This window comes from Erpetoichthys calabaricus, chromosome 15 (genome assembly GCF_900747795.2).
Source record: "Erpetoichthys calabaricus chromosome 15, fErpCal1.3, whole genome shotgun sequence".
Classification (NCBI taxonomy): Eukaryota; Metazoa; Chordata; class Cladistia; order Polypteriformes; family Polypteridae; genus Erpetoichthys; species Erpetoichthys calabaricus.
In genome coordinates, this window is record NC_041408.2 from 59,595,027 (window position 1) to 59,739,205 (window position 144,179).

Genomic DNA, 144,179 nt, shown 5'->3' on the forward strand with positions numbered 1-144,179 from the left:
AGTCTGCATACATAACAGAGTGGACAATGCAATCTAAAGGTGCTGGTTATCAAAGAGTTCCAAGGATAAATAAAACTGCTATTGGAGGATGTAATATGATATAATTTTACGTGCATCTTCTACTTCTTCTTCTTCTTTCATCTGCTCTCATTAAGGGTTGCCACAGCGGATCATCTTCTTTCATATTTTTCTGTCCTCTGCATCTTGCTCTGTTACATCCATCACCTCCATGTCCTCTTTCACCACATCCATAAACCTCCTCTTAGGCCTTCCTCTTTTCCTCTTCCCTGGCAGCTCTATCCTTAGCATCCTTCTCCCAATATACTCAGCATCTCTCCTCTGCACATGTCCAAACTGACGCAATCTCACCTCTCTGACTTTGTCTCCCAACCGTCCAACTTGAGCTGACCCTCTAATGTACTCAATTTTAATCCTGTCCATCCTCGTCACACTGAGTGCAAATCTTAGCATCTTTAACTCTGCTACCTCCAGCTCTGTCTCCTGCTTTCTGGTCAGGGCCACCGTCTCCAACCCATATAACATAGCTGGTCTCACTGCCGTCCTGTAGACCTTCCCTTTCACTCTTGCTGATACCCGTCTGTCACAAATTACTCTTTTCTACCTATTCCACCCAGCCTGCCCGTGCAGATTCAAAATTGAATGTTAGTTTTACATTTAGTTTTGAAAACAAAAAGTTGATTTTTAATACTGTTTTATTTTTTATTTACTGTAATGCCATATTGAATTTGGTCACATAACCGCTTTCATTGCAGAAATTACATCACAGGGTGTGAAGTATAAATAGGACTACTGTAATGTATTACACCACAAGCCATGTCAGTTTGCAAACTTGCACTGTGGCAACTTCTGAATTCTAATGGACTTCTATGACCTTTTGACTGGTGAGGAAGGCAGGCTCTATTGTAGGCACGGAGCTAGAAAGTTTGACATCCGTGGCAGAGCAACGGGCATTGAGTAGGCTCCTGTCAATCATGGAGAATCCACTGCGTCCACTAAACAGTGTCATCTCCAGACAGAGGAGCAGCTTCAGCGACAGACTGCTGTCACTGTCCTGCTCCACTGACAGACTGAGGAGATTGTTCCTCCCGCAAACTATGCGACTCTTCAATTCCACCCTGGGGGGGTTGGGGGGTGGGTAAACATTAATATTATACAAAGTTATTGTCTATCTGTATACCTGCATTGTTATCACGCTTTAATTTAATATTGTCTTTATCAGTATGCTGCTGCTGGAGTATGTGAATTTCCCATTGGGATTAATAAAGTCTGCGGTGGGTTGGCACCCTGCCCGGGATTGGTTCCTGCCTTGTGCCCTGTGTTGGCTGGGATTGGCTCCAGCAGACCCCCGTGACCCTGTGTTCGGATTCAGCGGGTTGGAAAATGGATGGATGGATGGATGGATTAATAAAGTATCTATCTATCTATCTATCTATCTATCTATCTATCTATCTATCTATCTATCTATCTATCTATCTATCTATCTATCTATCTATCTATCTATCTTTAGAGCAGTTTATCAGTCTGAGCTAAAGGAGGCTCCTGGCCTTGGTTGTGAAGACACTGCTTCTGTACACTGTAAGTGGAGCACTTCATGGTGACGTCAGCTAAACTCTCTTTCTGACTCAGCCCCCACATTACTGCCTGGCTCCACTGCCTCCACAGTGACCTAATCACTTGTCCATATCCTTTTGTGGATACTTTGGAATCATCTTAAAGATAGTTTTGCTTCCCAAGTAGGCCTAGTGGTTGGAATTTTATTACGCCTTCCTTTTTTGACATTGAACCACAGTTGTGGCCTGTCCCTTTGACTCCAGTTCACCTGTCTCAGTTTGTCTTCCCAGTTTTGACCCTCTTCTTGTTTTTTAAAATGTCATCTCCTGGCTTTATTTCTTCTCACAACAATCATCAGGCACCCTGTGTGTCTATAATAGAAGCAAAGCTTTCAACTGCAGATCCCTAAAGGTGTTTAGATCTGCTGATTAGCTGTTCATATTGCAACCATGGTTGTTAGTTCAAGAGTAAAAGTTTTGCGGTCGTTATTAATTGTCACTGACACTCCTCTGTTCAGATTCAGTTTTTGACATCCTTCTCTTCGACTTGGTGCTTCAAAGCAATTACTTCTGCACCATGGAATATGAGATTGTGGAAACCCTGAACTGTGTAAGTGTGTAACCTTTGTATACTGTCAAGCATGTACCTATGAGATTACAGAACGCCAAGGAGGGGCTGGGCAAACAGTGGCCTAGGTCATCAGAAATGCATCTGACTTTTTCTATTAAAACCATTTGTGGATCCCCCAAGAGGTTTAGATTCCTCAGTACTGTTGTTAACTGGAGGTTTTCTTTTCTTTTCCTCTGTTATTGACTAGTAATTTCTCAATTATAATGTTAAAATGCTTTACATTGCTATGATATGTTTATGTTAATATAATTGAAATGGCTCTGCTTAAATGTGCCTTTAATGTGGTTTGTGTATTCCTCTTTATAAATACTGTTGTCGTGGTTTGGTGATGTCTCCTTCCATGATCCCACATGGGTTCTGTAAACTTAGGTTTAAGACTATGATACGTTGTCAGGGAGCTTCAAGGGAAAAGGATTCTGAGACCTATGCCATGACTGGATTATTTCATCATTATGTATGATGAGATCATTCTCTAGGCTTTATAGTTTTAGTAGCAAAGAAAAGAAGCCAAATCACTAGACTAATCATAATTATGGACAAGCAAACATCAAAAACCCTCAATGTATTTTAAATAAAGGTTTGAAAGAAGGAATGAAACTTGGTTGCACACAAAAACTCATAACCACATTTTGGACCCACCTAAGCAATGACTTGCAAAGTATTAAGTTAGAATAACTCAAGGAAAATACAGAGAAACCATAAGGTCTACTGTATTTGGTTATGGCTCGTTTTGGTTTTTGATGAGTACTTTTGAAGAGAATATTAAGCTCTTGTGATTAATGTGTGCCAGCTTTACAACAATTCTTTTGGCTTATCTTATAATAAATAGCATTTTTTATCTGTGCCTCTCAACCACTCACAAATCTTTTTGAAAAATGTACTCAATAGCTAGTTAGACATTGTTTCTCCTAACCCATCATGAAAGAGAACCTACCACAATATACAAAAACTTATTAAGTGAATTTGTCTCTTATGGTCATTGTCTTAGCATTCAATAGATTTCACGATTGATTCATCATTCTTCTTATGGAGATAACACAATACTTAAGCTAGTACATTTGTTTTTTCTAATCAAATGTTTTCTTAAAAATGCCCCTTAAAAAGAATTAGGTTATATTTTTATTTTTGTCAAATACATTTTCATGTCACAATTTTCCAGCATATATTATATTTCACCAGTTAAGATAAAGCGACATGGTCCAACAAAAGACTGCTAAATAATATTCCAGTTAAAAATAGTGTAGGTGTCCAAATGTTTTTAAGGCCACTTTGCTCTGCAGTCCTGTTGTTAAAATATTGACTGAGGATGGAGTATTCCATCATGTGGAAAAGTAAGCACATCCAATGAAATGTCTTTTTTATTGCATGTGGACATATCATGATGTGAACTTTATTTAAACAATATCTGTAGATAAACGTTATGTATTTAAAAAAATGAAAATTTGACTTTGCAGTAATTTATTCAATGAAAAATGCACAGATATGCTTCTCTGATATCAACTTTTCCCATTCCTCCATGCAGAATTCTTTCCGCTGTGCGATGTTTGAGAGGTGTCTTGTGTCCACAGCCTGTTTCAAATCCCCCAAGGCAGATCCACGCTTTAACTTGACCATTCTAGAACTTTCAATTACTTTTATTGCAGCCATTCCTTGTCGGATTTATTGGTCTGTTGGTAATCGTTGTCGTGTTGAAAGGCTCACTTTTGGTTGAGCTTCAAATGTCACAGATAGTTTCACATTGTCTCCAAGCACCCTCTGGTACAATAAATAATTCCTAGTGGATTCTGTGATGATGAGCTGCTCAGGCCCCGATGAAGCAAAGCAGCCATAAACAAGAACATTTCCACCACCCACTATGCTTTACAGTTGACAATATGTTCTTCTGGTCAGATGCTGTGTTATGGTCTGGGTTGACTCCATGCTCCTCTTCCAGGGACTCACTTCCCTGACTGCCTACCTCCATTCTACTCCATGGGCTCCTTCTGATCCTATCTTCTCTCAGTCCTCCACTTTAACCTCCAATCTTAATCCTCTCTTCTCATGCTCACTCAGGCTTCCCTCCTTATACTGCTTTGGATGCAGGTGGGCTTGTGCGGATTACAGTTTCTGTAGAGCTGATGAGGCACTTGACTGATTAAGTCCTTGGTCTTTGCTTAGGTGGTTGTGTGCAAATTTTGGTTAGTCCTGATGTTCTTTCTTTTCCTCTCTCCACACCCCAATGCAGATCTCATCTGTTCAGCCTCTTTCTAATGGTAGGCTAATGACATCAACCATGGCAGGAGCTACATGTAAGTCCTATGATTAAATTCTGGGCTTCTTGGAGACTTCTTTCAAAATCTTGTGCTCTGTTCTCAGGCTGATCTTGTTGGGGCAGCCTGGCTAGTCAATGATCTTCTAGACAGTGGAATGGTTGATCTCTAGTTCTTCTTAAATCCATTTCCAGACTCCTTGGCAGCTCCGACTTTCTTTGTGAAAGAATCAGTGTGCTCTTTCTATCTCCCCATAATGATAACACACATTTCAAACCAAACTAAGTGTCTGAGGTTTAAATATGAGGAGAAGTTAAAACAAGATCCTCTCTAATGATGCTCGAATCAATTCTACCAGATTCTAATTTGAGGTAGTAACAAATGTGGGGCTGCACTTACTTTTTCCATATGTAAAATTTGCATTTATATTTATTTAAATTACCCAAAATTTAGATGTGGCATGATGTTTTTAAATTACATCACATTTTTCTCCAGATGCTGTTTAAATGAAAATCAAATCTCAATATGTCCACATATGTGTTAAAAAATAAACATTTAATGGGATGTACTTGTTTTTTCACATGATAGAATATTCTATCACTTAATAAAAAAATTATAATTACTAAATATGCACAATTCATTAATTAAGTAGACGGCTCCACTGTCAAATCTCCTGTTAACTTTGTTAAATGATCAGAATGACAATAAAATAAGTGATACATTAAACTATGAAAGGAAGAAAAGTTTAATCACTCACTAAGGGTAACACATGGGACAAACGCAAACAAAACAATGCCTAATTACTTGTTGACTAGAGAGGAGATGTGAGCCTCTGTGATCTGCTTCTGAGAATTACAAGTGTTCGATTATGTGAGTTTTGCAAAATCCTTATTCAAGGACCTGTTCAGTTACCCCTGCTTAGCCATCTTGTTGAGAATTTTGGCCATCTGATGGATGTCTGTTTTAGTTTTTACAGTAGTTGTTTCATTACTCATTAACAGCACAGGGAAAAAGTTTTCATTTAATTCACATTTTTTGGAGAATTAGTGCAAGAAAAACGTTTCATTTAATTCACATTTTTGGAGAATTAGTGCAAGAATCTTCATTAATTAATTAAATGTTGTAAATGTACTTGTAATGGTTGTAATGAAAGAGTTCTATTGCTTTGATAAGGTATAAAAAGTTCCCTGGCCTACACAATTACTTGCCAGGCCCATCACTGAGTGTAAGATTGTTTAGAAGTTTTTTTAGATCCTGTTTTTAAGATTTTATTGTAGCGCCCACTACTAATTTTAAATATATAAGTGTTTGTGTGTGTGTATGTGAAATTATGAGCTGTTTTCAAAGCCTTCCAGTTTCATTTTAACTCTATACAGAAAAAGAAAAGTTACTAAAACACTGCTCAAGAGGCATGAGGGAAAAGTGGCAACCCAATTAGTATAATTGGAGTCAGGCTTACTTGATTTATAAATATCTTTGCTACATTTAGAAAGACTTGCCTCCTGGGCTGCTGCAGTTCATCCACCCACAGATACAATAAACACAGTTTTAAATGTGTATTGCCTAGAACCCTCCTCAGATGTACAAATCCCATTCTTTCAATTTTCATAAAATTCTGATTCTCCTAAAAAAACTAATTTCCAACTCAATTTTGATGACTGTTCATTGATCATTTCACAGTTTTGTTTGTCATGTTGTCCACAGATGGAATCTAATGTTCCACAGTACTTTGTATTGCCTACAATAGCATTGTTACTGAAGCATAAGAAAAACATAAAAAAGTGAACAAATTAGAGGAGAAAATGTTATCCACCAGGCTCACATGGTTACCTAATTGCTAAGCTGTTTCAGTATCTCACCAGATACTTTCCAAAAGTTGTCGTCTTCTTCTTCAGCTACATGGCTCAGTAGCTTGTTTCAGTTTCCCATGACCCTTTACATGAAGACGTGTGAAAACATGAGTGTAACAGCAAATTCCAATACTCTACTGCAAGAGCTTTCAGCCTTCTTCTTGTTAATGAAAACATTGGCCACTACTCCTGGCATGACTTTACTATTTATGTGGAGTGACCAGACCTTTTACTGGATTCAAAGAGTTCTGACACAAAGCTCATGTAGTACCTGGACTTTGGTTTGCCCAATTATATTCAGTAAAAGTGGGTGACTCCAGATTATACAAAGCATTGACAATCTTATTGACAGAAGTTAAATACTTAAGTTACATTGAGTTATATTTAAATTAAATTTATGTTCAAAAGAATTATGCTCTCCAAAATCAATCACTGACAAAGAACCATAGTGACAGACAAACACACACAATGACAGGATGACTAAAGCTGGGTCTTTGAAGGTAGTAATACATATATATACACACATATACATACATATATATACATATATATATGTGAATTTCCCATTGGGATTAATAAAGTATCTATCTATCTATCTATCTATCTATCTATATATATATATATATATATATATATATATATATATATATATATATATATATATATATATATACTAGCCGTCCCCCGTGGCTCTGCCCGCATAGTAATGAAACAGGACAAACTTTAAAAATCAATAAGGTATCGCTAGCTAAGCAGAGGCAAGGTCTACTCCAAAACACAGAGGTAGACCGACTCCCCACTCGTGATGTCAAGCTTCCTCCTCCCCTCAGCCTGCAGTCTCTGTCTCAGATTAGAGTGACTATATAGCTCCTGCAAGCAAACTATGATTCTTAGTGCGATGAGACAAGTCGCAAAATCGGCCTTAATGTTCAAGCAAATTCTAGAAAAAAACCTGATCTAAATCCGTTAAGTAGTTCTCTTGTGAAAAGCGGACAGACAGACAGACAGACAGACAGACAGACAGACAGACATTGCATTTTATACATAGAGAGATATATATACAACTTGTCACGCACGAGCGCATGGGGAGCAGCTTAAGGACCCGACGTGTAACGCGACAAGTGGTGCCAGGGGACAACGGTGGGGTACTAACCTCTCTCTCTCTGTTTCCCCAGAAAAGACGAAGCACCGCCGCCATAATCTCACCCGGACGACTCCAAGAAATGCAACACTTCCGAGTCCCTTTCTTTCCTCTGGTCCCCATTTGATGATGTCAATTACCCATCCATCACCACCTTTTCCCAGCATCCCACTGTTTTGATTTCCGGTCTGGCTCCATAAATTGCCCGTCTATCGAACCTTCTGTGTCTAATTATTTGTACTGATTATTTTGACCTTTGTTACAGTATACGGGGTGTAATAACCCCAAACCTTTATGAATTTGTGGTTTCTCTTTATTACAACCTGTATATATATATATATATATATATATATATATATATATATATATATATATATATAAATGTATAATATTGCTTATTTTTTATGAGACATGCAAGTATTCAAGGATTATTTTGAGCGAACAAAAAGAATGCGAGGTGGTATTGAATTCAGAGAAAAAAAAATGGGTCGGAGACAGGAGATGAAAAAATAACCAATCAAACCAGAAATCAATGAGCAAAAGGTAATTGCAAACCTTCTGGCAATGGCACGTATTGATGAGACACCCTGTAGAAGTTGAACTACCTGTGCCAGCTCTGTAGGGTCCAGGTATCGCCTCATGCTACCAGTAGTGACAGTGACCGTAGCCAAATGTAAAACTAGTGAAAAAACAGTCATAAAAGATGAGGAGGGAAAAATGTCAGTGGCCTCCACCTGTTAAACCATTCCTGTTTTGGGGGTTGTCTCATTGTTGCCCCTCCAGTGCACCTGTTGTTAATTTCATTAACACCAAAGCAACTGAAACTGATGAACAATCTCCTCTGCTACTTAAACCAAATGCCTGAACCACTCATTTGGCTCTTTTCGATACTTTGCTCCTCTCCTTTTCAAGAAGACCTCAGTCTATAAGGCTGAGCCCAGACCCCATGCATAGGAAGCTCATTTCCTCTGCTTGTATCCACAATTTAGTTCTTTCAGTCACTACCCAAAACTCATGGCCTTAGACAAGTAGGAACATATAATGGCTGCAAATCGAGTGCCTTGCCTTTCAGTTCAGCTGAATCTTCATCACACCTGACTGGTACAAGATTTGCATAACTGCTAACAATGCTCTGAATCCACCTGTTGATCTCTCACTGCCTTCTCCTTTCATTTGTGAACAGAACCCCAAGATACTTCTCCATTTAATATAGTACCTTCTGCCCAGCCTGGAGAGGGCACTCCACCCTTTTCTGACTGAGAACCATAACCTCAGACTTGAAGGTGCTGATCCTCATCCCGACACACCTTGCTTCTTGCACACCTGAGGTTAACACCCGATGAGGCCAACATGACTGCATCAACTGCAAAAAGCAGTGGTGCAATCGTAAGGTCACCAAACTAAATGAGTGTGGAACAAGAAACAAGAAAACAGGAAAAGGAGTGGGGTTCCAGAAGAAAGCCCCTTTTAATGATATTCTAATCGTATGTTTTCGCAAATTTTCATGTACTTGAGGTTAGCAGTCAGCCCACTTTACTTGTTGAACCATTTTTAAAAAGTTAGCCATGGTAATGTTGATGAGCAGGTAGGTAGATTTCTGGGGTTCAGTGATACTGTTCTGGTTTGACAGTCTCAGAGCTATGGAAGAAACAGACAAACATACAAGCCCTGTAGTCTGTCTTATACAGTAACCGTTTCTCTTGATCCCATGCACTCTGTCCTAGTGGGCTTGTGTGAATTTATACACTTTTGACATGGGCAGTTCAGAGCTATAGTCAAGAACCAGAAATTCTTTTGTAAGAATGAGACTTCATGTTTATTTAAAATTTATACAAGAAGCACATCTAACCACAGTCCTTATATAAAATGGATTGACAAACATCATCTTGCCACTTTCAAGGAAAAGTCCATCCATTTTTTAAATTCACTCATTGCATTCCTTGTCAGTGGGGTGTCTTAGCTTGTGGTAAAGTTTACTATTAGCTTAGTATACAAATGTTTATAATATGGAAGGAATCCAAAAAATCAACACAGATATGGAAATTACACCCAGTACTGACCACTGTGAAAAGTGTTGTATTAAATATAATATTGGATATGAATACCTAAGTAAAGAAAAACTGAAATGTATTCCCCAGATATTTTTACACATTATATATGTGTAGTAGCAGCATTTTTCAATTCAAATATGGAAAAAATTATCTATCACCTTCCATAATTAATGGTTAATTAATGGTTTTCAATAGCAGAAGGAATTTATTGATTTTCTTGACAAAACAAAACCAAAAGTCCCAAAGACATAAAATGCAACCAGGGAATTAGCCTAATAGCTGATATGAAGGTTAGCGTCTAAGGCAATCGAGACATATAAACAAACTTACGTCCTCTAAAAATGTCAGGCTTTTCCTCAGGGTGCTACCCTGGTAATGTGATAGTATCATTTCTTCTTTTAGCCAATAAAAAAGTAAAAGCTGGCCCAAATGGACAGATGATGTTTGTTTTTAGTGGTGCCGAAAATGAAGCATAACACATGTTTTCTGTCTCTGTGGGACAAAGATGATTGAGTGTGTCACCATCATTGACATACTTATTGCTAGAATAATATTTGAAGTGCTTGCCCATAAGGAAACCTTCCGTTGTGGTCTATTGACTTTGTGCATAGAGATCTCAGGATATTCCATTTCACTATTGGATTGTTTATTTATTTATGCTAATTCCTTATTTCCTTTTTTTCCAAATGACTTTAATGACATTTTATCTGATTTATAATTACTTTTAAATAACCACATCCAATGATCAATTTCTATTATCTTATTGTAACTTTATTGTAATAGTAAAGAAACTGTACATTCCCTTTTTATCAATTTTTGAATTGATGTTCAATTAATAATCTTTTGAAGTTGTACAGCAGTTTTTTTTCTTTCATTACTTTCCAGAACTTTATTATGCATGAAATTCTTCTCATCCAGATACAGTATGTCCATTCTTCTTTTTCTGTTGCTAAATGCACTTTAATTCAAATTTCTAAATTATAGCAAAAATGCACAGTACACAGTCTGCAGTGCATACCCAGTATTCTTCCACAATGCTTCTACAGGATTTTAGAAACATAAAAATAAAGTAAACAAGTAATGTAAGTAGCAGCTGTGAGGTGCTCAGATTCTTACTTCTAAATGGTGATTTATTTTATTTTGGGGATGCTAGGAACGCACCCAGCCTTGACTCAGCTTCACACACTCACACACAGAGACATGTAACACAGTAAGTCAATAATAATAATCCATCCATCCATCCATCCATCCATCCATCCATCCATCCATTTTCCAACCCGCTGAATCCGAACACAGGGTCACAGGGAATAATAATAATAATTCTTTACATTTATATACAGTAATCCCTCCTCCATCGCGGGGGTTGCGTTCCAGAGCCACCCGCGAAATAAGAAAATCCGCGAAGTAGAAACCATATGTTTATATGGTTATTTTTATATTGTCATGCTTGGGTCACAGATTTGCGCAGAAACACAGGAGGTTGTAGAGAGATAGGAACGTTATTCAAACATTGCAAACAAACATTTGTCTCTTTTTCAAAAGTTTAAACTGTGCTCCATGACAAGACAGAGATGACAGTTCAGTCTCACAATTAAAAGAATGCAAACATATCTTCCTCTTCAAAGGAGCAAATAAATCAATAGGGCTGTTTGCTTTTAAGTATGCGAAGCACCGCGGCACAAAGCTGTTGAAGGCGGCAGCTCACACCCCCTCCGTCAGGAGCAGAGAGAGACAGATAAAAAAATCAATACGTGCCCTTTGAGCTTTTAAGTATGCGAAGCACCGTGCAGCATACTTAAAAGCTGCACACAGAAGGTAGCAACGTGAAGATAATCTTTCAGCATTTTTAGACGAGCGTCCGTATCGTCTAGGTGTGCGAACAGCCCCCCAGCTCACACCCCCTACGTCAGGATCACAGATAGTCAGCGCAAGAGAGAGAGAAAGAAAAGTAAGCTGGGTAGCTTCTCAGCCATCTGCCAATAGCGTCCCTTGTATGAAATCAACTGGGCAAACCAACTGAGGAAGCATGTACCAGAAATTAAAAGACCCATTGTCCTCAGAAACCCGCGAAGCAGCGAAAAATCCGCGATATATATTTAAATATGCTTACATATAAAATCCGCGATGGAGTGAAGCCGCGAAGGGCGAAGCGCGATATAGCGAGGGATTACTGTAGTGCCTTTCTCACTACTCAAAGCGCTTCAGTGAGTGGGGAGTGACTTCAAGCACCACTAATGTGTAGCATGACAGCATGTCATGTGACAGCAGCCATTTTTTTGGAGCCAGTACGTTCACCACACATTAGAAGTGGTGAGAGAGATAGCCAATTAGAGACAGGGGATGATTAGGCCGGAGTTATACTCCACACGACACGATGCATGCTGCAGTGGATGCTCCTGCTACGCAAGTGTTGAAGTGTTTATACTTGCGCGCATACTTTATGTAAATCTGGAGGAATCCGCCAGGTGGCAGTGCGAGATATTATCATGGTGAGAACATGTTCGGCTTCTCTGTGTTGTGAATTGCCTAGAACACCCATTAAATTCCGATGACACTTTACCACAATATCTCTGAAAAGGATGTTTATTGATTAAATCCAGGGATGTGTCCATTCCAGCAAGCATTGGGCACGAGTGAGAAACAATCCCTGGACGATGCCTCGGCTCATCGCAAGGTGAATACAAGCACACACATACACTAGTGTCATTTTAGCGGCACCAAATCCCCAAATCTGCATATCTTTGGAAGGAAACTGGAGCACACTGAGGAAACAGAGCAGTAAAACGTGTAAACTCCAGGCAGGGAATATCAGCGACGTGACTCCCTGCAAGACAACAGCACTAACGCCCTACCACTCACCCCATGTGTGTAATTATAATAAAAATAATTCTTTGCATTTATATAGTGCTTTTCTCACTACTCAAAGTGCTCAGTAATTGCAGGTTAAGGGCCTTGCTGAAGGGCCCAACAGAGCAGAGTCCCTTTTGGCATTTACGGGATTCAAACCGGCAACCTTCCGATTGCCAGTGCATATCCCTAGCCTCAGAGCCACCACTCCGTTCTATTAACATTATTCATTATTTAAACGAAATTACCGATTTATCTGTAAAATGTAATATACATACTTTAATGCTTTTCATCATGAAAGTGATATCAAGTATAAATCTAAGGATTCTAAATGTGCAGAGAGTTGGAATACCATACATTTAATGTGCTCAGTGTGGCGATCTATTGCTGGCGATTCGCTGCTGTCAGGAGCAGAGGAAGCCCTAGAAAAGAAGAAGGCACAGTATGTGAGAATTTTAAAACGTATCATGTCATTACGATCGGGAATATGCGAAGCTTGAATATAAAAGCACCATGAATACATCTGTATGTAGGCATTTTGCTTCACCACATCGAACCATTTATCAAATATCGAAACACGCACACCGATCTCATAGGATCCGCAAAGCAGCTTTCTGTCACATGTAGATAGTAAGCAGAGACTCTGACGTCACCATTCCAACTTTTAGCACACTGCGCCCCCCGACTTTTTGCTGGTACTGCAACTCGCGCACGCATCGCGTTAATTTCTGAGGACCTGCTCAGAGGACGCATCAAATGAACACTCAGAACGCGTGGAAGCCATGATGCGAGTGCGTACGCATTCTGAGCCTGAAGTATAAATGAGCCCTGTATGACCAGGCTGTGGTGGGCAATTTAGCCTGGACATCAGGATACGCCCTACTCTTTTTTGAAGGATGCCCAGAGATCTTTTATGACCACAGAGTGTCAGGACTGCAGTTTTACATCTCATCTGAAGAATGGCACCACTTTTAGATAGATAGATAGATAGATAGATAGATAGATAGATAGATAGATAGATAGATAGATAGATAGATAGATAGATAGATAGATAGATAGATAGATAGATAGATAGATAGATAGATAGATAGATACTTTATTAATCCCAAGGGGAAATTCACATAACGGTGTTCCCATCACTGCACTGTGGCATTGGGATTCACATTCAGATCACAAGGTAAGCACCTCCTGCTGGCCTCACCAACACCTCTTCCAGTAGCAACCCAAGCTTTTCCTGGTTGGTCTCCCATCCAAGTACTGGCCGGGTTGAACATGCTTAGCTTCAGGCAGATTACCTGTTCTGAGTTGCATGTGGTATGACTGCTAAATGAATCAATAATAAAGAAAGTAATGAAAGTAATGAATGTAGAAAACATGTAAACAATTAACGCAAATGCAAGAACCCACTCTAATGGTGATACATTAGATAGCACTACAAAAAAAAACATTAGATGCAAAACAATAAATGGTATACATTCAAAACACAATCCAACGTAGTCTGGTATTCATACATGCGGGCGAAGAATGAAATGAAATCCCGGTGAACAGCCTCCTGAATATGATATAAAGTTTTTTTCTGCTATAATGCAGTTGTTCAGTGAGGATTTGTAGAAGCTAGGAGTGTTCTCCGCAATTAAAGACGTTCTCCAACTCAGATGAAACTGCATTAACAACCAAGAACAGGACTAGACTAAAAAATCCACTGAAAACTCCAGTCCAATGTGTATGCTAAAGGTCTTAAAAATCATTACATTGTTAATGAGTCTTAAGGTATAGATCAGGAGTATTAAACTCAGTTTAACCCTAGAGGATCATAGTGGCTGCAGGTTTCTATTCCAGCCACTTTCTCCATTAGTAATCACCTTCCTGTTTACCCTCTACATAACAGACTTCCAGCACAATACCAATGCTTGCCATCTACAGGAATTTTCAGATGACCTGTTCATCATAGACTGCATTAATAATGGAGACAAGTTAGAGTACAGGAAGGTTGTGAAGGACTTTGTCTTGTGGTACAGAGACAATAACCTGCAACTCAACATCAGTAACTATAAAGAGGTGGTGGTGGACTTCCAGCCTGCTAAGATGCCTCTGAGATCAGTCACCATTCAGGGGGAGGATGTGGCAGTAGTGCAGTAGTCAGGGTTCGCACACAGAACAAACTGGACTGGTCTGACAACACAGTGGCACTGAACAAGAAGGGTCAGAGCAGATTGTACTTTCTAAGGAGACTCAGGTCTTATGATGTATGCAGCAAGCTGGTGGAAATGTTCTACCAGTCCATAGTAGTCAGTGTGGTGTTCTACACTGCAGTCTCCTACAGAAGCATCCTGACCTCAAAAGAAGTGCAATGCCTGAACAAACAGATCAAAAAAGCCTGCTCCATCACAGGGTGATCTCTGGGCACACTGGAAGCTGTTGTGGAAAAGAAGAAGATGGCAACATTGGATGCCATCATGAAAAATCCCCTCCAGGATGCCATCTCTTGGAGTACTTTTAGCCATAGGCTCATCCCACCGTGGTGTACTGAGAAGCTCCTTGGGGGGGGGTCTTTTCTGCCCCCTGCTATCAGGCAATTCAATACTTACACCTGATGTAGTTGTTTATTTTTATTTTTTTAATTTACTTATAGATTGATTAATTGATATGCTGCAGTGTTTTTCCTTGGAATCTGTATTCTGTTTTATGTTTCTACTGCTATATACATCTGAATTTCCCCATGGGATTAATAAAGTTAATCTAATCTAATCTAATCTAATCTAATGATAATACTATATTGCCGTGATTTTAACTGCTTCAGCTATTAATTGTTTAATTTTTGCTTTAACAAGCAGACAAAGCAATAATGAGATGAAAAGCAAGCCAACAGATGACCAGGCTAACTTAGACGCAATTTATGCCCATCTTTTCATGTCTGCCTCAATAAAATGAAAATTAAAAGTGATGGTCTAATAAATATCAATTTGCTGTAGTTCACAAAGCATTTGGAAGGTGATCTCAAAAAAAAGAGAGAATGACTGGCATGGCAGAATGAAACACTAACAAGCCATAAAATCAAATAATAGGCTTTATTAACATCTTAATAGAAGATTGGCTCGAGTGAAAATAGAGTTTGAGACCCATGAGTTAGGAGGTCATCTGTTGGCTTGCTTTGTACCACTTTATTGTTTTACTGCCGGTTAAGGCGTTTAGAGGAATCTGTGAACAAGTGACACACCATCTGTGGTCTAGCGACCCACGTCCTGCTTACAGAGAAATCGAAGCATTACGCACATCTGAATCTGTTCCTCGGAGAGTCGCAGTCAGGGCAGCTGAAGAAACGGTCCTTACAGATGACACTGCAGTTGTGACCCACTGGGCTGGCTACTTTGAGCAGTTGTTCAAAGCTGATCCTCCGGCCAGGATATTGGAAATCTCTGGGTCCACGGTTCTTGAGGCTGATCCTCCAATTAGCCATGACCAACCAATCTCACTGAGATTGCACAGGTGGTGAACCAGCTGAGGGGAGGAAAGGCTGCAGGGATCTGTGATATCCGGGGTGAACTTCTCCAGGCGGGTGGTAAGGATATCCTCCTGGCATTGCAAGAAATCTTTGTTTCCATTTGGGAGACTGGCATCATCCCAACTGACTAGAAAACGGGACTTGTCGTCCCTGTCTGGAAAGGGAAGGGTGATAGCCTGGATTGCAGCAACTACAAAGGGATAACACTGCTCTCGGTGCTGGGTAAGGTTCTTGCTAGGTTCGCCCTCAATAGGATCTGTGATCACTTGCTCACCTACCAGCGACCGGAGCAGTCTGGTTTTACGCCTAAGAAGTCTACCATCAACCGCATCCTGGCACTGAGGGTTCTCATGGAGAGCAAACACAAATATCTACAGAGTTTCTTTGCAGCCTTTGTCGATTTTCGCTAAATCGTTCGACTTAGTTGATCAAGCTGCCCTGTGGGACATCCTGAGGATTCGCGGGATCCCCTCGAGGTTACTGGATATCATGGTTGGCCTATACACTGGTACTGTGAGTGCTGTGCAGAGTGGAGGCAGGACCTCTAAATTTTTTTCCCAGTTGATTCTGGGGTTTGTCAGGGGTGTGTTCTTGCTCCTACTCTGCTCAATGCTTGTATGGACTGGGTGTTGGGCAAGGTCGTGGGGTCCAGCGGCTGTGGGACATCTGTTGGTGAAGAAAGATTCACGGATCTTGACTTTGCTGACAATGCTGGGATCTTCACGGAGTGAATAAAGGCTCTGATCGGGGCACTCAAGAGACTGAGCGAGGAGTCTGAGTGTCTGGGCTTGCGAGTGCCCTGGATGAAAACCAAGATCTAGGCCTTTAATGACCTCTTGGGCACAGCCATCAGCAGTGTGTCTGTTTGCGGAGAGATTGTGGACCTTGTCAAGAGGTTTACTGACCTTGACAGTGACATTCATGTCTCTGGTGACTCTTCCTATGAAGTCAGTAGATGGATTGGGAGAGCATGGGGGGTCATGAGGTCGCTGAAAAGGGGTGTGTGGCGCTCCCGATATCTATGCAAAAGGACGAAGGTCCAAGTCTTTAGAGTCCTGGTGCTTTCTGTCTTGCTATATGGTTGCGAGACATGGACGCTATCCAATGACCTGAGATGAAGACTGGACTCCTTTGGTACTGTGTCTCTCCAGAAAATCCTTGGGTACCGTTGGTTTGAATTTGTGTCGAATGAGCGGTTGCTCGTGGAGTCCAGAATGAGGCACATTACCTGCATTGTGGGGGAGCGTCAGTTACGGCACTACGGCCATGTGGCGCGTTTCCCCGAAGGTGATCCAGCTCGTAAGATCATAATTGTTGGGGACCCGAGTGGCTGGACCAGACCAAGGGGTCACCCACGTAACACCTGGCTGTGGCAGATAGAGGGTCAATTCCAAAGGGTGGGACTGGACCACGTGTCTGCCTAGGGAGTTGCCAACCGAAATCCTGAGCTGTTTTGTTGTGTAGTGGGTGCGGCAACACACTGTACCAGTGCATGCTCCCCAACTTGACTTGACTTAAGGAAAAAACAAACAATTAAGAAATTCAATTAAACCTAAGACAAAAGTAGTACTTCAAATCAGTAGCAGTGACTGCTTACTAATTTTAAAAGTGGCTAGAAGGAAAACCTGCAGCAACTTTGCCACCTAGGATCTGATTTTGAACTGAGTTTGAAATTACTGGGTTATTCTTGCCAGAGTGTTTTTTTGGCTCCTGATGTTCTTGTATTCCTTAAGCCCAGATTCCTATTAAAGGTCCAAAAAGCTCTTCACAATTGGCATGGTTGGATCTAACATATTCCCAGACCTGCCACCCACAGGTCTGAAGGAACTTTCCTGTCCAACTAGCAAGTCTCCTATACAATAACTTTAATTTCTGTGCCCGTCAAGGAATTCTTTCTAATTATATACACCTCATTGCCCCCAAATTGTATTGCTTGGACAATGTGTTTTGCAAATGTCAGTGTTATTTCCCCACTCCCTGAGCCTCTCTCCTAGGGTTGTGTTGGGGTGTATTGGACTTTGTCCCTGTCTGGTGCCACCCTTTTCCTTTCGACAATCCTTTGCCCAGTGGGCATCCCTTAATAACTGATGAAAAGGCACACCTTCACCTAGAAGAAGACACAGCTTTTCTGAGAGTGACCCCTTTCATTCATCAACTTGTATTGCTTAAGTAATGGTAAATAATGCTAATGTTGGGTTTCAATAGGTGTGTGAAAGCTTTGTATGAATCTGAAAAGCAGTAACTATATTTTAGGACTTTATCAGGAAACAGTTGAATATTTTCTCTTGTAATAATTCATTTACATGCATTGTCTTGTGGCCAGATAGGCTTTAACTTCTAATTGACCATAAACTGGATAAGGCAAATTTAATAATGAACGAATGGTTAGATAATCCATGCACGATAATGAACTATTATTTTCTCCATGGTTGGTTTATGCATTTAGCCCAGTGCTGCCAGCACCATATACTGTAACTCTGTACTGGAAAATAGAGTATACTGTACATGGGATGAATGAATAGAACAATTCATGCAGACTTAAATACTTAACTTATAGCCTGTTAACTGTTATCACTTATAACAAGAAAAATTAATAATTATTTATGATGCCTGACCTGAGTGTGACCAATAATAATATTTTATTTTAAAATGTACAGTGTGCAAGTGAAAAATGGAAAAATCTACTAACTACATGTGATCTTCCTAGAAAGACACGAGACTGAAGAGAATTAGCAGAGATAATTCTCTTGAGAGGAGAGCACTAGGCAGTCATTATTAATATGGCTGCAGACAAGAATGAGGTCACACAAAGGGCTGGTGTTCTTGCTTCACTGTTTTGCTACAGGCAATTATGGAAAAGAGCAAGTTTAAAAAAGGAAAGCAGTCTCCGGATGGATGGAAAATGTACGGTGCCAAGCAAGAGAAAAATATCTACTCAAAGCAACAAAGATATATATTCCATGGAAGAGTGGAAGGAACACAGGATGCCCTTATGAAGTGTCGGGTGCCCCTTTTAATTTCAGTGGCAAACAATAAACCAAATTGGCACCCATGGATGCAAAATAGAATGTGTTACTGAAAGCAGTACGTATGAGAGTGTCACAGTGTCGAGTTCTGTCCTCAAGGTTGTCTGGGTTAAAATGAGACAAAGATGTTTGGAGGCGTTAGTTGCTTATAGCTCTCAGGCAGGATGGGACTGAGTTAGTTGCCCTCAAGGGATGTCTTCACTCTGTTGTGGAGAAAATAAAGACGACACTGTTAGAAGCAGCGCACCCTCTCGTCCAGGTAGGGTAGGGTAGTGACAATACTTAAATGAAAAAAAAAAACAAAAAAACAAAAGCAAATCTAGTATCAGTAAGGTATGTTAAATTGCCTTGTGCCCATCTTTTATGGTATGGGGAAATAAAGAGGATGAAGATTACACAGTTAGGTGGGAAGGAATTAAAGAGTCAAGTGAAGGCAGACAGCTCCATAGTGGCTATTTTTGAACTATTTTCTTACAAGCCGCCATGAGCAGACATTTGCCACATTGAGATAGGTAAACCTTCTAATTGCAAAGCCTGTCCCAAAACTGAAGTGTCTGGTAGCACAATAGGAAGACACAGATCATGGAAGTTTGAAAGAAAGTCAATGCTCTCACTGCAGGTAAAAGGCAAACTCAAAGAGTAACTAATAAACAAGGAGTTTAACCTTCTTCCCATCCTATAGAAATGGGGTTCAGGGCTTGGTCGAGTAGCCCACAGAGGAAATTTAAGGGGACATTGGTGAACATGGATATAATTCTGTATGTGACATTGAGATATGCCTTGAATTCAAGTAGTAAATTGATTCTAAAGATGGGAGTGACAGGTCTCTAGCGAGAATTTAATTATTACCCAAAATAAGTTGACATACAAGAAAACTGGAGATCTAGATTTTTTGTGGGTGTGAATAAGTGGGGAAGCAATTCCACCTAAAAATGTTGGACAAATCTCATGATAGTAATGGTTAGTTGAAGTTGTGAGGTTTTGTGTTGCTTCTAAATGTGTAGGCAGCACAGTGGTACAGTGGTTAGAGCTGCTGCCTAACGGTTCTAGGGCACCACGTTTAAATCCTGGTCCACTTGCTTTTTGTGTGAAGCTTCCATATTATCCTCATGTGTGTTTTCTCCAGATGTTCTAGGTTCTCTATGTTCTCCAAATTTCCAACTGTGTTTTAAGCTGTTTCCTACCATATATTGGCCATTCAAGAATGAGTGTGAGAATGTGTGAGTTTTCATTCCTGCCTTTTGCCCAGTTCTGCAGGCATCAGCTCTGGGTTTCTGCTACCCTGTGAAGAAAAAGGAAATGAATGGGTAGATTGACAAATATATTATATTATTTGAAAAAAATGCAACATTGTTTGGCTGTTTAATTTGTATTTTTTTCTTAGGGTGTACCACTCATTTAGGTGGCACAGTGGTAGTGCTGCTGCCTTGCAGTAAGGAGACTGTGGAAGGTTGTGGGGTCACTTCCCGGTTCCTCCCTGTGTGAATAGCACTTCGAGTACTGAGAAAAGTGCTATATAAATGTAATGAATTATTATAATTACTGTTTAGTGGCATTTGACCCTAGGTAGTTTGTAAGTTCATTGGTATACTGTATGTTGTCATATAAATGGCTATCCTGAATTAGGGATGGACAGATCAATCCTAAAGTATTAATGCTTCCGATCCTGACCTTTGAATTTAAACATCAATGTTCACATTAAAAGTATCAATATCACACATTTTCAATAATATGCAAGTTTATCAGACATTATTTCTAATAAGCATTTGATGGTGAGACCATGATTTTAAATTAAACGTGTGATATTGCATAAAACGGGAGCTACTTTTCCTTCCGCACTTTTCACCATCCTGCACTCTCACTGGTAGTGCTGCGGTCCACTGAGAAAGGTCAAACTGCAGCCTGCAATACATGACATAGGTCAGGTAATACCCACAACGTCAGTCACAAAACTCCCTTTGAGTCAGATAACTCACCCACAACCCTAATCTTAAGCATAGTGTAACAGGGCCCTAATGTTAACCACAGTTTAATGCAATGGGTGTTTCGTGATATCAAGGCATTACATGATTCCACTGAATAATAATGAAGCAAAATGTGATATATGTCAGAAGACTGAATGTTATTGCTGCAACACCACAATCCTGGTAAATATCATGGAAGTTAGTCAAATGTAAGTCTAATTTGTTGTTGTTCCACAGATCGTTTGCAAGAACTGAACATAATTAATAATTTCTGTTAGTAAACAAGAAATGAAGTCTGATCTTTGGCACTATATGTAATAGTCTACTTTTTGATGTCCACACATACTATCAGTTTTTGTAGAAGATTAACCATTCTTGCAAGATGACACTCTGGCTGCATCAGTATCGGTACTGGTATCAGTATTGGCAGTACTTTCCACCATAACACCTGGTATCGGATCAATAAGAAAATCAAAAGTATCACCCGTCATTACCTTGAATTCTTGATACCATATATCAAAATCAATAATCAACCCATAGCATTCAATGTGGCAGAAAAGATCTGGATGTGGCATATTTGGTTGAAGTGTTCTATAATGGGCCAGTCTGTAAATGTCAGAATTATGTTGATGAACCGTTTTCTCTTATATTTTCACTGAGTTCCATCTATTAGTTTAGTGAAATTTAACAACAAAGTAGAGTCCTTGGACAAAAATCAAATAAATGTAAGGAGAACATGTGTCACTTCAGAACTGTTACTTATGGTAGACACCTGTGAAACTGAATACACTTTATTGTGTGTGAATACATTAAATTTAGTATAAATGCAAAGCTTATGGCAAGTTTTGCAGTCATGAACATGAACTAATAAAGTTCGAGCCTTATCTAAAGAAGATCTTCAGTTAATACAGTGAACCAACAGTTTTTAGCTGTGTAACAAGAACAACACCTGAAAGCTGACTGCACGGAGTACAAGTAGTTTTACACCAGTCAACCATTTTCAAACTCATATTCTTCTTTGTAGGGCTGTTTCATTACCAACTGTGGGCAGCCTGGTCAGTTGGGGGCATTAGTTTACCTATATAAATAAAATCGTAACCTTTTTATGTCTGTTTGTGTGTGTGTTTGTTTCCTCGCCAATCATGCAAAATCATCTAAATGATGTTTAAACTATTGTATGTGTTTTGATATTGCTTGCTACTTATGTATAATATAAACAATATGGTATATCAGGGAAATGGGGTTGTAATGGTGGTTGGCAGCCAGAAAAACAGCTCTGGTGCTGAATGTACAATTCCCATTAGGCAGCTGGAGGACACCGTTATCAGTGCCCACAAAGATTTGCAGCAGCCAAAGCGGGATCTTATCGAGTCCACAAGTACAAAGTTTTCTTCTTAACTAATTTAGATGACAATTTTATTGTCTCACTGTATTAAAGCTTTTGTCTGAGTACTTTGTTTTGTTTTATTTTGGGTTGTGCGTAGCCTTGTTGAGTTTCCAAAAGACAGCTTTTCCCTGTTTTTTTTTGTCATAAACACATAACTCCAAAGCATGCAAGTCCCATAAAGCACTTAAATAAATAAATAAATAAATCATTACATTTATATAGCGCTTTTCTCAGTACTCAAAGCGCTATCCACACAGGAAGTGAACCCACAATCTTCTTACTGCAAAGCAGCAGCACTACCACTGCGCCACCTGTGAGGACACTTCCAATAATGTTCACTAGAGTGGTACATCCCAACTAGTAATAGGGCAAACACATAATCTATATAAAATAAAAGATTTATTCTTCACCAAAACAGTATTCCAAAAGCAATGAAACTCCATGAAGCACAAAGGCAAAATGGAATTGCCCAAGACATGAGACGATCCAACGCAAACAAGTACCAATACAGCAAATCAAAGAATCGTCAAAAAACTGAGCAAATTGTCAAAATAAATCAGAAAAAGTACAAAGCATAACAAAAACACCAAAAACCTCCCTTGCAAATTCAAAATAAACCATCAGATTTATAGGTGGAGGGCAGTTCCTGGTGGTGACCACCATGTGACCCCTCCTCTTAGCGGACCACCCACAAAACACACAGAAAATAACGAAAACAATGATACATGCACAAAATTAAAAACATAGAGTACAAATAATAAACATAAGCAATATTAATGTAAACAAAAGAATCAAAAATGAACAAAAAGAGTATAAAACAAAGATTTGAACTCTGGCTGAAGCATGACAATTGTCATCTGGACCCTTTTCTCAGAAATACCCTTAAGGAGCAATGGCCCTTTCTTTCAATTCCCCAAAAGTCTTTTAAACTCCAAAAAACTCTTTTTTTGTGAATTTTGTAGTTCTGACATGAAATGCAAAACAAAGTTTAGCATTAGTTTTGCAAGGCTGTATGTGAAAGGAAACACAGCTGTTTTATTCACTACTACCTATTATTAAGTGATGTTGTATTATAAGAGAATTTAGGAACTGAATGGATGGAGGTATGGATATTACACATAACCAACGGAGCGAGATTCAGACGACTGACCAAGGACAGTGGTGGCCTGCTTTGTGACGGTCAAACGGGCAGATACAAATTTCATTGTGCTGTGTGCACATGACAATAATTCTGAAATGAACTGATGACACTGCATTTTTCATTAAAACATTACATTTTTGAAAAAGTCAGTGCAATTGTACATCCACATATTGTATACAGTATACTAAGGGCAATAGAGATAAGCCATGATAAAACAGAATGAAAAGTGATTTTTCTTTAGCTGAGTTGCTGTTCAGAATTAGGTAGAAAGAGAACGACTGAGGGTGGCGTTACTAAATTTGACTGTTTCTTGATGGCAGATATTTTTTCAAATCCATGTTATGATGAGGCATTTATAATGTTAAAGCTTTGATACCAATACAGGATTGTGTTCTGCAGCAATTTTAACTCAGTGACAAAAGTATGAACTCGGAATTATCTTAATAACATTGTTGAATACTACCACTGGTGGTGTCTCCTGTAAAAATGCAGAGACCTGCAGCAATGTTTGTTAACCCCAAGGGACTGCTTCTGCTTTCATGGATTTAGTTATTCAACAAGCCATATACTTTATTAATGTGGGGTTAAAAATACATTTCTGAAACGACAGTAAACCAGGAAATTTAAATAAGTAAAGTTCAACACAAACTTACCACAGTTATGGAATCCAGTCTTATACAATAAGAGCAAATTCTTGACTTGTGACAGCAGAGAAATTGAAAGAGAAGTAGTGCAGATGATGGATGTAATGTTTGAATTTCAGCCAGCAAAGACAAAAGGCTCAATAATTATAAAACACATAAATATTTGCTTTCTTACCTACTTTACCAGGGTATGACGTTAATCCTGGGTATGACGTTAATGTGCATCCAGTCCTGCATGTAGACCCTCCAACCTGCAGGCAAAAAACCTGGGGGTTGGTGGCAGGACTGGCACTCCAGCCACCATACAAAACCTCACACTGGCTCCATTCCATCTGAACTTGTGTGGTGCTGAGGTGTCACCCGTTGCATGGCTGCACTCGGGTCCTAATCTGGTTGGTTGTCACGAGGTGGGTGCGGCCATGCGCACTATCAGCGTGTGCTCCTAACCTCTCTCTCTCTCTCTACTTTACCTAGTTATGTATAACTGGACACTAGGGTTTCTGCCGGAGTGGTAAGATCACAAACAATTCTTTTAGATGCTGTTCCTCTATGAAAACAGCAGGGACATGTGGTTAAGATTGCCTATCAATGTTCTGAGTAGCAGAGATTATTTTTGAGGGGAAACTACATTGATTGAAGTCCATCTAAGAATGAGTCTGTACAGTAAAATTAAACACAAGCCTTCATGTTTAAAAGGCAACATGAAAAGACAAATGATTAGGATTAGAAATTCACTTAAATACCAGAGTAAAGGCAGATTTTATGACTATTGAGGGTCTTGTCATCATTTTTTTTATAACAAGTCACAGACAGTCTTTGTAATGTGTGTCTCACGCTTATAATGATGGCTGCAAGGATGTCACACACCACATCATATTGTATGTATACTGATGCCGAAATGTTGAAAGATCACATCAGATGTCAAACTGAAACCAAATACTAGTGGCATTTAATTAGGATGTGTAAAATGTGTTACCAAGTAAAACATATGTGTAATTCAAAGAATACTAATAACTTTTATTAACCCTTGACTACTTGCACCGTTTCTCATCTCGTAAGTACTTGTGCAGTGCACTTCATGCACCAGTGTTAAAATGGCTACTTATATGCATGCCGTGAGGTTGTAATATAAAATATTGAAATAATTTTAAATTGTACATGTTTTAAATGTAATTTAACACCATATTACTGAATAGTATGTCACAGTCTAGGACAATCTGAAAATAAACCTGATCCACTTCTCCAGTGCTCCTTCATCACTGGTCACACTTTCATCCAATACAGAATTTGCACATGGATCACATTTCACTTCAGTGTTGAATGTTCTTTTCAGACAAAGTCATTACAAGAAGAACATCTCATCATTGTCATACATACGTAAGTACCCGTGTGGTGTACCAAATGTGCCATATGGAACTTGAGGCTGTGCTTCCACTCATAAAACCGGCTGGGGGCATACCGGAGGAAAACCATTGCGACACAGTACTTGTAGTGAATCAAGAAGAGAAGAGATGTCAGATGCTGCCGGTAGGTTCAAGTAAAAGGACGTTGGACAAAAGTAACTGAGATTGGTGTACAAAATACACCAGTGCGAGTAGTTAAGGGTTAATGTCAACCACTTTCTGGCAGAAATTTCTAGAAATAATGCAATTCACTTTGCAAAAAAAGCACAAGGCATTTCAATATTTTTATTTTATTCAATGTAAATTTGCTTGGCATTTAGCTAATTTGCTTCTAATTCTGCTGACAGATGTGCCTTTTCAAGTTCTTTATTAAGTTAAACATAGTTCATTTTGTTAATGCAAAGGCTCTCGACATTCAAAGACAAGCAACTGTGAATGTAGTCGTTTTTTTTTGCTTTTGATTCTGTTCTACATATTTTCCATCCTTTCTCTGTTGCTGTGCTTGGGAGCTCAGCAGGCAGAGAGTGATGAGGAAAGATTTGCAGTAACAAGCATCCTGGGAAAAATTACACTTGGAGAGCAGGTGGTGTTTTGATTTTAGAACTTCAAAACTCTGCCCCACCAGATGGATTAATAACAGCAAAAAAAGTTTAGCCTAGGGATACACTTTCACCAAAAACCTTATTAATCAACCTAATTATTCTTCTTTTTAATGGTACTGTAAAGCAAGTGAAGCTAAAATTCACTGTTATATATGAGAGGAGTAATATCTTTGTAGCTTTTTAGCTTAATTTTGAAAACTCCAAGCAATTATAAGAAATCTTCACAAGAATGCCATGAATACATTTGGACACCCCTGGCCAAATGAAATGTTTTATTGACATTTGAAGTAAAAAATGAAGTTTTTACAGTTTGACAGTAAAAAACTAAAGCAATGGCATTTTTATGAAAATACTAATGTACTGTTATGATTTATTTGATGAATTAAAAGAGTAAAAAGAATAAAAGAATAAATGTAGCATTTCCAAAATTCTGGGCACCTTACTAAGTCAGTGCTTAGTAACATCCCCTTGGTCAAATGTTTACAGAAGCTCTTTAAATAAATACATACATGCATAGGTAGATAAGTAAATAAATATGTATAAACACTTTGGTCTGAACACAAACAGGAACGACTATAAAGCAAAAAAATTAAAAAGAAAGAAAAGTTATGACTTGGCTGTCACAGTCCCAGTGAGGCATTATGCAGATATATTGTTGTTGGAATAAAGAAGCCCTGTAGCATTTCTTGACAAATTTCTGCTGAATAATTAATTGACTGAAAGTCCTCGGTGTTAGTGTGTCAGATAGAGGATGTGTAGCATTGTTCATAATGGCACTCAGTTTTGTTTTAATTCTCTTCTTTGCTACGACTTCCATGAGGGTCCAGAGTGTGCCCCGTAACTGAGCCTGCCCTTTTAATTAGCTTGTTGATTCAGTGGGCCTCTACTGAAGTGATGTTACCAGTCCAGCAGGGTAGAATATCGCACTGGTCATCACACAGTTATAGAAGATGTGAAGGATATCACTTTCCACATTAAAGGAATGCAGGCTCCTAAGGAAAAATCAGAAGTGGTCTCCCCTAGACTTTCTCATATACTCAGATATGGGGATGGATATTTCAGGAGTAAACTGTAAGACAAAGATTAGATTTTTTTATTATTCACATTAAAGAACCATGAACAATAAATCAAATCAAATTAATAATATATTGAACAATTATTATAAAAGTAAAGTTGAATAAATTGGAATCTGCAGCTGCATGAATAAAAGGTAAAGTACCACTTCTGGTTAACAGAAATTGCCCAGAAGTTGAAAGAAATTTACGCTTTGTACCTAATACGTGTATGCAAAATTTGGTTGACCTAAGTGACAGCGAACTCGAGTTATCCTGTTTACACACACTCATAGACAGGCACACAGACATAATTCCAAAATGGTATTTTCTCAGAGCTCAGGGAGGTCTAAAATGTTGAGATTCATCAAAATCTCAAAATGGAATTTATGGAGGATTCCTATACGTTCCCTATTCTTCATATATGAGAAAGTTAAAAAAAAGCCCACTCTGCCCTTTCTTATAAACAGTAGTTCCTCTGTGTTCCGGGACCAGTCCTACCTGTCATTATTGTGGACCCCAAAGTACTTGTAGGAGTGGACCACCTCTACATCCACTCTTTGAACAGTGACTGGACACAGAGGCTCTTTGGTTCGGCAAAAGTCAATAATCAGCAGAGGTGGGTAGAGTAGCCAAAAATTGTACTCAAGTAAGAGTAGCATTACTTCAGAATAATATTACTCAAGTAGAAGTAAAAAGTAGTCATCCAAAAAATTACTCAAGTAAGAGTAAAAAAGTATTTGGTGAAAAGACTACTCAAGTACTGAGTAACTGTTTGATCATAATAAATGATTTGTTTTTTAGAAATGTTGTAATAAGACAGACAAAAATATAAAATAATGTGCAAATTCTGCTGTTTCCAAATAATAAAATAAAAAATAAGTACAAATAAATAACATCTTTACAAAATAAAGATGCACAAATAAAGTTCCAAATCTCAGTTTTTCACAACAAAGCTTTTGAAGCCAATACCAACAGTAGGTAACATGTATGTTTGAACAGTGCAACTACTTACAGTGACAAAATGTACTGACTGTACACTGACAGTATAATACTGCATGTTCACTTGCCCTCCAAATAGCACAGCTGACAGAAAATAACATTAGAACAAGGCAGCTTGTGCAAGTACAAGAAGTCTCACTTTACCTTGACTGTCTGTGTCTGTGCATGTTTGGTTAAAACGTGCTTGTTCTTCACTCAGTGAAGTGATGGTTAAGCTTCAGCAGGAGTTGGCTCTCATTTTTCATGTATTCTTTCTTTCCCTGTCCGCTGTCTGTGAGGAGTTTGTGCCACTATGCTGCCACAGTTTGTGTGTGGTCATGTGACTGCATGGCTATGTCTGATTTGTGAAACGGAGCCATGTGATTATTGTTGCTACATCTGATTGGTGAAACAGAGTCTTGTGATTATTGTCGCTAAGTCTGATTGGTGAAACGCAGTCATGTGATTATTGTTGCTACATCTGATTGGTGAAACAGTCATGCAGTAGATCCACTGGCGGCTTCTCTCTGGCAAAAATATAGCGTATATAATGGAAAAAAAGTAACGATTTGAGCGTTACCCAATGTAGCGGAGTAAGAGTAGCATTTCTTCTTCACAAATGTACTCAAGTAAAAGTAAAAAGTATGGTGCAGTAAAACTACTCTTAGAAGTACAATTTTTTTAAAAAGTTACTCAAGTAAATGTAATGGAGTAAATATAACTCATTACTACCCACCTCTGATAACCAGTTCCTTGGTTTTACTAATGTTAAGATGCAGAGTTCTTTTGCACCAAGAAATGTAGTTCTGCACCTGAGTCCTCTCTTCTGTCTCATCCCCTTTATCAATAAGTGTAGAATCATCTGAGACTTTCTGTAAGCAACATTACCTGGTGTTATATTTATAGTTCAAGGTGTACAGAATGAAGAGAAAAGGAAACAGGACTGTTCTTTGTGGTGCTCCAGTGTTGCTCACATCCGTATCAGAAACACAGTCCTTGATTCTCACAAACTGTGGTCTGCACAACAAATAGTCTATTAACCTGGACACCATAGTCGCATCCACCTGCATATCTCTGAGTTTACTCCTTAACAGGTATGGCTGGATGGTATTGAAGTCGCTGGAGAAATAAAAAAAGAGTAATCTTCACAGTGCTGCCAACTTTGTCCAGGTGAGAATAAGCCTTGTGGAGCAGATAGGCAGTTGCATGCTATACTCTAATCTTTGTCGGATAGGCAAACTGCAGTGGGTCCAGGTGGTCTACCACGGGAGGACACATGTAGTCCAGGATGTGAGATGCAAGTGCCATTGGTCTGTAGTCATTAGGTGAAGATCCACCTGCCTTCTTTGGAACAGGAACAATGCATGATGTTTTCTAGAGCAGTGACACTTTCCAAAGCCTTAAGGCCAGACTGAAGAGGTGACAGAGGACACCACAAAGTTGGTCAGCACAGGTCTTAAGAACTCAACGACTGACTCCATCTGATCCTGCAGCTTTTCCTGTGTGTAGCTTCCTCAGTTGGCTCCTTACTTGGTCTTTAGCTATGGACAGTCCACACTGATGGTCAGAGGTGGACTCATCACTGGCCATTCTAGTTGATAAGGTAAGAGTTGATGATGTAGCAGGGGTGGTGTTGTGAGACTGGTCACTTGCCAAAGACAGATTGATTAGCTATTTATGCCTATTTTGTTTAATGAGGTATTTTACTTGTAATATAACAAAATCCTCTTACATTTCCATTCTAGTCTTTATTTTAGGGAAAGTATTGTAAAGGGCACACATATTTCTTTTTATCTTCAACTTGGAAGAACGGTGACCCCATCTCCAAAACCTCCATTCTGGACCAGTCCTCTCAAGAGCTTGCAGTATCATGAAGAAGGTGTTATTTGATAGATGACACACTGAGAGTGCAGATTTCTGAGTAATAAAGATGTGACAGAAGTCTTTCCTTTTAACAGAGCCTACTTTTAAGCCTTGTGGCTAATAAACAAGATCATCCTGTTGAGGCTCCAACCCTCTAATAATGTCTTTGTGTTTTTGTTGATATTTCAATACATGAATAGAAATATAATGTTAATCAGTAAACCAAAATTTTAATTTTAAAGGGTAAATATAAGCAAAGTATTGCTAATACAAGTAATCCATTTGGTGTTTAATTATATACTAGCTGTGGTAGAATAATTCAAACATTTTTGCCATGTTATGCCCTATGTATACCTTCAGAGCCTCTTCTATGTATTTGTGTGTGTGTGAACATCTCTTCACCGCCTCTCCTTTTCTTGAACGTATTCCCATAAAGCCTGCTTCTCAGACTGCCATTCTTCTCGAATTACCTTTCTCACCTCTTGTCTGGTTTTATACTTGCCTTCTTTGAAAGTGACTCTCTCAGAGTGCCTCATATGCTTTTACTCCTCCTCATGCGTCTCACAATCGTACTTCCCCTTTTGTCGTTAAACTTAAGCCAAACTGACCAACCAGATTGCTCAGAAGAACAGGACCCAGAGAACTTAGTGTGTTATTATATAGTAGATAAAGACTTATTTTAGATGGGGTTCTCTATTCATACTGCTCTCTTTTTTCTTTTTGGGTAAGGTATGAATGTTGAGTTGTCTTCTTTGGATTACTTTGAAAGCATACTGTTGTATTTGCTTTATTAATATTACTTGTTTGATTGAGGTGTACTTTGTTGTAAAGTTTTGTTGCCAAATAAACAGAAACAATTTCCATACATAAGAACTGAACTGTGACCAGTGGATAGGACAGAAGAGTGGAACAAATCAGTGTTCATAGAGAAGACAGTCCATTTGGGGTTTTACAGCATTTTAAACCAGGCAAAGTCACAGGCTGAGCTTCTGAACATCCAGGGATTTCACAAGCATGCACTGAAATCAACAACAGAGAAAAAAAGTACAATACAAAGATTTGGTTTGAGACTGTACCTGTGGAGATCCAAAACATTCCCAATCACTGTTATGTCTAATTACATGAACAGGACAGCAGTATACTGAGTTGGGAAATAGAACAGAAGAAAGACAGTAATAACTGATAATTATTTCTCAAGCTTTTATTTTTGAGCAACAATCTCAATAATTAATCATACAAAAATTCATAGTACTAGTAAGAGACCCTAAGCTAAGCACCAAAAATTGATAACTAAGACAACTGTTTCAGTACAGGAAGGAACTGAGGCTCAGTGGTAACTATAGCAGTCTCAAAGCTCTGGGGACCGGGATTAAGATCTCAGATGGGATGTCAGTGTAGGTGTTCTACTTGTTGGTTTGTTTGCAGTTGGATGCAGTTGTGCAGCTGTCTACTCCCACATCACAAACATGCATACTGTATGTTAAATTTATTGGCCTGGTATTGTGAAAGAATAATTTTAGGGTAACATAGCATTCATCTTAAAGAAACAGCATAAAGGGTTAATGTCAGAAATGTCAGAAACCTGTTCAGTCACATCAAGAAACCAGATATAGAACAAGTGAACAACAGAGACAAAAATGTAATACACAGAATGTCCTGAAAGATGACTAAGAGATCAGATGTCCTGTAAATAACAAGACAGTTGTTATATACACAGAAATTTCAAGATTAATGACTATACCTATTTAATATAATTGAATAGTTGTTGACCAGGTATCTAAATTTTTCCTTCTTTTTCTGCAGCAATGTCTTTTAAAGAAAATTTGAACCATGGAGTTATGGAAGGTATTGGAGGAAAAGCTAATTATCTTCAGGTACAGCAAAGCAAATGATCTATTTTCATAAGCAACATGTACTCATTGAGCATTTGTAACTATTGTTTCATTAATGGAAATACTGCACAACTACTATGAATTTAAACTGTTTTAGGCTTAACCAGTATTACAATTGTGATAATATAATTAAATAATCTAGAAATTTGATTAGTATAATATAGTCAGTGTAACAGTAAACATTTTTGGGTAAATATTTTTAAATAGCCAACCCGCAGCGTAGCATACGCCACATAATTATGTATTGACTAGACAAAGAGCCCATTTCGACAACGTAAGATGAAACGGGCACGAGTGGAATAGTAATAAGTATAAGCACCACAAACCTGATATAGGTGTATTGAATGAATGCGTAATTAGGCCTCGAGCTGTAGTCGAAACCGCCTTTCAGGTCTGTAGAGCTTTAATCGAAGTCGCCTTTCTCTTTGAATTTTTGTGGCCGTAAATCCGCCGCCTCCCGCGATGTTGGGGTTGGATGTCGGTCGAAGTCGCCTTTCTCTTTGAATTTTCGCAGCCGTAAATCCGCCGCCTGCCATGATGTCGGTCTCGGTTGTAAGATTTTTCGGATTTGTGCGCAGAAGGCGACTGCGCCTTTGGCTTCGTACGGACGTGAGTGAGTGAGTGAGGAGACTGGCGAATTATGTATAAAGATGGGTGAACACTTCCTGAATGACACAGTTGTCCAAATGGGGTGGGGAGGATATGACTGTAAGTGAATGCAAAGATGGAACTCTGGAGAGAGGGCAGGGAAGCAGGCCCGAGAGGTTTCAGGTCCTAAACGTCCAACGACGTTTCAGCACAACCGGTAAGGATCCTTCCGCAGGTTCACCTATTGAACCCGTGTTAGGACATTTACATCCTCTAGATAGGCAAGTTTGATCGTCTGACGCCCATTCCTCCCCCGCCATTCTAGTCTGCCGATTTCTTAAGTCATCTCTTAGTCATCGTTCAGTACACACTGCCTGCTCATGTGTCCGCCCCCAACTCCTCACCTGAATTGATTTCATCTGTGTACAGTCCACATGCACTTTTGAGTCACGTTGACTGTTTATTTTCCACACACCGCCTCAGTCACATGCACCTGTGAGCCATGTTCAGGCTGGATGAGATTTCCCGTGTTGAGTCAAATTAAGCCATAGGCTCTACATCTGGTGGTGCCCTTCCGTCAATTCCTTTCAGTTTCATCTTTGCAACCATACTACCCCAGAACCCAAAGACTTTGGTTACCAGGTTGGATGCCCGGTGGGTCATGGGAATAACGCCGCTGGATCGCCAGTCGGCTTTGTGTATGGTCAGAACTACGATGGTATGTGATCTTCTTTGAACCTCTGACTTTCGTTCTTGATTAATGAACACATTCTTGGCAAATGCTTTCGCTCTCGCGCCATGGTCAGCTTTTTAGTGAATTGTTGGTGGGAGGGGCTCTGTGAGTTGGTGGGCGTGGCTGTCTTGCGTGTGTCTTGCTTGCCATGGACTTAGTGAATTATATATATAGATAAGTTTGTTGATACAGTAAGAAGAGACAAGTTACCTTTAAGGAAACAAACATTACCAGTTACAGCCAATTTAATTTATTGATTATAATATAGAGTTTAACATAAAAAAATAGTTAATTATGAAGAATTGTAGTAAATTTAAGGAATGGTAAATAACAAGTGTTTGGGAATAGAAACACTCAGGACAAAATGTTTAAATCTATTAACATATGGTGAAGATATAGTTTAAACTAGAAGACTCTTGAAACAAGCAAAAAGCACCATTTGTTTAAATAAGTATTGTTCTTCATGATGGATGTTAATTTTATTTGTGTAAGAGTAATAGTTACAGAAGAATGGAACAAATGACAACAGTAATGTCTTAGGAACTTTGCATTAGGATTAGATATAACATTAGGACACAAATTGTATGATATTGGCTGTTAGGATTAAACATGTTAAATTAGATACAGGGAATAATACAGACCTTTTAAAATTAGTAGAACAAGATATAAGGGAAACAAAGTTCATGGGATAGTGCCAACAGTGTTTTTGGGAGCTCAGTTACTTAGGACAATGTAGACAGAAATAGTTGGTGGCAATACAGGACAAATAATGCTATGGCTTCTTGGGCCTAAGTAATATACTGTACAAGATAGCAAAACAAAGTAATAATTCGGTACAACAGAGATGAAATGTCTTATCCATAGAATGTTGAGTGTGCAGTTTGTAAATTTGGAAAGCCCAGATACAAACCAAGGATCCCAGCTGGTGGCAGAAGATTTTAACATCAATAAGAAGCTTGGGTACAACCCTTGCAATTTAAATGTGACCTTGACATGAGTCAAGTGGCTTGCAATAATGAGATTAGCTGTGATGTCTTCCAAAGGGAGGTTTGACACCTATTTTCAGCAAGATAACTGATTGCTTTTAATGGAATAACTAGTACAGACCACAGTTGGATGTAAAATAGGATGGCTTATTGTGGGAATGTGAGAGAATACATTTCAGAGATAATAGCTAAACCTATTTAATACAAGAAGAACAAAAGTGGAATAAAAACAGACTTTTATTTTCTGTGTTATCTGATGTGTAAACCAACAATCCAACCAGAGTAAATTGTATGCATTGTTTGACATTGTATGTAAATTCAGCTGTTTATAAAAGAGACTTCTACCCTTTTTTTGATCATGTTGTAGAAAAATGTAAAATGTACAAACATTAGCTAAAGAGTAATAAATGACACAGATGGACAAGCTTTTCTCATGCCTGATTACTGACTAAAAACGTTTTATCAGACTTGTCTTGCTAGATGATGTTTCTTTCTTTAATTAAGATGTTGATTTCTACCATAATTTGAGTGACGATGTGTGAATGTGCCCAATATTTCAGGACTCCAATTCAATATACAGTGATATGAAAAAGTTTGGGAAACCCTCTCAGCCTGCATAATAATTTACTCTCCTTTCATCAAAAAAGATAACAGTGGTATGTCTTTCATTTCCTAGGAACATCTGAGTACTGGGGTGTTTTCCAAACAAAGCTTTTTAGTGAAGCAGTATTTAGTGGTATGAAATTAAATCAAATGTGAAAAACTGGCTGTACAAAAATGTGAGTCCCCTTGTAATTTTGCTGATTTGAATGCATGTCGCTGCTCAGTGCTGATTACTTGCAACACCAAATTGGTTGGATTAGCTCATTGAGCCTTGACCTTCATAGACAGGTGTGTCCAATCATGAGAAAAGGTATTTAAGGTGGTCAATTGCAAGTTGTGCTTCTCTTTGACTCTCCTCTGAAGAGTGACAGCATGGGATCCTCAAAGCAACTCTCAAAAGATCTGAAAACAAAGATTGTTCAGTATCATGGTTTAGGGGAAGGCTACAAAAAGCTATCTCAGAGGTTTAAACTGTCATTTTCAACTGTAAGGAATGGAATCAGGAAATGGAAGGCCACAGGCACAGTTGCTGTTAAACCCAGCAGGTCTGGCAGGCCAAGAAATATACAGGAGCGGCATGTGTGCAGGATTGTGAGAATGGTTACAGACAACCCACGGATCACCTCCAAAGACCTGCAAGAACGTCTTGCTGAAGATGGTGTATCTGTACATCGTTCTACAATTCAGCACAATTTGCATAAAGAACATCTGTATGGCAGGGTAATGAGAAAGAAGCCCTTTCTGCACTCACACCACAAACAGAGTCACTTGTTGTAAACAAAAACACCTGCTACTGTCAAATTTGGTGGAGGTTCCATCATGCTGTGGGGCTGTGTGGCTAGTTCAGGGACTGGGGCCCTTGTTAAAGTTGAGGGTCGGATGAATTCAACCCAATATCAACAGATTCTTCAGGATAATGTTCAAGCATCAGTCACAAGGTTGAAGTTACCCAGGAGTTGGATATTCCAACAAGACAATGACCCAAAAGACAGTTTGAAATCTACAAAGGCATTCATGCAGAGGAGAAGTACAATGTTCTGGAATGGCCATCACAGTACCCTGACTTCAATATCATCGAAAATCTATGAAATGATTTGAAGCAGGCTGTCCATGCTTGGCAGCCATCAAATTTAACTGAACTGGAGAGATTTTGTACGGAAGAATGGTCAAAAATACCTCCATCCAGAATCCAGACACTCATCAAAGGTTATAGAAGGACAGCGTCTAGAGGCTGTTAGAATTGCAAAAGGAGGCTCAACTAAGTATTGATGTAATATCTCTGTTGGGGTGCCCAAATTTATGCACCTGTCTAATTTTGTTATGATGCATATTGCATATTTTCTGTTAATCCAATAAACTTAATGTCACTGCTGAAATACTACTGTTTCCATAAGGCATGTCGTATATTAAAAGGAAGTTGCTACTTTGAAAGTTCAGCCAATGAGAAACAAAAATCCAAAGAATTAAGGGGGGGGTTCACAAACTTTTTCATATGACTGTATACATTTGAATTAGATAGATAGATAGATAGATAGATAGATAGATAGATAGATAGATAGATAGATAGATAGATAGATAGATAGATAGATAGATAGATAGATAGATAGCAATTTTTTTTGTCCCAAGGGGGATATTTAGCTTATTATTGAAGTAAATAAACATTGTAACAAACAATAACCATCCTCAAATGCACACTAGAACCATTAAGAAGAAAGAAAACATTTTGACTTCTGCAAAGATAAAAGGCGCAGTCACAATGAGGCACTACAAAAATGTATGCCACTGGTATGAGGACTCTTCAGTGCTAATCAATTTGTGCCTATACAGCACTTCATGTATTTAACATTGGGCTTAATGTCAGGTGGATGCCAGCAAAGCATCCAAAACATAATGACTTTAACACCATCAGTATGATCACTGGTATGAGGTTCTTATTTTTGGAAAGAAATTTTAACCTTTCAAAGTGTCATGCATGTGCACCTAGGGATCACCTTCCTGGCTCTGCTGAGATAAACTATATCTTCTCTTCCACCCTCAGCTTTGAGAAGATTGCTAGCAAGGGCACTTAACTCCACCCATGGTGCCCAGAACATGTCACACTCTGCTCAACACCAAAGTGTATACATTTTTACTGGCCAACATTTATCAAATTATTAACCTTTGCATTCAAAGAGTTGAGCCCAAATATTGAGCTGGTTGGATTTAGCTCACTTAACATGCATTAACACCCATGCTGTCTTCAATATGAAAATAAAAGAAGCACCAAACTTTGCTATCATTTTTTTTTCATAGCTTGTCTTTCATATGCTACTGCAACCCACAAGGAGATTCACATTTTCTGTGAAATATACAACAAATAAGAAAATCATACAGAGACATGTTTTCTCATGGTACTATTTACATGAAGTGTGTCACCCTCCCAAAATACATTTGCATACAATTATGTGCAATGTACATTATTTGCAGAAGTATTTGAATAAGTGTTCCAGTTAATATTATATAAATACTATTCATTCATATCATAAAACCCATTACTGTAATAATGCATACATGAATATTTTACATTTCACTTTATTTAATGTTTTTGAATACTGTAAAAACATGGCTTTTCAGAGAATACTGTGCACTGTGTTAATTCAACTTTCTTTTACCAAGCAGATTGCAGATTTCCTTTCCTCTCATCAAAGATGTTTTCATGTTCATTTTCAGCAAAAGATCTTAGATTACTTTTTTGAAACAATTCACATAAGGTAATAAGATTTTCTGTATCTAATTGAAAAAAGATTTTAAAAATGTAAAAGGTAGTATGTTTTAAGTTACAGTGATATCATTACAGATATTATCTTGCCCTATTGGCATATAATTTGGTTTTTATTATCTAAAGCACATTTTTCCATTCCTGTGTTTCCAATTAGCTGCTTTAATGCTTTACGTCACTTGAAGCTCACATCATGATCTCCTACTGTGCCACTACCCTCTAGCAGAAGAGCACATGCAAGGAGACTTATTATAATATACTATTTCACCTTTTTGCACATCTGAAAATGTAACCAAAAAAAATCCTGTGGTGGAAAAATTAAAAGGTAAGCCTTTACTTAACAACTACAGTTAAATGTAAAAAATATGAATCCTCACTGATAGAGATACTAGACAAATGCAGTAAACACAAAATAACCAAAGACAAAATAAGTTAATGATCACAGCATATACTATTAATGTCTACCACATGAAATTTTACTTTCAATTAAAACTTATTTTGGTGTACCACACATTCACAAGTGATGTTTTGTTTTCAAATGGTTACACACTTGTCTCTGTATGCCTCAGCGATCACTTTATAGAAGACTTTCACTGTGATAGTTTGCCACTATTCCAGCATTTGTTTTCTTCTCAAAGTGATATGCAGTGCTGGTCATTATTCAGTCTGATTTTTAAAATGCCCTGTCTGACAGCTTTCAAAAGAGTGGGGGGTTGGTTTTCTAAGGTATATAGACTTGCCTCCCATTGCAGAGACTTGAAAAGACAATTTATCTGTCAATAAATGCATGCCAACCTGCTGAGTCCAAACACAACTCAACAGCGCATTTTCAAACTGGCATTTCTTTCTCCCAAAACATACCTTGCAAGGAGCCTTTACATGTTACTCTGACTCGAGTGAATCACACTTCATATGCAAATAAGCATCCCAAAATTCCTACTTGGACTTGTCAAATGAATACTTGTTTCTTTGTGTGCATCAAAAAAATCTTCATGTTATACATCCTTTCAAATCAGATATGTTTAATTCTACACAGAGTTATGAGAACAATGTCTTTTAGTATTTTTTGTGAGACCATTTGTGCATTACATTTGGGTCTTTATTGGCCCTTTATAATTGTGACTCTTTACAAGTATTGTAACTCTTGTGTCTGAAAAATGTAAAAGAAAAATTGCATATACCAATAAAGGAATTGCAGAATTAAAAAAAGAAAGCACAAATTTTTGAAAGGCAGGCAGATGTTATTTGGTGTATCAAGTCATTTGGCTCAGCTCATGAGCAAAAGTAAGATCTGTTGTCTCATAAACAACTTTTTATTCAGAACATTTAACATTTTTAAATGTCAATAAAAATTTTAGCCTTGTTTTCAGGCTTACTCTGTTAGCTTGTGGAAGTCTGGGAGATATTCATATTTAAATGTTCCAGGAGCCTATCAAACAGGTACTCTTTCTTGCAGGCATCAGAACATGTGTGTGTAAAACTGGTAAACCATTTAAAAGACAAAAAAAGTAAAAATAAATAAAACTTTTTAATCCTATTGAAAACACACTCCTATTTTGTATGACAATAATAATTTACATTAAGTGGTACATATTATATTCAGGTATATACAGATAAATATATTTCAATTTAATCCATCCATCCATCCATTTTCCAACCCGCTGAATCTGAATACAGGGTCACGGGGGTCTGCTGGAGCCAATCCCAGCCAACACAGGGCACAAGGCAGGAAACAATCCTGGGCAGGGTGCCAACCCACCGCAGGACACACACAAACACACCCACACACCAAGCACACACTAGGGCCAATTTAGAATCGCCAATCCACCTAACCTGCATGTCTTTGGACTGTGGGAGGAAACCGGAGCGCCCGGAGGAAACCCACGCAGACACGGGGAGAACATGCAAACTCCACGCAGGGAGGACCCGGGAAGCGAACCCAGGTCCCCAGATCTCCCAACTGCGAGGCAGCAGCGCTACCCACTGCGCCACCGTGCCGCCCTTCAATTTAATTAATTTCATTAATCTCTCAGGATATGTATGTGACCACGGATTCATTTATTCATTCATTAATCCTCTAAAATATATCTTACTTCATATAATTAACAGGTAAGAGTGCATAATATAACAACTTTATTGTAAATGAAGTTTATTCCTTATATTTAAGTCAACAACATATAAGCATCAACAATTAGACATTAACCAGATTGTTTAATGGAATCTTAGAAAGTGGGAGGGTGCCCAAGTAGTGGAGAAGAAGTGTACTGGTGCCGATTTTTAAGAATAAAGGGGATGTGCAGAGCTGTAGTAACTACAGGGGGATAAAACTCCCCCTCACAGGTGGCGCAGTGGTAGTGCTGCTGCTTTGCAGTAAGGAGACTGTGGAAGATTGTGGGTTTGCTTCCCGGTTCCTCCCTGTGTGGAAATTGCTTTGAGTACTGAGAAAAGCGCTATATAAATGTAATGAATTATTATTTTTATTAAAATTGATGAACATAGCTTGAAGTTATGGGAAAGAGTAGTGGAAGCTAGGTTAAGAAGCAAGGTGATAATTAGTGAGCAGCAGTATGGTTTCATATCAAGAAAGAGCACCACAGATGCGATGTTTGCTGTGAGGGTGCTGATGGAGAAGTATAGAGAAACCCAGAAGGAGTTGAATTGTGTCTTTGCAGACCTGGAGAAAGCATATGACAGGGTGCCCCGAGAGGAGTTGTGGTATTGTATGAGGAAGTCGGGAGTGGCAGAGAAGTACATAAGAGTTGTACAGGATATGTATGAGGGAAGTGTGGCAGTGGTGAGGTCTGCAATAGGAGTGACGGATTAATTCAAGGTGGTGGTGACTCTAAATTGGCCCTAGTATGTGCTTGGTGTGTGGGTGTGTTTGTGTGTGTCCTGCAGTGGGTTGGCACCCTGGATTGGTGGATTGGTTCCTGTCTTGTGCCCTGTGTTGGCTGGGATTGGCTCCAGCAGACCCCCGTGACCCTGTGTTCGGATTCAGCGGGTTGGAAAATGGATGGATGGTGGGATTACATCAGGGATCAGCTCTGAGTCCTTTCTTGTTTGCAATGATGATGGACAGGTTGATAGATGAGATTAGACAAGAGTCCCCTTGGACTATAATGTTTGCTGATGATGATTGTGATCTGTAGCAAGAGTAGGGAGCAGGTTGAGGAGACCCTGGAGAGGTGGAGATATGCTCTAGAGAGGAGAGGAATGAAGGTCAGTAGGAACAAGACAGAATCCATGTGTGTAAATGAGAGGGAGGTCAGTGGAATGGTGAGGATGCAAGGAGTAGAGTTGGTGAAGGTGGAAGAGTTTAAATACTTGGGATCAACAGTACAGAGTAATGGGGATTGTGGAAGAGAGGTGAAAAAGAGAGTGCAGGCAGGGTGCAATTGGTGGAGAAGAGTGTCAGAAGTGATTTGTGACAGATCGGTATCAGCAAGAGTGAAAGGGAAGGTCTATAGGACGGTAGTGAGACCAGCTATGTTATATGGGTTGGAGATGGTGGCACTGACCAGAAAGCAGGAGACAGAACTGGAGGTGGCAGAGTTAAAGATGCTAAGGTTTGCATTGGGTGTGATAAGGATGGATAGGATTAGAAATGAGTACGTTAGAGGGTCCTCTCAGGATGGACAGTTGGGAGACAAAGTCAGAGAGGTGAGATTAAGTTGATTTGGACATGTGCAGAGGAGAGTGGTACATATTTTGTTTCTTTTGCTGGGTATATTGGCAAAAGGATGTTAAAGATAAAGCTGCCAGGCAAGAGGAAAAGAGGAAGGCCTAAGAGAAGGTTTATGGATGTGGTGAGAGATGATATGCAAGTGATGGGTGTGACAGAGCAAGACGCAGAAGACAGGAAGATATGGAACAAGATGATCTGCTGTGGCGACTCCTAACAGGAGCTGCTGAAAGAAGAAGAAGAAGAAGCAGGTGGAAGCTGCCATCGCTGTACTTTGTATATAAAAGCCAGATCGAATGTTATTTACTTATTTACCTTTATTTATTTACTTACTTCCTACAGTGTAAAGTCACAAGTAGACTGAAGAGCTTCCCGTGTACATATACAAAGTACAGCGATGGCAAAAGTTCGACATGCATTCTTGCTCCAATGTAGAACCGTCGTCATGATCTGAGTTCACCTTTGTTATAGCATGTCTTTACGTGAAAACAGCAGTGTCAGATGGCTGGGATCATGAACACAAGTGAGAGAATAAAACTGAATACAAAAAAAAAAAAAACAAAGCTAACCTTTACAAGTATCATACATTTACACTGGCTGTTACAGACTGAAATCAAATGTTTGTTTTTATTCTAAAACAGTAAGAATAAGGACAGCTCACTTCTCAAAATGGACTCGTTCGGGGTCGAACCCCGTGAAGTTTTGATTACCAGTCAACAGTTGATACCGTTGCACCACCGAAGCGGTCATATCAAATGCGTGTCAATGTCGCAGCCTAACGCTGGTTCTTTTTCAGCAGTTATATTCTTGAAAAGAAGCGCACTTGTTCTGTTATATTTGTACCTTTTGTGAAAGTGTTTATTTGATATTTGGAATTCAGGCTTAACACATATTGTCAATTATTACTAAAACATCCATCCATCCATCCATTTTCCAACCCGCTGAATCTGAACACAGGGTCACGGGGGTCTGCTGGAGCCAATCTCAGCCAACACAGGGCACAAGGCAGGAACCAATCCAAGGCAGGGTGCCAACCCACCGCAGGACACACACAAACACACCCACACACCAAGCATAACACTAGGGCCAATTTAGAATCGCCAATCCACCTAACCTGCATGTCTTTGGACTGTGGGAGGAAACCGGAGCACCCCGGAGGAAACCCACGCAGACACGGGGAGAACATGCAAACTCCACGCAGGGAGGACCCGGGAAGCGAACCCAGGTCCCCAGATCTCCCAACTGCGAGGCAGGCAGCACTACCCACTGTGCCACCGTGCCGCCTATTACTAAAACATGAAAAACGTTTCTGTTTTAACAAAGTGTTTACTGTACATAGATTGTTGTAGACACGGAACACACATGAAATGCATGTGTTCCAAATAACAATATAGTATTTATAAAAGGTGTCATTTTGCTTGACTTCTCACTCTATACAACACACAGGTAAACAGACTTGAGCTGAGAAAACTGTGCGGCAGTGGGGCATGTGATAGCAGGGTGCTTGCTGCTTATCCACACATTTACAGGACAAAAGACGCTGATGGAGAGGGTGCGAAGCGATTAAAGGTGGGACGAATCTACGAGTTTTTTCATAGGCTCTGGTAATTCTAGTGTTAAAGAAAGATTATAATTAATAATTAATATTTAAATGTGTATGGATTGTGCTCCTACTTGATTATGGGCACACTAAAGGAAAAGTTTAGGTGGGATGGTTATGTTAACTGCATGTACTCTATGAGGCAATTCACAAGTATACTGGTGGTATTAAAAAGTATTAACACTTTTTGTCAGATAGGTGGTTGATAGGAAACTGAATAAAGTAAAATGACAAGGAAATAACAGAAGCAAAGTGAGCGGGCAAGCTGTAGTCTTTTAACAAATTGGGTGTCAGATACCTGCTATGATTCTGTATACTTATTTATTATTATTATTAATATTTTTAAATATTAATAAAAACAATTGTGTTATTTCTGTCACAGTATTTTTTATTTTTTTATGACCTCCAATATGATATCAGTTTCTACAGAGTGCCTCACCAGAAATACTGTAATTACTGTAATTGATGCAACATTATAAAAAGAGGAGTATTGGACACATCATTATCCAAGTGTACTGTCATGCGAGGAAAGAAAATACAGCAGACAATTTTTTCTTAATGCAGGCAAAAACTACTGACTGTTTATTGAACGTGCTTTAACTATATACAACTGTTGCCTATTCCCTCATCACCCCGCCTCCTCCAGCACTGCAGGGCGTGTGAATTGTGTCTTTAGAGGCCCAGCACTTCCAGCAGCTACACAAGTTTGCAGATACTCAAATAAAAAAACAACTGCTGTGCGCTAATTACTTTTGCTATTCTGACTTTCAGATTCTTGACATTTACTTTGATTTTCTTCACTATGATTTCTTAATTAACGACCTGTCTTAGTTTGTTAAACAGGACTGCTTTTTTGATTTCAGTTTTCTGTCTGTCTTACGTTTCCCTTTAAACTTCAGTAGCGTTTCCTGTACGGCTTAACAATACCAAGGGGAGCAAACATACTGTAAATGGAGTGTCTGTGTGAAAAAATGAAATTGTAGGCCAGACACCAAAGCAAAAGAAAGCCCTAAGCTAAGATCTTCTGCCAAGTACATTATCTCTTCTACTATAACAAAGAGAATCATTTGCAAAAGTTTTGTCATGAAACCCCTCAGCATGTTTAGTGAAGTGCTCTGTTCTCTTAAGTAAGAGTTGCATGAAATCATCACATGTAATAATGCCATATGATCATGGGACTGGCAACTGATTACTATTGATGAGTACACCCTGCTGAAATTGTTTCGCTGTGAGTTTAGCAAAGACACAGAAATATTTGGGGAATTTCGACAAACTCTGTGAAATGCATTGAGGGTCAATGGGGGAAGGAGAAACTGGACTAGTTTGGGTGGATTATAATGGTGCAATGGTTTTTTAAGTGTACCTGAGGGCTAGGGAAGCATCTGCCAACTATGCTGAACTAATTATTGTGGCCAAAAATATGACCTAAGCTGTGAGGCAGCATTGCTAACCACTATGCTACCATGATTCCCTGAGATAATATTATACTCTCTCTATGACCCCCAAGCTCCTATCACTACAAATAACTAAAACCCATAGACCCTGTGATGCCAGGGTTTAGCATTAGTTGTCCTTGTCGCTACCTAATCTGCTTAGATAGCAAGGAGCATAACACACTTAATCCAGCAGTGAATACGCAATGTGCTATGAATCTAAACAGAACAATGAAGTATTTTCATTATGTTCTCACTTTGTCCAGCTAATGTACCCCTCAAATGAAAATACTGCAAATGTCTTTGTTTTTTTTTGATGGATGTAGAGTGCAAATCTTGGCTGAAGAACTGATTTGGTGGTTGACATCGCACAATCATGTATAAATTATTTACACATGTGTAAAGCTGTTCAGGCAACTCCATAAAGTGTGTGGTGGAGATAGTTCTGCACATGCACGACACACTTTGGGCAGGTTGCACAGACTGGGTACTAACATACCCATCAAACATCGCTGCTACAGGTCTGTTTGGCCTTGCAAAGCATCATGGGGCCCTGGGGAAAAAAAATAGTTTAAGCTGGTTGCAGAGTGAATTTTCAGAGACAAATTCGGCAAACAAGGTCATTAGCAAACCTAGTAAATTCACTCTGGAAAACACTTTGTCAAATTTCTCTGAGCAAAAGTGATTATTATGAACAATGTGGCTGCAACCATTTGAAACCAACAACAAAATAACAGTTTCTGCAACAAAAAAACACTACAACATAACTAAGAGAAAGTGTCCATACCATAACAATAAAAAATGTGAATGCTAAAGAAAAGCATGTTCAAGCAGTCCAAAAGCAAAATTAATTTATTTTTAGGAGCTAAAAATCCAGATTCTTTATAACTGAAAGAACATTCAAATTCCACATAGCTGCCACTGAAAGTTAGATCTGTATCCGAGACTCGAGGAGGACTAAAAGCTGGAAGGCAGAGATGTTTCATTTATTGTAATCTTTACGCTAAAATCATTAACTAAAATAATTTTGAATAAATTGTTATTCCTGAGATGTCAAATGTCATGGAAATGTCAAAAAGGGAAATTCATTTCTATTATTCTTTTAAAGATAAAATGATAATGCATGAAGCACACAGAGGAGAACTCATTATGGCTAATGAGTGGTCCAAGGCGTAAGTGTTAAATGTGTTTGGAATAGTAATGTCACTGATAATAATGGCAAAGAAGAAGCAAATATATATATATAGATATATATATATATATATATATATTGTCACACAAATGAGACATACTCAGATAAAGGTTTGGGGCAGCCACCCGTATAATCTGGTATCCTGGCTGCAAAGTCGTTTTTATGAAGTAAACAGCACTGATGTGCATACAATTGAGTCCAAGACAAGACTGAGGAATTAGGAAAAAGGGCAGGGTTTTAAAGGGGAAGACAGGAAGTGAGGTCATAAGGATCAGGGTCGTGTTCATTCTCCATTGGTTCGAGCCCGGACGTGATGTCAGAGGGGCCGGAGCCAGTAAGGTCTCCTTCCATTGGCTCGGTCCCGGAAATGATGTCACGAGAGCCAGGTGGAATCTCCCGAGAATGGTCTGCAGGCAAGAGAGAAAAAGAGTCAGTGCACTCTGCCACCTCCCGGCATGTCTCAGAACTGCCGTCACTCAAGCCCTTTATCTGCCTCCCATATCCACACTTTTGAGCCCCTGAAATGAAGGGATTGTGTTAAAAAAATGCTTTAGTTGCCTCACATTTTTATGCAATCGTTTTGTTCACCCCACTGAATTAAAGCTGAAAGTCTGCACTTCAACTGCATCTGAGTTGTTTCATTTAAAATTCATTGTGGTAATGTACAGAACCAAAATTAGAAAAAAGTTGTCTCTGTCCAAATATTTATGGACCTAACTGTATGTGTATGTATATATATATATATAATATATATATATATATATATATATATATATATATATATATATATACATACATATATATACATATACATATCGTTTAGGAAAATAACTGCTCTGTAGTTTTAAAAAAACACAATAGCAATTGAGATACTGGAAAAAGGATCATTTATCATAAAACAAGGATCTTTTGGGATGTATTGAGCCAGTTTTAACATGTAACTTTAGTGTACCATACAGACATGATAAATATTACTAAACATATCATACTGTAGTTAATATCTTTCAATGGAAATTCCTCACAGCAGTGGGCTGGCGCCCTGCCCGGGGTTTGTTCCCTGCCTTGCGCCCTGTGTTGGCTAGGATTGGCTCCAGCAGACCCCCGTGACCCTGTAGTTAGGATATAACGGGTTGGATAATGGATGGATGGATGGAAATTCCTCTATTTTAAATGAGGAATGTTTCCTTCTAGAAAGAAAATGTGGGCTAGTGGGCTTGAAAAGCTCAAAATCACAGTGTAAAATTTTGTTATTGACCCAGTGTGTGACCCTGAGCAAGTCGTTTCATCTGCCTCTCCTCATGCTGTTTAAATATGTATTCTTTTGAAAATGTTCTACCAAAAATATAAAGTACCTAGACACAATGTTTCACTGTGCAGGGAGTGTGGTGGACAGCCGGGAAGCCCCTGTGGTGGAAGGACCAGGGGAGAGAGCCTATTCAGGAAGGGCAAACCCTCTGGCTCACAGCGGGGCCACGGATTTGGATCATAGAAGCTCAGCCCTGCCGGGGCCTGTGGCCATGGCCAGGAGGTGACTAGACAGTTGCTAAGCCCTGGGTTGCAGCACTTCTGCCACACCTGGAAGTACTGCTGGAAGAAGGTCTTGGAGCACCTGGAACACTTCAGGGTGCCCTATAAAAGGAGCCAGAGTTGGAAGGAGGTGGATGAAGCTTGCTGGGAGAAGAGTGAAGGCGGTAAAGGAAGAGAAGAAAAAGAAGAAAGGACTGTGTTTAGTTTCTTATATTTGTGTACGGTGCTCTGTAGGGGGGAGTGAAGAAAAGTGCTGCCCCACTTGAAATAAACATGTGTGCTGGACAGCAATTGTGTCTGCCTGTCTGTGTCGGGTGGGGTGGCTGATACGCCCCCTGGTGGTCCACAGTGGTTATGCGAAGTGCACAGATGACTTGCCACCTCAGCTGAATGTAATTTACATTAAACTTTACTTCCTATACTTGCTATACTATTTACTTACTATATCACCTTTATTAGCCTTAGGAATTTGAATAAGAAATGTGTATTGTGACATCTGGCATCTCCCTGTCAACTTGAGTGAGTCCTTTAACTGCAAGACTGTAAACGGCACTATTACACACCAACGTGTGAATGAGAAATGGCAGTTTTGGCCTGCAGCCCCTGCTACGACAGTGAAGAATAGTGACAAATGCAAAAGACCTGGAGAAGGTTCAAAACATTCTCTCTTTGTCTAAGTGGGTTTTCTTTAAGGACTCCAGTTTCTTTCCCCGTCCTACAGATATGTCCATCCATCCATTCATTATCCAACCCGCTATATCCTAACTACAGGGTCACGGGGGTCTGCTGGAGCCAAGCCCAGCCAACACAGGGCGCAAGGCAGAAAACAAACCCTGGGAAGGGCAATAGCCCACTGCAGTTTACAGATATGTGTGTTCTGTTAATCAGAATCTCTAAATTGGCCCAATATGAAAGGATGTGGGCACTTGCAATGGAGTTGCATCCCACCTAGAGTTGATTTTGGGCTCTGCTTCCTTATGACCCTGTATTGAACTAAGAAAATGTTTGAGCAAATAAATATAATACTCTTGTTCTCTCCATTGACCATTCTTTTACTGCTGCGAACCTGATACAACATTTTATGGTTGTCTTTTGCATTACTAGGAATATTTAGTCTTTTCCGGCTGCCACTCTCTGGTATTTCTAATTTCCATTTTATGGGTTTTCTCACTTGCAAATTAGCCCTGTGTTGTTTCCTATAGCAGTTCACCTTTTCTTACCTTATCCACATTCTTCTCTAATGAGGAGACTACGTTCAAATATAATACAGCATTCTCAGATCCCCTTGATCCAATTCTTGGTCACAGAGTGCTGGAGCTTCTCCCAGCAGCATCAGGCGTAAGACAGGAATCAGCACTTGATGGAGGCTCCACTCAAACACTGACCCATACACACTCTTACACATGATCAATTTAAAATCACCAATTAATGCAACACTGGGATGTGAGAGAAAAATTGAAGTACCTGTAAGAGAATCCATGCAGACACTCATTTGGAATCACCAGTTCAGAGACAGTCTTTGGCACAGTCCAGTGAAGATCAGTCTGACATATTCAGCAGTTTACTCAGACTAGTCCACAACTTGCTCTGACAGTCTAAGAGGTGGACTCTGGGTGAAAGAGAGCTGACAAGTAATGAATATTCATCCTGAAGTACAGTACACAAAATGCAGTGATGAGGAATAAGGAATGCAAGTGTTTTGGACCTCACAAACAGAGAAGTTTGTCCATGTGATGTGTCTTGCTGTACATACCACAACAGAACGGAGAAAAGAAGAAAAAGACTGCAATTGAGCTTATCATAACTGTTAACTCTTTGTATAACACTGGCTCTGTGAGGCAGCATGCTATTAGGTATCACAAAAATGGAAAAGGAAGATTGTGATGGAAGGTCAGCAGGCAGTTACTAAATATGGCACTGCCAGTGATTTTCAATTGTGCAACTTGATGTGGCCCAGTGATGAGATCAACGACGCAGTCTGACATACCCAACTACTAGAAGTTGCATAATGTGGCATCTACTTAATCTGCATGCCTTTGGAGATGTGAAAGGAAGCAACACACTTACTCAGGGAGAACCTGCAAACTCTACACAAACAACAACCTGAATTCAAATGCAGGATGGTGGATCCATGGGGTGGCAATGCTACCCATTGCACCACCTATGGATTCAGTCATCTTTGGCATAACAAGTTACATTAAATCAACCAGTTTCAGTTCTTGTGCTACTCTGTTTGTGTGTTTCCAAGTTATTGGAAAAACAATGCCATCTAAAGTTTATTTAAAGACCATTTGAAGGATTCTTTAGATGTTTTGAAGAAAGGTCTTTAGACTAACAAGTCTGAATTAATTCATTTTGCAGAGCAAAAAACAGAATCATTACCAAAAACATACTACTATATGCTATAAACATTTCAACTAAACTACCACAGAATGGAATAACATCAAAAAAGTTGGATTTTGGAACAGCTGAGTTGATGTTCAAATACCATGCCAATGAAAATGCTTCATCAAGACCTCAAAACAGCTGCTTGAAAAAAGAAAATAAAGCTGAAGTAATAGTAAGTTTTATACAAAAGAATAAATGAATGAATATACAGAACTGAATTAGTAGCAGTAGATTTTATCATTATTGCTACCTACAGTGCCCACCATAATGTTCGGGACAAAGACACATTTTTCCTTGATTTACCCCTCTGCTCCACAGTTAAAAATTACAAATGAAACAATCCAGACATTGTGACTAAAGTGCACATTACAGACTTTCATTTAAAGGTATCTGAATACATTTTGGTCGCACCATGTAGAAATGACAACACGTGTTATACAGTATATGCCCAACCCCGCCCCCCCCCCCTCCCCCCCCCCCCCCCCCTTTTCAGGACACCATACTGTTTGGAACAATTGACGTCATAGGTGTTTGGATTACTCAGGTGTGTTTCATTGCTTCATTAGTGCAGGCGTAAGGTACCTAGGCTTGCTTCTACCTACAGACTACCTTTGGAGTCTGTAGTTGTCATTGTTCAACATGAGGACAAGAGCTGTGTCAATGAAAGTCAAAGAAGCCATTGTGAGGCTGGAAAACAAGGATAAAAACATTAGAGACTTCAGTAAAACCTTAGGATTACCTAAATCATTTGTCTGGAATCGTATTAAGAGGAAAGAACGCACTGGTGGGTTAAGTAATCATAAACAGGCTGGTAGGCCAAGGAAGACTTCCACTGCTATTGACAAGAGAATCCTGACTATGGTAAAGAAAAAATCCCAAATACCCAGATCAGGCAGCAGCAGCAAACACCACTGTGCCACCTAAAAGTAAAAAGTACAATTTCTTTTTAGTTTAGCATTTATTATAACTCTAAGGCCACTAGCGGTTCTCAAACTGTGGGGCGCGCCCACCTAGTTGCCATATGTGGCGTAATTTCGCTATTCGTATGGAAATTTTAAACTTGTAGCAGTGTATCGGCAGCAAAAAGTATAGGAATACATTTTATTAGGGTCTCAAAAAAACATTAGGGGACACAATTAAAACTGTTATGAAAACTCAGGTCGCAAATACTTAAAGGTTGAGAAACGATGCTCTAAGGTATAATTTTTATACTCAATTAATCCAGTTCTGAGTCATGGGGACCTAGTCTATCCCAACGGCATTGCCTACCATGCAAAAACCCACCCTGGGCAGGGAACTTACAGGGCTTACTTTCACACACATTTCTACAAGGCCAATTTAGAATTGTCAATCAGCCTAAAATGATGTATTCTGCCTTTTAAAATCATACACACACTGCATGCCAATCAGGGTCTGTCACCTTTTTTTATTTTACATTGTGAATGCTGAAATTAGATGTTGCAATGTTTTACTTTATCAATCATAAATAAGAGCAGCCATTGATTTATTTTTTGATGTAGTGAGCTACGTTGATAGTAGTCTGTATTCTTAGCAAACACCCTGCAAGCTGAACAAACAAGAAAACAGAGTCATTTATAGTGTAGAAAACACAAGAGGCCAAATAAATTCAAGAGTGAAATGCATATGCATTTTTAATGATGAAGATATGACAGCAACTGCTGTCCCACTGGTAGAATATTGGCTTGATCACCAATATGTTTTGTTTTTGTTTTGTTTTTTTTTTGCAGTAATAATGTTGAAGAGCACCGCCTCACCTCAACATCTGCCACCGTATTGCTTGGACAGGGTGACAGCAGTTAGAGAGAGAGAATGGAATCAGGAGATGATACCGACCAATCAGAATTCAAGCAGGGGTTGAAACCGGGAAGACTACTATTAAACAAAGATCAAGATGTGTACAAGGAATTGTGGTCAAAGAGCAGTTTGGCAAATCATAGGTTCATAAAGGGTACACGTAAACAGAAGGCAGGGAAAGTACTCATAACCAGTAAGTCATAAAATAAAAATATGGATGACGCTAAAGATTTTTTGTTTAGGAATCCAAATTGTGGACAATCAGGACATGTAGGATGCTAACATTTATGTTGTCATTGTAATGACATCAATCATCACACACTCCCGGTCTTCAAGCCTAGAAACCGCATAGCAACCATCACTAAAACCTATCCTAGAATGGTGGCAGCCATAAGAAAAACTAAATAGCACTGCAGGAGAATGTGAACTTTATTTAACGCTAGCCAACCCACGGTGTAGCATACACTGCATAATTATGTATTGATAGGTGAACACTTCCTGAACGACACAGTTGTCCAAATGGCGTGGGTTTGAGGATACGACTGTGAGTGAATGAAAAGATAGACGTCTGGAGAGAGCAACATATAATTGTCCGTGACTGAAAGCGGGATCGTCTGTGACGAAGAAGGCCACGCTGGTGAAAGTTACTTCGTCGGTAGGGATAAGTGTCAGTACTTGTAGATTAAGGTGTAGCGAGTCTTCGTTGTTGACGCTTAATATAGCTTGTGTACTGAGATGTTCTGGAGTCACAGTTAAGAAACACTTTTTTAATGTCTTTTAAGCACAGGGGAAAAATGAACATGTGAAACATCCGTAATGTAATAAGCCACCAAGAAAAGAAACATTGCAACAATGCTATCTACCACCCGATCGCTGTAAACAGAAGTCAAAACAAAATCGAGCCCAGTGCATTCTTTAACTGCCTTGTGGTGCTGTAGTAGTGCTGCTGCTTTGCAGTAAGAAGACTGTGGGTTCGCTTCCCGGTTCCTCCCTGTGTGGATACCGCTTTGAATACTGAGAACACCACTATATGAATGTAATGAAGTACTATTTCTATTCTTATGTGTCCAGCGCTCTCTCTCTCGCGCGTGCGCCTGTATGTGTGTGTGTGTTGCTCGCTCGCTCGCTGCATGTGTTCATGCAGGCATACGCCGCATAATTACAGTATTTATTGATGGCTGAACACTTCCAGAAAGACACAGTTGTCTTAAAGGGGTGGGTTTGAGGATACAACAGTAAGTGAATGAAAAGATGGAACTCTGGAGAGAGCAACATACAACTGTCCGTGACTGAAAACTGGTTTTGGCAGATACATACATATCTTTTTGAAAGTATGGCCCTGTGCCTTGTTAATTGTAATCGCAAAGGCCAATCTAACAGGAAATTGTCTTCATGTAAAAGTAAAAGGCAAATTATCCACGACAAACAAACTGTTTACACACTGCATACCAACCCGCGGCCTAGAATACACCGCATAATCACACCGCTTTTTAAATGTTTTTTAAGCAGAGGGAAAAAAATGAACATTTGCAAAATCCGTAACGCTGCTTTCAGTAAATACAATGCACACGAGTTTAATTTGTCGGCCACTTTTTGCCAGCCGTCTTTTCTGGTTTGGGCTGCTTTTGCAGTATTACCGCTTGTGCATATTAAATCTTGAAATCCTTCAAGTAACTAATTAACTAACTAACACCCACTCACCCACACAGCTTGTTTGAAAAAAATGCGCCCGTTCTTTCATCATTTTGTTGCAGCCTATCAAAGACTTGCTGATCATGTGGTATAGCGGGTCCATAGCTCCCCTTCAAAAGGCCATTTTTAAATATGTCTGATCTGCTCGACGGGATCAGAAATAAAAGTAAAACAATGTGAAGGCAATGTCACAGGTGTTCCTGTAGTATAGCGGGTCTACAGCTCCCCTTCAAAAGGCCATTTTTAAATAAATAATCACCGCGCTCACAGTGTAGCGAGGGGCGTGGAAGTGTGGCTGAAACGGTTTCTGGGTGAAGTCGTGCTGCGGGTGTTTCTCCCCTGTGCAGTGTGCGAGCGAGTGAGGAGAGAGAGAAAGCCGGTACGTTAGAGTGAGCGAGAGCAGGCTCGAAGGCAATGTGTTCCTGTGGTATAGCGGGTCCATAGCTCCCCTTCAAAAGGCCATTTTTAATCAGGCGACTGACAGTAGTGGAGTCAGGCACAAAGAAGGTCAGCTGCTGAGAGAGCGTCTCGACTGTTGCAGGGCCTGCATCGGTGAAGCAGGTGAGACACTAATGAAAAAGAGGCACAGAGCTTATTGGTTTTTAAAGACTGCTTCCTTCATTGTGTTTTAACCTCAGTTTTAAAGGATTGTTTTAAGGACCCCCTTGCAAACTGTTTTACACGCTGCATACAGCGATTCATATCCGCGAGAAACATGCCATTATGAACAGTCAACGTGGCTCAGAGGTGCATGTGGACTCTAGCACAGACGAACATAAATGACGCCGTACGAGTGGGTGGGCGTGGCTCTGCGAGTTGTCGTCATGTCCAATGGTCTTAGAGTTGGTGGGCGTGGCTCTGTCCTGCATGCTTCCATGGTTGTCTTGCTTGCTCTGGCGGCGGCTTAGTGAATTATATATATATAGATTTGTTAAAACACATAGAAACAAAATACAAATTTTATCGATAGATTCCCTGGCTTTCAAAAACTCTATACGGTGGCAATTTGTAATGTGGGGTGCTGAGGCACTGCTCCCCTTCCAAATAGTTTTAAAACTTACTTAATTAGGTAATGCGAAATAATCATGGCATAAAGTTGTTTATTTGCACAATGAGCCTGGTGTCAGCGCATGTCAAAATCCTTTAAAAATTTTTTCCTACTTGTATTTGTTTATTTCTGTATGAAGAAAAAAAAAATTCTGTGTGAATACCTGTATTTCTGGAGTAAAGGGCATTAGCCAAATGAAAGTCTACGTAAGTCCTTGATATTTTGTCAAGCCTGTGACCTGAGGCTCCCCTTTAATTGGTTGCTTTCAGATTTTTCTAAAAGCTCTGTGCGCCCCAAACACTCCCGCATTTATTGGTAGCGAAATAATATTGTTTTCATTTTTTTTTTTAATCTAATGTGATTGGGGAGTTTGTGTGCTCTCCCCGTGTCCGTGTGGGTTTCCTCCGGGTGCTCCGGTTTCCTCCCACAGTCCAAAGACATGCAGGTTAGGAAATTGTCCCTACTGTGTGCTTGGTGTGTGGGTGTGTGTGCCCTGGCACCCTGCCCGGGGTTTGTTTCCTGCCTTGTGCCCTGTGTTGACTGGGATTGGCTCCAACAAACCCCTGTGACCCTGTGTTAGGATATAGTGGGTTGGATAATGGATGGATGGATGGATGGATGGATGGATGGATGTGATTGGACGCTCATCAACACACTATTTCATGTTCCTGTTCGTGGTTCACAGTTCACACCCACTATTAACATAACTACAGATGAGTGAGGACAATTTTAGGGAGATGGCAACTTCAAGTGGAACTTTAGAAGTCAAAGAAAATTCAGTTATTTCTTTAATGAAACCCCCTTCATAAATTGTTCACTTGAAGAAACAAGAAACAAGCCTACACACGGACTTTTTCTCATTGTTGTTATGACAAACAGAGTTGACTCACTGGATGTAATGCCTTTCTCTGCTTTCCTTATTTGCTATTTCAAAGTGTCTGTACCAAAGTGTTATGGACAATAACGGGGGTACAAGACCTAAAACATCTTTCTGAAAAATGCAAGTGGCATGAAAGTAGCTGCAGTCATCTAGACCAGTGTTTTTCAACCAGTATGCAGCGGCAAAGTGGTGCGCCATGAGAGCTACACAGGTGTGCTGTGGAAATAATAGTGTAGCGCACTTGGGTCTGAACATGAAAGGGACAAGCTCCGCATATGGTCGAGTCCTCTGGTATACCTGGAGAAGCTGGCCATGTTAGAACACTTCAGACATGTCTCCTGGTTGCTAGAGTCCATCTGCCTCAAAGGACTGGTGGATAGTGGGAATACAAGTTACCTCTGAGGTGGGCAAAGGGGCAAAGCAGCTTGGAGATGCCACTAAAGTGCTCACTAATTGCCGTGTCTGTGAACACTGATCTTGGAGCTCCTTTTTTACCAGCTTGTCTGGTAGTCCTTCCCCTTTGGGCAGTTGAGCACGTGTTTGAGATATACAGTACTGTATATGTGTTTGTGGTTAATAAGATAATGGTGTGTCTTGGGATTATTTTGGTTACAAAAAAAGTGTGCCACTACAGAAAAAATGGTTGGGAAACACTGATCTAGACAATAACATGAGGCAAATTTTTTTGGCAGGCTTAGTGAAATGACTGAATTTAGGCAGAAAGTAACTGAGAAATTTTCAGGCCTGAAGGAAAGTAGGGCAAAATTTATGTTTAAGGGCATATAGGTATCCTGATCATAAAGGCAGAATCAGATTTAGGTTGGACTGTGGGTGTAGTACAAGACTGGTTGAGCAGCGAGTTATGTTTTAAGATGTGGGTATCTGTGGGTCTTACATTGTGAAGTTGTGCCCAGGTGAAGTAAGCCTGGCAAACTTGCATGGGACTGGGCAGACTGGCAGCAAGTGTAGAATAAAATTAAGGTGGGAATGACTTTGTGGGTGAGCTAAATGATAAACTGAGATGCAAGACTTAAGAAAAATCAGAGGAGTAGTGATTGCATGATGTAATTTATGGAATACAGTGGAAATGGCCAAGGACTGGGCACTCTGTTAGCAGAAACAGAATAAGATTTGTATTAGACTTTTGCTATGGATGTGTTATAGGACAGATGGAAGACCACATTATTGGAAGATTACGGAGGTGGGAGTTCAGACATTATGGTGTGAGTTTTGGCAAAATGATGAACTGGGCAAGTTGGCAGAGGATTGGGCACTTTAGAGACAGTGAAGTGTAAAATTTGGTTTCGCAAGTGCATTTGTTCCTATCTACATCTAATAGGGCAAGTTAGCGGAAGAATAAGGGGGCTGCAGATGTCACGGACTGAAGTTTTGGAGCACAGTGGAAATGGGAAAGCTGGCATCAGAATGGGCAGCATGGTGGAAAGGCTATAATACATTTTAACCTGGATTTGTCATATGGGTCTGTTACTGGATAGGCAAGTTGTGCATTGACACTATGATAAGGACAATGAGATAGATAGATAGATAGATAGATAGATAGATAGATAGATAGATAGATAGATAGATAGATAGATAGATAGATAGATAGATAGATAGATAGATAGATAGATAGATAGATAGATAGATAGATAGATATGAAATGCACTATATAATAGATAGATGTGAATTGCACTATATAACAGGTAGATAGATGGAAATGGCACTATATAATATACAAATGCTGCTTCTATTTGATCCTCCCAAAAACAACAGATTTGTTTCACCAGCCACCATTTGAACTATACTTAAATTATTTTTAAAGGGCAAAGTACAGTTGGAAAAAAATTAAATGATTAGCCTGATCATAGGTTTAGAGGTTTTTGAAGGTCATTGTCATGAGTACAAAGTACAGTAAAATTCATACTTGTTCTTGTGTCTGTTATTAGCTGTTTGGCCCCTCTTCTATTTAAGGCATCCTCCAATGCAATATATTTGTGGAAAGTTACTCAAATCAAAATTAAATATAACCCATCCATTTTCCAACCTGCTGAATCCGAACACAGGGGGTCTGCTGGAGCCAATCCCAGGGCACAAGGCAGGAACCAATCCCGGGCAGGGTGCCAACCCACCACAGGACACACACAAACACTAGGGCCAATTTAGAATCACCAATCCACCTAACCTGCATGTCTTTGGGAGGAAACCCACACAGACATGGGGAGAACATGCAAACTCCACACAGGGAGGACCTGGGAAGTGAACCCAGGTCTCCTAACTGCAAGGCAGCAGCGCTACCACTGCGCCACCGTGCCGCCTAAATGCAATCTAACATGTTTTATCATGTAATACTTAAAAATATATTGATTATTTTGATCAATTGCTTTTCACTACAGCACAGAATTTTAGTGTCAGTTTTAGTGTCAGGTGTATTGCATTTTAATTCATGTCCATAGCAAAAAGCAAAGCAAACATATTTCATTTCGCTTAGCGGCTACTCCCAGTGTATTGCATTTTGATGGAAGAACACACAGTAATCTTATCAAAACAGAATACAAACTTTTAAACATTACTGTGTTCTGGCAGCAAGCATAAGTTTCATCAGTATGGCATGATTAACCTAAACGGTGATTAGTATATTTTAAGTCTCACTGAAAAACGTTTAATCTTACAGTAAGTTAAGTTGTCTAAATAATGTTGGAACATATCATACCCGTCTTGGGACCACCTTCATGGCTCTAATAACATAAGCAATACCACCCCCAGGATGATAGGGGGAGCTTATGCAAACATTATCTTCTCCTTCTCCCTCTTCAGCCAAGAATAAGTGCCCAAGAGTGATGACCCACCCTTTCTAGTGTCCACCATATAAAGCCAGCCCATTCCTGGAAGGTGGCGTCAGATGCTATGCTAACTACAGCAGAGGACAAATCACAATGTTGGCCGATAAAAAAAAAATATTTTTGTTTGAGCTGTTATCAACTATATTTTGAGTTAATATTAAGCAGGGTTACTAGGGTGGTACCCCAAGCTTTCTTTAATTCTTTGTGTTGTCTACCTGCCTGGTCATCTCTTCCATGTGTTATGTTTGCTTTATTTCATATGGCTCCATTTTCTTCTGAAATATCTGACTGATACGTCATGATGTTTAGCGATTACCTGTATGGTCATCTCTATCTGCCATGCCAGATATTTACAAATCATAATTTAGGGGAATATCTGTGTATGAACACCTTGATTGATAATCTACATGATTTGGGAGATTAGATCCTGAATGTGTTCTAAGGATGTTACTATAGCAGTTGGAAATTCTTCTACTGTTGCTGTTACTATTACATTGGCCCTTTCCAGCAATGAATGCACGTGGCAGAGAATGAAATTGTCATTTTCATTTACACTACCTTACCAACTCTCTATCCGTCATCTTTAGTGCTGGGTGAACATACATGTGATTGGAATGCCTCTTACCCACCTGTTGATGCCCCTTGGCCGACCTCTTGATTCTGATTGGTGATTTGATTACATTCAGTTGTGGCATAATTAACGCACAGTCTATAATCGAAATACAATACACTCAGAGCAGCCGCTCAGCAAAATGCAATACGCTTGCTTTTCTTTATGTTATGACCTTTGGACATGAATTTCAAAACAATATTATTTTGTAAAGCATTTTAACCTGACAGAAAAATTGCGTGCCATAGTAAAAAAACAATTGACCATTTGGTTCATATATTTTTAATTATGACATGATAAAAATGTGCTTAAAATTAAACACACATTGAAAAACATTGGTCTAGATGACTGTGGCTACTTTCATTACACTTGCATACATTGAAATGTAGATAACACTTTAGATTGCCTTTAATTTTGGCACAAATAATCTTCCATATATATTATGCAGCTGGCCTCCTATTTAAAAATCTTTCATTGTAATTTATTTGTCTGTTGGTTTCAATAACTATTTAAAACCTTCTAGTGTTATCAGTTACTTGGCTCCCTTTTATTCAAAACATCTTCTTGTACAATTTATTAATCTATTGGTCTCATCCCGTATTTAAAAGATCTTCAAGTATGTGTTATCAATTGGCTGTAAGCCATCATAGCCACTTTCCCCTTCTGAATTTCAAATGTTTTTTTCACGACATCATGATTTGTTAGTCAGTTGGCCGCACTCCTATTTGAAATACCTTATAGCATGATTTATTATTCGGTTTGTCCAAACCTCTATTTAAAACATCTTCCCGTACAATTTATTAGTCAGCTGTCCCCGCCCTCCATTTAAAACATCTTCCCACCCCATCATTTCAGGTGTAGTTAGCCAAGACACTGATCAAGAAGGAGAGGGTTTAATAAAAACAATGGGAAATCGTAACACATAAGCAAGGTGATAGTATTTTTTTTTTATTTCAGCTTTCAACTGTTCACTAAGTCTTCTTATCAAAAAAAGATATCAATAATTGATCCTTAAATTATCTCAATAGGAAATGACAGTGAGCTACAAGAAAACAGTCCAGTATTTGTAGTGCTTGAGGGCTTCCATTACCTGCTTTGAATTCATTAGCTATTGGAACGACTTGAAACACATGTCAACCCCCACTTCATTTTTATAGATGCAGGTTTGAACACAGTTTTGTGAAAATATTCAGGGCATTTTGAAAACAATAATTATAGTGTGTGGAATGACTTTATGGATAAGGTTCCAAGAGGTTCAAATTCCATGCCTGGTACACACAGCATAACTGTGTCATTGAGATTTACCTTACCTGATGCACAAATTTAAAAGTTTAGAACACTGCAGATTCACTTGAGGCGACCTGAGATTTGCTTTACAAAATAACACAAGGTGGACCTTAGCCATGGGCATAATGTTTAGCGCTTTAGTCTCCCAGCTCTACAGTCCTGGACACTGCCTAGGCAGAGTTTCTACGTTCTTCCCAGAGCTGCATGGGTTTTCCTCACACATCCAAAAGGCCTTTATGTTACAATAATCAGCACTGTTTGTGAGTGTGTGCTGCAATGGCATAGCATCATCCTGTCCAGGATTGGCTCTGCTTTGTGTGTAATACTGCTAGAATGAACACAGGCTCCCCTTCACCTAAAACTGGATAAAATGGATGGAATTTGGATGGATAAATGAATGGATGATACAGCCCTCTGTCCTGACCCTGAAAGATCTCTCCTCTGCCTTCTGCATGGTCAATCACCAGATCCTGCTTACCACCCTCTCTGACCTTAGCCTCACTGGGACTGCCTTCAGGTAGTCTGAGTCCTACCTCTTAGGCAGATCCTACCATGTCGTGGCAAAGAAAGATGTCAAGGGTGCACCAGGCATGCATATGGGTGCCCCAAGAATGGATGCTGGGCCCTCTCCTCTTTCCTTTATATACACCTCTTCACTGGGCCCTATCATCCTGTCTCACGGTTTCTCTTATCATTGCTTTGCCAATGATATGAAGTTGTACATGATGTTCCCTCCAGAGGACCACATGGTATCAGCTAGAATGCCTGTACGTCTCACTGATACTGCAACCCGTATGAAGGAATGCCATCTGCTTCTTATTATTGCAGCTCGTCTGTCTATTCAGCACTCTACCTCTGCTCAGCTTGGCTCACTGTTGTTAACACCTGCCAAGTCTGTACATAACTTTGGGATGGTGATCGATGGCCAACTGTTCTTCATTGATCATTTTGCAATGGTCTCTTGTCCTTGCAGATTCAGTCTATACAACATCCACAGCATCAGACTGTATCTGACAGACTATGCAGTACAACTCCTGGCCCACGCTTTAGTCTTGACACTGGTGTGTACTGGAGTACTGGCATTTGTGACCAAGCTGTTGCAGATGACGTGTAACCAGCTGAGGTGGGCACATGGCACTCCTCTGTTCAGATCACTACATTGGCTCACTGTAGCAGCACATATCAAGTTTAAATCCTTGATGCTTGCCTACAGAGTAGTTAACAGGTCCGTACCTACATATACATGGAGACACTTGTGATGACCTAAGATCACTTGTATATTTCTTCTCATCCACGCAGGTCTGCTGAAGAATGCTGTCTGAGGTGGCTTCAAATCTCAATCCAGACTTTTTTCATGTGTAGATCCTAGCTGGTGGAATGTGCTGTTCATCACCATTCAAAATTCTGACCATCTCAACTTGCTAAAGAAGTGTTTGAAAACTCTCATGTTGTTAGGTTTTTGTAACCCAGGAACTGTAACTCACATGTATTTTGTTCTGAGCTCTTCTCTTATGATGAAAAAAAGAGACAAGATGTTCCACGCACCTACCCGGATGGGCCACCTCAAATTGGGCCCTGAGTGCTGGCGTGCAGCAGGTGACGCCTCAGCACCACACCAGTTCTGATCCCACAGACCTGACACCATTGGCTCTCCGAAGGTTTTGACTCTTCCAGGGATGGGCTCCCAAGGGTTTTCCCCATCCCCTTCATAATACGAGAAGCCTTCCTATGGATGGCTGCAGCAGAGCTACTCCCGCGGAGAGCAGAAATGAGTCCTTTCTGTCATCTCAGAGCTGTGTGAAGTTTTTTTATGGTGGCTGGAGTGCCAATCCTGCTACCAACCCACATGATTTCCCAGGAAGTTGGAGGACTGCTTGCAGGGCCGGATGCAGTTTAGCATCATACCCAGGACATATGTTGTTCCTCATGGAATCCTGAATGAGGCACATTACCTGCATTGTGAGGGAGCATCAGTTACAGCACTACGGCCATGTGGTGCGATTCCCAGAGGGTGATCCGGCTCACAGTATCCTCATTGTTGAGGACCCAAGTGGCTGGACCAGGCCAAGGGGACACCCACTTAATACCTGGCTACGGCAGATAGAGGGTCATTTCCGGAAGGTGGGACTGGACTGCGTGTCTGCCTGGGGGGTTGCCAACCAGGATCCCAAGCTGTTTCATCATGTGGTGTGGAGTGGCAACGTGCTGTACAAGTGCATGCTCCCCGACCTGACCTACCTCTTCTCTTATGGTGATCGATGTTGTATCCTTTTGTAACTCAATTCTGTTGGCATCTTTTGTAAGTCACTTTGGATAAAGGTGTTTGCTAGACAATTAAATGTAAATGTAAATGCAAGAAAATGCATGAAACTACTAAATGCAGCAGTTCTCCCTCTGCAAAAAGTATTTCTAACAAATCATAATTAGTATAAGACATGATTTTTTTTAATGAACTGCTCTTTTCTTTCCAATAACATCCTCTTTTTCTGTTGCTTTTGAGAACATTCATGGAGAGTGGTTCTCTATTGGATAGTGACTGTGCGATGTAACTAACACTCATTTTTCCAGTAGTCCTTTTTTATTGATTGCTTTTTCCAGATTTCTGCTCTGACTGATCGTCAGCTTATCCTGCTGGTGCTTTATACTTCAAATGAAGTTGCACTCATGTCCTCAATGTTACATTTTTTTCAGTACTTCAAAAAGACATTTCCTGGACGCCCGACCTGCCTGATTCATTAGAAGGTTTACTAAGGAAAAAAAATGATAATCGGTGGTGTGTCTCCCGCCTCCACACTGATGTTACCAGGGAGCATTAGGATGAGGAATTAGAAGCATCTGGCAGGGATTTAGATCAGCATTGTGGGATGTGAAAATGGATCCCAGCAGATGGACTATCACTTTTCCATTTCCTTTGGCCCAGAACATAGCACGATGAAAAGAACCAAATGTATTCTAAACTGACCAGTGCGACATATGGAAATGAGGCTTTACCTGCAGGGTCAGTCCACTGATTTATACTTACAAGTCAAAGGTCAGCATCTCCACTTTGCTGCCACAGGAGAACAGTTAGGTTTGTGTTTATTTGAATGTTACTCGGCTTCCATGACAACAGCTTAATATAAAGCGGAATTGGAACGCCTTGAGAGGCAAGTGCAAACGATGTCATGCTTGAAAACGTCTTCAGCCCCTAAAATCTCTGCATGTTGTTGCCGGAAATGGGCTGCACAATAAAATCATATATTGACGTTAATTTATTTGACACTGTTAATGTTATTTATGAGTAACGGCAGAAGCATTTGCTTCGGTTTCTACTAGCTGCAGAACTGTGCAAGGCAAGGTGCTTTAAACAGACAATTCCTCTCTTCTTTGTTTGTTAGGGGACAGTTAACAAGGTGCCTCAAACTGAGCAAATGAAAGTCTCTTTCAGACGCCAGGGTAATTGATTGGACCCCTAACTGCGCTCTATTTGCTTTCTTCATGCCTACTGCGGAATTTTTCTAATTAGTATTTTATTGTCTCCAGAGGAGCAGATCAATACATCATCTTGCAGGGCAGCTTTTCCATTTTCCTTTGAACTTTCAACATACAAGTTTCAAACTAAAGGCCATGGACGCCTTAAGTTTGTCATCTTAATGAGGCCAAACCTGTCTCTTATTAAAAGGTTTGATTTCCCAGCATCCATAACGTTTATTTATGGAATGTAAATGTCATTTTCCACTAAACCTGTCTTATTTATACTTTACTGATGCAGCAGCTACAAATGTCACAAAGATAAAGATTTAGGGCAAGAAATTTTTATTTTTATGGGAAATGAACTGCAGGAAAAAAGGTGAGTGGCAGACACAGTGTCCTGTAATAGACTTATTCCTGCCTGTAGCCTATGTTGCTATGTTATAATCTAAATTTTGGTCACCCTGAACAAGAATAAAGGGATCAAAAAATGAGTAGACGGATGGCTGAAGGGATGGATGTTGGATCTGATAAAAGTGCAAATTGTGGTGGGTACGGCACAAGTAGTTGGACTATTACACTAGTCAGGAAAGAACAGTATGTGGCATCATATGCTATGGCCGGAGTGTCTTATTTTTTAAAATTTCTTTCCATCTATTAATCATCATTCACTATTAATGCACTTCAAGGTCAAGGAAACCCGGAGCACATTCCAGTTGAATTGGATGACAAGGAAGGTAACAACCTTAGATAGTTGTGCCAATTTTTAATGATTCCTTCCATTAAATAAATTCACCCACTTTTATAATTGTAATGATAACTAGTGAAACATGCAGACCTACGGTCCTACAATAAAGTGCAAACAAAAACCAAGTTAAAGATAACGAGAAGATGATACTTATGATGTATTTCATAATGTATTTATTTACTTCTGGTAGATCATCAAAAGCAAGCAGAACTTTTCTGTTTTGACAACAAATTCTTTAGATTTAAATTTAAAAAAATACAGGTTGACATTGATCACATTACTGATGTACCTTTGCTATGTAGTGGCCTTCAAAGAAATATCAATGGAAGGATGTAAAAGCAGTGCTTTTATATGGTCAGAAGTTTTGACTTTTTAGTGATCTTCTCGATTGTTGCTGTGTAGTTCTGTTCCCTTGAGATTCTTGTATTCTGCGTTCTGGACTTTCTCTTGCATGTCTATGAGCCATCATGCTTGTTTGCTGCTCAATTGCTCTATATTTAGGATTTCTTCTTCTTGATTGTCAATGTGGGTCAGCATCTTGTTTTCCTATTCTTTTTCATTCTTTGTCACTTAATCATCTTCTGCAATTTGCTTGGCACTTAGCAGATGCCACTGATCTTCTTTTACTTTCTGCCATTATGGTGGTTATCCCTTGATTTTGCAATCACTTGTTGTAAACACATGACCACAGGTCACTTTGATGTTTTTTATTTATGTTTAATAAAATGTGATGTTTGATATGCAAAAAACACACTACTTACATTTGATTATAAATTCTGATCACATATTTTAAAATATTCAATTGTCGGCATGCAATTTTTCCCACTTTGTTGTTCGCATATTTTGTATCTCGCACTTGACACTAAGCTTTCCTTCTTAATATTATATTGTTCTTCATCATATAATTGACAATTGAGGTTTGCTTGACACTCAGCAGATGTTTCTGCTCTTATTTTTCTTTCCAAAATGTCACTTGGTTTTGCACTCACTTTGCCGTAATAAACAAAGGACAACAGTTCACTTTGTCAAGGTTGGCACTACCTAAAATTTCTGGAATTTCCAGAACATAACAGGTTATAAGCTTAAGATTAACACCAAGATCAAGGTTCTAGGCCAAGTCATTTGTGAGTAATCATATGACAGACAGATAGACCTCAGGATTACATACATAGGACAGGTGGCAATTGAAATTGTTCCCTTTGTTTGTCCATGGACAAGCAAAGAAACAAACAAGAGAAATGACGCACTTTGGTGTATGTCCCGATTGTGGGAATTCAACAAATGAAGAGTCACGGGGTTGCAGTCGCTGCTGGCGGAGCTCTGTCCAGCAGGTTGCTCTAGCCAGTAATGACGACTCTTTAGGTCGCTCAGGGTGTTATGGTGGCTGTACCAGAAGGGGCAGGATCAAATGCCTTCACTGGGTGGCTTCTCTACACTGTAGGGAAAGAAGGAGATGACAACAATACCAGCAGTGCCCACTCTCATCTCGGTAGGTTACTATGTACCTCAACTGGGCCTGCAAGGAGGTCCTCCGATGCTCATCCGTGACAATATATAGATTGTAAAATCTTAATTCTCACATAAAATGGTTTACTACCACCTCTTATCTTAGAAGACTTATCAGTGCCAATCCTTTAGGTCGTACACTGCAGTCTTAAGATACACTTCCAAATAGTGTTGATAAGGCCCTTAGCTATAGGGTACCCTAACTCTGAAATAACCCTACCTACCATTACTAGAGAAGCCTCATGAGGTTTAACATTTAAATCAAGACCCCTTATTTTAGCAAGTCATAATCTTGATAGAGTAAATGGTGAGCTTGTTTTATATAACTATCTTATACTGAATGTTAATTAACTGTAGAAATTGGCTTTGTTTTGTCCTTACTTTTCCATTTCCTTTTACATTTCAGTGTTTGTGGTGGCACTTGGTCTAAATTGGAGAAGATCTGCTGTTGCACGTGACGGACCGTTTTGTAGATGTCTTCTATTAAAATGAAATTTTTCATTTGTGGCGTGCAGAATCCTTTTTAGAATGTGACTGACCAAGCATTGTTGGAATTCATACTTAAAACTATCCTGGATATACTGGGAATATAAAGAATGATATTTCTCTGTTTAAATTTTGTGTTTGTTGAATTTCACTTTTCCTACTATATTTGTAATTGTTGTATAGCATACTGCGGTGGGCTGGCGCCCTGCCCGGGGTTTGTTTCCTGCCTTGCGCCTTGTGTTTGCTGGGATTGGCTCCAGCAGACCCCCGTGACCCTGTAGTTAAGATATAGTGGGTTGGATAATGGACGGATGGATGGATGGATGGATGGATAGCATACTGGGCTCGTAACTGGAAGTGTGTAGAAGAAGAAAACACTGAAATGCATTTGAACAAGAATGAAAAGAATAATTCATTTGTTCCACGGTCACCATTTCATTGCAGGGAAAGTTTAAATAGTTAACTTTAAAACTAGGACATCATCATTAAATTTGCAAATATGTAGTCTTCCTCTCAAGCTTCCAAATGATTTCTTCAGTAACTGTCACACATTTAAAATACCATAACATGGGCACATTAATCCATCTATTTTCCACAGCTGCATTTTTCTTGTGAGGATTATTCTGTGGAGCTGAAGCCTATTTGATGCACATGGAGGGAACCAACCAGCCATGGAGGGCACACCAGTCCTTTATGAGAGACACAGCATGAAGAACACCCCATGTAATGAAGGGGTCCCATTAGTACTGCAGGGTTGGCTGAACACTGCAACCTTACTCTGGCACTGTGGAACACAGAATGTATTAGCTATGCAGACTGCAGTCAGATATGTGTATCCCAAATAGATTAATTGCCTCATGCTGTTGTGATTATAATTTATAAAGTTATGAAGTTTCCTTTTCATTGGGTTTCTGTAAATAACTTATGGGTATCATGTTTTTTGGGTTACTGATTTCATTCCCAATGTTACTTTTTTGATTTGTGTTGTAGCAGTAGAGGCTGTTTTCGACCTCTTGAACCCTCAGGTACCACGCCAAACACCAGGTAAAAGTCCAAGACTTTTTATTTTTATGACAATAATATGCACTAAGCACCCTCCACTCCACACTACACATACAAATAGCAATAATCAATAATCAAGCACAAATACCAATCCTCCTCTCCCAGACACTTTGCCACCCTTCCTCCCAGCTCAGCTCAGTGTGTGGGCTTTCCCACAGTCCTTTTATACCCCCTGACCCGGAAGTGGTTCCTGTCCAACAATCCATAAGTCCTCATTACTTCCGGGTCAGGGTCAAAGTCCTTTTCTTCAACCTGGAAGTACGTCATTTCTCCTGTTCATGTGACCAGGACATACTTCCAGGTTATAGGGCACATAACAGTCTGACCGCCTCCCTACAGCGACTCCCGGTGGCCCCCATGGTATCCAGCAGGGCTGCTCATACATACTACAAGGTCCATGAGGCCCTGCTGGAATTCGGGGGACCTCCATGCTGTTGGGAGAGCTCCACCTGTCGGCCTGGAGGGGTGGGCCGGAATATTTAGCCGGCAATCCATCACAGTGTTCATTTTAGAAATTATTTGTGTGTTTTACCGGCACCATTTTGGTTTTTCGCGGGTGCTGCCAATTTTAATACAGTAATTGCAACTATGTTACCAAGAAGTTTGAATGGTAATGTGCGAACACATGACATCATCATTGTGGCTTGTAAGGTCAGCCTCTGGAATTTACAGGTTATCCAAGATCTGAATAATAACAGTGAAATTATCAAGTATGGTTCAAGTTTGGCTTCCTGGTAAAAAAAAAAAAAATATTGATTAAATTAGAATCTACGGCTTTGTTTTTGGTCCGGTGAAAGTGCAAATTGATTTCCTTGGTTACTAGACTTGTTTCTAACTAATGTTTCTTCTTCTTCTTCAGGTCTCTATTTAAATCCATCTACTCAGCAGAACACATACATGGATATGAAACCTGCAAATAAGAGCCATACCTCCGTGCACTATTGAGCAGCGTCACACAGAACAGCCATATTTAATGAGACATACACTCTTAGATCTCTGTATCGTGTTAAAATGGCAATATTGAGGTACCAACTCACCACTCTGTTGTAAACGGAGATACATTTTGCACGTTTTTTCACTTATTTTATAGCTTTGTTTTCATTGTCTGTATCATTTTGATTCATTTTGGAAAGGTTTAATTTTGCTACTGTTTTAGTTTTATTTATTCACAACATCATCGCTGTCCCATTGTTATATTTCAACTAGTGTTCCACCGGAAAAATGTTTGTTTTATTCATTCTTGATTCTTTTATGTATGTTGCTGTTACTTTTGTTGATTATGTGCATTACCATTTGTTTTGATTTTGTATCCATGGCCAGGAAACTCCCCAGACCTTAATCCCGTTGAGAATTTGTGGTCAATCTTCAAGAGGCGGGTGGACAAACAAAAAACAACAAATTCTGACAAACTCCAAGCATTGATTATGCAAGAATGGGCTGCCATCAGTCAGGATTTGGCCCAGAAGTTGATTGACAGCATGCCAGGGTGAACTGCAGAGGTCGTGAAAAAGAAAGAAGGACCAACACTGCAGATATGGACTCGTTGCATAAACTTAATGTAATTGTCAATAATAGCCTTTGAAACTTATGAAGTGCTTGTAATTATACTTCAGTATACCATAGAAACATCTGACAAAAAGATCTAAAAACACGGAAGCAGCAAACTTTTTGAAAACCAATACTTGTATCATTCTCAAAAATTTTGGCCATGACGGTATGTCTTTGATGTTTATATCGTCTCCTTGTCTTATTGTTGTCTCACAATAACCCTCAGACACTTCTGCGTCTAACAACACCGATCACAGGCCAGGGCTGCACTTTTACTTAGTTAACAGTATGGAAGGCAGAAGTATACCGTTATGAGGGTAAAGTAGCGCTTCACTGCATTGTGGGCACTGTCAGCATTGTGGCATCAACAATTTTTGTCAATTTCTCCTATTGACTGTAATGTACTTCAGCATCACTGAAGTCAAGGCAAGCCCAAGGAATGTGGACCTCCTATTTATCTCTGAAAGTCTCTACGCTCTTTCATCAATCCTCCCGAGGCTTGGGAATAGTTGGAGGTTTCCCTTTCCTAATGGATGGGTTGCTGCTAACCTGGTGAAACACTCACAGATGGCTGCCATCCCAGATGGGCTGTATAGAGCTGTTTGTTGGTTTCTACGATACTTTCTTACAAACCCAGTAATAGTCACTGTGTGATGCTGAACCCCATAACCTGTTTGTAAAATGTGTTTTCAAGGATCCCATCCAACACCTGTGACTAGTAGGTTTTCAAGTGGGCCCCACAACTTCCAGGACCCATCTGTATTTCACACCTTCGAGCCACACACACTCCCACTAAGTCTCTTCAGCATTCCATTTAAGAATTAAAATTGAGGCCAAAGTACCACTTCAGAGGCATCACCCTAACCACCTATTCATGTATTTAATACAGCATCATGAAAAATCAGGATGGATGGATGGATGGAAAAATCAGAGTTCACCCTAGTAGTATACAGTTCAATCAGTCCATCTGGTTTTATGTTGTATTGCAGCACAATAGCAGCCACCGTCACAGGGTGTACTACAGGGCTAAAAGCACTACAGTGGAACACCCTATTTGACAGTTGATCCAGGACAGTATTAGCAATAAACATGTGCAAGAAGCAGATATAAGAAAAGCAAAATTGACAGACACTAGGAGAGCCTTGGAAATACAACTTGCAGATTTTACAAAAGAAGTGTCAAGAGGAGTAATATGTACAAATCCAGAAGAGCTGTCAGTGTAAAATAATAGAAAAGGGCAGATATCAATGATCATAGGCAACAGGAACTGCTGTACGGATCCAGCGCAGGTATAAACCAAAAATACAGAACATGGGACAAAGTAACAGAACAGGGTGCACTGTGTGTAACCAGCCCTGGACAGAGTCCCAGTGAACTGCAGATGATTTTAAGCTCATATCAGGCCAATCGACAGAACATAATTGTCGATGGCAGTGGGAGGAAACCAGAGTGCCCAAGGAAGCCCACACAGATACAGGGAGAGAAAATAAACTTCACAAAGAGAACGTGCAGACCAGAGCCTGAATGCCTAAAACTGCTATGATGCAGTGTTAACTACTATGCCAACTCTGATATTAGTCTATCCCTGCATGTTTGCAAACAGTTGCATATAATAATTTTACACATACCAGTAGATTAATGTAAAATAAGAGACAGTCAGTTCATTTGTGTTTTCTTTTACTCTCCTAAGCACTTTGAAAATGTTAAAGGCACTATATACATAAAATGTACTACTATTATTATTATTTCATAAAATACATTTAATCATGTCACTGGAAATTGGCAATGTGTTGCAAGCTGGTGTGAACATGCAAGTAAGAATTTCACTGTACTCTCCTCCTGGGACAATACTACTAGTGATGAGCACATATAAGTAAGAGTTTTACTGTATTCCGTACACATGCCCATAATGACCCCATAAACCTATCAGTTACTGCTAATACTTTATATGGCTGCATGAAAAGTGCACCAGTGAATAGTGGGCAATACACATACCATACTCTAGGGTGTAAGTGTATGCTAAGTGTTTGGAAACAACTGTGTATTATGCTGCCCCACACACAGACAGAATTCAAAGTCTACGGCTGCTGTTCATCTCTTAACACTAAACTGTTAATAAATGTCAAGCTTGCCTACTCAGTAGTTAATAACATGAAAGATCAAGCCAATGTTTGCCATCTTTAATCTTTAACAGCATAAACCAATCCTACAAGATACACTATCTTGAAAAACTATACAGCTAGCTGGCACTGAGGTGTAAAAGTCTCAATCAATTCATCATTATCCGCCACTTTACCAAAAGGAGCCTCAGAAGCAGGTAATAAGTATAACAGGGTGACGCCTCAAAATCAAAGTGAACAAAAATTAAGAAGAGTAGGTTGAATAACAACCCCCTAAGACCCTGAAATGCCCCTGCTCTTTCCACTCTCCATAGAGCAACTGGATCAGATTTTCAAAACCTGGGAGCAGAGCTCCAATTGGAGAGAAGGAAAGATTTACAAAGCACTTGGTGAGAGAGCCATTGAGTCAATCTTCACAAAACTGATAAATCAAAGAAAGATCCAACTTCTGGTGACTCCGTAGCTCCTTGAGATGTTTAACAACACCAGTTAACAAAAGGGATTTAAATTTGGAAGTATTAAACTTAAATATTATTACATTTGCTAAATGCACCTATGCAAGACACAATGTGAGTTTAATATATAAAACAAATGTGCTATTCAATCACTTAGAGCACAAGTTTAGGTGACCTTCCTAGGGTCACACAGTGAAGCAAAGACAGGAATCGGGTTTGAAGTCCAGTGACATAATCTTCACAACACACTGCCTAGTGCCATATTCAGGGTTGGCCACTGCCACGATAGGCTTTGACCTCTGTGATCCTAAACTGAACAAAGAAATGAATAAATGAATAGACTTACACTGTATTTAGTCTAAATTTTCTATTTATAAAAATCTTAGCTTTAGTTGACATTTTAAATTTCTACTGACTGAACGATATCCTGACTAACTATAGGAGCCGATTTAATGAAAGGAGCATTTAGCTCAACATTGTAAAAACTGTTTCAGCTGAGCAGTTTTAGCGATGGCTGGGTGAAGAATTTCTTTTGCTATTTTGTACATTCCTTTATTCACTGGAGCCTAGTTCATCATTAGGGAGTTCCTGGGTAGGACCTTTTAAATATTACACCAATAATGTCATGTAATGTGTGGAATAGTGGCAGAGCACTTTGTGCAGCTATCACACAATAGCACTAACATGCATTTGAGTCACTTTTTTCACCTGTGTGGAGTTCGCACAAACTTTCCATTGTCAATTGAGATTTTCTGTCATACTCTGAATATAAGGATACTTAATCATAATCTCAAAATGGTCAAATCTGAGGGAGTGTGTGTGTATGTTTCGATGAGTGCACCTTTCCACAAACTACCATTTCCACCAAGATTTCTTCCTAACTTTCATCTTTACTGCAGAGAAAGTCTCCAGCTCCCTTCAAACCACTACAAGTAAAGAAAATGCAATGAAATGTATAAAACTATAAATGTAATTATGGTGTCACAATTGTTAACATTGCTGCCTCACAGCTTCAAAGATCTGGATCATCACAAAAAGCCTGCACCAGGAGGCTTGGTCTTTAATCCCATGAGTCAACACATCCATAACCAGTTCAAACAAGTAAGGACTTAAAGAAGATCCCTGATACAGACCTAAAGTACTCTGACTGGCATCTTGTCTGTTGCTCCCACACTGCTTTTCAACCCAAGTCCTTATTCCCTTTTATAAGCCTTCTGATGGGATATACAAGTACTAACTTATTATAGTGATGCACAGTCTCAATCCTGGGAACCCCTGTAACTTATGGATTACATTCAGGTGAACTGCTGCCTTTAAATGAACTCCTTGTGCATTTGATTTTTATTCTTTCTGCTTCTTCTACAAATCTTTGATGGCCAGTGCAATTACCTATGCTGTGGTGGGCTGAGCTGGTGACATCACCAAACCAACAAACTAATTAAGATAGATAGATAGATAGATAGATAGATAGATAGATAGATAGATAGATAGATAGATAGATAGATAGATAGATAGATAGATAGATAGATAGATAGATAGATAGATAGATAGATAGATAGATAGATAGATAGATAGATAGATAGATAGATAGATAGATATCCATCCATCCATCCATTTTCCAACCCGCTGAATCCAAACACAGGGTCACGGGGGTCTGCTGGAGCCAATCCCAGCCAACACAGGGCACAAGGCAGGAAACAATCCTGGGCAGGGTGCCAACCCACCGCATAGATAGATAGATAGATAGATAGATAGATAGATAGATAGATAGATAGATAGATAGATAGATAGATAGATAGATATCATTTTTTTGTCCCAAGGGGGATATTTAGCTTATTAATGAAGTAAATAAACATTCTAACAAACAATAACCATCTTCAAATGCACACCAGAACCATTAAGAAGAAAGAAAACTTTCTGACTTCTCCAAAGATAAAAGGCGCAGTCACAATGAGGCACTACAAAAATGTATGCCACTGGTATGAGGACTCTTCAGTGCTCATCAATTTGTGCCTATATAACACTTCATGTATTAAACATTGGGCTTAATGTCAGGTGGATTCCAGCAAAGCATCAAAAACATAATGACTTTAACACCATCAGTATGATCACTGGAATGAGGTTCTTATTTACAAAGGAACAACGAAATTGAAGGTGCAGTCGACTCAGTGTGAGGCATAAGAGTTAAAAAGACAAGAAGGGAGAAAATAATAACAAACCGAATAGTAATAAAAGTACTTTACAAAATATACAAATTGCACTGGTTAAATGCACATTGGCAGAATGATATGGAGCAGTTTTATTTGAGTTCAGGGCCATAATTGCTTTTGGATAAAAGCTGTTTTTAAGGTGGTTTGTCCTGGTTTTCATTGCTCTGTATCTCTTGCTCGATGGCAAAAGCTGGAAGAGGCAATGACCGGGATGTGATGAATCCTGTGAAATGTCTATTGCTTTTTTGCGGCATCGGGAGGTGTAGATTTGTTCTAGAATGGGGAGGGTACAGCCAATTGTTCTCTCCGCTGTCCTGGTGACCCTGTGGAGCAATTTCCTTTCTGAGGAAGTGCAGCTGCCATACCATACACACAGTCCGTACGTGAGCACACTCTCGATAGAACAGTGGTAAAATGCAAGGAGCAGGTTTTTGGGGAGATGGTTCTTTCTGAGGATTCTCAGAAAATACAGTCTCTGCTGTGCCTTCTTCGGCAGCTACTTGGTGTTGGCGCTCCAGGTCAGGTCACCTTCCAGCTCAATGCCCAGAAACCTGAACACCGGGACCCTCTCCACACAGGCCCCACCAATGATGAGTGGCTGGTTGTCAGTTGTGTTTTTTCTAAAGTCAATAACAAGCTCCTTCGTTTTTGTGGTGTCGAGGAGCAGGTTATTGACTGTGCACCACTCTGAGTTTAAAAGAGTAAACTCAGGTATGAGACTCCCTCTGAACCCCCTGGAGTCGTTGAGAAGGAGAGAAATAAAACAAAACTGAGTGCCATTATGAACAATACTGCACATCCTCTCTTTGACACACTGACACTGAGTACTTTCAGCCAACAAACCATTCAGCAGAAGTGTGTCAAGAAACGTGATGGGGGCTCCTTTATTCCAACAGCAATTTGCCTGTTTAATTCCTCACTGTTTCTGCCAAGTCAGAAATTTCCTTTCTTTTTAGTCATTCTGGTGTGTGTTCAGACCATAGTGTCTTTGTATATATTTATTTATCTATATAACTCTGTATTTATTTATTTAAAGAGCTCTGTAAAAAGCTAGATTTTGCCCTGGGGACAAATAAAGTTCTATTAATCCTTCTTTGCTTGTTTTCTTTAAGTCACAAATGGCAAAAAGTTTTACATTAGAAAAAAATATCAGCTTTAGGTGGTTGTATGTCAAGACTTTTAGTCCCCATAAGACTACTTGTTCCATTCAAGCATCTCTCTTGTTCTAATAAATTTAAGTGCTTGTAATATTCACATTATTAGAGCACACATGGGCTTGGTTGCTATAAAGTCATATCATATATTCAGAGACTTCAGCTAATTCCAAAGAACTATCCATAGACTTGAATTAGTGGAGGTGTTATTTTAGAAAAGCTGACGCTTCTCCTTGAATCGTGATTACTATTGACTGACTTTTGTGAGCTGTGCTCATTGTAGCAGCCAAGCTGATTTAATACAAATCAATATTTCCATGCTGACACTAACTTCAGTGCACATGCCTATATAATGCGTTCACTCATACAGGGCTCACTCTGCATTAATATGTACATTGATGCAACATAAGCAATGCACATCACGCAGTAGTAAACTAACATGTAGGACGAAAGAAGTATTTGGCTGATTCACAGGTACTGACCCAGTTAAATCTCTCGCATTAAGGAATACACAGTGTTGAATAAAGTTCCATACAGCCATAACTTGAGAAAAAGAAAAGATACCTTTCTGGAAAGTAACTCAAGCAAAGGTAAAACATGCCCTTGAGTAAACTACTTAAGTAGAAGTTTTAAAGCATCTGATATTAATTGTACTTAAGCATCAAAATTACAAGTACACGTAGAATCTTTCAGTGTTTTATATACAGTATAGTCAAAAAGGTTCTTATGAAGACAAAATAATTCAGGCTTGCATGTGAGTTGTATTACAATGAGTCAAGTAACTGCAACTTGAAGCAGTGACATCCAGTATAACTGGAATTCTTAATGATAATATCCTAATTCTGTGGGGTGGGCATTGATAGGAGGGGGGTACAGTCTTCCCCTGCTTCAAGAAAGAGCTAATCCGTTCCAGAAAACCCCTTTGTACAGCAAATTTTCATAACGGGAACAAGTAACAATAATTAATTTAAACAGAAAACACTTTTAGGTAATTTTTCATTCTAAACACAGCCTCGATTTTTGTCCAAATAAAACTTAACTACAGGAAAATGGGAAAGGTTTGCTTGATAATAACATCAATAAAAACAAACCTTAATAAGGCACTGTCCCTCATGTTTGATAAATATCTTTATCTAGACTTTATAACTTGTAGTTTCGGATTCAAAGGAATGATCTTTGGTTTTTTCTTGAGGTTTTGGAGCCATGATGCCCAGGATAATGTAAAAAGACCTGGGAGCAACATATGCGACAAAGTGAGTGGTCCACAGTGTAAGACCACCTCACTGCAGCATGCACATCAGCCCTGTCTCATCTGACAAGCCACTGTGGAGCTAGCATCTGAACACTGCAGCATCAGCCACCAAAGTAATAATAATAATAATAATAATAATAATAATAATAATAATAATTCATTACATTTATATAGCGCTTTTCTCAGTACTCAAAGCTCTATCCACACAGGGAGAAACCGGGAAGTGAACCCACAATCTTCCACAGTCTCATTACTGCAAAGCAAGTAAATTAAACACTACAAAACAGAATGGACGCACACAGCTGTGGATGTGATAGTACAATTGTGCGAGCTGGACACTTTACACAGCTTTACTAGGAACATGTCAATGGTCTGCTGTCTAGCACATGTGCAGTGGACATGCCACAGAACCACATAGTCAGAAAAATCTGGAGGCACGTTGTCACAAAGGTCCATGCGACAGGAAATTTATGTCACATAGACTCTTGAGGTTACGCGGACGGGCAAAGTATAAATGGGCTGAGACTGGGATTGCACATCCCAAATATCCAGCCTTGCCCCGTTCAGAGCCGAGGATGAGGAAAGCATCTCAAACATCCAGCCCTGTCCCACTCTGCAGCGATGTGCACTTGAAATGACTGCATAGATGACCTGGTGTTAGCGCCAGTGGCTCACATACCTGAAACAGGGGGAACTCGTACTGTACATACACTGATAAAGTATTGTACAGTATGAATTTGCACAGCCCATTTCTCTCCTGGTTCAATACTGCAGTAACAAATGTGTCTAGCAAAATATATCAGAGTAAAAGCATCCATTTGCATTTGAAATTGTATTGAAGCAGAAGAGAAAGCCGGCAGATAATGCTCAGGCAAAGTATAAATATTCTCAAAACATAGTCAAGTACAGTAATAAAGTTTTTCTACTTTGTTACTATACAAAACTGTATAAATTACTTAATTTATTTTGCATAGTGGTCTTTAATGAGTACAGTCTTAGTGTACTTTCAGATTATTTACAACTAAAATGCATTAACTACAAATTACTAAACCATACACTACTCACACATATAAATTATGCTAAATGGTAAAACAGAAGACATTTTAATAATTTGCAAAAGCAAATTGGGACATGTAATACATGAGGTCTACAAGGAAAGATTACAAAATCAATTAATTATAAGCAGTCACAAGGAAAATAATCAAATTTTGTTTGCAATACAATAGTTGTGCTTTGATTATGATATGACTTCTTTAATTGTATTAAAATTACAAATCAGAGTAAGACCACTCATTAAATTCAATCTATAAAATAAGAAGTTCTTTGTTTTAATTTGTCAGGAAAGAAAAGAACAGCATGGTTGTCATTTATTAGCTAGTATGCTTGGAGTCAAATGGGAATTATGGCTTCTACTTCATAAATCAAAACTCCAAACCAGGTCACCGTCTGAGTAGTTTGCACATTCACGTTGCCAATGTGTTTTTATGTTATACTTGAATTTTCATCTACATGCTGTGATATTTGCCCGGACACCACCAGTCCAAGACCACATCTTTATACAAAACTGGTTTATTTTTGTTCTCCTTAAACACAACAACACAGTCCCGCACAACACACTGTGCCACTAGCCCCAGTCACCTTTCTCCTGGGCCTTTCTGTCACTGTCCCTGGGCCTCCTTCTCTCTCTCCAGGAGCTTCGTCTTGCTCCTACTCCCGACTCCAGCTCCCTGATAGGAGGGAGGCGGCCCCATTTATCCTCACCCGGATGAGCTCCAGGTGCTCTACCTGATGTCACGTCATGGTGTGGTGGAAGCATCAGGAGAGCACCCGGAAGCACTCCGGGTGACCCTGGAAGGATCGTCCTCCATGGGTGTGGCGGAAGTAAATAAGTCCCGGGCTCCATGAGGCTTGGGGCGCCCCCTGGTGATGGATACGGGTCTCCACGGACTTGAGCCTCCCTGCTCCCCTTCCGTGGCTCTCTTCTGCTCCAGGGCGGTTGCCCCCTCGTGGCCCGGAGGACAAATATGCCATCTCTCTGTCCCTCCAGGCGTCCCGACCGGGTCTGAGCCCCAGCCATGTACGACAATGCCAAAGTCATACTGATTATGTTAAATGATAATTGTAAATTAACCCCAATGTATTGTGAGGGTGATACCTCATTCAAGGTTGTTTCCTGTGTTGATCCCAATCTTAGCATGGTAGGCCTCTGCAGTCATGAAATTAATTAAGAGGGCTCATTGATAGATTGATGGACACTAACACTCTAGATGAATTATAAATTTGTGAATAAAAATGTATAAGTGTGTTAGCAATAAAATGTACAGAGAACTGTGAAATTCCTACTGCTTATCCTACCATCAAGCAACATGTTGCAACTCTTCAGCATCATAGTAAATAAAAATGTATCATAATACAGAGCTGTTTAATGTAAAACACAAGTCAATTTGCCTGAAGTACTCCCTGTACCAACACCTGCCTATATGGAGTTTGCAAGAGGAGATGCCTTCAGGAGATCAGTATGATATTACTTTTAGTGCTGATGAATATTAACCAGAATGAAAGGTCCCTAAATACCGAGTTGTTCATTATTCTGAATCATCAAATGTACAAAGCACAGAAGAAAATATCGAATAAAGCAAGATATGTACATCAAATCAAATAATTAAATTCTTATTAAGAAACTACTTGGCCCAAAACCCAGGAACTGTAGAGAGAGTGCAATGCCCATTTGTTGTTTTTTGTTGAAACAAATACTCACTTATTATCTGATTAAACAGTTATTAATTCTACAACGCATGTAAAGATGTTATGAAAGGAAATAAGTTGAAATATAAGCAGTGCTCATACTTGCCAGTAAATTAAGCACTAGCAGTTAAAGGCTGGCACTACACTATGGTGGCTTTGTAATTCTTTAATCCAAGTTGCCATGGAGTTCAAAGAGCAGCAGAAGATATGGGCATGTAAAGAAGTTAAGATCTGACAGCATACTTGCATCCTGTCTTTGAAGATTAAGTTTTCAGAGAAGTGACTTGTGTACAAGAGAGACAAACAGTGGACAGCAGCTCTGGTGATTTTACACACCCAGTGACATGGGGTCCAATGGGCTACCAAGGCAACATCCTTCAGATCAGCAGGATTTCACCATTTTTTACTATTTATATTTTTAAAGCCAGTGAGCTAATAAATATATTTGATTAGCAAAATAAAATAAAGGTCTAATTAGTTCATTAAAAAATTAGGGTTAGGGTGAGGGTAGGGGATATCAGATACGCTGATAGCTTAGGGTTAGGAGCTGGAGCATTTCATATAAAAAAATTAAGAGACATCCATTGCTGGGCCCATTTAATTCATCAGAGAGTCACAAAGATCTTACCACTCCAGAATCAGACATAAGAAAGAGACCAATCTTGGACAGGATTTTAGATCATCACAGGATAAACTTGTGCACATACTCATAACAAGCTTATTTTTGATATGTTCTGCAGGATGAATGAAGTGTCCTATTGGAGAAATATTTTTGTGAGAGGCAGAGATGTTAAAAGGTCTTTCTTTATGAGTTTGCCAGGAGAATCAAACTAACAGAGTAATTAAATGGAAGTCATTTCTATCTTGCGCCAGTGTTACTAGGACAAATCCAAATTCAAAGTCAAAGTGAAATGCAAATCAATTGCAGGGTAATTTTCCCAAATGATTGAAAATAATGGTTAGAAAATGTCCCCTTACTGGGTTGTGTGATTCTTCATTGGACCACTGCTTGACAAAGACCCAATTCATTCTGAAGGATTCTTTGCACTTTGAAAAGCTTCCTAACTTGTAGGAAATAAGAGACATCTTTAAGGTATGGTAGGCCGCCTAGCAGGATACAACAGATCAAGAACATCTGAACTAAGCCTGTGTTATTTTATGCGGCAAGAGCCCTTTTAAAATCAGGAACCCACCCAGATTTCACAAATCTGTTATCACCTGTTCATGGCTATTTATGGAACCTGTTAGAGATCTAAGTAAATGAAGGTTCTTTTTGGAACGTTCATATGGATGGTTCATTTGGGAAAGAAAAATAGTTCCGTAATGGCTTCACATTCAAACAACCACTTGGTGTGTTTATCTTTAAAGAGTGTGCTTGTTGGTGCATTTTATGATTGATTGCTATGCAAACTTCTTTTTTTGTTTGTTTATAGTGCTGTTGTGCACTTTTGCTTCTTTGTGTGTCTTATCTTGACTCCTGTTTTTCTAGATCCTAGTGTCCTATTGCTTATAATAGAGAGGTTATAGACATAATTATGTTTACATTATCAGAGTGAATTAGGAAGGAGTCCTAATTTTCAGTTTTACATTTCATTAAAATCATAATGTTTTGCATGTTTTCATTAATGTTTTTAAATATTTATTTATGTTTTATTCACGAGCAAGATTGAAAGCAGTCAAGATTTTGTGACAGTGTGAAATGTGACAAGAAAAGGTCCAGGGTATGAAATCCCACTGTGATTTATTTTCAGCTTAATAATAATATCCACTGTTGGTGCTGTGACTTGGGAGTCAAAAAAGCACAGAAGTCTCAAAAATATTGCCTTTTGGGAGGAAATTACAGTCCAAATCCCTACTGGATACTAAGAGTCCTAAAAGAATGTTTATAAAATAAAAGTTTTTTTCAACAAAAGGCTATTTAGTTCAAAAAACTCCAAAGAACACAAAAGGAATTTTCTGAGAAGGCAAGGCAAACCACAGCAATCACAGTTCCAATAAAGAATCCCAATGCAAAGTCAAAAAGCAGAGCACAGGTTCAAAAATCCAAGAAATCACAATAAGCAAAAGGGCACAGCAAATCACAACTAAACACTCCGCTCCCTAGCACATTCATAATGAACTGCCAGGGACTATGGAAGGCCCTCTAGTTTATAGGGTGGAGGACAGTTCCTGGTGGTGATTGGCAGGTGGCCCCTCCTCTTGGGGTTCCACCCACAAAACACAGGGGACAAAAACAAGGCATTTTATAGTTACAAAAAACCCACAAAGAATAATGCACATAATAAACAAAAGAAACATTAACATAAATAAATGGCCCAAAAATGGACAAAACAGACAAGAAACATTACTTTGAACTCCTGCCAGGGGAGAAATGCTGGCTGAGACATGACAGTTGGGAATTTCGGAACTGTTTGGTAAGCATACAATGTACAGTCATATAAAAATGTATGGGAACCCCTCTTAATTCTTTGGATTTTTGCTTATCATTGGCGGAGCTTTCAAAGTAGCAACTTCCTTTTAATATCTGACATGCCTTATGGAAACAGTAGTATTTCAGCAGTGACATTAAGTTTATTGGATTAACAGAAAATATGCAATATGCATCATAACATAAATTTGGCACCCCAACAGAGATATTACATCAATACTTAGTTAAGCCTCGTTTTGCAAATGTAACAGCCTCTAGACGCTGTTCTTCTATAGCCTTTGATGAGTGTCTGGATTCTGGATGGAGGTATTTTTGACCATTCTTCCATACAAAATCTCTCCAGTTCAGTTAAATTTGATGGCTGCTGAGCATGGACAGCCTGCTTCAAATCATCCCATAGATTTTTGATGATATTCCAGTCAGGGGGCTGTGACGGCCATTCCAGAACATTGTACTTCTCCCTCTGCATGAATGCCTTTGTAGATTTCGAACTGCACTTTGGGTCATTGTCTTGTTGGAATATCCAACCCCTGCGTAACTTCAACTTTGTGACTGATGCTTGAATATTATCCTGAAGAATTTGTTGATATTGGGTTGAATTAATTCAACCCTCGACTTTAACAAGGGCCCCAGTCCCTGAACTAGCCACACAGCCCCACAGCATGATGGAACCTCCACCAAATTTGACAGTAGGTAGCAGGTGATTTTCTTGGAATGCGGTGTTCTTCTTCCGCCATGCAAAGCGCTTTTTGTTATGACCAAATAACTCAATTTTTGTCTCATCAGTCCAAAGCACTTTGTTCCAAAATGAATCTGGCTTGTCTAAATGAGTATTTGCATACAACAACTGACTCTGTTTGTGGCGTGAGTGCATATGCCGCCCCTGTATTTTTCTTGGCCTGCCAGATCTGGGTTTAACAGCAACTGTGCCTGTGGCCTTCCATTTCCTGATTACATTTCTTACAGTTGAAACTGACAGTTTAAACCTTTGAGATAGCTTTTTGTAGCCTTCCCCTAAACCATGAGACTGAACAATCTTTGTTTTCAGATCTTTTGAGAGTTGCTTTGAGGATCCCATGCTGTCCCTCTTCAGAGGAGAGTCAAAGGGAAGCACAACTTGCAATTGACCACCTTAAATACCTTTATATCTCATGATTGGACACACCAGTCTATGAAGTTCAAGGCTTAACGAGCTAATCCAACCAATTTGGTGTTGCAAGTAATCAGCACTGAGCAGTGACATGCGTTCAAATCAGCAAAATTACAAGGGAAACCCACATTTTTGCAAAGCCAGTTTTTCACATTTGATTTAATTTCATTCAACTAAATACTGCTTCACTAAAAATCTTTGTTCAGAAAACACCCCAGTACTCAGAAGTTCCTAGGAAATGAAAACATGCCACTGTTCTTTTTTGTTGAAAGTAAATTATTATGCAGGCTGAGAGGGGTCCGCAAAGTTTTTCATATGACTGTATATAACTACAAAATGTATACAAAAAACTGAAAGTACATACCTGTATACTGTAGAAACATTGCAATAGGATAAGGGGAAGTGGAAAGCCATGGTTGCCAACCTTCAGATGGAAGAAGGCACGTAAGAAGAAGAAATATTAAAATATATACTGTATATTGGAAACTTGCAAAAGGCACAGAAAAACACAAGTAAATACACAACTCCCTAGCACATTTAAATGAACCACAGGGAACTATGGAAGTCTTTATACCTTACACTAGCTGGGATAGGTTTCAGCACACACAACCCTGGTCTGGATTAAGCAGTTTAGATACTGACAATGAATAATTAGTGATTTTGACTTTACATGATAATTACAACATATAACAACCAACCTATTTGTTATAGTATATGCTAATGCAACTACTCTGCAACAGACAAAAAAGCATCGGTTTGAGCCTTCTTTAAATTACTGCAAGCTGAAGCTTTTCCTGTGTCTACAGTATATATGAATATCTTAAGCCGTGATGCTCTGCCACGATTGGACTAAAGGTTATCAGTGCTCAATTTTGGAGTTCCTTACTGTTAAAAAATTCACAAGCTATCAACCATTGAGGTTGTAATGGGGTTTTTAATGAATCCAAAACAAAGCCAAACACCTACATGGTCAAAATAAGATAATGTGTAATGCATTAGAGCGGCAACATAATTAATGTCAAGGTGAAAAAATGGAATTTGAGAAGCTAAAAAAGTAAGTGAGATTCATGAGAAACCAAGAGATATGAAGAATGACATGAAGAACTACAAATCAAAAGATAATGCTAAGGTGAGAGGAACCAGGCTGGCACAGGCACTGATCTAGATTTAGAAACATCTTTAAGGGACTCATCACGTGCAAGGAGTGTGCTGTAGTAAGCGCTTCAGCAAAATTTCGCTTGCTGAAATAGACAATGGTAAATGGTTAATTTCAATATTCTTTTATCACTTTAGCACATTTATTAAATAATTTACTTATTTTCAGTCATCTAGTTACTTTTACTTTATAAGGTCACTTTCCAATACTGGAAATTTCAGACTTTAAGGTGTGAGGAACCAATTAATATTTGTTTTGTTTCATTTTACATACTTTATCTAAATTTATTGGTGTGATTTTCTTATTTTTTTAAACTTTTTGGATGTTGTCACATTTCCATTTTGTTTGCCATTTTCTTGTGGGTGCTGTGCACCATCACAGTGTTTGATCCAACAACCTTTATTGTTAGTCATGCAATGCATTAAAAGGTGGCAGTGGCCCCGGAAAGGCATCTGAACCTTGAAATATCTTAGGAAAGACACAGTCCTTAGCACTTTTTTGTTCGGACACTACATGTGGTGACACATGAGTCACTGTCTTACATCCCAAAACACAAGGCTGAGTCTCAGCACTTTAGCAAAACCAGCTTTATTGTACTTGAAGCATAGAACAGTGTGGTTATTTATTGTAGAGGGATCTATCACTCTCTGATACGTAGACACAGCAGTCAGGCACGGTCAGATCCAGGCCAGTGGCTAAGTTATACTGTTCCTTGCATTTATAATGTTTCTTGCAACACCCATTGACGACAGGTGCTTATAGCGTGACTGTGATCGGCTCGGAGTTGCTTCCGTGGCGCTAGGCTGCTGTGCTACAAACCTACAGTTGCCTCAGCGACAGACAAGCAGCCCTCCACAAACGCGGCAATCGCACTTCAGTGTGTCGTCCTGTTTGGAGGCGGCGAGAGAGGGGGGTGGGGGGGGGTCCCAAAAGAGTTCAGAAAACTCACAATGTAAACTACAACCTCTCTGTCACTTTCCCCATTTATGCACAAGTGCTAGTTTTACTTTCCTGGTCTAATGTTTTGTTCACTCTCTTTGATGTGATCAGTTCATATTTCACTCTCATATTCCAAGACTTATTCTTGTGTTTGGGCACAGTAGATGATAAACTTCTCCTTGCTTCAAACTAGAAGACCTGATTACCATCTTCTTATATAATACGCTATCGTGGCTGTCTGTTTGTTTATCCAGGATTTTAAATCACATGTAGCTTGCAAACTGTCTGAACTATTGACCTGAAATTTGGTTCACATATACTACGTGATGTCTACTATCCACTTTTGGGGTGATGATTGACCTTCAAAGTTTTTCCTTTTTTTATTTTTATTTTATTTTATTGTAGAATCAACTCTCGGCAGTGGCCAGCAGGGGGCCGTTCTCATCCCTACCACCTTCGCCGTCACTTCCCCTACCTCTTCATATCTTAAATCATTCTTGAGGGAGATTGAAGACATAAGTGAAAAATTAAGGAAACGTACCAAATAATTGCAACACAAACACTGACTTAATCAGCTTTAACGTGAAAAGATGCCGAAAAGAAGAAGGGTGGAGAAAAGAAGAGCTGCTCAGGAAGCAGCAAGCACATCAACTTCTGAGCAAACGAATGCTAAACGTACAGAGAAAGAGGATGAAAACTATGAATGCTTAAGCCAAGTGTATTCACTGCACGTTATTGGTGCAGTGCACCATTACTGGTTAATAATAGTGACCTATTATGCTTTGATTCATTTGGAGTTGTCTGCATCCCGAATTAATGAAGAATTAAGCATCTCCATTCATTCGTTTCCAAAATGAACAGAAACTAGTGATGCTGCTGCTCCCTTGGTTGAGTGTAGTGGTGTCTCCAGTCGGCACTGCTCAGGTTCTTGGTAGCATGGTGTGAGACATTAGATATTGGTGGTAGAGGGGTGCCATTTGGGTTTATTTCACATATTGATTGCGTCTTGCTCAGTCATGTTGATTTCCTTTTGATAGATATTAATAAAATATCGATCGCAAAAACTAAAGTACTGTAGTTAACATTACACAACAAAGCAATTTGACTCTAAGTTGTGTGTGTTGTGTTTGCTCTTCCCAGATATACATGTTCAGTATGTAGAGCAGTATTCCTGCAAAGACCACAAACAGTCAAGCCAACAAGTGACACCCAGTGTCTTGGAGCATGACAGAGTGGCAAACATGCGCCAGGGAACTGGTATCCCATTAGATGTACACATCCTGGTACATAGCCATGGTTGAGATCATCTGAATATGAGAACACAACATCTGATTGCAAAGATAACATCCCTGGAACCATATCGTATTACTCTAGAATGACTAAACCAACTGATTAAATTCTATCTTCACTTTATGGAAAGAATGACAAAAATCAGGGAATAATTACTACATTAGATTTATAACACGGTAATAATTTGCAGTGAGTCGAAGTTCACGATAAGACAGAATGTATCATCCGTCCATTCAGCCCAGTGTCACAGACAGCTGGTGCCTGTCCTGATAGCATTGGACACAAGGCAGCAAACAACCATTACTTGTCACCAACACACACAATACACTGCCAGTTTAGGATCGAAAGTTAACCTAACAGAGAGAGGATAACCAAAGTACCCACAGCAAAATGCAGGCAGTGATTCAAACAGAAAATTCTGGTGCTGTGAGTCAGAACTGATAATCGAGTGCAAACTAAAATAAAATAATTGTTTGTTAGAAAACAATGACTCTTGGATTGGGTATAAAATTTAAACCACAAAGTGTTAAAATATGAAAGTAGGAGGCTCATACAAACAATGAAAACATGAAAGCTTTCCATTCCCCAATTCAAATAATTCCCAATACAAATTCCCCCCTCAGAAACAACCAAAAGGCACAGGATTAAGAGTTGAGAGGAATTATAACTTGCTTAAAAGAACATTTTTAAGTCATTTTTATGGGAATCAAAGCGGCTTAATTGTAGAACATATGAAAAGAGACTTTGGGAAGAAGATCAGGGACACATACTAAATGTTAAAAGATCTAAGGGCTCCGTGTGCCTGGAATACTACTGGGTTAGATAAACATTAGTAACTAAGAAGAATGCCATGACTGGACCTTTTGTGAAAACATCACCACTTGAATTAAACAGAGTTAGGGCCAGACTAATAAAGATTGGAGCTGATATTTATTGTGCGCCTTAAGCACCTTTTCCTGAAAAAGGAGTGTGGAAGTCTTGGAGACAGGACACTTGAAGCCAGTGGAATGTAACAGAGAGAAATAACAAAAAAGGGCCCAGCAGGACGAGAGCTTACACATCTGGACACTTGTTTGATCTTTGTGTAATTTTGCATAACCCCTGTAGTCGGCTGTTAAATTATGACTTTACACCGCAGAGCTGGACTGGTTCTGTTTGAACTTTCTAATCGGACAGAACTGATCTGATTGTTCCAATTCTGGCAGCGCTCTTTAGCTGTTAAGAACTTGTAAAGCAACTGAGCCCTAGCAGATGTGATTGAAATATAATGAGATTATCGGCCCTGCAAAATGTTTCAGAGTTTTGTTCATTGTTTCTATAATCTGGGCAGGTCAGCTGCCACTTAAAAAAAGAGAAATTCCTTTTTATAGATTTGTGTTTTTCCTAGGGCTTAAAGCCAAAACAGCCCAGACACATACAACACAGGTCAAGTGGGTCTTCTTCTTTCATTTAGAAAAATTATTGTTTTTACATAGACATATATGAATTTCCTTAATTTCAAACAATAAAACTAATCATCTTAAAGAAACGGAAATAAAACATTTTCTCATGATTATATAACTGTTCCCTCCAGATAATTTCAACAAAACAAGCGTGAAAAAAAAGGATTATTCTTAACCTGCTGGTCATCCCCATAAGCCTTAGTAAAAAGCCTAGTTTAAGCCATTATTTGCTTAGAATTTATTCTAAAAGCAATAAACGATAAGAGTCTGTGGTTGTTCTCAGGAGAAACAAATTTTGTAGCATTTCACTGTTCTTCTACGTGGATTGAAATCAACCATACACAAGTGTATTTGGCAAATCTGACAGGTAAATACTAAAAAGACTGAATACTCAACCATACCACACATCGGACTGTTTCACAGGCATTTTGCTGTTGGCGGCAATTTGAAACATATATAATTCTTATCTATCAACTGGTGTATTTTTTGTGACAGTTTTTGTGATGTTCCAAACACATTTATTTACTCACAGAAATTATTATACATTTACATATACAATGTACTGCATACAGTTTATACTGACATTATATAATGTTGTTCAGTTAGCTCACTTTAATTACGGATTTTATCTATCACCTTCCAAAGAAGCTCCAGCTCCTTGCATTTCATATTTGTTGAGGCCACTGTGCTCCTTGGAACACTCAGAGCTTTCAAAATAGTTTTACACCCTTGCCCTGATCTATACCTCACAACAATTTTATCTCAGGGGTTGCTTAGATAATCATGATTTAAAACCAGAAGGATCTCAGTCCTGGTGTGCTGGTTCTAGTCAGTATCAGAGGTCTACAAAGAATTTCTTGGAGTTCATGGCTTGTTTTTGTCCTGACATTTAGTGTGAATTGTGGGACCTTATATATGCAGGTTTGTGTCTCTCTAAATGATGACCATTCAATTCAGTTTGCCACAGGTTCAGAGGATGCACAAACCAGTGTTTCATCGTGCCGGTCCCAAGCTCGGATAAATGGGGAGGGTTACATCAGGAAGGGTATCCGGTGTCAAATTTTGCCAAATCAATATGAGGACAGCAATACAAATTTCCATACCGGATCGGTTGAGCCCCGGGTTAACAATGACCGCCACCAGTACTGTTAATCAACAGGGTGCTGGCGGAAATTGGGCTACTGTTGGCCGAAGAAGAAGAAGGAGAAGAAGAGGGGGGAGATGTGTCCAGAGGCAGGTGGAGAGGAGGAAGGTAAAGAGAGTGGAACTGAGTGTAGGAACTTTGAATGTTGGCAGTATGATTGGTAAGGGGAGAGAGTTAGCCGATATGATGAGAAGGAAGGTTGATATATTGTGTGTGCAAGAGACTAAATGGAAGGGGAGTAAGGCCAGGTGGATCGGAGGTGGATTCAAATTGTTCATGGTGTGGATGGGAGGAGGAACAGTATGTCAAAAGTGTTTTGGAGGTGAAAAGAGTGTCAGACAGAGTAATGATTATGAAGCTGGAAACTGGAGGTGTGATGATGAATGTTGTTAGTGCATATGCCCCGCAAGATGGGTGTGCAATGGATGAGAAAGAAGATTTTTGGAGTGAGTTGGATGAAGTGATGAACAGTGTACCCAAGGGACAGAAAGTGGCGATTGGAGCGGATTTCAATGGACATGTCGGTAAAGGGAACAGTGGAGATGAGGAGGTGATGGGTAGGTATGGTGTCAAGGAGAGGAATGAAGAAGGTCAGAGGATAGTGGATTTTGCCAAAAGGATGGGCATGGCTGTGGTAAATACGTATTTTAAGAAGAGGGAGGAACATAGGGTTACGTACAAGAGTGAAGGAAGATGCACACAGGTAGATTACATCCTATGCAGAAGAGTCAATCTGAAGGGGATTGAAGACTGCAAAGTCGTGGCAGGGAAAGTATAGTTAAGCAGCATAGGATGGTGATCTGTACGATGACGTTGGAGATCAAGAAGAGGAAGAGAGTGAGGGCAGAGCCAAGGATCAAATTCTGGAATTTGTAAAAGGAAGACTGCAAGGTTGAGTTTAGGGAGAAGGTGAGACAGGCACTGGGTGGTAGTGAAGAATTACCAGACAGTTGGGAAACTACAGCAGATGTAGTAAGGGTGACAGCAAGAAGAGTGCTTGGCGTGACATCTGGACAGAGGAAGGAGGAAAAGGAAACCTGGTGGTGGAATGGGGAAGTACAGGAGAGTATGCAGAGGAAGAGGATGGCAAAGAAGAAGTGGGATAGTAAGAGAGATGCAGAAAGTAGACAAGAGTACAAGGAGATAAGGTGCAAGGTGAAGAGAGAGGTTGCAAAGGCTAAAGAAAAGACGTATGATGAGTTGTATGAGAGGTTGGACACTAAGGAGGGAGAAAAGGACTGGTGGGCTCTAGAGAGAGGGACCGAGCTGGGAAAGATGTGCAGCAGGTTAGGGTAATAAAGGATAAAGATGGAAACGTACTCACAAGTGAGGAGGGTGTGTTGAGCAGATAGAAAGAGTACTTTGAGAGACTAATGAATGAAGAGAACGAGAGAGAGAAGAGGTTGGATGATGTGGAGATAGTGAATCAGGATGTGCCACGGATTAGCAAGGAGGAAGCAAAAACAGCTATGAAGAGGGTGAAGAATGGAAAAGCCGTTGTTCCAGATGACATACCTATGGAAGCATGGAGGTGTTTAGGAGAGATGGCAGTGGAGTTTTTAACCAGATTGTTTAATGGAATCTTGGAAAGTGAGAGGATGCCTGAGGAGTGGAGAAGAAGTGTACTGGTGCCGATATTTAAGAATAAGGGGGATGTGCAGGACTGCAGTAACTACAGGGGAATAAAACTTCAGGTGGAGTGGTGGCTCTGAGGCTAGGGATCTGCACTGGCAATCGGAAGGTTTCCAGTTCGAATCCTGTAAATGCCAATAGGGACTCTGCTCTGTTGGGACCTTGAGCAAGGTCCTTAACCTGCAATCGCTGAGCGCTTTGAGTAGTGAGAAAAGTGCTATATAAATGCAAAGAATTATTATTAAAATTGATGAGCCACAGCATGAAGTTATGGGAAAGAGTAGTGGAAGCTAGGTTAAGAAGGGAGGTGATGATTAGTGAGCAGCAGTATCGTTTCATGCCAGGAAAGAGCACCACAGATGCGATGTCTGCTCTGAGGGTGTTGATGGAGAAGTATAGAGAAGGCCAGAAGGAGTTGCATTGCGTCTTTGTGGACCTGGAGAAAGCATATGACAGGGTGCCTCGAGAGGAGCTGTGGTATTGTATGAAGAAGTCGGGAGAGGCAGAGAAGTATGTAAGAGTTGTACAGGATATGTACGAGGGAAGTGTGGCCGTGGTGAGGTCTGTGGTAGGAGTGACGGATGCATTCAAGGTGGACGTGGGATTACATCAGAGATCAGCTCTGAGCCCTTTTTGTAATGGTGATGGACAGGTTGACAGACGAGATTAGACAGGAGTCACCGTGGACTATAATATTTGCTGATGACATTGTGATCTGTAGCGAGAGTAGGGAGCAGGTTGAGGAGACCCTGGAGAGATGGAGATATGCTCTAGAGAGGACAGGAATGAAGGTCAGTAGGAACAAGGCAGAATACATGTGTGAAAATGAGAGGGAGGTCAGTGGAATGTTGAGGATGCAGGGAGTAGAGTTGGCGAAGGTGGATGAGTTTAAACACTTGGGATCAACAGTACAGAGTAATGGGGATTGTAGAAGAGAGGTGAAAAAGAGAGTGCAGGCAGGGTGGAATGGGTGGAGAAGAGTGTCAGGAGTGATTTGTGAGAGACGGATATCAGCAAGAGTGAAAGGGAAGGTCTACAGGACAGTAGTGAGCCCAGCTATGTTATATGGGTTGGAGATGGTGGCACTGACCAGAAAGTAGGAGACAGAGCTGGAGGTAGCAGAGTTAAAGATGCTAAGATTTGCATTGGGTGTGACAAGGATGGATAGGATTAGAAATGAGTACATTAGAGGGTCAGCTCAAGTTGAATGGTTTAGAGACAAAGTCAAAGAGGCGAGATTGCGTTGGCTGTGGTGAGAGAGGACATGCAGGTGATGGGTGTAACAGATCAAGATCCAGAGGACAGAAAGATATGGAAGAAGATGATCTGCTATGGTGACCCCTAACGGGAGCTGCCGAAAGAAGAAGAAGAAGACAGGGAATGCCAATCAACTAAAGCAAACAAGATACAATTTGGAGTGCAACAGCAAAGGGTCTGCATACTTACATAAATAAGAGAGTTCAGTATCAGATTTTTAATAAATTTGCCAACCTTTCTGAAAACATTTTTTCACTTTCACTTTATCATTAAAGGTTAATAAGTATATACTGATGGACAAAAAATGGCAAATTTAGCCATTTAATATAAAATCTACAACACAGTAAATTGTGCAAAAAGAGAAGGTCTGAATATTTTCTGATTCTATCTATCTGTTATGGATTTTACTGAAATTATTTCAAAGGAAAAAATTAGTCAACACTTTTTTAAATGCTTTTTTATGTTGTTCAGATTGTATTGTAGATGTTTAGTGGGGTTGCTTAGAGGACTATGATTCAAAAGCAGAAGGTCCTTGGTCCTGATGTGCTGGTTTTAGTTAATCTCTGAGTTCATGGCTTGTTTTTTGTCCTGGAGTTCAGAGTGAATTGTGGGACCTTATGTATGCAGGTGTGGACCTCTCTAAATGCTGTCCATTCAATTCAGTTTGCCATAGGTGGACCCCAATCAACTAAAGCAAACAGGATACACCTGAGCACAGTTTGGAGTTCCACAAAGGGTCTGCATACTTATATAAATGAAAGAGTTTGGTTTATGATTTTAAATTAATTTGCAAATCTTTCTGAAAAAATGTTTTCACTTTGTCATTAAGTGCTATTGACAGCAGATTGTTGGTCAAAAAATGGAAAATTTAGCCATTTAATATTAATTCTACAACACAATAAACTGTGCAGAAAGTGAAGGCCTATCTATCTATCTATCTATCTATCTATCTATCTATCTATCTATCTATCTATCTATCTATCTATCTATCTATCTATCTATCTATCTATCTATCTATCTATCTATCTATCTATCTATCTAGTCTGGATTTTACTGAAATTAATTCAAAGGAAAAATTCAGTCAGCTCTTATGTAAATGCTTATTTATGTTGTTCTGATTATATTGTAGATGTTTAGTCTGGTTGCTTAGCGGTCCATGATGCAAGACTAGAAGGTCCTTAATCCTGGTATGCTGGTTCCTATCAATTCAATTTCCCTTTAACAGAGAGGAGTTTATACATACCTAGATGGCAGTTTAGTATTCTGCAGTAGCCACTCAGGCCAAATTATTTTCATTGTAGAGAAGACTGGTGAATTACTGGCTTTTGGACAACTTTTGTTACTGCAAAGGACAATAAAGGAAAGTCTGCTCACCTTCTCTACAAGTTTTGTAGACTGTATTGTCTCATTTGTCCATACTGGTATGGCTGCTGGGATGTTTTCTTCACAAATACACTTTTGGTCCCCTCCTGAAATTGTAATAAAATCGGTTCAAAAGCATCTCATGTCTATTTTGTGCATTCATCTCCTTTCATATCTATCTATCTATCTATCTATCTATCTATCTATCTATCTATCTATCTATCTATCTATCTATCTATCTATCTATCTATCTATCTATCTATCTATCTATCTATCTATGCAAAGTAATGACTTGGAGTTTTAGTTTTGGAAGATGTTACCACATTGAGCAACTTTTCCAGCTGAAATTCATTAAGAAATTCATGTCTGTTGTGAAATATTTCTATTAGAAACAAAAATATATAGCCAGACAAACAAACCAAATAATACAGGAGGCTTGTAAAGTCGGTAAAGTGCAACATATCCAAAGTTGCAGATATGTGAAACACTCTAAAATAACAACTGAAAAAATTACCAGGGTGCTCATCCCAAGTAAACATTGATGAAGATTTTGGGTTTAGCGTTTTCCGCCATCATCATCAAAACATCAAGTAATGGAATGTCTTATAAATGTATAGCGTTCCATCCTGCCACTTCATATCCAGATATTAAATAAACATATGCTTCAAATGTTGTGCTTTATTTAGGGCACACTTTGGGCCAAATGGATGAGACTTATAGGAAACTTCAGAGGTCAGGAAGCACATCTCACACAGCAGAACTCATAACTGGTGGCTCACAGCAGTGGTTCTAAACCATGGGGTCGTGGCCCATTTAGGGACCTCATTAATCTTTCAGAGAGGCCACAAGATAACCAAAAGTAATTATAAAATTGTAGCAAAATCACTAAAAATCAAGCTATTGGTTTACTTTAATTGTAAAACTTATCTTTTTATAGGGGGTCGCTTAATCAGTATGCAAAATATGTTACATATGGAGCACAGTAAACTTCATGCTCAGTGTTCGCTTGCAGCACAGTTTACTGCAGCTACTAGCCTGCAGTTAAAATGGGAGCGGGCTACTTGACACAACAGTGGAAAGAAGATGACATGACTCTGCTCACTTTGCAAAGCTGCACAGGTGTCATGTCTGACCACTGGTCCTCTCGTTATTTACCTCATCACTGTGACCGCCTCACTCGACTATGTATTTTGTCTTTTTTTGCTGATTTGACTATGGTATGTGGAGAGAAAATGCCTTTGTATTTCCACTCATGTTCAATTTGGTTACTGCTGATGAAACAGCTCCAGTGCTGCATTCACAGGATAACAAATAAGTTCTGTTATTAAGTTATGAAAGAAAAGTCTGCAATGATTCATTTCATACTTTAAAAATTGCATATTTTATTTTCACAAAAAAGTAGGCCTTTTCTGTATAATTTAAGAAGTAATACTTAAGCCAAATGAGCAGCTTTTGTCATCAAAAATATCTGCAGTGAAAAATTCTGCATTGGTAGTTATTGGTTATTATTTATCTCTAAAATGATGCCAACTCACTTTATATTATGATTAAGAAATTCAGTTACTAGTAAAAATAACTTTTATTTAATAAAAGACTGTTTATGAAATGGCTTTTTAATTTTATATTATGCTTTTAAAATTACAAATAGTGTAGTAGCACTAGCAGCAAATAAGGTTTTGTTAATAGTTTCAAGTTAAAAAAAAACAGCTTTGTCAAGACTGTAGTAAAAATACTAGCGGGTAAATGTCATGGCCAGTGGATGTCACAGCCTTACATAGTGTCATAGTTCACTGGGTGACCTGGAAGGAATAAAAGTTGAGAACCATTAGTTCACAGACAAGAATGATCCCCAGGCAGCACTCAGTCAATCACCTCCAAATCAGCATTAGGGATCTCCACATAAGCTGGTGAGGCCTAAAAAAAAGAGACACCTATAAAGACAAGTCCTCTTTTTAGATAGATAGATAGATAGATAGATAGATAGATAGATAGATAGATAGATAGATAGATAGATAGATAGATAGATAGATAGATAGATAGATAGATAGATAGATAGATAGATAGATAGATAGATAGATAGATAGATAGATAGATAGATAGATAGATAGATAGATAGATAGATAGATAGATAGATAGATAGATAGATAGATAGATAGATAGATAGATAGATACTTTATTAATCCCAAGGGGAAATTCACAATATAACATAGCATAACAATGGGAAGAAATCTGATAGAGGAGAGGATATCTCTTACTGAAGGTCTAGCTAAAATGTATACTGTATATTTAAATAGAGAAGCATCTCCTAAGGGAAACTCTAACCCAGAAGAAATATGTAAGTAGCTCAGAATTGGGTCGAAGATGATGTGATTTATTATTCATAATTAAAAGCAATTCCTCCCTAGGAATCCAATAAGGTGACTACTTTTCTTGTCACATCCCAACTCTTAGCTCAGATATGCTGATGATAGAGAGCAATCATTAAATCCTATTTTATGTTTTTTTTCTTTGCTATTCTGGAGTCACTGACAATCCCCATAACCACTGCAACCCCTGAGCTCTGTTTAGTCTTTAAAGGACCAAACCCCCCATTATAGTTTCCAGACTGTCAACCTTTTATTTATAAATAGCATGGCATGTTCTGTCCTGTGGAGCTTTTTTGCTACCACCTAACATCTTACAGGAACACTGTAAAAAGCCATTTCACTGTAGTGCTTTCAGAAAAGGTTTTAGGGGACCCTATTCACATCCAAGGTTTTCTGACAGGCCATGTCTACCTACAGTGGCTTGTTGAGTAGCTTACCCATTATCAGTGGGGGATTCACACTCAGATGGCCATAAACAGGGTGTTTCCCTATCCTCAGAAGCGCAAATAAAAAATGCATTCTTATTTTTGGAATTTTATATATTCATTTAAAATTATAGTTGCTTTTGACATTTTTGGAGTCTTTGCCTTGTTTTCTGACTTTCCTTTAATAAAGCACATTAAATAATAAATTGGTTTATTTCTTAAGTCAGGAGTTTTCCAAGGTTCCCCTCTCCCTTAAGTATAGGCCACAGGCCTATGCAGAGTTTTAGGCTTAGACCTTTTGAGGGATTCAAGGCTGTTTTGGAGGTTTTGAGGGCTCAACAGTACCAACACTTTTGTAAAGAGCTGCTACAAGTTTTGGAGCTATCCAACTATTATTAGAGTTTCAGGAATAATTTAAGAGTAGTAGTAGGGTGTTGTACCGTGTCAGCCATTATGGGTGAAATGAGAAGTCAAGCAAAATGACACCTTTTATTGGCTAACTAAAAAGATATACAATTTGTAAGCTTTTGAGGCAACTAAGGCCCTTCCTTCAGGCAAGTAATTTAAGACTAAATATAAATGTGCTTTTTTAAATGCCAAAGATACAGGTATGTGTGGTTGTGGTAGTGGCTTTGGGCTATTTTTTCTTTGACTATTTAGTATACCGATTGCACACCCTTCATCAGTGTTTCTACTGTCATGACCAACTTTTTCCTGTGTACAGTAATTGTCTTCGCCACCCAGCAATCTAGCCAAAATGGCGGGAGTAGTGGGAGCGGGCCCTTGAAAGGTGGGGGGTGGGATAGAGCCACCCATTGCAACCCACTTTTTATTATAAACAATTGCAACTCTAAATGGGTCATTTACTCAGTGGTTGAGAAGTCCTGCCCAGCATCACAAGTGCTTGTTTCCTACACCATGTGAGACTCAAGGACTGAGTTTCTGATATGGATGTGAGCAACACTGGAGCACATCAAGGAACAGACTTGTCTCCATTTCTCTTTACTCTGTATACCTCAGACTATACATGCAGTATAACACCAGGTCATGTCACTTGCACAAATTCTCAGATGACTCTGCACTTATGGGGTGTATTGATAAACAGGATGTGACAAAGTATAGGAGTCAGGTGGAAAACTTCATTTCTTTGTGGGGAAAGAATTGCCTGCATATGAACATTAGCGAAATTAAGGAACTGGTTATTGACTTTTACCACACCAAAGGGCCTCTATATCCAGTAACTACTCAAGGAGTGGATGTAGAGGTGGTCCACTCCTCCAAGTACTTGGGGGTCTACATCAATGACAGGATGAACCGGTGTTGTAACATAGAGGAACAATATAAGAAAGAACATAGGAGACTGCGTTCCTTTAATGTGGAAAGTGACATCCTTCACATTTTCTACAACTCTGTGATGGGCAGTGTGATTTTATGCTGTGGTGTGCTGGGCTGGTAACATCACATCAGAATTTCACCACCAAATCAACAAGCTAATTTAAAGGGCAGACTCAGTTATGGGAAACACTCTGGACCCTCTGTAGGTTGTAGAGAAAGAGAGAATGAAAACAAAATTGAGTGCCATTATGAACAAATCTGCATATTCCCTTTGTAACAGAATAAAACTGAGTACTTTCAGCTAACAAATTATTCAGCAGAAGTGTGTCAAGAAATGCTATGAGGGTAATAGGTCTGCATAATGCCTCACTGAGACTAGGACTGCCAAGTCATAACTTTACTTCCTTTTGAATTTTTCTTGCTTTATTGTCATTCCAGTGTGTGTTCAGACCAATGTCTGTGTATTTTTATTTACCCTCTTATTTACTGTATGTACTTATTTATGTATTTATTTATTTAAAGAGCTTCTGTAAAAAGCCATATTTCTTGCTGGGGACAAAATAAAGTTCTATCTATCTATCTATCTATCTATCTATCTATCTATCTATCTATCTATCTATCTATCTATCTATCTATCTATCTATCTATCTATCTATCTATCTATCTATCTATCTATCTATCTATCTATGTGATGAAAGAAGACTATATAACATCCATCCATCCATCCATTTTCCAACCCGCTGAATCCGAACACAGGGTCATGGGGGTCTGCTGGAGCCAATCCTAGCCAACACAGGACACAAGGCAGGAAACAATCCTGGGCAGGGTGCCAACCCACCGCAGGACTATATAACATGCAAAATTAATTGTACAATATTGTATAATTGAGTATTTATTTAATAATGATGTAATAGGGCATAACATTTCTAAAAGAAAGATTTGTGTTTTGGATTGCATAATTGATATGAAATTATCACGTAAATATGCATTCAACACAATTTAATTTTGTGTATTTAACATTTGATGACTTTGTTAAAAAGGACATTATATTTGAGAGTTAGCAATTAAAATAATTTGACTAGTAAATTGAATTTGAATTACCTGATTAATTTATAAGGAACTGAATTAAGTATTTCTAACAAATCCCTTTTTTGCCCGTGTCAGTGGAAGAAATTGAATTGACAGCAAGTATGGGCTTAAAACAACCCCAAAACGCTATGCTGTGGAAGTACAATGAAAACCTGCAAAAATGAAGCAAGTACCTGGTAATGCAGACTTTTCAATTATGAAAACAAATATACTGGAGATCTTGCACAACATGAGTCACCATCTTTTCTCAGCTCGTGAAGCTCTAGTGCATTTGAGATTCAATATTCTGCTTATTACAGTCCCACCAATATTTGTAATATAAGGACACACCCGTCTCATCACTGAGGAAATTTACAGCATTAGCCAAAGCAGCTTCTCTAATTTTCTTATCTCTGTCCAATTAAACCTGCATAGTTAAAAGCATACCTGTAGCAACCGATTAAATCCTGGTACCATAGATTTGTTTTTCTTTGTCAAAAAGGTGACATAAACAAATTATTTTTTTTTTACTGGTATGTAAAAGATGTGTTAAAAAGGAAGCTAATTTGCACATTATTAAAGAAGGACCAGAGAAGCATAGGGATCAGTTGTTTTAGAAATTTGCATAGACTGTGACAGTATAAGAAATGTTTGGAGCTTTAATAGTACACTTTGTTATGTCATTGTAAATAGGCAAACAGTTTAAGAATAGTCAAAGTTTAATATTAGTGGTAGTACAGTATTGTTACCTGTACAGATCACATAGAAATAATTACCAACATGTAGCACATTGCCACTATCAAGAGACTTGATTAACTTCATTTTATTCAACAGATAGAATAAATCAACTTACCTGATATCATTTATTTTCCCAGTTCATGAAAATACAAGAAAGAAGGTCCAACTAAATAATTCTGACATTTTAGGACCAGCTTATTTGCATTATAGAGTACTTTAAACAAATATGGCACATCTAGTTCTTTTCTACCATACTGATTGCTGTGGATTACTTATTGAATTTGTAGATATTTGTTTGGAATGGCTAAGCAAGATCAAGTTGGATGAGTCAAACATTTGTGTTGATACATATAATTTGATGCTGGAACGGCTCAATGTAAGAGTGTTGCATGTCAATTGATAACTTTAATTTTTTTACTTGAATTTTAATTCACAATTTTGTAGCAGTTTACCAAAACATTTTTTACAAATATATTAATCTGGGATTTACACAAAAGCTATGGAATTCAGGCCACTTCTTGTTATATTGCCCTTTTATTGCTACTTCACAATGCAACATCACTATTTCCAAAAAAAATGTCTACAGTGCATGAATGAGGATTTAACATTCAGGTTCATTGTTCTTATACCTTCTTGTTATCTTCATCCCCTTCCACAGTGACATGTTCACTAGTTCTGCCATTGTTACATATGGCTTGATTTTTTTTTCTAGTGAACACATACACATTCATGGTAGGATTTTGATTGTCCAACAAGGTGGTGGTCTGATATATCAAATATTAGATTTGGATCAAGTATTTAAATCCATAGTTGGGTGGGATGTAAGTTATGTGGAGAGCAGGCTTTGTTTCCACAGATCAGAAAACGAATTGTGATGCCAGTGCATCTAAGACCTAGGAGGGGATGACAAAACCCAGGTCATAAATTATTATGTTACTCAGAGACACATTCATCGTAGAATGAGTATCACAGGCATTTAAGTGTCACATATAATGGTGAATACTCAAAACAAGGTGTGAATGAGACAAGTTCCTTGCTATATAGCATGTTCACCAGTATGGAATATGCCTAAATGAAAAAAAAAAAAGATTTAACAGAAAATCTAAAAATCTTATAAAAATGAATATGGTTAAGTTCAAAGGGACTAGAAGACCAATCATTTGGGTTAGTAAAGGAAGCTGAAACGTCACTAGAAAATTTTTCAAGGAGCTAAATTCCTGAACCTGAGCAAACAAAGGCAGGCATTTAAGACACTTTAAATACATTTTCTACAAATCTGAGTTTTTCTAAGTGGATTAGGCATTGCTGACTTATTTCTGCTTTGCTGCTTGATCAAGTGGTACTGTATAAGTGTCAAGCCTGGCAGGTACCATCACCATCTCCCATTTTTGGTTTTGACACCTGATATTCAAATGTTGTGTAGATATTTCTGCTTCACATTATTCTTAAGTCAAGCCATGACACAAAGTCTTGAATTCACAAATCTGTGTCCTACCCAACTTACTGTACTTGGACAGTGCCATTCCCAGTATGTCAGATAAATAATTTGTGCTTTGTGTTGATTGCTCCTGATACGCAGTGATGTTATCATTATGACAATAATTGGTAATGGGGAAGTATGGTGGTGCAGTGGTAGTGCTGCTGCCTCGCAATTAGGAGACCTGGGTTCGTTTCCCGGGTCCTCCCTGCGTGGAGTTTGCATGTTTCTCCCCGTGTCTGTATGGGTTTCCTCCCACAGTCCATAGACATGCAGGTTAGGTGCATTGGCGATCCTAAATTGTCCCTAGTGTGTGCTTGGTGTGTGTGCCCTGTGGTGAGCTGGCGCCCTGCCCAGGGTTTGTTTCCTGTGTTGGCTGAGATTGGCTCCAGCAGACCCCCCGACCAAAACAACTTGTGCACCATTGAATTCACAGCAAAAGACAGCATTTCACTTCACAGAAAAATGGAGAAAATTAAATTATGTTTCACTTTCAGCAAAAATTAATGCCATTCATAGTGGAAGAAAAGTGTTTAGGTCCTGTATGGAAACATATTCATGCATTAATTTCAAATTACCCTATTGTTTGTTCAGTATTTAAATAAATATCTCTTTTAAAAAGAAAAAAGAAATTCACCAGAAGTGTGCATATCCACAACTGTGATAAATCTGTTTTCTTGTGGAGATAACAAAGTACTGTGCACAATGGTGCATGTTAGTGTGTTTTTTTATGGAAAATATACAGAATATTACGTTTTTTTTTTTTTTAAATGTACTGCATTCCTCTGCAGAGATGTGATGTGAATGAGAGGCATAAATAGAATTTATTTTACTGGTGTGCTACAAAATATATGCTTTATGCAGCTGCAGAAAAAAAACACAGTTTTAGTCAAGCACATTTTTATTGAAATCATGCACTGTCATCATCTTACATAATAGTTACCTCAAATTGCAGTACCTAAAGACTCCTCTTTGCTATTTCCGCATGCAGTGCAAGTCATATGTGGTACCGCACTGTTTAGTCCTGAGAAGAAAAACAAATTGTTTCAATTTGAAACAGAATAAGTCCCAAACTGTTGACTATTTCTTGTCCTTCATGCATTTGTGCACCAATTAAACAGCCCATCTATTTATTTTTGATTAAATATAACATAACTCAGTTAATGTTGCAGAGACCAGAGCCTTTTTGGCTGCACCTGGCACAAGGCAGTTAATAACACATATGCCCACCCTACCTGGCCTACTCAATGTCTCCAGTTAACTAGATAGATAGATAGATAGATAGATAGATAGATAGATAGATAGATAGATAGATAGATAGATAGATAGATAGATAGATAGATAGATAGATAGATAGATAGATAGATAGATAGATAGATAGATAGATAGATAGATAGATAGATAGATAGATAGATAGATAGATCTTTATTGTCATTGTCACTTTTACAAAGGAACAACGAAATTGAAGGTGCAGTCGACTCAGTGTGTGGAATAAGAGTTGAAAAGACAAGAAGAGAGAAAATAATAACAAACCGAATAGTAATACAAGTACTTTACAAAATATACAAATTGCACTTGTTGACTTAAGGTCTATATTGCACATTGGTAGAATGATATGAAGCAGTTTTATTCTAACCCATGAAGGTCAGAGTTCCCAGAGAAAAATCCATGCAGAGTGAGTAAGCAGTAAGCACTGTCACAAACCACTTAACAGAAAGGGATACTAATGAGTAAACCAATGTTGTCAATGCCGAGCATCTTTTGTACATCATGTACAGTAGATGACACCATTCTGGCCATGATAATAATTGAGTGGATATCTGATGTTTTGAGAGAAGCTTGTTAATAACAGCAAGGGCTGTTCAAATGTTCTGGACAGCTCTATCCATTTCTAACCCACTTATGCCAATTTGAGTTCACATAGTGCTACAGCACTAAATAAAAAAAACGGAAACCACCATGTCAGTCCATCAAAGAGTCACACCCTCACATGGCTCCTCACACAGGGCCAGGTCTGAATCACCAATCAACCTAACCCTCATGTCTCTGGAATGCTTAGAAGAAAAATGGAAATTCCTGGAGAAATAACCCAGATGGACACTGGGGAACATTCAGACTGCACACAGACATTAAGCAGACTGGGACCTGAAACTGCCAGGCAGCAGCTTTAACCGCTGTGGTGCCCTGCCTGTCTTTCTTTGTTAATAAGAAGCCTCTTTATTACAATGGCATTTAAAGCCATTAAATATTTTTGTAAAGGAGTGTGATTAAAAAAATTATAGCAACTACAAGAAGAGCAAGAGTTTAAGACTGAAAAGGTATTAGAAGAGAGGTGATGTTTGAAATGTTCATTAGTCCATTTTTTCTTTATATTGCAATAACTGTTATCCCATGCCAAATAATCTGAAATCCAATATTCACCTTACTTTCAACTCCCTGTTATATTACTGCAACCATTCAAGCACTGGAGCATTGCCAGGCTGAAAAGAAAAACATTCACAATCTATGAAGGGATGTACCTGATTAACAATAACCTTAAGACATGCTACAGTACAGCACTCAAACGCTGCTCCAATCGTATCAATTGGCCCAGTATATGCTATGAAAACACCACATGCAACACCACCATGTTACATTTTGATTCCAGGTGTCACGAATGAAGGAAATCCAAGGGTTTATATGATATTCTGGTCTTCTAAATAGTGTCCTGTACAATATAACTATCATGGGGCATCTGGTGCACATTACTCTGTCGTGCAGCTTGGTGAAGAAAGGCCAACAAGCCAGTTCAGAAAAGAGATAAATAGGCAAAAATTCAAGGTAGTAGGGAATTAATAATAGCAAGAAAAAATCCATCTATTTTTACCTCAGCTTCCCGTTATGAAGCTTGCTTTGAAATAATAATAATAATAATAATAATAATAGCACATCCTGCCTTGTGCCCTGTGTTGGCTGGGATTGGCTCCATTAGACCCCCGTGACCCTGTAGTTAGGATATAGCGGGTTGGATAATGGATGGATGGATAATAGCACAGTGGCACTTACTGTGTGGGGCTTACATGTTCTCCCCATATCTGCTTGGGTTTTTCTCTGGATACCCCAGGTTTCCTCAAGCCAAAAGACATGCATGCTAGGTTAATTGGCAGCACAAATTATCCAGGTCCTTGTGATAAACTGTCATGCTGTCCATTAGTAACTCTAGTCTTCCATCCAATCATTGGAATTAAAATTGAATAGATGATAGATGAATAGTAAAGAATATCAGTAAAAATATCAGATAGCAATAATTGCCCCAACTTACTAGTTACTATTTTCCTCTTTCCCAATGTTAGGCTGACTTTTTTAATTCTGGCAAGCCTGTCTTGTAAGAACACAAGGAAGACCTTTAAAAGCAGCATGAACTCAGCATGTAAAGGATAATAAATTGAACTCAGAGCTGCATTCACCTGCCTGCCACTTTCTGACATACTCAGAACATCGATATTCTCTCTGTTCCCTGTAGTTTGAGTGAGAAAAATGTCGATCTCCTCTCGATGCCTTCTGGACCACGTGTGTCTTCCTGCATATAACCATCTGGCACTTCACAATACATAAAGATGCCAGCTCCATAGACAATAATTACAAGGGCAGCTTCCCTCCTGCGCTGTGATAGCCTTTGAAAAATCAATAGGTGTTTCTTTTCTCAGCATGATCTGGTCGGCAATTAAACTAGATTGGCACTATTAGCACTTGAAGATAAGCCAGCATAATGCACTTCCAGAAAAGAAAGGCGTGAAAAACACTGATCATGTGAGGTGTCTGGGTTCTTAAAATTGACTGCATAATGTAAGAAACCAATCTGCTATTTCTTTATCCCAGACATAGTATGTGACCAGTTTCGCCTTTATTATGTTTGACAATATCTACTGTACATGCTTTTATGATGACACTGAATGTACAGTACATATAAAGACTCAGAGGATGCTGTTTTGCTGGATACTGATAGGTAACTTTGTTTCATAGATCAACATTATTTTATTTAAAAAATATACATCCATTGGCACCCTGCCCGGGATTGGTTCCTGCCTTGTGCCCTGGGTTGGCTGGGATTGGCTCCAGCAGACACCCGTGACCCTGTGTTCGGATTCAGCGGGTTGGAAAATGGATGGATATACATCCATTCATCTACTTTCATATATGTTTAATCCCATTCAGGGCCATTGAGACAGTACCTTATCTAAAAAAAATGTCAAATCTATACCCACTTCTGTACATTTAGCAATATATTATGGAGCCAATGCAAAATCAAGACTTGAACCACCATTTTGATACCTAATGTGTCACCAAAATCATTTTGAGAATTTTACATATTAAAAAAGTGTTTTTGCCCTCTTTAATGTTTGCTGATTTTGCATAATCTGCCACTTGTTGCTGCTTTGGTTATTATTACTATGAGCAGTACAATCCGTCAGTCCAACTAGTGGGCACCTGTGGGCCACAGCCCACTTTGAGCATCTTGATACAATCAGATGACCATTTGAGCACCACTGGATATGACCAATAGACATACCACCTGCTCTCCGGGACAGGTAATCCCCCTAAAGCTAAACATGTTTGGGCCCAGCCAGGACCATGTGGGAAAAGGTTGGGTTGCTGCTAGAAGAGGGGTTGTTGAGTCCAACAGGGGGTGCTCACCCTGTGGTCTGTGTTTAGGGGTCCTAATTCCTCAGTGCAGTGATGGTGACACTGTGCTGTAAAAATTGGTGTCATCCTTCAGATGAAATATAACACAGAGGTCATAAAAGATATCTAGTCCATCTTTCTAAAAGAGTGGGTGTTTCCTAATGTCCTGGCTAAGTTGCCCATCACAGCCTTGTCCATTCTGTCCCCCTAATTACCTCCTGCCCTTTATTGGCTAACTATCTCTCTCATTCCTTCACTACCTAATAGCTAATGTGTGGTGAGCATAACTGGTGCAGGAATGCTTACCATTGCATCATCCAGGTGGATGCTATACATTGGTGGTGGCTGAAGTGCTTCCCCACCCTCATGTTATTAATCAATTATTGTCAGTCAGTCAGTCATTTTCCAACCCATTATATCTCAACACAGGGTCACAGGGGTCTGCTGGAGCCAATCCCAGCCAGCTCAGCGCACAAGGCAGGAACAAACCCCTGGCAAGGCGCCAGCCCACCGCAGGGCACACACACACACACACACACCAAGCACACACTAGGGACAATTTAAGATCGCCAATGCACCTAACCTGCATGTCTTTGGACTGTGGGAAGAAACCGGAGCACCCGGAGGAAACCCACGCAGACACGGGGGAGAACATGCAAACTCCACACTGGGAGGACCCGGGAAGCAAACCCAGGTCTCCTCACTGTGAGGCAGCAGCGCTACCACTGCACCACCGTGACGCCCCATTATCAATTATTGTCATAATGTTAACATCACTGCATATCAAGAGCAACCAATACTTCATGGAAGCAATGTGCAAGTCAAGTTGGGGAGCATGCACTGGTACAGTCCGTTGCCGCACCCACTACACGACGAAACAACCCAGGGATCCCAGTTGGAAATTTTCCCTTGGAATTAATAAAGTATCTATCTATCTATCTATCTATCTATCTATCTATCTATCTATCTATCTATCTATCTATCTATCTATCTATCTATCTATCTATCTATCTATCTATCTATCTATCTATCTATCTATCTATCTATCTATCTATCTATCTATCTATCTATCTATCTATCTATCTATCTATCTATCTATCTATCTATCTATCTAACCCCCCAGGCAGACACGCAGTCTGCCTCCGGAAATGACCCTCTATCTGCCGCAGCCAGGTGTTACGTGGGCAACCCCATGGCCTGGTCCAGCCATTCGGGTTCCCAACAATGAGGATCTTACGAACCAGATCACCCTGCCGATCATCCTGCCGATGCTGAAGCAATGTGCCATTGCGGTAAATAGTTTCTAGACAATATTCCATATCATTAAAATGGAAAATCTGTGAATAATTTTGAAGAACAGAACACTGAACTCAGCTGAGCGAGATGGAATGAGATGGAAAAAAAATACTAAGTACAGAAACCCTCCCATTAGAGCATCAGCAACATCTTTGTACTGCAATGAAGTCAATATGGGTGAGCATCTGTGAGCTCTCGTTTCGTATCTTGTCGAGCCCATGCATTGATAAATTTAGACTGAATGAGGAACAACTAGACATTAGGTATATTGGCCTAAAAGAGCCCATACACCTATTTGCTCCAATGAAGAGGTGAAAACTGGGAATATCCATGGGTTTTTGAAGCATTGTTATGAAGCTTTCTTCAGCTTACAGTATTATAAGCACTTTCTTTTTGGAAAGGCATGGTGATACAGTGCTATACATTGTTGCATCATGAATCCATTTCCATAGGTTCAAACATTCCTTAGTTGCTGTTTATATAGAGTCAGCATATTCTCTATGTGTCTGAACAAGTTTTCTCCAGATTTTGCTCTTACATCCCAAAGACGTGTTTTATTTTAATTTGCTACTGCAAATTGGGAGTGAGGATTTCTGCATGAGTGGGCATTGTGATGGATCCACAGCTGATTTTTGATGTTACCAGGATAGGCTCCAGCCCATCTTTGACCCTGAATTGGATTATGCAGATTTCTAAATGCTACCTTATGCATGGACTTACATAAGAAAGGTCCCAAAAATTCCTGTAATTATGCAATAGCACAGGAGTAGTGTGTAGTTCTTGAATATGCTGCTATACATTGTATGACTACAGTCTGGTTAATGAGTCTGCCTAGTGACATCATGCTGAGATGGTCAAGTGTATTGATCAACACCTGAAAAGTGGTAACTCCTTTTGGGACAATTTCAAGATAACTTTGGCAATGACCAGTCATACCACTTCGAAATATAAAATAAAATAATCAACTCAGCATAAAAACTTAACCATGGATTTGCACTGTGTTTGTGTTACCGGCTTTTAATGTTTCCTTTTCCTTTTATTTTCATCAGAAATGATTTGAGATAATATTTTATTACAGGAATCCTCATAGTGAGGCAGTTACAGCTCCTGCTTCATGGATCCAGCACCCTGCGTTCAAATATCTTACCATAATTTTGTCTGTGTGGAACTTGTACATTCTTCCAGTGTTGGCATAGATTTCCCTCTGAGCACTTGGTTTTCCTTCTTGCATCCACATAAATGTGCAGGTTGGGTAAACTGCTGATGCCAAAGGTTAAATCAGCCTTGTAACAGACAGGCGCACAAGCTGAACAGGAATGCAGTGCATACTGGGAAAGCTAGAACACAAAGTGTTATTCTAGAGTGTTTCGTTTAAGTAGTTTTTAGTCCAAGAAAAATAACCTTGAGCAGGGTTTGGGGAGACATTTTTTAATTTTTGCTAATGACAATGATGTCCTTGTAGTTTTCTCTGCTTTCTTTTCTGTACATATTTTCAATGTGTTTTGGTTATTTGTAAAATGCCATCACGCACTACTAGCAGGGATCAGAAAGTGAAACAGGTTGTTAGGACAAAAAGCAACACTTTTAGAGAGTTTTCTCTCTGTCTCTCTATCTTAATTTGTATTGAGAATACATTCTCTGCAACAAAGGGTACTGAGCCACCTGAATGTTCACCAGCATCTTGCAGTTGCTGATGGGACTGCACACAGATTGTACAGTATGACTCTTTCTATCACATTGTACTTCCTGTTATTGGTTTTGGTGCAAATAAATATTGCTGTTGAGTTAAAGCTTAAAGCCAGTATCTCTGTCTGACTACTACTAATGGGCAAGGAGGTTAGATTGTTCATTCCTTATTCAACTGTAACCCCTTAAGGGCACAAAAAATGCTTTTGTGAAGCCCATTATTCGTGGTAAACAGTATTGAAGTAAAGGTTTGAAAGTACAGTAAGTGAGTTACCACAGGTGAAACATCTGGTGTGCAGCACAGACAGTGAAACAGGTAAGAGGTTACAAATAACAACTGCAAGATCGTTTTGACATTTCTTCTTATCCCCATCTAGAAAAGAACCTAATTAGTTGGTACCTTTTGTGTTAGATACATATCTGATAATATGATAAATCTGTTACTGATGTTAGTCTTTAATTGCTTTTGTGCATATCATGTAGCCATTCAGCACAGATCTCATGTTTCTCCCTGAATCCTGACATGAAATGAACTTGACTATAATGATGTGAGAGGGTGAAACAAGACAAATAGTAATTTTGAAAATTCCTGTAGAAGCTGAAAGAATCTTAATTAGATCCAATGGGACCCAAAGACTACAGAACTTCTGGTTTGAAACTTTGGCCTGGTCTGTCTGTGTAACATTGGTCTGTTCTCTTCCTTGCCCAAAACTGTTTTTTCCCCAGTAGTCCAGTGATTCTCCACACCTTAAAATTGTGTGTGAGATTAATGGACACATGTAAATTGTTTTTATATTTGTGGCATCTAGAATGCTGCAGCAGCACTACTCCTATGTTGTTATAATTTCCATTTAGTTACTGCACATCTAGCAGAATTTACTCAGGCTCATCCATAACGCCAATCTGCAAGTAAGTAGGGTGAGTGCAAAGAAAAGGGTGAGCACCACAAGGCTGGCAAAGAGCCAGCAGTTGTATAAGAAGCCCCTTTGTAGTTATTAGCCCAATGAGCCTTTAGCAAGTTATCCTTTAGCAAGTTGACTATGAAATATGGTGTTCCGAGTTCAGTCCCTGTAATTGCTACAGCCTCTTGCAGGACATGTGGAGGGTAGTAAGGGTAATGTCACCCTAAGCAAATTCCTGAGCAGAGACAAATGGTGCTGTGGGCTGAATTTGCGGAGCAGAAGCTGTTGTACAAGAGGCCTCTTTGTAGGTAGCAGGTCAATCAGCTATTTACATTTACATTTAGATTTATGTTCTTGGCAGATGCTTTTATCCGAAGTGACTTATGAAAGAGGCAAACATAATTGAATAAAATTAGGCCTGCTTTTTTTTCAGTTGGTGTAGTAGGGCAGGTAACAAAAGTTGATTGCTACAAGCGAAAGTGGTAATAACTAATAATTTACAACCATCTATTTATATAATTCACTAAGCTGCTGACAAGTAGCCACCCATGGAAAGCATGCACCGTCGACAAGTAGCCACCTATGGAAAGCACGCAAGACAGCCACGCCCACCGTATATAATTCACTAAGCCGCCGACAAGTAGCCACCCATGGAAATCACGTAAGACAGCCACGCCCACCAACTCTAAGACCATTGGATATGACGACAACTCGCAGAGCCACGCCCACCAACTCGGACGCAGCAACTCACAACACCAGGCGTCATTCACGTTCGTCTCTGCTAGACTCCACATGCACCTCTGAGCCACGTTGACTTTTCATTAGTCAACCTCAGTGGAACCTCGGTTCACACAGAGGCAGCGCGAGAGAGAGACAGAGGCACACACACAAGCAGCGCGAGAGAGAGCCATGCACACACACAGGCAGCGCCAGAGAGAGACAGACGCACACACACAGGCAGCCCGAGAGAGAGAGAGCCGCGCACACACACAGGCAGCGAGAGAGAGAGCCGCGCACACACACAGGCTGCGCCAGAGAGAGACAGAGGCACACACACAGGCAGCCAGAGAGAGAGAGAGCCACGCACACACACAGGCAGCCCGAGAGAGAGACCCGCACACACACAGGCAGCCCGAGAGAGAGACAGACGCACACACACAGGCAGCCAGAGAGAGAGAGAGCCACGCACACACACAGGCAGCTAGAGAGAGAGAGAGACCCGCACACACACAGGCAGCGCAAGAGAGAGGGGGCTGGACTCATAAGGTAGGAAGGCAGTTAAAGAATGCACTGGGCTTGATTTTGTTTTCACTTCTGTTTACAGCGATCGGTTCGTAGTGTGCATTGTTGCAATGTTACTTTTCTTGATTTTTTCAAATGTTCATTTTTTCCCTGTGCTTAAAACTCATTAAAAAAAGTGTTTTTAGCCAGTGGTTGGTAGCGCTATAGCGCAAACTATTGCAGTGTTAGTTTTCTCTGTTGTTCAAGGTTTTCTCAGTGTTATTCAATGTTTTTACATTTAGTTTACTATTACGCTGTGCATTCTATGGTTTAATTAACTATATTTGTGCTTAAAAACTTGAAATATATATTTACATACAGTTCGTACAGTCTGGAACTGATTAATTGTATTTACATACAATTCTATGGGAGAAATTGCTTCGGTTCACGACCAAATCGGTTTACGACCAGAGTTTTGGAACGAATTATGATCATGAACCAAGGTTCCACTGTATTCTTTTCGCCATGGTCTTAGAGTTGGTGGGTGGGTCTCCGTGAGTTTCTCTTGCGAGCGGGCACATGACCAGGCGGTGTGTATGCTTCGAGAACGAGGGTGGACGCGGCAGGACTATCTAAGAAGAGGCATGTTTGTCACGAATGTGAATCGCTGTATGCGGCGTGTAAAACAGTTTCCGAGGGGTATCCCATGGTCTTAGAGTTTGTGGGCGGGTCTCTGTCAGTTGCTCTTGCGACCGGGCACATGACCAGGCAGTGTGTATACTTCGAGTGCGAGGGTGGATGTGACAGAACCATCTAAGAAGAATCATATTTGTCGCGGATGTGAATCACTATATGCAGCGTGTAAAACAGTTTGCGAGAGGTATTCCATGGTCTTAGCAGTGTCTATACTTCGATGTGAATCGCTGTATGCAGCGTGTAAAACGCTGTATTGTATGTTGCCCTCTCCAGAGTTACATCTTTTCATTCACCTACAGTCGTATCCTCAAAACCAACCCCATTTGGACAACTGCGTCTTTCAGGAAGTGTTCACCCATCAATACATAATTATGCGGCGTATGCTATGCCGCGGGTTGGCTAGTAGAGTATAATTGATAAGGCAATTAAAACTCAAATAACAAATAACCACCAATACAAAAGAACACAGAGCATAGCTTTTTTTCCCCTCTTCAATCGATTAGACAGATTTTCACAGAGCAGATGACCTTCTCAAATTCATTGAGGGAGTCAGCAACATGAGTAATTACAATAAATTTTATTTATATAGCACCTTACCCATGCTCAAGGCTCATAAAGAAACCGCCGGTATATGTAGCATTGGATACAGATGTTTCATGAACAGAACATTAAAACAGATAGATACAGGATATGCAAAGGCATTAAATAGAATGAAGGCCCTGTCACCCATAGAGTGCAGGTTAGTGTGGGGCACAACAAGATGGACAGAATCAGAGGACCTTTGTGGGAAAACAGGAGCAGATTGATGGAGAAGGTCACTGATGTAGTCCGGTGTGAGGCCATTTAAAGCTTTGTAGGTTAATAATAGAATTTTATATTCAGTCCTGTAAGACACAGGGAGACAGAGGAGGCGAAGCAGGATGGGTGTGATGTGCTCACCTGGTTCATGTCAGGACTCTTGCAGCAGAGTTTTGAATCAACTGGAGCTGTGATATAAGATTAGAAGGGGCACTTGCCAGCAGCGAGTTACAATAATCGATGATGGATGTGATAAAAGCATGGACAAGTTTCTCATCATTAGAAAAGGAGAAGAATGAGCAAACACGGGATATGTTACGGAGGTGAAAGTAGGAAGGTTTCTTAGCGTGGTTTATGTTAATGGAACAGGAAAAGGAAAAATCAAAAATGTCATCAAGATTCCTTGCATTAGATGAAGATCTGATGAGATCATTGCCAAAAAGTGATTGAAGAAGTAGCTCATTTTCTTAAGTTGCACTTTAGTTCCAATTTGTAGGAGTTCAGTTTTGTTGCAATTTAATTTTAAAGAGTTCTGCTCCATCCAGGTTTGAATTTCACTGAGGCAAATTATAAGCTGAGAAAGCCCTGATGAAGTTTCACTTTTAACCTTGAAATAGAGTTGAGTATCATCTTCACAGAAATGATAACCCAGTCCATAGCTATGAGTAATATGGCCAAGGAGAAGCATATAGATTCAAAAGAGCATAGGGCTGAGGACATAACCCTGAGGAACCCTTTGTGTGACCAGCGCTGAGCTGGTTCTGGTGTTGCCAAGGCTAACAGACTCTTGCCTGTCAGTCAGATAGGACTCAAACCACTGGAAGGCAGTGCCAGAGATACCCAGCATGTTCTCCATTCTGGACAGTAGACTGTCATGTCTGACAGTGTCAAGTGCTGCATTAAGATCTAACAGAGTGAATATACTACTGCGACGAGAGTCTGTTACCATAAGCAAATCATTAGTTACCTGAAGCAGAGCATTTTCACAGCTGTGTTGTGCCCTGAAACAATACTGAAAGTGTTCCATCAAGTTATTAAAAGTTATGTAATTGGTGAGTTGAGAGGCTACAACACGCTCAAGAACTTTTGACAGAAAAGGTAAGTGAGAAATAGGCCAAAAATAGTTAAGACTGTCAGCATCAAGACCAGACTTTTTCAACATTGGGGTTACAGAAGTGATCTTAAAAGTGGCTGACACAAAGCCAATGTCAAGGGATGTATTTATTATTGTCATAACAGTCAGGATTATGGCATGGAGGAAGAATTTAAGAAGTGTGGTGGGCTCCAGTACACAGGTAATGGGCCTCATCTTACAAAGCAGATCATTAACAAATGCAGATGTGACTGGTGAAAATTTATTAAAAAGTTGGATGGAGTGGGAAGACGGGGAAAGATATAAATGGATGATGAATTTGTTTTAGTTGAATTATTTAGATCTTTAAATTTATTGCAGAAACAATGAAGGAATTTTTCACAGACTTCGGTAGAGGAGGTAATTGGGCCAGATGCAGGTTGAAGTAGTTTATTAACTACAGAAAACAAAACCCTTGAGTTATCATGGCCACATTCTATTATATTATTAATATGTGTTCTTTGTTGCAGTTAGAACATCTCTTTAAGCCCTCTGATGGTCAGAGAAAGCCTGGATGTGCATGGTGAGGCCAGTCTTACGTGACATTCTCTGATGGTGTCAGCCAGGTGCTTTCATAGACTGTAACTCTGAATTGTACCATGGAGCTGAGCGCTTAAAGGAAACCTCCTTATGCTTTAAAGGAGTTATTTTATCTAGTGCTGAAAGAAGGGCTGTGTTATAATAGTCAACACAAGTATCTAGTGTTAATGGAATAGGTGAAGACAGAAGAAGATCAGAAATGTAACTAGCAAGGTTAGGACAGATATTTTTAAGGTTTCTGAAAAAAATTTGACGTTTACAGGTAAGAGGAGGGAGAGGTAATGAGACAGTGAAAAGTACTGCTTTAGGATCAGAGAGTCCCAAATCACTGCTATAAGTGTTGCTGACAGATAAGCCAAATGTACAGATCAGGTCCAATACATGTATATAATCACCAGAGTGAGTAAGAAAATCAACATGTTGCACCAAGTCAAAACAGTCCAGTAAGGATAGGAATTCATTTCTCAGCTTACATATAGTAATGTCAATATGAATGTTGAAATCGCAAAGAAAAATGAAATGACTCTCTGCAGAAGGTAGTGAGAAGTCAAGCAAAATGACACCTTTTATTGGCTAACTAAAAAGATTACAATATGCAAGCTTTCGAGGGAACTCAGGCCCCTTCTTCAGGCAAGATGAGAAGGGAAATTAAGTGAGTTAATAATTGAGTCAGATCAGATAAAAAAGACACAATGTATTTTGGGGAACGATAGAGAACAATGAGTAAGACAGGATGGAGATGGGCAGCCTGTTACACCAACATAGGAAAAGAGTCTGGATTGAGACTTGATGCCACATAGTGGTGGCATCACCAGACACTATCCACTTGCAGACCTGAGTGGGTGAGAAGGATCATAGCACTTCACCAGTGTCTCCATATACTCAGGTGCTGACCCATTGACTACTCTGTAGGCAAGCATTAGAAATTTGAACTTGATGCATGCTGCTACAGGGAGCCAAAGTAGCAACCTACTGGTTAAATAAAAGAGGTGCCTCTGCATTCTTCATCTGCAGCGGCTTGATAGAACATGTGGTTACTCCTGCCAAAAATAATTTGCAGTAGTAAACACAACAAGACCTGGACCAAATGTTGTGCTGCATACTCTGTCTGATCTTGCAAATGCTGTACAGTGTGAGCCTGCATGAATAAGAAACAGTAGAAATTTTGTCAGAAAAAGATAGCTGCTCATCAATCATCACCCCAAGGTTGTGTATTGACTTGGCAGGTGTTAGCAACAGTGACCAAGCTGTACAGAGATGGGGAGTTGAACAGACTGTCTGGGTGGTATCACAACAAGCTCAGTTTTTGCCAGGTTGAGCTATAGTTGATGGTCCTTCATCCAGGTTTAGATATCAGTAAGACATGTAGAGACTCTAGCAGATGTGTATCATCCACATAGCACTGATAACAGAACCCATAGGATTGGATGATGGAACCCAGTGGAAAGGTAGAGGACTCAGCACTGATTCTGGGGGTACACCTGTACATGTCTGGTGCACCCTTGACAAGTCTTCTCACCAGTGGGATCTTCCGGATATGTTCATCTACAGTGAATCTGCACAAAAGGCAGCATTGTGATCCAGGGGCCCAGGACTGATCAACACCACTGTTGCTGTCCCAGGGAGGATATATGGCTAAGAGAGGAGGTGAACAAATTTCTAAACAAGTGAATCCAAATTGACCCATGCATATACAGGGTGAGTCAAAATTATGTTAACATTTGAATGGTGGAAATGATTTATTCACAAAACATACTTCATATGTGCAAAATGATTTACAGGAATGTCTCAGCCTGTTCACCATCATGTGAACACACAAAAAAAAATGTGTAATAGTACCATTTAAAGCCCGGCCACACATTTCGTTGGGAATAGATGATACCGCAGTCCATATTCTGTCCTTCAGGTATCATGAACTTTCCTACTATACACGCACTCCTTCACCATACCTCATAACCAGAAATAACAGGGTGTCAAATCAGGGGAGTGTGGAGGCCATGGCAATTGTCCACTGTGACCTATCCATCAACCTGAAAAGGTGTGGTTAAGATAAAAATAATCCATTAGTGTTAACATAATTTTGACTCACCCAGTATAAATTTGTTCTACAATGGACTTATTAGCCCAACCAGGCTTGGTTTTTTCCTTGTACCCAGTCTGCTGGAATACACTCCAGCTTCCCATGACTGCAAATGGACTGAGTTGGTTGAAGAATATTCCATATCATTTTAGACATCATTTTATATGGGTTCTTTAAAGCCAACATCAGATCCACCCTCAAAACCAGAACACAGGACAACTATAGAAGCTGAAGATCGGTATGGAAAGCAAGTGAGCAGCAAGTCACAAGTCAAATGCTTCTTCACTTAGTAGGTAATGAGTGTGATTAAAAAAAAGAAAAGCGATCTTTGGAGATGAGAAAGGGAGGTATCGCTGAGCTGACATATGCTTTGGGGCCATTGAGAGGTGTGAAGTGCTGGCCCCAAACATGTGATGAGGAGATAGCCTTCCTGAGTTGGATACACACTTGTGACTCTGGTTAGATGAGTCATGCTTTCCATAAACTACAAAGCCCCAATCAATTCCCATTGTGCTTGTTTCAATGCCGCCTGTTTCCTTTGTGTGTATGTGTTTCTAGGTTTACTCAGCCAAATCCATTTGCCACAGACTAAAGGCAGTTTTAAAGAACACACAACTGTCTGTCTTTTAACTTTGTTAACTTTTGAACTTAAATCTAAATCAGTGCTCTGTTGCTAAATTAATCTCAAATGGACAATCCCTTTCACTTTGTTTCCAGCAGCTTTGTAGCCTTTTCAGACTTTTAAATGGTAAGGAAGTAAAGAAAGAAAAAAGAGGGTGTCAGAGGAGCTCAACTTTCAGAGGGTCAGGAGATCTTTAAAAAGTACACATATGACTGGAGTATATTTCACTCAATGAGGATTGTATTTATACAGCACAGCATGGAGTGAAAATTTCCACAGAGTGAATTTTCAAAGGCTTCCATTCACTCTTTGCCCCTCTCTTCTTGCTGTTGGTTTTGAATTTTTTCCATTTGTCCTGCCCATTATTATTAATATTCTTGACCAAAATTTTAATAAGGCTCATTTTCATTGGTCTCTTTATTGGTAAAAATAGCTGGTAAGATAAAATTTAACTGAGGGACAAAGAAAAGAGAACTTAAAGACAAATCACTAAATTAAAGAAATTTTGTGAAAATAAGGAAAATTAGCAGAGACTACATTTTTTGAGGTGACTGAACTGAGCGAGCCTCACATCTCCCATTCTCATTACGTTTTCCATAATCTAGAGTGTTCTGACCAGCTGCATTGCTGTTTGGTATTGCAGTTGCAGCATGTCTGACCGCAACAGATTGCAAAAAATAGAGACCAGTAGAGAATATTATTGGGGACCGTCTACCTTACCTGGAAGACAGAGTTTCTCCAAACTCTGTGTCCATCAGGTCTGCTGCATCATGCAGGACCCTTCTCACTCCTCTCAAGAAATCTTTATTTTTTTGCCATCTGGAAAAATATATTGCAGCCTAAGAGCCAGTCCTGTCAGGTTATGTGATACATTCTACCCCAGGCTGTCAGAATTCTCAACACAATGTGGGCCCCGACCCAAGATCTTCCATCTTACCTTAACATGTTACATCACCGTTGCTAAAGTGGGCCAGTACTCACCCATACACAGTAACATCACATTTTCAGTTTTTACCGTATGTAAAAAAAAAAACATGTATTTCCAGTATCGGCACCTGTTCTTAGCATGCTGGTGAGTACCTGCGGTGCTCAATGCTTTTCAATTGAATGTTATTGTATTGTGCCACTCAAGGGGGAACCCCCTACTTGTCAATCAAATGCTACCGTATCTCCAGAGTACGCACGAGATACTACATTATTACATTGATCTGTTGAACTTGCATATAATGAATCTTTGTGTAATCGTGACATTTTTTAGTCACTCTTTTAAACCATTTTGCTTAAACAAATCTGTTTTTCTTGATGAGTTTTGAATGTGTGCATAAGTTCTTTCACACACACCAATGCAAATTATCCATTCATTTATCTGAACTTGCTCAATCCAAGTTCAGAGTCAGGGAGAGGTGGAACTTATCTTTGGTAGTACATTAAATCCATGCTATCCATGGATTCTGTTTTCCTGGATTCACTTATCTGCTTCTATGAAAGTGTAACCCATTTCATGAAGCTTGCGGTCTAAGAAATGCGTATTAGTAAAAAAATTTAGAGAGGCTTATTGTGCAGCAACAAAAGGCCTGTGATGACCTCAGATGTCTGGGGTTGTATGCACGGTACAGTGAATGAATCCATATGTGTCTATCTAGCACAGAAAGGCATGGGTAAGTTGTTGAACCCCATTCATAATGGGGACCAAGGCTTGTATTTGTTCCCAATGAACAAGGAATTCCCAGTATGCACACCTCCCATCCTACTACCGATTGAATGGGGGTCCTCTGATCAGCCTTGCCACGGTCACTCATGGCCTCCGGCATAGCACCAGGAAGATCGAATTTGACTGTATACAGGGTGTAAAAGTAACAAAATGTCCATAGGTGGACCTGCAGAAGGATATTTGCTAAGCCTTGACGGGCAAACCCAAGGGCCAACATGTCAACACCTTTCTCCTCATGCCAGCCCTGCCCTGACATGCCACTTTCCCATAGAGTGAATTGAATTGGTGCATGCCAGGATCCAGTCCTAGACATAGCAACAACCCATTGGAGGGCAGAATTACTCATACTGGGGCAAATACAGAGCCATCAATAACATAAGACACATGTTTGTAGCTGGAGAACAATCCAGGTAGACACTACGAGAACTCCACAAAGACAGGGACCAGGCAAAGGATTTGAACTCAGTGTTAAATCATTGGCTAACTCCATTACCCATTACAAATGACAAGATAAGGGCACAGAATAATTATATAAATTCACATTTTATAGTCAGAGATGCAGCAGTTTAAATGACTTGAACAGGATCACACAATAAGTTGGAGACAGGAACTAAATCATCAGCCGGTTGGAGTGCTTTTCCTTTCCTACATTTAGCTAATATGTTTGACAGGTAGCTGCATTTAAACATTAGATACAGTAATTTATCCTTATTTTAAGCCCTTTTCAGACAAAATAAGCTTTCAGGACATATACAGTTAGGTCCATAAATATTTGGACAGAGACAACTTTTTTCTAATTTTGGTTCTGTACATTACCACAATGAATTTTAAATGAAACAACTCAGATGCAGTTGAAGTGCAGACTTTCAGCTTTAATTCAGTGAGGTGAACAAAACGATTGCATAAAAATGTGAGGCAACTAAAGCATTTTTTGAACACAATCCCTTCATTTCAGGGGCTCAAAAGTAATTGGACAAATTAAATAACTGGAAATAAAATGTTCATTTCTAATACTTGGTTGAAAACCCTTTTCTGGCAATGACAGCCTGAAGTCTTGAACTCACGGACATCACCAGATGCTGGGTTTCCTCCTTTTTAATGCTCTGCCAGGCCTTTACTGCAGCGGCTTTCAGTTGCTGTTTGTTTGTGGGCCTTTCTGTCCAAAGTTTAGTCTTCAACAAGTGAAATGCATGCTCAATTAGGTCAGTTAGGTGACTGACTTGGCCATTCAAGAATTTTCCACTTCTTTGTTTTAATAAACTCCTGGGTTGCTTTGGCTGTATGTTTTGGGTCATTGTACATCTGTATCATGAAACGCCGCCCAATCAATTTGACTGCATTTAGCTGGATTTGAGCAGACAGTATGTCTCTGAACACCTCAGAATTCATTCGGCTGCTTCTCTCCTGTGTCACATCATCAATAAACACTAGTGTCCCAGTGCCACTGGCAGCCATGAACACCCAAGCCATCACACTGCCTCCACCGTGTTTTACAGATGATGTGGTATGGTTTGGATAATGAGCTGTTCCACACCTTCTCCTTACTTTTTTCTTGCCATCATTCTGGTAGAGGTTGATCTTGGTTTCATCTGTCCAAAGAATGTTTTTCCAGAACTGTGCTGGCTTTTTTAGATGTTCTTTAGCAAAGTCCAATCTAGCCTTTCTATTCTTGAGGCTTATGAGTGGCTTGCACCTTACAGTGCACCCTCTGTATTTACTTTCATGCAGTCTTCTCTTTATGGTAGACTTGGATATCGATATGCCGACCCCCTGGAGAGTGTTGTTCACTTGGTTGGCTGTTGTGAAGGGGTTTCTCTTCACCATGGAAATGAACCTGCGATCATCCACCACTGTTGTCTTCCATGGACGTCCAGGTCTTTTTGCGTTGCTGAGTTCACCAGTGCTTGCTTTCTTTCTCAGGATGTACCAAACTGTAGATTTTACCACTCGTAATATTGTAGCAATTTCTCGGATGGGTTTTTTCTGTTTTCGCAGCTTAAGGATGGCTTCTATTACCTGCATGGAGAGCTCCTTTGACCGCATGTTGTCTGTTCACAGCAAAATCTTCCACATGCAAGCACCACACCTCAAATTAACTTCAGGCATTTTATCTGCTTAATTGATAATGACACCTGCCCATGAAATAGCCTTTGAGTCAATTGTCCAATTACTTTTGAGCCCCTGAAATGAAGGGATTGTGTTTAAAAAAATGCTTTATTTGCCTCACATTTTTATGCAACCATTTTGTTCACCCCACTGAATTAAAGCTGAAAGTCTGCACTTCAACTGCATCTGAGTTGTTTCATTTAAAATTCATTGTGGTAATGCACAGAACCAAAATTAGAAAAAAGTTGTCTCTGTCCAAATATTTATGGACCTAACCGTATCTGTAATCTCGGTTACCACACAACACAGGCAATTTTTAGAATTATCATTTACTGTTATGCAAAGTCATCACCTCAAAACAGGCACATATGTTGTAGCTGCAGAACTATTGCCTCTCCCAATACCATGAAAAGAGTCATGGTGGCCACCAGGGTAATGAAGAGCTGCAACTCTGTGCCTCATCTCTGTTTGGGGTGATATGCATTATCAAACCCAGTTTGAAGAAATGATGCATAATGATTCAGTTTGGGAGAGCATATTTGAAGAGTTGTGTGGGAAATGTCATCCTGTCGAGAAGAGACTGGACTTTAATTTTGAGAATGTATCAAGTACTTGAAATGACAATACAGAGGCACAACAAACACAATGGAGTTGGCCCTTTTTTTCAACTGCCTCCACGTTTTCCACAAAGTGGGAAATATTGTTTTCACAGGAAATTATGGACTTTTACTGACATGTTGATTCGTACAGAAGTAGTTTAACCTGGGGTTATTTTTTATTGACTTTTTATAGAAGGTGAAAGGCTTTGTAATCTTTACTGAGACATGCATATGCAGTCCGAAAAAAAGTTACAGAACTGAGGCTATAATGACAACGGTCCTTCAGTAATAATTACTTTACACCACCTCAAGGTGTAAAACTAATCCCACCTGAATAGGGCTATAGAGTTGGTTGTACGAAAGCTTTACAGTAAAAGCAATACATTACATAATCCTTTTAAACTAGAATGAATGAATTTTTTTTTGTTTGTTTCAACAACCACATATACATCATTTTTCTACAATGTGCATAAACATAAGGCTTTTAAGATAGGGAAACCCCAGTGCCAACCTCCAAAATCCTTCCCCATTTTTTTTAATTTCCCACTTGCTTCCAAGGTCTCCACCCACTCCTCGGCTAAATACTTTTTCATTATCACATTCATTCTCACACAGCTTTAGGTATTTCACACCATCAGTACAACAGTGAATTTGATCTCTGAGGGAAGGTTTTTTATTTTGGTTAACTTCCCAAATTAATCTTTGTACAGGCTTAATTATTTTCCATTTCATGAGTTCAGAAGGGAATGCTAAATATTTCTGTGTTATGCTTATTATGTTCTTTCACCTTTCTATTTAAAATATCAGTGGTGGAGTGGGTCAGCAGTATTGCCTGACAGTTCCAAAAGACTGCGTTTGAATCCTGTACCTGATCACTGCGTGGAGGCAGCATGTCTTCTTGTACTGTATCTGTGTTGCTTTTTTCTGGGTACTCCAGTTTTATCCACGTAGTGACATGTTTGGCTTTTTAATGAATGATTCTAAACTCAGCTCCATGAGCAAATATGAGTGTGTCCAGCAAGACAATCATGTCATGGTTGGTTTCTACCTTGTATTCATTGCTTCCAGGATAGGCTCCAGCCCATGCAATCCTGAAATAGATTATGCATATTGATAATGGTTGATTGTATAGATTTATAACAGCTAAAATAATCAGCATTGTTTTCAGGTAAGAAAGTCTATGGCTGTTAGGATTATTACTGTATCTTTACCCTAAAGTGTTTTTTTGGTGAATTTTGTAGTTTCTCACTCTTTACTTTGTGCTGTGTTCGTATTTTTATATTACTTGTGATTTTGTCCCTGACCTTTTCTAATGTCCATACAATTAAAGTGTTCTTCTACTTCCTAGCTTTTACTCTGCACTCATGTAGGGTTAGCCATTGAGCAGGACTTTCGCCACCTGTTTCAATCGAGGGCATCTTCGGAGGCACCATCGACTTGTCGCATATCTTCCTTGATTCGGTTGAGCTAAGTGGGCTTAATTGTTAAGCTGTCTTGGCCACTGAGTTGTCGCCACTGTGGATTTCATGGCCACATCATTGGAAGTGTACACTGCACCTCTTCTTGTCAATTGACACCACGGTCATGATCTTCTAAATGTCTTCATTCATGTTATGGTCAAATTGAAGTGCTCAAAATTCTGAAATGAATTATTCCAGTAGTTTGAGACAGTTACTTTAAAATGAGTTCATCAACAACATGGGGACATACTGTAGTTGGAAACTTATTAAGGGTAAATTTGACCATAGACACATGGAATAAGTTACCAATTAGTGTGATAGACAGTAGGGACCTTTATGGAACCTTCAAAGCTAGACGCAATGTTATTTTGGAGGAATTAAGTGGGTAGGACTGGTGAACTTTGTTGGACTTTATGGCCTGCTCTCTTATAAATCTTTCTTATGTTCTAATATTCTAATTAGGATCTTCAGGTGTACCCCAAAGTACCCTCTTAATCCATTTGTTTGTCTCAGCTCTGGCCTGAGGTATCAGCACCTGCTTTTGGTGTTCAACTTCCCTTTGTCACATAGATTTAGATTTTGGATTTGAAATTTGTAATTGATATTTCTTGATTTTATGGTTTTGGGAATCTTTACAATGTTTAAAGATTTTGGATTATGGATTGGTTTCATTTTGTTTTGGTTTGCGTTTTAAGGTATACCCTTATAAAATTATTTTTTGCTTTACTTCAGTTGTAGCTTTTGAATCATTTTTTTAATAAAATATTTAAATATTAATAATCATTGTTTTTGGCATTTGGGCCAGGTGTTTTACTGTTACCCTTTCCCTTCAGATACATATAAGCTTTAGCTCCCTATGGGTGTGAATAGAAGGCAAAGCCTGTTTTAAGTTTAGTGAGCTGGCAGCTTGTTAACATGAACTATAAAGCAGGAAGTTAAAAAGATAAAAACTAGTGCGGATGGAGGATGAAATGTGTTATGTTATAAAACCTTGGGATTAAGTGCTTTTTCACCATTTGCAAGGATATTAAACGATTAGTCCGGCCCTGGAGTTTAACTGTGTTCCACTCTTCTTGCATACTGTGATAAAAGGCTGATGCAGTTTGAGAAGTATGCCTATACTTGAATTTTAAATTAACCAAATATTTTGTAACTATACACATACCAGTAACGCAGAGGAGGTGTACACATTGTCATTCAACAGGAATAAGAAGAATCTCTTTGAAAGGTGGCCTTCTTTGTAATGGCTCATAATCCAGAACTCACACAAAGCATCTCAGTTCAAAGATGTGCACTGTGATGAACTGCTGGTGATCAGCAGCAAACCCGTATGAAATGGTTTAGAAGCGAGCTCCTTTCAGCAGGAATTAGATGGAGAGCTCCTTTCAGTTAGCCATGCAGGGTCTGTTTCTGAATACTGCGAGCACTGTTCTTTCTGGTGATGTCAGTAGATCTCTCACTCTGCGTCAGTCTCCACTTTTTCTGTATAGCATCCACACTATACTGGTGAATTGCTGTGGACTCACACCATGAAGCATTCCAGTTCACTGATTTGCTCTGCGGTAAATGCCAGTGGACAGAAGCAAATCCCTGGCTTAGAAGCGATCTCCTTGCAATGTGAGCCACAGGAGTATCTACATAAGACGGTCACACTGAGACCATTTCTGAGCACTGTGAGGGGTGTGCTTCCTGGTAATGTCAGCCCACACCCTTTCTGCGCAGCGTCACCACTACACTCCACCCTTTGAAAAGTGCAAATCTTCAAATCAAGATGATTTGTGGTGTGTTTATGTAGAGAAAAGCCAAGCAAAATGACACCTTTTATTGGCTAACTAAAAAGATTACAATATTCAAGCTTTCGAGGCAACTCAGGCCCCTTCTTCAGGCAAGATGTAACATCTTGCCTGAAGAAGGGGCCTGAGTTGCCTCGAAAGCTTGCATATTGTAATCTTTTTAGTTAGCCAATAAAAGGTGTCATTTTGCTTGGCTTTTCTCTACATTCATAATGACTAACACGGTACAACACCCTAGTACTACTGGTGTGTTTATGGCAATTTATAACCATATCCTATACTGCTTACTGTATAAAGACTAAAATACTAGGCTTACAGATTTTAAAAGTCATTTGTTAAATCCTATAAACTGTTGCTGACATTTGGTGCATAGTTGCAAGTTGCTTGACTTTTGAGTTCTTCATTTTCTGAAAACTAGACATATTGTGCAAGAAATAGAAATTATCAGAAGGAAGCCAGGCACAATCACAACTATTTTTTAATTTTCCTTGTTGAACTCATTGAATTTCGTGAAGTCAGTTTTCCATGTTAGGAACTCATATCTGGTCTGGGTTGACTTTTGACAGGATTTTAGTAGTACAAAATGCACCCCAGCTTATATATAAAGTATGGCACATGGATGTAAATATTAGCATGAAGCCAGAAACAATAACTAGCACTTGTTTACTTATATTTTGAAGTAACTTAACCTTTCGGTGAGTCAGTTCTTCCACACAGAAAACTCATATGTGGTCTGGGTTGGGTTAGATAATATTTTGTTGCAATTGATAGACAACAGTGGCAGATCCAAACCATGTGTTCTGCTTGGTGTGAATAGAGAGCAGGTTTATAGTACAAATGTAAATCTTCAGATTTGATAGCATTTAACAGAGTAGGATTTGATCTTGGACCAATACAGTGTAAATATGTAGAAAACCATCCTCAAATCTACTTTGTGTCACAGGGCATCAGAGCATATCCCAGATGTATTGGGTACATTGCTATATCTGACCTTGGACTGCATTCCAGTCCAGTGTAGTGTCAGCTCATGCACATCGCGACTGACACTCAACCAAAGGAAAATCAGAATACTTGGAAAAAAACTCACTCAGAACATAATGACTCACAACAGACAGTAATAATAAATAATAATAATAATAAGTTACATTTATTGAGCACCTTTCACAAACCCAAGGTCGCTTTACGTACAGAGTAAAAACAAAATGACACAGATGACAAAAGTTCGTAGAAGAGGAAAGTTTTCAGTTGCGATTTAAAAGTGCAGAAACAGGAGCAATCCCGAAGAGACTGAGGAAGAGAGTTCCAGAGTTGAGGGGCTATAGCACTGAAGGACCTCCCTCCCAAGGTGGAGAGTCTGGTGCGTGGGACAGTAAGGAGATTACTGTTTGAGGACCTGAGAGATCGACAAGGAGTGTAAGGAGCTAGTAGCTGAGTGAGTTAGAGGGGGGCAAGGTTATGTAGGGCTTCGAAGGTGAGAAGCAGAATCTTGAATTTAATCCTTGATGGAACCGGTAACCAGTGAAGCTGGGAGAGAACAGGGATGATGTGAGCAAAACGCTTTGTCTGGGTGAGGACTATAGCTGCAGAGTTCTGAATATACTGTAAGTAAAAAGGAAACAAGAATCTAATTTTAAAAAAACTGGTCAAAGGTCAAAACCAGGAAACAAGGAGGTCTTTTTTCAAAGCCACAACACAACTGAAAAAAAAAATACATAGCCGGGATTCATAAAACTTCGAAGGACTAAATAAATATCCTTTAATGCAGTGAAGTATGGTTTAACCATTAAGCTTGGATACCCCAGAAATGCTTCGGTTGACTCAGGTGAAAGTTCCCTATGGAGACAGCAGAAAAATAAACCCAGCACAGCGGTGCCTAAACAGGGAACATTAAATTAAAGAAATTAAATTAATAAATTGGACAGGTCAAGAATGTGTAACCAGCGCGGGTCTATAACACCAGGACTGGATACCCCCTGATGAGATGACGCCATAGACAGCTGTTGCTGTATGACAAAGCCGGTCCTCACCATGCTGCTCATGCTGTTGAAACGCAGACTGTGAAATCTTAGAACATCCACTGTGTACCCCTGACCTTGCCACTGGCCATGAGCTGAATTAAGTTAGGTACATGTGGCTTGCCATCTGGCCAGTGACCACTAAATCCTGCCTGACAGGCTATAAAATTGTGGGCTTATTTTAAAAATGCAATTGTGAAGTCTGTATTGATACTGGGCTAATTTGAATGACTAAACCAAAGCCTATATACAATTTGTTATTCTAATCAAATATATTTGAAAGTGGTAAGCAAATTTTACTGTTTTTGACCTTTTGAATAGTTTTATATTTCACCACATTTTCTAATCCTGAGACTGCTTTTACCTTACCAACAGACAACCCATCAGCTTTCAATGTAGGAAACAAAAATGAATGGGATGCTATTTTTTCACAAGGCACACACAACTACCAGACCAGACCAGAGTAGCCAAAACCCATCATTGAGGTGGGAGAAGAAAACAGAAGGATACCGGTATTCTGGAAAAGTGAGGAGAACATATAAACATGACAAGGGCCTTGAGCATGGAAAAAGGTGCTATATTAATAAATTGTATTATTATTATTATTATTATACTTTAACCATGTCTGGGCATTCAGGCAACCAGGTAAAGAACTCACAGTTCAGTCAATCCATTACATTAACAGGATTTATTTAACAATGGTTAAATATTACAGGAATAGTCTTTTGCAAACCATGACTAAGATATATTAAAGATAAATTCAAATATGTAGCTCTTGTAAGTGCCACATGGGTTGGATGGGCAACAGGAGGCTTCAAGAGGTCAGTCAGGCATCCCGATCAAAGAAGGGAAAGGGGCCATACCCAAGGGGATGAACTGACAGCCCAGACAGAGAAGAAGATTCCTTACCCGGATTGGAAGCCCCTGACAGACGCACAGGTGTTCCAACCGGACATATCTACAATACCTTCCCTGGCCAGGAAGAAATGAAAGGACATGGAAGAACTGGCTGTTCATTCCCCCAGGACACTAGATGACAGCAGCCCTGGAGTGGTGACTCTGAGGCTACGGATCTGCACTGGCAATCAGAAGGTTGCCGGTTCGAATCTCGTAAATGCCAATAGGAACGCTGATCTGTTGGGCCCTTGAGCAAGGCCCTTAACCTGCAATTGCTGAGTGCTTTGAGTCATGAGAAAAACACTATATAAAGGCAAAGTACTATTATTATTATTAACCAGCCAGGAATGCTGGGAAATGTAGTCCAGCAGAGCAGCCTATTATATGAAAATTTCCATGTTACCCGAAATACTTCCAACGGACAACAACCCTGGCACAAGAAGTAGTCCCAGGTCCTCAATAAAAGGGACCGCACTCCTTTATGCAGACGAATCGGAGCTGGGAGGAAGGAAGGCAGCACTTGACTGGAGGAGGGCAGTGTGATGAAGAGAGGAGAGGTGCATTGGAGGAAAGGTTACTTGTGCTTTTGTTACTTTTTGGAGGTATCGTGTTTAATCAACTCACGTTTATTTGAACCCGGGATTGTATTTGTGTATTCCTGCTGGCACCCCGGTTCCATCACACTCCAGACAATTTAACCTGCCAGGTGCATTTAAAACACAACGTCTCCTATACAGTATGGGAGCCTTTCGTAATCTACATTGATGCTGACCTTTATGCCATGCTGACAAAAGATTTTACTTCAGGTAGCTAATTGGCCCTTTATCTAATGAAAATAGCTTGCTTTGTTTGTGGTTTCTTCTATGCAATATCTGTAATCTTATCTTTTCTTGAACCATGTTCCCCCACCCCATGTCCAATGTGAATGCATGTTATAAAAGAAAAATTAATACAAATGTTTTCCAAAACAAAAAGCCTGTCTTTTCACCCTTCCACATTACAACAGCAAACCAGTGTTTTTAGAAGCATACAGCTCTGGAGGGCGTTTTTATAAGTTTCTGTTTTTGATGGGGGGTGAAAAATGCCAGAATGGTGTGGATGAAAGGCAAAAACAGAGACTAATGTTTGGATTTTTAATGAAAACATACTAGAGTGGATAGATCCTAAGTTGCATTCAAACTGTGAACAGAGTGTGTGGAGACTCATTACAAATTTCAGAACACTTTAAGCAGTCTTATTTCTATTAAATATACAGCTTCAGTGACAACAAAATGCCAACATTAATACTACCGGCCATAATATTAACATTAACATAACATTAACTACCATTAGAGGATGGAAAATACACATAATAAAACTGGAAGGCCTTGTGTCCATTTTTAAAGACACAAAGTCAGCTTAGCCATGCCTCTTTAAAGAGATCCACTTTCAAATAAGTGTTCCACTCGAATAAAGGCACTAATGTATTCAAGAGGAAGTCATTTGAAAAGCAAAGATTAGGCTAAGCAGGATCTGCTGATCATTGACAAGGGGGCACATGGCACCCTTCAAATAACATTAAATAAAATCAAAACTAAGACTTGCCAGCTTAAAATTTCCAAGTCTTACAGATTTAACCTCAATTCATTCTTCTTCCTGACCTATTCCTTGACCCGCTGAAGGCTTTTTTTTACCTTAGGGATTGAATGCTTGCGCAATTGGAAGCCTCCATTCCACCCTCTTCCATGGCAAGAGTTCATTTGAAGTATCGCCTTAATGGTTGACCCAAGCTGAAAAAAAAAAACCTTGGAAGAAAAAAAAAAAGCTGCTGACAGACTGAAGGACCCCACCTGAGCACCAGCAGCACCGCTTCCACCGCACTGATTTTCACTTTAAAGGCACACCAGTTCTTCTCTGATTAAAACCAGCTGGAGATTTAATTCACACATTTCCACTTCATGAGGTATAGGCCTGCAGAGACTTGTCTTTGAAACAAGCCCAGGGGAAACTCAAAATTCATTTATTGATAAGCTTACAAAGAATAATGGGCTCATCATTAACCCCTAAGGCTGGGGTAGGTATTCCCCCAGGTGATAACAACCGATATATCCCACCTCTTCACTTTCAAGATGATAGAAGTCTTCAGATGGCAATGGATACTTTTGAAGCCATGCTATGCTACATTTTTATTAAAAAAAAATCCTTAAATCTATTTCAAATAATAAAACAGAAAATCAGGATCTAAAGTAAAGATGATTCATCATAGACCTGACCTTTTTACACACCACAATAATGCAAACCCTCAATCAGGTTTTGCAGTGGATGTACGAGTCGGTTCAGCTGACTTCTAATAAATAGCATGCATTAACATCCGCACAATCTTTTTTATGCATATTACATCCCATAATAACAAGGTACTATACCTCTTTCACGGATGGTCTAATGTGAGTTCAGACACACAGCATTCGAGGCATAAGCAAAACCACCAACCACAGCAGCTCTCATGTTACAAATCCTTTTTGACAGATTAGCTTGTTTTGGGAGAATTGTTGAAAAGTAAAAAGGAAACTTTAAAGAACAAAACAATTAAATATTCAAATGCTTTTTTTGGTGTCTCATAGATTTCTACAGATTTGGCATGGCAGAAAGTACACAAAGTAAATATGGAGGCATACACATTGAAATGTAATGAAGCTTTATAATTCAATTTGCTTTACATTTGTATAGCATGCTGTTCACTGAGTGCAGATGCAGAGCACTGTGACAAGTTCTCAGGTCCAATGCAAATATAAACTTTAATGATTACTAATTACATAATGAGAACACTCAAATTTGTTTAAAGATGTGTATAAATGTGAAGTAGAAACTGAAGAAAATACGATGTTTTATATGGTTTTATCTAGAGTATATCTATATACAGTAGATGTGCAGCAAGTTATCACACTGAGCTTACTTCAAGTTTCTAATTCTAAAATTGCTTAATTCTTTTGCCTTCAGTATATGTAACTATAGGTATTGTGGCTCACTGGCTAACGCTACTGCCTAGCAGAGCCAGAGACCAGCCTTTAACTCCTGGCCCAGTTACTGTCTTTGTCATATCTGTAAGTCTCCACTATTTTTAATATGGATATTGCCAGGATTTTCTGCATTTCTCCCACATTCCAAACACATGCATAACAATCTCAAGCCTGCTAATCCAATTCACGGTCATGGTGGCACTGGGAAGGGAGCCAGTCCATTGAAGAGCCCATTCTCACATACACTCACACAAGGTCAATTTGAAATCTTTACTTAACCCAACATCTTTGCTCAGATGTAAGGAAAACTGGAGTACCTAAAGGAAAATCCAAGCTGACACAACATGAACATGTAAACCTGAGCCCAGAAATCTGTGCAACAACAAAATTATCCTCTGTGTCACTCCCATAGACATACATATTGGATGAATATTGTGCCTTATTCAATCAATGTATCTATCTAGCGAGTATAGTTTATTCGATATCAATCTATAACTCAATCTAGTTTTTAAATAAACCTTTCTTTGCAATTATACAACAGACAAACTGTATTTGGTTCTTACATAGAAGCAATTACAAGTCTTTCAGAAAGATTCCAAAATTTGACATTCAGATGTTCATCTTCGACAAAGCATAAAGCATCATTAATTTCTCTACATTTCTTGAAAGTCTTCCAGTTGATTGGCCATTTTATAAATAAGCAAATTCCACTTTTCCACTTCTAGTCTGCTGTGAATAAGAACTTTAATCATTAACAAAGTGTCAGTGGTTGGTGTGTTCTCCATCTTATTATGCCTTGTTTTCGAAACAGGCAGTTTAGCTTGGCCAAGTAAAAAGTTACTAAGTAAAGATTGCTTTTTGTTTTTTTTTCAGAGATATCAATTCCAAAAATAAAAATAGTTTCTGAAAATGCAATCTTATGTCTATCTATCTATCTATCTATCTATCTATCTATCTATCTATCTATCTATCTATCTATCTATCTATCTATCTATCTATCTATCTATCTATCTATCTATCTATCTATTGTATATATACCTTAGTGCCTCACATTATCTATTGTCACACATGCATGTCGGAGGATCATCTTCCATGTTTATCTGAGGTAACACTGTTGTCTTTTTTTTACACCCGTAGTGGTGAGAAGACGTCCAATGAGAGCAAATGACTCTGCCCTTTCTGGACGGAGTCCTATAAAAGACTGGACACCCCAGAGAGAGGCATCTTAATTTGGACCCAAACTGCTACCAGTATGGAGCTCCTGAGGAAGACTGACTCTATCGAAATTCTAGTCTTAGATGAGGAGAGAGTCACAAAGACTACTTTCACTTCTGTTTTTCTGCCTTTTGTGACATCGAGCACTGAATTTGTTTGATATTACTTGTGTGGGATTAAAAGGGGCGACCATGAGTGTCCTTCCACCCATCCACACTATCTATCTATCTATCTATCTATCTATCTATCTATCTATCTATCTATCTATCTATCTATCTATCTATCTATCTATCTATCTATCTATCTATCTATCTATCTATCTATCTATCTATCTATCTATCTATCTATCTATCTATCTATTACATAGTGCCTTTACTCTATCTATCTATCTATCTATCTATCTATCTATCTATCTATCTATCTATCTATCTATCTATCTATCTATCTATCTATCTATCTATCTATTGTGGCACCCAGACGGGGTTCACTCCCGGCCGGGACGCCCAGGAGGACAGGAGGAGAGCTCATTCCTCCTCCAGAACACGAGGGGTCGTCCGCCCTGGTTGTATTGGGGGCCACGGGTACAGAGCTTGGAAGCTCTACCCTGCAGGGGCCCGTGGCCACCGCCAGGGGGTGCCCTGATGCCTTGGGGACCCTGGACCCCAGCGCTTCCGCCACACCCGGAGGTGCTGGGGGGAAGAGAAGAAGGGACACCCGGAGTGCTTCCGGGTACACAGCCGACACTTCCGCCACACTGGGGAGTGCCGGTGGAAGATTGCCGGGGAGCACCTGGAGCACATCCGGGTGTGTATAAAAGGGGCCGCCTCCCTCCAGTCATGGACAAGAATCGGGAGGAAGTAGGATGACGTCGGGAGGAAGACAAGGAGGTGGCCTGAGGAAGGCATTGTGTTGTGGCCAGGACTTTGGGGTATGTGGGCACAGGAACATTGTAAATAGTCAATTAAATAAACGTGTGTTGGGTGACATGTACGTGTCTGCCTGTCTGTGTCCGAGCCAGTCTTCACACTATCTATCTATCTATCTATCTATCTATCTATCTATCTATCTATCTATCTATCTATCTATCTATCTATCTATCTATCTATCTATCTATCTATCTATCTATCTATCTATCTATCTATCTATCTATCTATCTATCTATCTATCTATCTATCTATCTATCTACATATTTGTACTCTTCTATTTTCAGATTATTTTGTTGGCTGACTGGGTATGTCACAGATTCTGGTGTTTAATTTATGCAGATACTCTGATATGACAAAGAACTCATAGCAACCTTCCACATAAGAATAAGAGCAAGTAGGCCAAACATGAAAAATGTTGAGTTCACTTGATTAAACACACAAGGAATTTATGCAAAAAAGAAAAAAGCATAAACTAAAGTGAAGGAAATCAAAGGCTGCTCCTCTTCAAACCAAGTTTTGCACCCTTCAAACTTGTGGGGTGACGTGCCATCTTCCCCATCCCCATTAAACACTCAAGTTACTCACCTTCTCTCTGTCTTTCCCTCTGTCTAGTCTTCCCATCAGTATGCCAGTGACTTGATGTGGCATCAGGATAACTCCCAGCGACTCCCACCTGCTGCATGCCTGGAATCACTTCAAGAATCAAATGAAGGTTTATAAAGTCTAAACTGTTGTCTGGAGGTCTTTAAAATCGTTGCATCCTTAAGCCTGTTGAGGTTCTTAAAAGGCCAGCTCTCAACAGAATCCTTTGTGATACTCTTTCCATTCATGGCCCATGTTCTGTGTCTTGACAGGTAGGAGGGCAATACCTAGTCTTCAACAAGGTGACCACCTAATGCAGTACTTTGATCAGGGTGGCATTTTCATACATTAGTATTTATGTTTAACATTGCAAAATAATAATGCAATAAAAAATTAAAGTTATGTATGAATCTCATTTCAAGGGTTTAACATATCTCAGAACTGCAATTCCTACTGAGAGCTTTCAAGCATTAAAATGGCGCATGTGCATTTCAAATCTACTTGTAAGTAATTGATAAATTTTCATTGATTGTCCTTATTTTTGACATGTCAATTGGTGTATATATTGATGTTTATTTCATGAAATGTTAAATTTGGTTAAATTTCTAAAAAACATTCTTAATGTGTTTGCCCCGTACCTGTTTAATTAGAAATTTCAGTTTGCAGGACTGAGTCTGACATATTTACAGATATTTACATTTAATTTTGCATTCATTTTTGTCATGTGGGTAAGCAGCAAAAATGTGCCTTGCTTCAGGTGGTATTATTTAATGTGCTGGCCCTATCTGTCTAATGTGGCATGCAGGCACAGTAGTTAGCATTAATATCTTATGAGCCTAGGTTTAAACCCTGCCTGTGTGGACTTTGCAAATTCTACCCAAGTCAGATTTGTCTCCCACTATTCCAATTCTTCTTCTACATCCAAAAGACATAACTAAACACTGAAGATTCTACGCTATCACTTTGGATGGTGCTACTATGTTTGGGAGCCCTTCTGCATCTTCAGCAGGTATCTCAGGATCACAAGCATTTTATCTCTTAACCTGAACGCCTTGCCTGAGTGGTGCAGCGAAGACAACATTAGCCTTCACTTGCAGAAGGATTCCAACTTCAGACTCCTGTCAGCCATAATCTTGAGCTGGTCTCAGAATCCTTGGCAATCTCCCTAGTGACTTTCTTCAACTGCTCGGGGTTTCAGCTCTCCACCACCACCTGATCAAGGCACCATGCAGTCCCTACATTGATGGATTGAAGGCCAGATATTCACATGAGCATCATCATCTAATTCTTCCATGTGAAGCCTGAAAACCATGAGGACTGATTGAGATCACTGATGTTAGGTAGAATGCCCAGTGGGGGCTGGATGGTCTTGTGGCCTCGGAACCCCTGCAGATGTTTTTTTTTTTTGTTTGTTTTGTTTTTTTCTGTCCTCCTGAAAATCTGACTAATTTTATTCTTTGTTACTTAGTATTGCCTAATCTTATTTTTATATTTTTCTTTTTTCTTTCTTCATCTTGTAAAGTACTTTGAGCTACATCATTTGTATGAAAACATGCATGCTATATAAATAAATGTTGTTGTTGTTGATCTGCTTTTAAAAAAATTGTGTACTGATATTGCTGGAAATACACAGCAAGGAGATGTGATTGAGAATAATGTGGCATACCACCCTTTGACAAGAGTCTCATCAATGAAATTCTAATTATTTCCTGATGCTTTTCTGATGTAAGTTCCACTACCAGGATAGATTTTGTAATCCTGGACAGCAGAATCAAATTTGCCTGGAATGTAGGTACTGCTGCTTTTACTGGAAAAACAAATTTCTTTTTTAAATTCAGTCTATCTCCCAATCTGAAGCAAGATACTAAATGGATGTGGGGATCTTGACAGTTGTTCTTACACTAGGAACCTTATATCGTTCCCTTAAGGATCTAGTATGTTAGGCTGATTGGAGATTCCAGATTAAGCTCTGTGTGTGTGCATGTGTGTGTGTGTGTGTGTGTGTGTATGTGAGTGGGATAATTATTTACTGACACTCCATCCATAGAGGGTTCCTGCCTTGCAACAAATGTTGCCTGGAAAGGATCCGTTTTCCAATGACTTGTTTAAACAGGTTGGTGAATGTTTTCTTATGTTTGGTTACTTAATGACTAAAATGTATGAGCTGCTCAGCAGTCCCTAGTGTACTGGCTTTGATCACCTAGCCTTGAATATGGATATGGAAACAACAGGCTTCAAGGTGCTTTGATCTGACAGGGAGGCCTTCTACCCAGCATGCCTAGCACTCAACATTGTTGCAGACATCAAAAAAGAGATATGCACCATGACTGAAATCTGTGAAGACAGCTGGGTTTTGAATTCTAGCACTGATGGAAATGCCGGGTTGTATAAAGTGAGATTTGCTCTCACCACTCAGAAGTGAAGGAGGCCTCAACTAGCCATTGCCAGTGTCTCCCCTCCTAGAGAGGAGGATTCCTTAAGTATACTGTAACCACTTTTGACACTTTCCTGTTGCATCAGCTGAGCCCCTCTCTATGGCTCAATTGCCTCTGATCTCTGAAATGCAGCCTGTCATGTCACTATACAAGATATATAGATAGAGAGACATGCAAGTAAGAATTTCACTCTACTTTGTACTACCACCACCACGACTACTACTACAGATGGCTGGTTACCACAGTATCTTTGGTTAAACAGTCTCTGATACAATGTTGACATTCTCATCTGACATTGCATCCGCTCCTTGGCCCTAACTCAAACCTGCCCCCAAGACTGTACCCAACAAGTGCTGAATAATGGCAGGTTGTTTTGCTATGGGCAAGTAATTAATAATTCTAATATTCATGTCATGTACAGCAAAGAAATGCTCTTGAAACCTTACTGAAACCAGGGTGATGCAAGAAAACCAGGAGTAATGGAAAATGTACTGGGCTTGGCCATACAGAATTAGTATTATAAACAAAACAATCAGTCAGTCATCCTCAAACTCTCTTAATCCAGTTTTGGATGCAAAGCAAGAACAGTCCTGGACAAGATACCTATGTATTATAGAACGTCGTCATCTACCTGGGATGATTTAAAATTACAAGTTAGCCTAACTAACATGTCTATGGGGATGCAGGAAGAAAATAAAAGAACCTGGAGGAAAATCTTGACCTACACAGGGAGAACATATAAAAGCCACACAACATCTGGGAGTGGGATTCAAAGCCAGGATTCTGGATCCAACATGTAGTAGTTCTAACTAATGCACTACCATGCTGTCCAACAAAACAAAATTATAAAGGCTATCAACTCTCTAGGATTACCAAAACACACAGAGTGTCCCTATTTAGTTCCATGGTGATGCTGGTCCACTTCTTACTATAAAATTCACCACAACCAAAGCACTCCTTCCTATATTCTCTTCTTTTTTCTTCTACCACACTGGCCACTCTATCATCCCTCCAGTCCTGAGCCCACAATAACCTTAAAGGGTCCTGCCAATCCCAGGACACGTGTCCATTACAAGGGTCAGAGAATTTCACTTTCCCCTTGGGATTAATAAAGTATTATTTTCAATACTGCAATCCTGAAACATCACGTGAAAGACAAAAAACATCCAAGGAAGTGACATGAGTGTATTGAAGCTGACATCCATGCATGAGACAACCACACTCACTCAGAGAGGAACAATTCAGACTGAGCTGCAAGTCTTCAGGATGTGGGAGCAATCCAGAGTACCAGAAGATAACATATGGGGGCATGGAGAGAATGTAAAAACTCCATGGTGACAGCTATGTGGTCTCAGGTCTGGAGATGGGATGCAGGAGCAGTAACGTCAAAAGAGTATCTATCTATCTATCTCTATCTATCTATCTATCGACTTGTGGGAGCTGTAACTTCTCTAGTGCTGCTCACGGCTCTTCCTTCCAATATCAAACTCTGGATATCTTTCCATTTTTCATAATACTAACATTATTACTCTCAGATATTCATTTCTGAATGCATTTCTTTTAGTAAATAATCACTAGGGAGCATCATACCAAAAAGTACCAAATGTCACATTAATAAAACAGTGAACTTTAAACAAATGCCTTATGCCTCTTCTTTCTGGGGAACAGCTAACATGTTTTCCCCTCTTACTCCCAGAAAGTCTGCCATTTTAACTCCTTCTCACTTGCTGAATCTGGCCACTCTCCCCTGCCAAAAAGTGGGCTGCCTCATCCTTAGAATTCTGAGTCCAGACATACCTGGGAGGAAAATACAAAATGGAACAGCCAGATAAAGAGAGCAGTAGAAGAATGCAGACACTCCACACAGATAGTGAGCAGATCAGCAATTGGATATAGTGTCTTGGGACCACCTTAAAAAGTATGTGCCACCTTAAAAAGCTTCCAACATTCCACCTGTCTTCCGTCCATCCGTCCATCCATTATCAAACTCCTCAACCTTCCAGCACTTGGGTGCAAAGCAGGCACCAATCCTGGATAAGGTACAGGCCTTAAAAAGCTGTAACTTAAATCAAAAGCATAACTTAAGGAGTACAAATGTATGTGTTACATAGCAGAATACGCATTTAGACAAATTAAGGGTATGCATACAGTTTTAAATGGAGTGGCATGCCAGAAGAAATATAAATGGAAGAGAAGAAACAAATATGACTTCCCAAAAGGATAAAAAAATATCATGATTTTATGGTGAGATAAAATTTGAAGCTAATTTTGAAATGTAAGGAGCCTTATTCAGAAACTATCACCCTATACCATACATTCTAATAAGGCTTTTACTGATTCTCTGTTAATTTGTATCCCTATGGTGCCTTCATGTCATAGTATAGTATAATGAAAAATACACAGACAGGTCAAAGTATTGGGGTACCACCTGATGAAAACCTCATCTGCTAGGCAAGCTGGAACATTAAATACAATAAATGGAATGATCACAAAATACTAAAACACTTCTGGAGGCTTGTAGTGCTTCCATCAGACATTAGTTCTTCAAATAAATGTTGTGTTGGTGCTTAAATTTAATCCATGACAGAAAAGACACCACTTCCAGAACTGGAGCAGAAGTGACATCAATACTCCTCCTCTCTTGAAGTCATGAAATGGAAGAAAGGAAAGTAACAGTGCTTTAAATCTCTCTGGAGAAGAGTTAGCTGAATTCTGAGAGCCTTACAGATACCCCCTAAGTGTGCATACCTGACAACAGAAAGGAGCTATATACACTAGATAGATAGATAGTGTGATATGTGGCCGGCTTTTCATTCCGGCCAATACCCCCAGGCCGCCAGGTGGAGTTTTCCCTGCAGCATGGACATGCCCCAAGTTCCAGCAGAGACTCATGGACTATGTAGTTTTTATGCACAGCCTTGCTGGATGCCTTGGGGACCACCAGGAGTCGCTGTAGGGAAGCCCGTGGACTCTTGTATGCCCTATAACCCGGAAGTACGTCATAATCCCAGGACAGGAGAAAATGGTGTACTTCCGGGTTGAAGAAAAGGACTGTTTACCCTGACCCAGGAGGAATAAGGACTTGTGGGTTGTGCCAAGAACCACTTCCGGGTCAGGGAGTATAAAGGACTATGGGAAAGCCCAGTACGCCGAGCTGAGCTGGGAGGTAGGGTGGCGACGTGTCTGGGAGTGGTGGTTATTGTGTATTGATTATTGTTTATTGATTAGTTATATGAGTGTTGTAGAGTATAGGGTGCTTGGTGCACATATTGGTCTAAATAAAAGTAATATTTGGACTTTTATATGGTGTCTGACTTCTGCTCAGAGGGTTCAAGGGGTCACGGAGACCTCAATCTTTCACAATAGATAGATAGATAGATAGATTCTTTATTAATCTCACATATTAACAGTAGTCAGATATACAGAAAAGTACACAGAAAATAAATGCATTTTTCCATAAAATATTTAAATTAATATACTAGGGGTGCCTGATGGAAAGTAAGCCAACCTATGAACGAGTAACATGAGGTATGTGAAATTATTTTTCTTAAGTAGATCAGACCTTGTTTGTTATTCTCTCCAACCTTCAGCCTAGCAATTGTTTCTCTTGCCTGCTGTTGCTGAAAAACATTCTGAAAAGTTGTGTCTCTGAGTCTTTTTTACCAAGACAATGCTCCAAACACAAAGCGCACGTGAAAGTGTAAACATTGTAAGAATGCACCTTTGAAGTGTTGCCGCACCCTCCTTATTCACCCGATTTGGCACCTTCTGACTTCTTTCTCTTTCCTGAATTGAAGAAACACCTGCGTAGTTGTCATTTTGACACTGATGATGCTGTCATTGATGAGGTGGTACAGCGGAGTAACTCACATGAAGTTTCTTTTTTTTCCAAGGCTTTGCAGAGATTTAAAAACCAGTGGAAAAATCCTAAAATGTCATTGTGCTCCGCTATTTCCTTCCCAGGGAAGCCCACTTTCCATTAGACTCCCCTCGTATTATAATTGACAAATGTCTTGGAATTTCTTATATTTTTGGAAAGGATTGCTAGTTTCATGTTTAATTACATTTTCCAGCCCTTATTTCTCTAACATATTGCACCATGTGCCTCGATGGTAATGCTCATTCAATATGACATATATGATATATATTCAATATATCATCTATAGCAGCATCTTATTGCAGATGTTGAAGGATGCCAGCCTTCTAAGGAAGTATAGTCGGCTCTGTCCTCTCTTGCACAGAGCATCAGTATTGGCAGTCCAGTCCAGTTTATCATCCAGCTGCACTCCCAGGTATTTATAAGTCTGTACAGATGGCAGTATGAAGCACTGCACCAGCATGCTGTCGTCACATATTTTAAATTATTTACTTTTATTTGTACAGTATATCTTAAATACAGCCTCCAAGCACGTCACTTCTACCCGACTCCTCAAGTGATGATATGTTGAATGAGCAGCCTCACATTTATGGCCAATTGGTAAACTGTGCTGAATTACTGCATTCTTGTTATAAAGCAAATATCTCACTACCAACAAACAGGGTTGTTCTACTTTGTTTGCAGTACAGAAATGTGCTAACAGCACTCCATCATTATATTCAGAAGTTACATTTGGAGTTCCACAGGACTCACTACTCAAAACTTTACCGTTTTCATTTTACTTTTATTGGGTACTATCATTAAAAAACATGACATTCATCTTCACTCATATGCTAACAATACCATTTCTTTCAGACCATATGACATTTCCTTGATAGTTTCCTTAATTAATTGTGTCCGTGAATTAAAAGAGAGGATGGATGAGAACAACTTATCTTTGAATAAAGAAAAAACAGAAATGTTATTTATTTGGGAGTGTGCAGAACACAACAATATTCTGTCACTTTTTAACTCAGTTGGTCTAAAGATTAGTTTTACTGAATCAGCACGCAACTTAGGCGGTATCTTTAACACCCGTGTGTCTTTTAAAACACACACTACAAGATCATCTAAAACCATGTTTTTTCCTGCTTCAAAATATTTGAAAATTATATGTATATATATATATATATAATTATAATTATATATACATATATATATATATATATAATATTAAAAATCCTGTGATGAGATGAGACTTTTTTGAAGAGATTTTTTCAAGTCCCACAAGACGAGACTTTTGACATGAGATTTTTTTCAAGTCATGCCCTCCTCTCAACCATATTCAAACATGCACATGGTCCACTCACATCTCATTCGTGTGAATACTTTTGACAGACACATTTCCTGCTCTCTCAGCTCTTATAAATTTTTAGTTTTCCTCATTTTAAGTTCCCAGTTAAAGAAGACATATTACAGTATATCCAAATCGTATTGATGAATGTCATTCCAAAGGGATATCAACAGAAGAAATGAGTACACAGGCAATCCTAGCAACGAGAAGTGATGAAGTCAAATGAATTAACGCGAAAATTGTCAATCAGTTACACAGCAAATTGGTTAAAAGCGTATCTTTAGACTATGCTGAAACAGTTGGTGGTGATCATGCAGAAGATGAAAACATCACCTCTCAATATTCCAAAGGATAACTACAACCATTAACACCGTCCGGTCTTCCAGTGCCCAAATTACTTTTGAAAGAAGGATGTATCCAAGAAAGGTAATGTAGTACATCTCCCATGGATAACAATAGACATCAAAGGAGATCTTGAGATGCCATTTGTATTAAAATGTTAACTGTTTTCCATTGGAATAGATTTTGCAAAGACGACTAACAAATCACAGAGACAAACATTCGAAAAAGTCGGTTTATTTATTAGAGAGAAAGACAAAAATGTAATTTAAAAAATTGTTTTTACTGAAGTTTTACAGTAAAAGTGTAAGTTTAAAAAATATTTGCGTGTTAATTTCAAAGCCAAACAGAATGAAATCGTATAACGCAACGAAAAACTCGAACGCAACATGAAACATAATTTACTCTCAAATTATTAAATTTTACTATTTTTTAATGGTTAATTACTCGCTGTAATGTAAAATAGTTAGTTCTATTATGCATACAGTATGTAACAATTCCCATGAAAATAGCAATCATTTAAATTGTACATCTGCATCCTCATATATATATGAAGTGATGGTTTCTAAACATGGAGGATGTTCACAAATTAATTCTTCTTACATACAAAGTGTTAATTGATGAAGGCCCTGCTCACCTCTCATTCCAAACCAGAGAATGCCTACTAAAGATTCCAAGGATTAATAAAGTAACAGTGGGAGGTTGAGCTTTTAGTTACAGAGCCAAAAGCTCATAAACAATCTACCTGCTTCAATAAGAGATGCTCCTGTGGTCTCAGCTTTTAAACCAAGACTCACCCTGACAAGAGCTGCTGATAAATTGTGCATTTTGTATCTCTATTTGTTAGCCATTTGTACAAAAATATAAGTAACATGATAATTATGAACTGCTACAAAGCCTCCCATATTATAGTTCTTTTCTTGGTGTCCAGCTACAACACTTGGTGACACTACTCTGCTGCTAAGCTGTTTTCCTGTGATAATGAGAGCCTTGGGATCAATGGATGAACAGATTCTGTCTTTGTATTTGACAGCCCAGCACAGACTCCACTGTAGAATGCCCAGGCAGGGTTGGGTAGCCATTTGGCCAGAAGGTCTCCCAGGACCGTGACTGTGTCTGACTTGGTCTTTGACTTTGTCTGTTATAACTGATTATGGAGCCTGTAGATATTTATTTTCTCCAGGGATGGTGTTGACAATTTTTTATTTTCCTCTTCTTCATTGTCAACTGGCCATAGTTCAACAATAATGTTAATGGACACATATTGATAGGTTTCATTTACGTTAATCAGTTTGGAACTTCTTTGTGTAGTGTATTTGCAGAAACTTGCATCTTTATGCATTTGCATTTTGTAACTAGTAATGTATTAAAGTCCATCCATCCATCCATTTTCCAACCTGCTGAATCCGAACACAGGGTCACGGGGGTCTGCTGGAGCCAATCCCAGCCAACACAGGGCACAAGGCAGGGAACCAATCCCGGGCAGTAACTGCATTTTACCTGAGAACTTGTTGCAGCACTCACTGAAGAGCCCTATACAAGAATAAACTGAATTGAACTGAATTTGTAAAATTCACCAATGTGATTCTACAGGTATCAGTCACAATAGTGAAAGGTAATACAGGCAAGATGGGTGTAAGCTGGCAATAATTTCAAAATGCTGTATGCTCCACCTACCAGCCCTGCTTAGCTGATTTGTTTACAGTCCATTTTGAAAATCTACACACCCATTGCCTACCTCACTTAATCCAAAGTGTGGTGGTGGAGGATTGGAGCTAATCCTGGCATCACTATACACAAGGTAAGTCCATCACAGGGCACATTCATCCTACACCAGAGGCACACTTTGTGTTGTAGATTTAATTTTGAATGGTTAAATTTGCTATTTTTGCTCATTAATATACACTCAAAAACCCATAATGACAAAGTGAAAACATGTTTTAAGAAAGGTTTCCAAATTTGTTAAAAATTCAAAACTGAAATTTTTCATTTATACATGTATTCAGACCCTCAATTCAGTAGCTTGTAGAATCCTCTTTGGCAGCAATTAACCCAAAACACTCAAAGCTGTAAGTCTCTATGACCTTTGCACACTTGGATTTGGGAAGTTAATCCCATTTCTCCTGGCAGATCCTCTCAAGATCTGTTAGGTTGGATGGGAAGAATCAGTAAACGGATACTTTCAGGTCACCCCACAGATGTTCTATGGGGTTTAAATCTGGGCTTTGGCTCAGAGACTTTTCCTGAAGCCACTTCAGCATTATCTTGAATGCATGCCATGGGTCATTGTGGTGCTGAAAGTTTGCATGCATTCTGGAGAAGATTTCTTCAAGGCCCTCTCTGTATTTGGCTGCATTCATCCGTCCCTCAGTTTTGGCCAGTTTCCCTGTCACACTCGCTGAGAAGCATCCCCATAGCATGATGCTGCCACCACCATGCTTCATCATTGGGATAGTATTAGGCAGGTGATGAGCAATGCCTGGTCAACTTCAAGTTGGCTGTCATACATTTAGTCTTGTCACTCTGCCATAAATGCCTGATCAAACTGAGTGTTGCTGAAATGACCATTTTTCCAACAGGTTCTCTCATCTATTCTGAGGACTCTTTAAGCTCTCTGTTAGAATGACCATTGGGTTCTTGTTGGCTTTCCTGATCAAGGCTCTTCTTCCCTGGTTACTGAGTTTGGCCAAATGGAACTCTATAGAAAGAGTTCAGGTGGCTCAAAACTTCATCCTTTTCACAAATACTGAAGCCACTGTGTTCCAGGGAAAACTCAAAGCTTTAGTCTTATACCCTCGCTCTGATCTTGGCCTCACATTAAATTTGATCACAGAGGTCTACAAAGAGTTCCTTGGACTTCGTGGCTTGATTTTTAACTGTAATATGCAGTATGAATTATGGAACTTTATTTACACAGGTGTGTGCCTTTCTAAGCAAAGTCCAATCAATTGAATTTGCTACTGGTGGATCCCAATAAAGTTCTATAGACATCTGAAGGATAAATAAAGCAAACAGAATGCACCTGAACACAGTTTGGAATGTCACAGCTATGGGTCTGAATACTTTTAGAAGTACTGACTTTTAATAAATTTGTACACTTTTCTGTCAGTTATAATCATCAACATTAAAAGAAATAAACATTTGAAATACATCAGTCTGTGTGTAATGAATGAATCTAATATACAAGTTTCACTTTTTGAATGGAATTACTGAAATAAATCAACTTTGTCATGATATTCTAATTTTATGACCAGCACCTGTATATATATATATATTGTGAGATTTTCCCGGACACCACCAGTCGGAAACCACATCTTTATCAAATCCACACGTTTATTATTCAGAAATAAACACAGTCCCACAACACCACACAATGCACAAAGCAATAATCACCCCAAATAAGTCCTTTCTCAGTCCTTGACCACCTCTATTCTCCTCCTGGGAGCTTCGTCCTGCTTCCACTCCCGACTCTGGCTCTCAGACTGTAGGAAGGCGGCGCCTTTTATCCCTGCCCGGATGTGCTCCAGGTGTCTGATGACGTCCATCCGGCAGCACTTCCTGGTGTGGCAGAAGTGCTGCCCTTTGCCCCGGAAGCACTCCGGGTGTTCCTAGCAGGTTCCTCTGCCATCTTGACGAGTGTGGCGGAAGTAACTATTTCCAAGTCCAATGAGGATTGAGGCGCCCCCTGGTGGTGGCCACGGGTCCCAACAGGCCAGAAGCTCCTTGTTCTTCTCCCGTGGTCCTCTCCTGCTCCAGGGCGGTTGCCCCCTTGTGGCCTGGAAGCTATCCCTGCCACCTTCCAGTCCTTTTTGGCATCCCGGCCAGGTAATAACCCCGGCAATCTGCCACTATATATATATATTCATAGACTGAATCACAGCATTCTATGATCTGCTTCTCGCAACTGAAGAGGGCACTGTGGCGGATGTTTGCCGACTTGCTGACCAACCACAAGCGTTACCTGGTAGGTAACCACCCATACAATCAGATTGTGATTCAGACTACGAATGTCATGAATGTAATTACCGCGATCTACATGCTGTCAAATAAACAAACCACACACTGTGGCACAACGTAAAGAGGCTTCGCCTCTGACGCTAATATCTGAGGTTCGATCCCCGAGAGGGGGTGCAGTGAGTGTGTGTGCCTGATGAGCCCAGAATTAGGGCGAAACACGTGTCGTGTACGCTTTGCATTATTTGACAGTAAAACTATATACTGTATATGGGGCGGAGTGGTGGCTCTGAGGCTAGGGATCTCTGCCAGCAATTGCTAGGTTACGCTCTGAATCCCATAAACGCCAGAAGTGACTCTACTCTGTTGAACCCTTGAGCAAGGCCCGTAACCTGCAATTGCTCAGTCCAAGGTATGACGTTAATGTGCATTCAGCCCTGCAAGCAGGTTCTCCAATTTACCAGGAAAACATGGGGGTTAGTGGCAGGATTGGCACCTCACACCATTCCAGTGTGGTGCTGAGGTGTCACCCGCAGCACTCAGGTCCCAATCCAGGTGGTTCGTTGTATGGTGTCTGTAATCAGAGCACATACTCCCACCCACTAAAAAAATGCATTCATTTGACCAGCTGCATTACCGTGTGGTACGGCAACACTACTGTTATGGATCGCAAACGCCTGCAGAGAGTGGTAAAGACTGCTGACAAGATCACCAGGACCCCACTGCATTCTCTGAAGAGCAGGAGAACTGCCTCGATCCACAGGGACCCCACCAACACAAACTGTTCACACTTCTACCCTCAGGCAGGAGGTATAGAAGTATGAAATCCAGGACTTCTGGGGATAAAGAACTCTTTCTTCCCCAAGGCCTTTAGACTCCTAAATAACTGATTGGATTTTATA